At 42.4% G+C, this 121,188-nt stretch overlaps 1 protein-coding gene and 2 long non-coding RNA genes across 15 annotated transcripts; 2 read left to right on the top strand and 1 right to left on the bottom strand.

Moving 5' to 3' along the window:
• Nucleotides 1–876: 876 nt before the first annotated feature.
• On the bottom strand, nt 877–6,786 carry LOC106017469 (uncharacterized). The gene is made up of 4 exons (XR_003497826.3): nt 6,648–6,786; nt 5,043–5,243; nt 2,636–2,760; nt 877–1,550 (listed from the first exon to the last, which is right to left on the bottom strand). It is a non-coding gene; the product is annotated as an uncharacterized lncRNA (long non-coding RNA).
• Nucleotides 6,787–32,445: 25,659 nt separating this feature from the next.
• On the top strand, nt 32,446–41,014 carry LOC110352928 (uncharacterized). The gene is made up of 4 exons (XR_003497837.3): nt 32,446–32,628; nt 32,806–32,914; nt 35,671–35,885; nt 39,986–41,014. It is a non-coding gene; the product is annotated as an uncharacterized lncRNA (long non-coding RNA).
• A 7,587-nt stretch (nt 41,015–48,601) lies between these two features.
• On the top strand, nt 48,602–120,340 carry TRAF3 (TNF receptor associated factor 3). Of its 13 annotated transcripts, XM_027457638.3 has the most exons (15): nt 49,568–49,772; nt 49,924–50,015; nt 50,657–50,712; nt 65,509–65,651; nt 70,501–70,638; nt 85,831–86,087; nt 88,893–88,944; nt 91,238–91,342; nt 92,255–92,422; nt 96,529–96,609; nt 99,319–99,393; nt 101,210–101,302; nt 105,960–106,100; nt 111,083–111,257; nt 112,479–120,340. In XM_027457638.3, the coding sequence occupies exons 6-15, from the start codon at nt 85,846–85,848 to the stop codon at nt 113,048–113,050; spliced, it is 1,704 nt and encodes a 567-aa protein (XP_027313439.1). In that variant the 5' UTR covers nt 49,568–49,772; nt 49,924–50,015; nt 50,657–50,712; nt 65,509–65,651; nt 70,501–70,638; nt 85,831–85,845; the 3' UTR covers nt 113,051–120,340. The 13 variants fall into 13 exon arrangements, with proteins under 13 accessions (XP_038035534.1, XP_038035543.1, XP_038035540.1 ...); XM_038179606.2 differs by lacking the exons at nt 49,568–49,772; nt 70,501–70,638 and adding an exon at nt 48,602–48,626; XM_038179608.2 differs by lacking the exon at nt 70,501–70,638 and having other exon boundaries at nt 49,570–49,772; nt 65,512–65,651.
• Nucleotides 120,341–121,188: the final 848 nt, after the last annotated feature.

Here is a 121,188-nt window from a genome sequence, read left to right as displayed (position 1 = left end):
TTGCCATTGGGATGCAGCAGCTCTGGGGCCTCGGGCTGCTGCAGGGAGGGCTTGGGAAGGGCGTTCGCAGGAACATCAGCAAGCCTCGTGACTGCTTCTACAGATCACTGCTACTCTGGGGTATGTGCTGTTTGTGCCAGTGGTTGTTTTATTTAGTTATTTATTTATTTTTATTCTCTTTCTTTGCATAAGATGAAACATTTGTTATAGGAAGGGTTGGTTGGAGGAATCTGTTTCTTTTAATTTCAATAGTTGCTGGATGTCGAGCTTACCCAAACTGCAGCCTGGCACGTCCCATAGTCATGTCCATCTCCAGCGCTTCTGGATTTCTTGTCCTGCTTTCCTGTAGAAGGGTCCCTACTCCTGTCCTGTGCTCTTTCCTCCTGAAGGAGGATTAAATCTGCGTCCTGCCACAAGATAGAGTGGGAAGTCTGGGCTAGAGCTGGAAACTTCCACAGCTTCTAAACAAACGTCCTCAGGGGGGTCCCAAATTTTAGTTGCTTGCTGAAATATGCCTCTGATAACAGACCTGGCTTTCCTGTGACTTGGTACCTCATAAGAACTCTAGAAATATACCTGTACTGGGAGAAAACAATCATCGGACCCAACTGCTGTTCTTTTGGGCCCTGTGTCCCATTTCTCTTGAAGAAACTGTTCAGGTCAGCACTGCTAAAATTCACTTATGATGAAAAGGTTATTCTTACCTATTTAATATCATTTTTGGCCTTTCCAATGCAACTTTAGGGACAGCTTTTCTGATGTCAAAGTAACTTACACCTCTGATCAGTATGCTGTGCTGTTAATGCTCTGCCTTTTAAAAATAAAAAATAAAACCAAGTATCTTCCTCATGCTGTTATTAATGTAACCAAGGGGGGGGGGGGGGGGGGGGGAAGCTGTTGATTGTTGATTGAAATGTTCTTCTTTAAGCTAATTTCCTTTTGTAGCATGGCTAGTTCTCTCTCCTTGCGTGATCAAGTCTCTCTGGTACAAATATTCCTAGAAGATACCTTTTAAGTTTAATCACATTCTCCTTTAAAAGTGTTTGTACAAAGATCCCGCTTCCCACAATTAATCATGCAAGGCCCTAGGTGCAGTGGTGCCGTACTCTGGAGGCAAGCAGTGCCCATGCCTGTGCTCCACCACAAGCAGGCTCCGGGTTTGACTTTCAATGAGTGACCCAGAACCACAGGGGGATTTAGCAGCAGAAAAATAATTTGAGAGAGTTGTGATATGGACATAAGGAAGATAAACTAGTCAGGCAATTTGTTACGAACACTGCCTTTAGCCCTGGGCACGGATGGATGGCTTCTCTTCCTACAGGAGGAACTCCTGTTTTATTTCTGTCCAGTGTTAGCAATGAGTGCTGGGATCTGCCCACGGCTCCAGATTTGCAGTTCCGAATCCGGTGTAAAGAAAAAAAGAAGCGTAATAAATAACTGTGAACTGTCTTGTGTCTTCAGTGCCCTCGCACGTGCACTGCCTAGTGACTCCATAATGCGAAATTCACTCCATCCTCTTCTGCCAGACTCTCCGGATGCAGATAAAATCTCTTAAAATAAGAAAACAATTTTATATAAATTAATTAATGCCCCCCTAACTTCTGCAGGATTTCCCAAAGTATTTTCTGCTTAATGCTTTAAATTTGGAAGTCTCCCCACGCTAGGATGCTGCTGCTTATAGGCGTTAAATAGCACAGAGCGTGATTCAAGCCTTTTCAGGTGCTTTTCCACAGTCTGCAGTAAGAGTGGGACCAGGTGGACAGTAAATAACTTCATAACTTCAGAGTAAACATAGTTTAAGTGATTACCCACCAGTCTCTCATTAGCGTTTGGGGCCAAGCAGAAACTTGACAAGGAAGGATGTGCCTTGCTAACAGAGCAATGTGCCAGCACGCTGAGAGAAGCAGCAAGATTTCAGCAATGCTTGATCAACCAGGGAGAGCATCTGGCACCTCTGAACTGCTCGTGTTTGTTGGCTGGGGAACCTTTCTGAGGCCTTTGAGGAGGCGAATATGTTGCGTTCAGAAACCCTGCTTTTTACTTTGTGGTCAAAGTAAAAATCAAAGCTGGATCAAACTGCTTATTCTCAAGGGTTTGAGACTATGTTAGCAAGAAGGCAGTGCCTTCAAACCTGCACACAGTCCAGTTTTCTTTCTGTAATGCTTTTGTTTTGCTTTGGTATGAAAGGAAAAAGTAATCTGCAAAATCAAGTAAAGAGTGTTGATGCTATTTTTGTTGCTGCTTTCATATTTGAAGGTTGCCTAGAAGGTAGTGGAGTCATTTCTGTTTTCCTTGCAAAGGTGAATTTGTTGTTTTCATTTAGTAACTCCTTCTTGTTTTTCCTTCCTCCTGGGACAGAGAGGTCACAGTGCTGTGTAGATGAGAGCTGAGTAATTGAGATGGTTTTAAATGTCTTTACACTTTACTAAAAAGTTTAATGTTTACTTAATGCCCCATAAACACTCAGGAGAATAAACCTTTGTTTAAAAATTCAGAACCTGGTAAAGGCTTCAAGCAACTGCTGTTCGCTTGGGGGGACTGACAGCACTGCTGAGAGCCATTAACAGGCTCCTGGAGGAGGAGCAAACTATAATTTCTGCTAATTTCTGCCAGAGCTAAGCTGATGATAACTCACCTGTGAACAAGGGTAGAGAGTGGTAATGCCAGCGTGAAAGTGGACTGGAAGTACTGGGATGCGTCCTTTCTGTGGATGTTAAAGAAGTCCTAGTATAATGCCCAGGTAGGGCTTGGTTTTCCAGTCTGTTGGAGAAAAAAATGTAATGTGGCACACTGTAGAGGAGCAGTTATGTCTATAAGGAAGAAAGTGTTTCCCAATAGCCATGATGCAGGGCTACCAAAAGTGCCAAGAGTGCCATTTTGGGCAGCTCAGGCAAATAAAGTGTCATACAAGAGATCTGGAGCATTTGCTTAGTAGCAAAGGATGGCTTTCGGCTTGTGTAGAATAAACCCTATGAAACCTCAGTGCTGGTGGGAAGGAGGCTGACCTGAGGAGCTGCGTGTGGCTGTGTGCCTGGCCCTGCTGGAGGAACACTGCAGAGGCTGAGGTCGAGTGTCTGAACGTCAGGCTGCAGGGGTGAGTCCCTGGCTGGGTGCAAGAAACTTCTGGAGAGGGACGTCCATGCGGGCCTGCTCCTGAAGGCCTAGGTTTCCTGCCCTTGGCACTGGCTTGCTCTGTGGCACTGATGGTGTTTGTAGCAGATTTTCTGGAAAGTCCTACCCAGGGATAACCAAAGTGCAGACGAAAATGCTCAGATAACTGAGGATTGCTGTTAACAGATAACTGTTCACTCTGCCTCGGTCCCACCGTTCCTGAGTGAGCAATTTGGCCTGTTTTCCAGGCTGGCTCTGGCTGCACGTCACAAGATCCATTTTTCATGATAAACTTTATGGCAGGTTGTTTTCTTAATATAGCTGGGGCTTTGGAGAATGCTGTCCAAATTTCTTTAGCCTGTGACTATTTTGTTTCTAAATGAGTTGTTTTCGTCGACGGACCCCAAGGGCTGCTTGCCTGGGTGGCTCTAGCTCGGTCTGTTTTATTTTTCATATACTAATTATTCCTATGAGATTCAGTTTGTGATTTCTGTTCAGCTGTTTAGGTGTCTCAGTTGTGAAGACAAAGTAACATGTCATTTAAGTAAATTAGTATGTGAAAATTGTGTGTCCTCAAGTGCTTGATTAATGCTTGCAGAAGTCTTTGGAAGCCACGTGTGTGTAGCTGGAAGCCGGGCAGTGTGTGCTGCTGTCTTAAATATTACCTGCAGCAGAAGCTTGGGAATAAATCACAGACCCTACAGGAGGAAGGGGCACGGATGTGTGCTCTCATTTCCTCTCTTCTGCCCCCAACAAGAAAAAGGGATTTCATGTGCTAAGCTTGATGCAAGCCCAGATTCCTCTGGCCATTCGAAGATACTGAAATCAGCATCTTAATTAAATTAAAGCATCTATCTATTGTCGGGTTGTGAAGCTGAGGTTTCAGGAGGGTGATGGCAGGAATGGAGAGGTGTTGGAGGAAAGTGGTGCGAGTTCTTTGCATGCAGAAAGGAGGCACCTGGTGTGTGTCACACTGCAGGAGCAGAGAGGAGCCCGCAGCTGGAAGGGCTTCTGGGGGAGACAGCTTCTGGCCACAGAAGGTGGGCAGGTGCTGCTGCAGCCCAGGCTGCCACGGGGCCAGAAATCAGCTCTTGACAAAGGAAGTCCTGGAAATGAGGCGGCGAAGGGAATTAATCATTAGCAGAGCTGAGTGACAGGTGTGCCACATCCTTTATTGCTGCGAAACTTTGAGTTCGGAAGTCTTTCCACGCAAACTGTTCCTTGACAGTTTGTGTTCAGCACAGGAGTGCCAGGTGGCACTTCCAGCCGGTGTTTTGCCAGCACTGGTAAAGCTCTGAGGGGAAGAGGCTGGGAAAGGTGTTCCCAATGGCTCCTGAAAGCTATTAATCTTGTCAGATGACAGCCCAAGTAATATGTAGCCCAATGGCTTGGGAAATGCTTGAATAAATTATGAATCACAGGTGATTTATTCGGGGGGTTTCTCTGAAGAGAAATCTAGATGGCTGTAATTTGAGGGGGAGGCATAACCTGTGCTGGAAAGCATGAAGGACCCGCACCTGTAGTGATAAATGACCAAGCGGGATGAATTCATGCGGGTTTTGAAGGCCAGCAAGGCCCATACTGATGATTTGTGTGGATTATCCCGCCTATTTCCACTCAGGCTTTAATAGCCCTAATCCATCTCAGACTCTGCCCCACAGCTTCTGCACAGGGACCCCTTCCTGACCCTCATCTGGCCGTACTCATGGCTCTCCTGGGCCTCCTCAGGGACTGCAGGTCTTTCTGGTGCCTCTGTCCCGTGTTCCTCCAGTGCCTCCGGGGCAGGGTTGTAAAACTGCAGCTGCTTTCTGATTTACCGTGGTGATTTCCATGCGTCTGACTTCAGGTGGGCCTCCACAGCTGTCAGGGGCAGCAGCAGCCCCAGACGCCCTCCCACAACACACGCATGTGTGCGTTCACGTGTCCCTCACCTTCTGCAGGGCGAGATGCCTCCCCCGGGTCTGGCAGTGCTGGTATTTAGCTCGAGGGCCTCGTCGGGCCTTCTGAACCAACGGTGCTGTTTTCTTCAGGAGGTGATGTCTCAGAGGACAAACCATCTATATAGGCAATGGCAGGAGCTTGCCTTAATTGCCCCTTTCCCCCCTTTCCTCTCCCACACACTTCAGCAGTTCCTGTAGGGTAAGAATACCAATTTATTCGTAACGACTTCTGCTTGATGTGACTGTTTCCCTGGCCTTCATCATATCTCTGTGCTTCCAGAACATCAGCTCTGTCACACCTGTAATTTATTTTTTGAGCTGTAGCTCTTGGAAAGGTGCCCAGGCTTGACTTCAAGCAACAATGAATTCACAAGGTCCCTAAGCAAGTTGCTTCAATAGTAAGTTACCTTTGCTGCCTTAATTTGCCCAGCATTTTTTTTTTCTTTCCACTTGGTATATCTCACTGCATCTCCTTCTGCTAGACTAAAGGCTTTTATCAGGCACTTCTTCCCAGCCAGGTACTTACAGCTGTGTCAGAGTCTCACTTGGGATGGACCGAGTAGCACAGTTTGTCTGCTCTTCTCATGAAAAAGCAAACTTTATAACATCGAAATCACTCCTGTCACCCTCCCCTCAGAACCATGGTGTTTGGGATTGGCTAGCATGTGGTGTTGAGTCTCCTTTCACCCTTGTTTCCTGGGATAAATTGTCCGATATTTATGTTATCAGATAGGTTTCTGCTTTATAGCTACGTTGAAGATGCTTTGGAAGCCAGAGAGCCCTTTTAGCATGATCTTATTTACAAGGCGTTTCTCTTAGAAAACTGATTTCCTTTCTTTGTGTGTGTCCTTGTGTGCTGGCCGCAGCTTGCAAGGGAAATAAATGTATGTGTGTGGCTGCTCTGCCTGTTGGAGCAACCTGGCAAGAGCCCATCTCCCAGCATGGTGGAGGATACTGAGTGCAGACAGTGATTAAATGTTTGTCTAGCAAGCAGAGCAGTGTGTTAAGCTGCCTGGAGGAAAAGCAGGCTTGTGGGACTGGAGCTAAGCTCATTCATTTTCTGATCCCTGAGCTAATCTAACTGAAAAAATGAAATACAAAATGAGAGCAATTCTGCAGTCGCTGCAACTATGCCTCTAATTGGCAAAGGCCAGAGGAGAGGCTTCAGGTGTTAAAAGCACGTCCCTAAGGCAGGTTGTGGCTGTCAGGGCCTGAGGGGGGGCACTGGAATCTGGAGGCAAAACCTGTCCCTGGGGCAGGAAAGGGGGCTTCAGCTAACGGGGCAGGGGGGGCTCCCGTCCCCGTGTCCCTTCACAAGGATGCTGGAGGTGATGGGGAGCACGATAGACCAAGTGTGCCGGTCTCTTCCTGCAGCATTTTGCCAATGTTGCCTCTCATTCAGAGGCACTGCTGTCGGGCTGCTGTTCCCCGCAGCGCTCCTCTGCGCTGTGCTTTCGCCGCCGTAAGGAGCGATGGGGAAATCATCCTCCAGCAGCACACCGAGGTGGCTCATCAGTATGCCAGGCAGGTCGGCTTCAGCCTTTAACTTCTCCTCCTCCTCTTCTTCCCCCCCCCCCCTTTATCTCCCGTGCCCACCTGTTGCAGTTTGATCCAAAAAACTGGGGGGGATCCGGTGCTGCCTGTGAGCACGGTGCCCAGGAAAACCAAGCGCCGATCCCTGCTGCAGCTCCTGCGAGCAAATACTGAGCACAGTGAGGGATTATTGATAAGAGCCCTGCGTAGACTTGTTGGGCAGGAAATGCCGGGCACAGACGGGAGAGCCTGGTACAAAGCTGAGGACACTCGTCAGTACGCAGTAACTGTAGAAACCGACGGAGCAAAAATAAACACGTTCTAGCAGCATTGCTAAATTGCTCATAAACCTTTACCCCGACAGCACGGCCTGTGTTGTTCCAACTCAACCCAAGTGCAATCGGTTGAAATGGGAAAAGGGCACGGGGTGCTCGGTGCCAGTCGGAGGCGGCTGACGGCTGAACCCTCGTGAAGGTGAGCTTCCAGCCGGGGATGGCAGCGCTCGCACCTCATCTCCTGGAGGATCGCTTTGCCCCTCAGTTGATGAAAGCATCTCCGGAGTCTGAAATAATTGGAAGGCTCTGGGATCTGTAAAGGAGGCTAAAGGAACAATAAATGAAACTATTGAAATCGCCCCCCGTTAGCACTGACATGAAAGCGCGGGCAGCGCTTCAGTCGGTTGGTTAGGAGGAATCATTATGTAGATGCTCGATTCTGACCGAGTGGGATTTATTGGAGTCAGCCTGCTGCCATCCATGAGCAACAGACAGAAATTATGTTCTGCACTGGGAGAGAAATTTGCAAACCCCGGTACAAAATGAGTAATAAGGGTAAATCAATTTGAGATGCACTGTGCTTATTCTGGGAACAGCAGAATGTGCAGCACAGCATTTAGCTCAATTGGTAGTGTTAGATAAAATGCTACATTTCATACGCAGACATTTACTGGTATTTCCTTTATTTTTAGAAATACACTTGGCTTTTATAATCACACTTCATTTTGGTGCTGCAACAGGATTATTGGGAAGAGGACCCAGCGGCATAGATGCTGGGTTTCTTCTTGAGCACCGTCCCTGTGTTTCTTCAGGTCTTGGCAGTAATTAGGGCCTGAAGTCCCTGTGATTTACAGCAATCCCAGGGTGAGGCACACTGCCCATGTCCCCCACCATGTCCCCATGCTGTGCCGTGGGCTCTGTCCCCAGCCTTTGAACAGCACCTTCAGGAACGTGTCCCCTCACAGGGCACGTCCCCAGGCCACTGCGCTCCGCAAAGGATGAATAAAAATGATCGTGGCTTTTTTTTCTCCCCCCTCTAACAGAGAACTGTAATTAAATGTCCCTTTCCTTAATGGCTCCTATGGTAATTTGAGACAACTTATTAAAGGCTCAATTACTGCTGGTACTGTACAGCGCTGCCTAAGCATGCCCAGCACCCCGAGCAAGGTCAGGGGCTGCGGTGGGAGATGCGGTGCTGATGTACATCAGGATGCGGCTCCTGCCTTAATGACCTTGCTCTCAGCACAGGGTTGGTGTCTGCGAGCCCCTGAAGGAGGCCTTTTTTTAGAAATCTTCCCTGAAAAATAGGAACTAGAAGAATACCATACCATGATTGCTTTTAAAGAGAAATGGTAAGTCGCTGGAAATGTTACACAGACCTTTGTCAGTCCACGCTTGGGCATCTTGATGTGATGGACCAAAGGGGAAGCAGCTGCATTCAGTAAAACAGGAAATTTCCTACATGAAAATCTACCTGAGTAAGGGCAATGCAGAGATGAAGTGTCAACATGAAGCTTCAGCTGAGGAAAGGAAAATATATTACAGCTGTGAGGAGAAAATGAAAAGAAATTCAGCTTGCTTTACATGTACGTTTTGCTAGGACTTCTACCGTTCAGTCAGGCTTCCTCGCATTAAAAAAAAAAAATAAAAAAATTACAGTTGGTTAAAAATTAAACTGTCCCATGTGTACGAGTTCAAGGGACCGGGCCGTTTTTTGAAATGTTTACTTCATGCACTTACACTAATTGAAATGCTAGTTATATTGAATGAGTCTTTAAAAAAGCCCTGGCCTCACTATATCCTAGCAAATGTCACGGGAAAAGGACATTTAATTATAGCCTGCTTCAGGAAAGAAAAAAAAAATCAAGATTAAATTAATACTAATGTCTGTTTGAAAAATATAATAAATGTTAGACTAGGTGAGGAAGCATGAACAATCACCCAAAGCTTTGCAGGATACTGCTGCTTGCAAATTCATGGAAAATTAAAACCCATTAGCATCTCAAGCGCTTTGTCCACGGACTGGTTTTAGCAGAAGCCGTGGCAATTCCCGGGGGCCACCGAGGAGGCAGAAGGTAGGATCCTATCCCACCGTGGGAGCTGGGGCCTTGTGCAGCTGCCAGCAGCATCCCCGTGGGTCTCCAGGAGTCATGGGAAGGGGAATCGGGGGTCTCACAGCTTGATGAGGGGTGAGGCTGCAGGGTGCACGTGGCTCTTGGCTGCCCGTGATGGATGGGGCACAAATCCCATCACTACCTGGCTGGATGTAATGCTTGGATGTAGCAAATTGTTAAATATTCTTGCCAGCTGAGGAAAGGCATCTTCTGCTTGTCTCTGGCTGCAGGCACTGGTTATTCCCAGAAGTGCTCTGTCTGGAGTGCTCTGGGACTCCGCGTTTCGGCCCTGGGGTCTCACAGGGTGAGTAGGAAGGAAGGACTTGTGCAGCACTGCAAAAGCAAAGCAGCAGGACCTGCTTGTGCTCAGAGCTGGCCTTGCTCCTGTGTGTCCCAAGCACCTCTGCACCCACCCCTAGTCCCCCTCACCGCTGTCACTCTGCAGTGAGCTCAGACCCAGCAGGTTTGGGTCTGCACTGAGGATGAGCAGAGCTGCCACCTCCCCTTGCTCTGAGGGAACTTGAAAGGATTTCTGTTTCTTCTACAGGAGAGCTTTCCTCTGGCAATTCTTTGTAGGCATGAGGAACATGGAACTGCCTCCCTGCACGGAGAAAAACACCTTGTTACAGGCTTGTATGCTGCCCTGGGACTGCGAGCATCACTTCCCATGAGGTGGATGAGCGTGATCCCAGGCAGAGCCAAACTGCCTCAGACTCTAAGGAGTTCCTTCACTATCACCCCCCAAAACAAACAAACAAAAAGAAAGAAAGAAAAACAACAACTAAAACCCAAAATCACTTAAACTTGTAACAATCAAGCTGTGTTTGGTTAGCGGCTGTTTCCTTAGTTGTTATGCCATGACTGACAGACTTTTAAACAGGAGACCACATGGTTACTGGTTTGTAATCTTTAATAATGTTATTTTTGGATTCTAAGGCCGATGATCTGAAATCAATATCTGTTTTCCCAGCATAAAAAGGCCTGCGCCAGCCTTGGACTGCGAATCTGGCTTCCTCCAGTATGTTCAAAAATGTTAGTTCAGTCTTTTTTTTAAAAAAAAAAAAAAAAATTCTGCCTTTCTTATTTTACTTTAGAGGTATTGCTTTCTCTATTGTCTCCACCTACTATCGGAAATCATGCTTTTATTTTGTTTTTCTTCCCTTCCTGCATGCTGGAGGTGTGGGCTCCTCTCCCTTACCCTCCGAGAGCCCCCGGCCGGGTGCTGCAGATGAAGGTTCCACGCTGGAGATGTGAAAGTTTGGGGAGATGAACCCAAGCTGAGCTGAGCTCAGTGTGTTTTCAGCCCTGAAATAGGAAGCTGTTCCTTGAAACAAACTCTTCGACATTCTGTTTTCCTCTGACATCTAGCTTAGTGATATCTACAGCAGAAATCATTTTCCTACCGCGATATCTGAGTCACTTGTTCAGCAATGGCCACAATTACATTTTCTTTTCAACCCCTTCATTGAAACTTCAGATAATCCACCCTCACATGACCGCTCCGTTTATAAGATGTCTTCACATTTATGCTGATGTTTCCTTCACTGGTTGCTGTGGCTTTCCAAGAAATCCCCACCAGCCGTTCTCCTCCTTAGCTGCTGTGGCTTGTCTTTGCACCAGGCCACTGAAGGCAGGTTTCTAAAGGTGGTGGTTTCTAAAGGTTTCTGGTGGTTTCTGTGGCTCCTCATGATGTTCTTGGTCATCAGCTGGTCCGCAGACAAAGTGCTTGAGCTGCTAGTGGGTTTTAATTTTCCGTTAACCTTTTCTTGGGCCTTGCATTTCTGGCTTTGGCTCTCTGTTGCGGTGGGATTTGCCGCCTCGTCCCCGCCGTGCCACAGCGTGGTTGTGTGCAGGGCTTGCTGCTGTCTGCAGCAGCAGTGACTCCTTGCTGCTCGTCTCAGGCTGCCATCAAATCAGGCCCTCTTAGCAGGCTCTTTTCCAGCTTTGTGTCTCTGACAGCCCTTGCAATCTAGCCTTAAACTAGGCATTTTGCTAGGCTGTGGGTTTGATATAAATCTGCTATTTCAGACCTTGGCAGCTTCTGTCTTTGTATGAAACTGATATCCCTCTATTTTTTATTTATTTTTTTTTGTAAGACTGCAGTGTTCTTCAGTTTCTAGTATAGTCTAATAACCAGCTTGTTCTTCCCACTTAGCTGTAGACTATTGAGCAAAACTAATCTTTTTGACTGTGAAAAATTTTATTTATTTTAAAGCCACGCTTTGCTTGTCTTCATTTGGAGTACATCTTCATAAAAATAAAATCTTGCATGAGCCTTTTTTGATGGCTTTTCTGGTGCTAGGCACCTCACTGTCTCACATTTCCAAATTCTCACAGGCAAGAGACAAGTGTTATAATCCTTTATTTAATTTCATATCTTGTTTCTCCTTCACCTTTTCTGTTTTATCCACTTGCTTCTTTGGGTTCTTAAAGCTTTGCGTGTTGGTGCCTAACTTTCCTGCGATAAAGGGAAAAGATTTTTTTTTTTTTTTTTTTTTTTTTGAGGAAAAGCAGCAATTTCAGTAAGTTCTGTTGCCTTGATCTTGTCTGCATCCAGCATGCACTGGAGATGTAAATCCTGCCTGCAAAACTGGTGTGGCTTTCCTCCAGTCCCGAAATGCATCGTGCTGGGAAGGGAGATGGGGCTGTGGCATCCAGAGACATTTGGGTGCTTTTGAGGACCAGGAGGTTTCTTTTGACACAAGGACTTGAGACCTGATCCTGCCTTTCCAGACCTACAGGTACGCTGTTTTTTGTTTGTTTGTCTGTTTGCTTGTTTTTTCCAGTGCCCCCTTTTTTTGACAAACATGTTCTTAGCTGGCCTACCGAAAACAACACACCTTGCAATGCCATTACATGGTTTGCTTCCTAGATGATTTCTGTGAGCTGCCCTGATGGGAATACAATGATTCAAGCCTGCAGCTGTATCCTCTGGTATACAAAATCCTGAAATGACAAATTAAGCTTTCAAAAATGGGCACAGCGTAATTCCAAACACACTGCAGAGTGTTTTGTGTACATGCTGTTCCTCTGTCTGATCACCCATCATGGCTTATGAGTCTTTCTTCCCCTCCCCTATTATGTGCAGTGAAAAAATGGATTATTCCGAGCATTTGAACAGATATTTCCATCCCTCCTAATCCACAGGCAAGAGATGCTGTAATATTTATTGGCCTGGATAATGAGGATGCCTGGAGAGAAAAAAGGAGGTCCGAAATACAGACATGGGAAAAAACGTATGTATAAATATATATATATAATTTTTTTATTTTTTGTATATGTTATATATATACACATATCAGAGAAGGGAAATGTAGTGCCACATGACAATATTCTGCAAAAACTATCAAAGAGGAAACAAAGTGGTGTGTCCACTGCCTAGAAGCCAGCTGCTCCATCAACAGCAAGAAGAGCACCCTCTTCTAAAACCTCCCCAAAACTGCAAATCAACATCCTCTGAGCTGAGACAATACAAAAGGAGCACCTCTGCATTCTGTTTCTAAATTAATTTGTATTAAAAACCAAACCAAACCAACCAAACAAAAAAAAAAAACATGAAGCACACATGCAAAAACCTTGACAACTCTCCAGCCACCTCTGGTTTGTTTCAGTGGCAAACACTATCCAATTTTTCTGTACAATTCCCTGGTGTCAGACTGTTTTCCTGATGCATTTTCCTTGGGCTGGAAACGTTTTGCATCTCCTTTCTCCCCTGCTCCTCGAACTTGGAGGAAGCCCTTCTTGGAGGCTGTCTTCCCCCGTCTGTGACTAATTGTTTCACATCCTGGAAAACGTAAGGGGAGGCGGCAGGTAAGGCAAAAGCAATAATTCGTTGCTATATGACCAAGATGAGGCTGCAGATGTGTAAAGCTGTGAAGCATTCCCTCACATTTACCAGCAACAGATCTGGATTTGTTGGTGGCTGTGTGTTGGAGTGGTGCCTGCTCTTGTGCTGTATTATCAGCCTGGGTAAGGTGAGGAGTTTCCAGGGGCTGTGGTGAACCAGTAAAGTGGATTATTTGGAGAAGGCTGTTCTCCGCTGCTGCAGGCTTCTGCTTGTGGTGGCCAGCACTCACCTCACGCACACAGCTCGAACCCTTTTGGACTAGTGGGGAAAAAATCTTTGAAAGGAAATAGAGATGTGGAGATTTGGGACCGACCTTGGAGGGGGCGCTGATGCTCTTTCCCTGAGCAAGGCACAGCTCCCAGGTCAGTGCTGGGCATGGCACAGGGAGCAAAGGCAGGAGGAAGGGCATGTCTCCTGCTCCTGCCACCCTCCCTTGGCCATGCTTTCAAGCTGGGTTTGTGCACCAGGTGCCAAGGCGAATATGATTGCTGAGCTTCCTTCACTTGATGGTGGTGAGCAATTGAGCAAACAGAGTGTTTCAGAGTGGGGAAACAGCAAATGAGGGCGTATCATGCAAGGGTTGTTAGGTGTCATGCTGTGTCCCCAGCTTCGATTGCATGGTGTTGTAAGAGCATCTCAGGCTGCAGCGAGCACAAAACTCCGGGTCTAGGCTTGTAAATTGAACTATTCCTTGGAATTTGAACATCCTAAGTTTAAATTTCCCCCAGGGCAGATGATCTTCCAGTGATATCATGAGAATTAGTCAGAGGAGGAGGGGAGCAGCCATTAGAGCAGTGGCATCACCCCTGTTCCTGGCTAGTTGCCCGTCACAAAGGAGACCATGGGGGTGGTGTAGAGCACAACCCCAGCCAGAATGCTGTCAGCTGTGACTTGAGGTGCAGTCAGATGTGCCAGTTCCTATCAGCAATGAGAAACTTCACGTCCTGGACCTGGTGCTTGCTTCACAGGTCCCGGGCACACCCGTCTTAGCAGCAGGCAGCAAGGTTTCTGCTTTACCAGCTCCTGGACAACTTGGCAATCTGCAGGTCAGTCTCCTGCCAAACTATGATCTACAGCTTATCACAATGTATGCGGTACTGAGTGCTGCTGGCTGGATCTGGCCTTTAAAGGCAATGTGAAATGGGTATTTCAAAGGAACTCCCATTGTTCAGCCAACACAGCCTAGCTCCTTCAGGTACAGGGAGTAGGTGTGCAAAGTGAGGGAGCGCTGGGACTGGGTGCCTGGGCTGTCATCACGGGGACCGCTCTGTGCAAATGAGCGACAGCTCTGCATCTGCTCAGGTTGAGGGCGACATCGTCAAGCACTCTTTGCTCATTTGGGCTCTCCAGACACTGCCTGCAGTGTAAGAGAAAGCAGACAGGAGGTAGAAAAGGAAAATCCGATTCTTATTATCTGTGAGCTTGAAATGCATAATAGAGATAGTGATCCACCCCGCCTTCCGTAACTGTACACAATGTTAGCTAAACCATTGTTTATTTCTGTGTCTGTGGAGTATCAGTAACTCCTGGAGCGCTCTTTCCCTCTGTGTACATAATGTAAGTTGCAAGTGATTTTATGAGAGGCTGCCTGTTAGTGAAATGCTAAACCAGCGCTGCAGCTGACTACGTTTCATTTGGGTGTCTTTTGCTTCTCCGTTCTGGACCAGCAGCCAACTGTGACTCAGGTTCCAGATAAGACGCTAAACAGAAGCAGCTATTGTAAGCAGCCTCCTCTCTGCCTGCTCTGCACTCTTATGGTAGTTTTAGGAGCAGATGACCCAAAGAAATGCATTTAATAACCACGGATATTAGGGTGCGGTGGTCCGAGGAGCTCTGCTCTTTGGCCAGGCTGCAGTCACTGCCTGCTATTGCTGTCCCAACCCCTGGAAGTTATTGTGTGTGCCTTTAACCTGAGCGGCCGTGCTGCTGGGTTGGGTGCCACCCTGTATAACTCACAGGGAGAGATCAGCCCAAGCAGCCAAATTCATAGCCATGACTATAGGAGATCATTACAGGTCCTTGGTTTTGAAGCAGCTATACTGTGAACTTCTGAAGGGAAACTTCAGTTCTGCCCCATCTAACCAGGCAGCTCAGGCAACACTCAGTTTTGTTCATCCTGATGATGGTATATGATTGTTTTCTTTCAGAGATGCTTTACCTCCTCCTTTATACAGAGGTAGTAACCAGAAATCAAAAAATACGCGTAGCAAAATGTGGCAGAGCTGTTTTCTGCTGGGATTTGGGTGGTGATGTGAATTGGTGAGGCAAGGAGAGGCTGAGAAAAGCAAGGATAAAGAGCTCTTGCAATGGCAGAGGTGAAGTTCAGGAGGCCACAGAGAGCCTGGTGGTTGTAGAGAGCTGGGAAGTGGCCTGGGCAGGAGGAGGTGGCTCAGGAGGGCTGTGACACTACTCAGGGGGCACCGCCTGGTATTGAAAAAGTGAAGGGCCAAAGAGGAGGCAGGTAAAGTTACCTGAGGACAGAAAAATAGCCACCCTGCTCCCCTATTTTTGATGAAAGGGAACAATGTGTGTGCTGAAGCCCTGCCGTTTGGAAGGCAGCATGCTATGTTTAAGACCAGAGGTAACTTCATTAGAGTTGTTATATTTAGTCGGTCCTGTAAAGACTCGTATTTCTATGGAATAGCACATAGAAACTGTTACTATGTACAGCACAGTAGAAAATGTGCTTTCTATCCCACAGAGCTCACAATTTGCCTCTGCAAATTAACTTTGCTGACAAAGGTTAAATGGCAAAAGGTAGAATATTTGAATCCGTGAATTATCAAATACATGGGTGGTGAACTCTGGGGAGAAGGTCTGGCTGGGAGACCACATCTCCTATGCTTACGTGACCATACTTCTGAGGTGGTGGAGGTTTGCATGGGCACCAAGGAGCAGAGCTCGTCTGGGGACCTGCAGAGGACATCGGTTTTATGTAGAAGAGGGGAGAGTAGACAAATGGCTGCTCAAGGTCCTCAGCCTCAGCCATCCTGGTGTCTCAAAGCCCCCAGTGCCCTCCAGAGCCTTGTTCAGCTGGGTGGGGGTGTTTGCTGCCCTGCTGCTCCTCCTGCTCCCTCCTTCTGCTTGGGGACACATTTGGTGCATCAAGGCCCTCTTGTAGAGCTCCAGGAGCTTTCCCTGAATGCCTGAAATGCCAAGGAGGCAGCAATAGGTTGGCCCAGGGCATACAGGAGGGCTGGAGGGTTAATTGTGAGAAAGTGGCACCGAAACTCACCTCTGCTCCCTGGGGAGGGCCTGCAGCTGCTGCTTCCCCTCAGAGCCACGTGCGCCCAACAGGGGCCTCCACCCAGCCCCCAGCCCTCGGTCCCCAAAGGGGGACCCTGGAGGGACCCAAGGGATGATCTTGGGGCTGGGGCAGAGCCAGCCTGCACTAACTTGTGCTTGCCATTGACCTGTGTGTTAGCCAGGAGTGATTAATTTGAAAAGAGCGTGCCCCAAAGCAGCCTTGACGAGGTGGGGGTGGTGTAGCAGCACATCCCACATGGCTGCGAGACCTGTGCTCTGTGGCAGAGGGCAGAGCCTGGAGGGCAGCTCCCCACCTCAGGCTCATCCCACCCCAGGGAAAGGAGCTTGCTGAGAGAAACCATGAGTCCTTTGGAGACTTTGGGCAGGGGCTGCTCTAGGCAGTGTCCAGGGCTGGGGCCTGGGTGGACATTGGCTTGCCACGGCTGCTTTGGGACTATGAGGTGCCGCAGGCTTCACGCAGAAAGCGAGGGCTGAGGAACTGCCTTGGGCCATGAGCCTTCCTCGCGTCTCCTCTCACAGGGGAGCGTGCTGTGGGCTGCTTGCTCTTCTTACACAGCAACCAGCCTGGCCTGGAGAAGTGCCAGACAGCTACGAGCTGCAGCAGTGCCGGCGTCTTCTCACCAGAGGAAGGCCGGCCCTCTGCCTTTCCTCATTTTGGGAAGAGCAGCCACCAGGCAGGCTGTGCGTCTCCGCACTGTATCGCCGTCAGCACTGATGGGCTTGTGGGGGTAGATTTGCGACCCGGGGAGTGATTTCTGGGGAAAGGAGATAATGCTCTAGCAGGGCAAAGACTGCCTCTGTCAGAGGCAGGAGCACGCCAAAGGAGGCCTTGCTGCAGTTTCAGCAGCACAGTGCTGCTTGGTCCAGGCAGTCTCAGGGGGTGGATGGGGAGGAGCTGTTCAGGGTGTCAAGTGATGGCAATGAGATAAGAAATACTGCAGGGAAATGATTAACCTCAGCTGTAAATACTCTGTTAAATCACCATAAACTGGATGCAGTCATAGCTTAAGATGCTGGAAACAAATGGTCATTTGTTCAAATGCTGAGCAGGACTCCCAAACCACAATTAACATAGAAATGCTCTACCTCAAAGAGCCGGGGCTGCATCCTATTGCTCTTCTGTTCAGAGCGATATCATAGCACTGGAATGTGCTTCACCAACTTGTTAGCCTCTGACCGTAATAAAGCACAGTCATTTTCCATGTGTTTTTGAAAGAAGTGGCTGTGTTGTCAGCAGCAGGGTCTGAACCCTGTGGAGGGAAATTCCTGTGGGGATAGCCTGACTGTGAGCAAGAGAGGTTCAGGACTTGCTGCTGGAAGGAAGGGATTTGGAGAACGGGCTGCATCTTGTGTTTAATCTGGGCCCTCCTCTTGTATGGGAATGTGAATCCTAATGACAGGTGAGGCAGAGGAGGAAAACGGGGTTAGGGGAGGCTCGAGGGCTTCAGCTTGTGTGGATGGAGCTGTGTGCCCCGTGCCAGAGCAGCAGCACATTAAGCTGTCACTGGTGATATGCGTATCCAGCAGTGGGAGATGCCAGAGATTTCTTAGCCAGTAACCTCAAGTCTGGATGACTGATTTCTTTCCCTCTCTCAAAAATCTCTCTTTTTTCAAGGCTCTGTTAAAATCGATCAGGTTTTGGTCAGTGGTGCCTGGAACATGCTACGGACCAGCAATATTCCACCTGCTTTACCTTAATGCTTGGACTTTTCCATTCCCCTGCTGTGGCTGCGTGGTCACCTACCTGGTAATTAGGACGTGCATCTTCAAACAAAAAGCCTTGCTTTCCTCCTGTATATTTATCTGCTCCACAAATAGATTTGCATAGCATTAGAGTGGGATTGACCACTTGGCGTATTTTCTGTTGAGAAACACCATTTCTGAGAGGAAACTGTTTCAATTTATTTCCAGCAAGGATCTGAATGCACCCAGATTTGAGTAGGTCTTGATTTATGTGTGCCTGCACTTGGTTAGCTGGCAGCCCAGGGCTTTACGTGGAGAAAAGCCTCATCCTGAAAATGATTGTTTTAATTTCATTCTCACACTAAAGGTAGAGGATATTAGAAACCGAAGTCTTAATGGATCACGATAAAATATGGAATAACAACTACCCATTACATTTGTTATTGTCTCTTTCTTCTGTAAATCAATATAATTGAATTTCTCCTAACTTCCCCAGTATTGCATGTAGCCGTGTGCAATCACAGGGGACATTGCACAAAGATGAATAAGCACAACACCGTTTTAAATGAGAAAAGCACGCAGTAGCCTTTATGTGAGATTTGTTTTGCAGCACGCTCACGTCCTCTTGAGCCGTTCTGGCTCTGTCCTAGGGGTAGGACTCCTTTCCCTGCAGCAGCTGGGACTTTCTGCATTATTTAGAGGTAAAACACGAACTTCTATCTGCCCAGATTGTCTGAGTCTTGGTAGTTGACGAGACCCTCTACTGAGGGCGTCAGTGAATTGGCTCCCAACTTGTTTGTGCTTGTTTCTGCTTCGCTTTCTCCAGCTGTGTCAGGCTTCTCACCTGACTATTCATTTACTTTCCTTTACCCAAGAGTATTGCTTTCCTTTCCCCTCGGGACCTTTCAAAGGTTGGTCAGAACAGATCAGACCTGTCAGCCCATTTTACAGGGAGAGAAACTGAGGCACAGAGAGAGAAGGGGGTCTTGTACAGGATTACTTGGAGGCAAAGGTGGTGCTTGAAGTAGAGACGTCATTTCTCAAGGTCTGTGCTCTCAGCTCTGGGTTGCTGATAGCCTTTTACAAACGTTTATGCTGGTCTGGAGGGCAAGGAGCTGCAACATGTCTCCTCCAGGATGCTGAAAGCCCCTGGTACAGGATGGGGCTGCCCCTTCTATCCAGGGGGCAAGCCAGGTTTCGTGCTCTGCTATACACAGTTACAGCTGCACAAAAGCTCCTGAGGGACCCCATGAAAAAGCAAATGAATGAATCGTGCATGCTGGAAATTCCCCAAACAGGGTCTAAAGCTATAAGCTGAAGTGCTGTCGTTTAGCTCTCCTGAGCATCTTCACAGAAAAGCTGCTGGTCTTCTGCTGCTCCTGCCTGCAAAGGCTGCTAACACAGAGCTCGCTTCTCCTCCGGTGAACCCTTTGCAATGATTTCTTCCTACCAGGACAGCACACCTCCCCCTCAAACAACGGCAGCCAGGGGCTGAGCTAGCTTCTGAGCCTAAGCTAGTCTTAACTGACACGCAGGACAAATCTCCTCAGATTTGGAGTGCCTCCCTCCAGCATGATAAACTGCTCAGATCAGCTCTGACGTTGTAGCCTGTAGCCGAGGCTCGTCTTTAATCACAGCAGTGATGAAGAGAGGACCTCTGAACTGGGTGAGCACTGCTCAGGTGGGCAGGACGGTGCCCTGGCTGCTCCTGTGGCCTGTGGCTCCTCTGCCGTGGGGGAAGCAGCTGCCCCTTTGGGGACGCATCAGTAAAAGCCAGCTCTGCAGAGCACCAGCTGAGGATCCAGAGGTTGGTCAGGCTGGAATCACTCTGTTTTTTGGGGAGTTAACCACACTCCCAGGACACAAACCTCCGGCATGAGTGACTGGTGATGCTGGTGCCTCCAGATGCCGCTGTGCGTCGAAATGGGCACATCTGCCAGCTGGAAGCGACTGCATGCAGCGCCCTGCAGAGAGGGGCTTCGGAAGGGCTTTGCTTACTGGGTGCAAGGGCACGGGCTGCAGTTTGCTCTCCTGACTCACCAAGAGGCCAGCCAGTGAATTTATCAATTGTTAACCTCCTCCCCCACCACCAAGAAACCCCCTAAAAATCCCAAACCACCATAAAAAATGTGTTGGCAGAATGCAAGTGAGACATGCAGGGAGATGTGGAAAACAAGATCTTGTTTTCAAAATAGATTAATGATGGGTTTGGTGCCGGGGAGTCTGCTCCTCCCCCCACCCCCCACCCCCCTTAGAAAAGCATTACGGGCAGGTCTGCAGTCCGGCACTATAACTTCCTAAAAAATAAATAAAAGACTAGCTAATAATAACAGCGCCGCTACTATTACTACTAATAGCCCACTTCTGGCTGGCAGCGTCTGTGCTTTTATGAGTCTGCTCTGAATGAGAGGAGACAGAGAATGTGGAGGTCACAAGCACAATTAAGTGGGCTCCACCCTGGCAGGGGCAGCAGCATTTGCTGATGGGAACTAATGGAGAGGTTAAACCGATGCCCCGCCAGGTCCTAATGCGGTCCGTGCCGCTCGGAGCGTGAGCTAATTTGACAAACCAGAGGCTTTTCCCTTGCATCTTGCTCGAGGCCAGGCTCTGGCCTCGCCTTGGTGCTGGCAGAGCTGTGCTAGCTGGAGGTGTGAGGAGAAGCAGTAGGTGCCTGACAGATTTGTGTTGGAAAAAAAAACAAACACAACAAACCTTGGATGTACCCCAAGCAGTTTTTTTCCCTCCTAGGGCTTGTTCGGGGCAAGGGGAGCAGAGGAGAGATTAGGAACACTTAGCTGGCAGCAGTTCAGTCTGGCAGATAAATGGTGTCTGCACCCAGGCTGCTTTCCCGGGGTCTACGTCTAGTTGTTGTGGTAAAACCCCACCAGCGCAGCGCCTGCAGAGCGTTCCAGGCTGCCCCGGCCATGTTTTGCTCTGCAGCACTGCCTGGGAGCAGCACAAGCTCTGCTTGCGTGGATTGACGCTGCATCGTGGAGCAAAGGGCTGCATTTCCCGGGCAGGCAGGGCAGAGCAGGGCTCTGGGACTGCAAACAGTCACATGCTGCTGCTGCTGCTGCAGGGCTGGAGCAGAATCGGTAACGCTTGCTGCAGGATTCCCACACCCTTGCAGCACAGACCGGCTCCGCACCCTAGGGGCCTCTGATTCAGCTCTTTCTCCCCTTGGTCTAGCTTGCCAGCAGTCCGTTTCTATCAGGTATTATGGGCTATAAAGTGATTTTCCTAAAAGCTGCTATTGGGAACAATTTGCCCCTACCCTGTGCTATTATTTAATGAAATCAATACACAGCGTTGTTACGTGTTATGTTGTTTGTAAGCTATAAGCTTTCAAGCTAGGAATTGTGTCAACACAATTCAAAGCCTTTTGAATTCAACATCCCTGCCAACTTATATGTTGATTGTGGTGTTCTGCCCAAATAGTATCAGCTTGCTAAATCACGGGAAGAAGCCTGGGTCTGTTAACAAGAAGGATGAGAATCCGCCTTCAGCATTTACCTGTGTGTCAACAGCGATGTGGCTGCGTGCACTTTGTTTTTCGCTGCCTCAGTTTGCTTGCGTGCACGTGTAGCTGTAGCACAGCCTCCTCTCCGGCACTGTCAGACTGCACCACGCACTGCTTGCGACAAAAAGCAAGGCACAAGCCTGCAGAGGCACTGAAAATTGCACTCAGGTTGTGCCGAGCGTCCCTGCATGCCTGAGCACGGCACCCACTGCTGGGGCAGTGTCAGGGTGCCCTCACCCCTCGCCCCCACCCGTGCCACTCACTGCAGCGAGGCGTGCGAGAGGGCTCGGGCACGGCCGCTGCCAAGCCAGGCGTGCAGCTTCCCCTTTCTGAGATATTTGTTAAACTGTAATTTTGCAGTCGCGTTAGCACACGGCTTGCTATTGAGCCGCTCTTCTTCTTCGTGGGGAGGAGGCAGGGGGGAAGCGAGCTTTGCTTAATAACGCTATCGATTAAACGGTCCCAACTCATCCATGAAGTTCACTGCTCATTACGGTGCGCAGGCTGCAGCAATGTTTTTTGGCTGTTTGCTGCCTCCAGCAGCGCTCCGCAGATGAAACAGCAGCACTGCAGCTATCACAGACAAAACGCTGTCTCGCTGTTTTTTTTTTTTTTTTTTTAATTATTATTTATTTTCCATGAAGCCCATTCAAGCTGTTTCCCTTTGAAACAAAAGCTTTGCAGTTTGCAATGAGAACCGTGGCGATGCTGCCGGGTTACATGCTCAGTGAGGTCAGGAGTGAATGAGCGAGTTACTGGGCTGACTCGCAGCATACGGCCCTCGTCTCCCGCAGGTCCTTTGTGTTTGTTTACTCCGGGTTTTGGCTGGATCCTCAGGAGGAACTAGCAGCACAGCCCTCCCCTTCCCGGGCAGACCTGGAGCTGTGTGTGTAAGCAGTGCTGGGGGAAAGTGGGGACGGAGAAGGGGGCACAGGAGGCAGACCCCGTTAGAGGTGCACTGCCCGGTGCTTCTGTTTGCCAGCTTAGTTCCACCGGTCGGAGCAGGGGCTTTTTACCCTTCTCTTGCCAAAAAAAATAGCTGTGCTGGCACAGGTCCCAGTGCTGATGCAGTTGTATCACTTGCAAAGGACTTTGCTGGCATGGTTTGCTCTCTCAGGAGCCAGCCTGAGATCTCCAGTCGAAGGACGTTGCGATGAGCTGCGTTTCCGCATGGGTGTTTGCTGGGAGATGTTGCCTGTAACTGGGAAAGGTGGGGATGATTGGAAGGGAAGAATATCCTTTTTACAACATTAACCAACCCCTAGCAAGCCTACATGCATTTCTGTTGCCAGAAAAATGAAGAAACAAACCGCAGGATTTAGGGGTGCTGCACCGCGTGCTTTTTGAACCCCTGCAGCTACTGTGGGAGCCAGGCAGGCACAAGTGGAGAAAGGAAGTTGTTTTATCTTTGTGAGGATGGCTAAGCCACAAAGACTAAGGACTGGGTCAGAGGAGGCCCTCGGGGTCCCGTGGCAACAGTTTGAAGCCTGATTGCCCCTATCTGATCACCCCAGTCCTCGCTGGACGTTACTGACCGCATAGCTGCAGAGGGGAGTTCCCCTCTCAGCTACCCCGGCTCCGAGCACAGCTGACAGCTGAAATGTCAGGCCCCAAATGTGGCCCAGAGAGAGTAGCTCGTTACTGGGAGAGGCTTTTTTGGTCTTGGTTTCTTCTTGAGCAATGAATGTACCAGTCCTTGTGATCCTGGTCTTGCAACCCTACCCCTGTTATGAAAGCTCACCTCTGTATTTCACTGCGAGAACAGTTCCTGGCGTTAGTGGGTCAGTGGGGAGAAAATAGCACTGGGCACCTGCCCATTAGAGGTGTCCTGTTCGAGGTGTGTGACACACACACATTTTGCCATGGCAAACACAGGTCCATGGCACAGGTCCTGCTGCTACCTGTCTCCTACCCCCCATTTCTACCACTCCGTGGACAGGGAAGAGGCAGCAGCTCATCTTTGCCAGGGTGTCCGGCAAGACTGCAGGCTCACTCGCAGGTGATGCCTGCAGAAGGTTTGTTTATTTTGCTGTAGTACTACCCATTTTCTTTTATTGCACTTGTCTGTTTTACTGGATGGAGCTCCATGGTAGGGCCTCATGATGCTGAGGCTCAGGGTTTTCTCTGAAACTCAGGTTTGTTTAAAGCACGAGTGCAGGACAGCCTCCCCAGTGTCTGATGATGAAAATGGTGGCAGCATGGTAGAGACAAGGGATTACAGGCTGTAATTTCCTGCTTGCATTTCAGGAGGAGGATGTGTGTGAGAGCTTGCGACACGCTTTGTGCCAAGGTACAAGATACCTTAGAGTTGTGCTCAAAGACCATTAATGAGAGCATGTGCTGCCACTGCAAACCAGCGTTGGCACTGACGCAGTTTGGCTGGAGGTGCTCCGGAGGTATTCCAGGGCAGAGACACGGGCAGCGCACACCGAGGCTCCTGCAGACACTCGCAGTGCTGGCACACGTGGGGCATGCCTCTGGGGAGAGCTGGGTTGGCACAGGTGTGGCAGGATCAGCTGGGTACTGAGTCATGGAGCTGAGGGCTGGGCAGGGATTTCTGAAAATTTGCCTGCCTGCCCTCAGTGATACCAGCAGTGCTATCCCTGGCACTGGTGGGGTAGGACAGACTTCTCCTCATGGCCAGATGACCATGGGATGTTCCAAGCTCCTCTCTTACTGGTGTCATGAAACAGTGTGTGAAACTCTCTGGACTCTGAGCTTTCCATGGCCTTTAGATACAATTTCTGACCTGGTTCAGCCATCAGCGTATGGCATACAAAGGAGACAGGGGCCAAGCGTGTGTCCTTTGGAGCCTGGAGGAATTGCTTGGCAGACAAGCAATGGATGAAGTATTGTGGAAGCACCATCTCTAGGCTCCTGGCAACAAAGAGAAGGTGAGGGAGAAGTGGGCAGCTCTTCCCCCATGGTCTCAGGGAGCCAAAGGAAAGGGCTAAATTGTGAGGATGCTGGTAGGGGCAGTCCTCTTGGCATGGGCCCTTACCCCACCACAAGGATTGACCCAAGCAAGAGGGATAAATTCCTTTTTAGATGCTGAAATCTAAAACAAAACCAAAAAAGATGGGTCTTCTGTACACAAGAACCTTGAAGTAGGACAAATAATCTCAGTTCAGAAAACAAAACCAATCCAGACACAAGTCTCCAGGTGGAAGTTACAAGAGCAAATGTTCTCCTTTACTAACATTCATAGCAGAATTCACTTTACAGCAGGGTAATGTCATAGCACCTACTACATTGACACAAACAACATATTTTAGACAAAAATAAAACTTACAGTCTGAATTTTATTGTAAGTTAATCCTTTGTTTTGATGCTATTTATATATGTTATGTCATCCACTCATTTCCTTAAAAGAATTAGGAAATAAAGTCTTGATAGCAGAGGGAGGTGCCTGTATGCTCCTAATATGAGAAAACCTCATTGCTTAACGATGAAGAAAGTGCTGACCCTCAATGCAAACTGTAGGCTTTTGCTAATGCTAAAAGGATGCTACCTGCTTCAGTAACACACCACTTTTACCCAAAGTAATTAAAATATCTCTATTTTTTTTCTAGTGTATTCACACGGTAATTTTGAGGATATGTTCTGTATAATCAGTTTTACTGCTATTTTCTTGTAAAATAGGCTATTTTGTTTCCTTTGCAGTTCTTGGCTCTATTCTAGAGTGAAAGGGAAGCTCCGAATGCAACTGAAATTATGCTTCCACAAAAGCATTCAGTGTGGAGAGAAGAGTCAGGTGTAATATGTGAAATTGCTCATACTTTCTAACACTTTCTTAATATCAGGCTGAAAACGTCCCATGAAATTCACAGTCATCTTAAAATAAAAAGGAAAAAACCCCACAGTGTGAGGATTTTCTTGCCTTTGTTCAGATTTTTGGTTAGGTCAGAGAACGCATATTTGCAGTATTCATGCTAATTATTCTCCCTGAAACAAAGCCCTCACAAAGTGATGTTGGAATTTTTTTTTTATTTGGGCCAGCTTTTGTGGTGAGCATTGTGTTTGCCTCTGCAGCACATTTTTTCCATTTGTTTTCATGTGCATTCATAACTTCCTGAAAAAAAATAGCTTTTGAAGGATAACATAGGATGAAGTCTTAGTATTTTCCATGGTACAAGTAGTACGCACAGCTCAGCTGGTGATGTACTCCTGTGGCTCTAAAGGCATTTTTTTTGGTGTTGTGGTATCCCACTTAGATAATTACGTAGGTACTAGCGAACACCACTTTTAAGTAGTCAATAAAGTAAGGTGAAAACTTTGAATTATCTTTGTTTTCACACATTTTGGGATGCTGACAGAAAACTCAAGCAGCAATGTGAAGAGAAGTGTGCATTTAAGGCTCAAGAGTGTAATGTCAGTTGGGTGCAATGGATCCCACGGAAGAGGATATGAGACCAGACCTTGTTCTCATTCATTATATGGCGCTGACCCATATACTTCTGTTCCAACAGAAAATGTTAGGACTGATTTAGATAAGAGAGCACTTTGTGGTCTGAGGTCTGAAATTACACCTGACGTCGCTGTATGTGCATGCAGACAAGCAGACCCTCGGGATAAGGAAGGCACAACGCTGTGAGGCACAACTGCACACATCCACCAAGAGCCTTGAAATGGGGTGAATTCAGTTCCACTGAAGCTGGTGGGAGTTTTATCATCAGCTTCAGTGTATTTTGTTCTGACTGTCTGGTTCTTTGGCTCCAAAACACACATTTTTATCTCTTGAGCAAAAAGAGAGTTCCTGCAGCTGTCAGTAGTAATAAGTCTCTTCAAGTCAGTCACCGGGGAACAACTTCACTCATTTGTACACACAAAGCCGGTGTAATGCAGGATGTCAAAAAGCGACAGTGGCCAGCACCTGCAGGCACACTGAAAAAGTCAATTCTCATCGACTCTGGAGAGGTAGTTCCATATCGACTTCCAAAGAATTTTCCCTGCATGAGAGCGGTGGGGTTTGGAAAATGCTGGAGCGAGGTAAAAGAAAGTGCAATTATAGCTGCTGATCATAGATGAGGAATGTCTGTCGGGATCCCCCTTCCTTCCCTTTCCAACCCAGAGGAGTTGCTTGGACTGGAGTGCAACCAGCACGTGGAACATGAAATGGGTTTAAACCTCAAGTATGTCTTAAAGGCGGCCAGCTGTAACACTTCCTAGCGAGATGATGCTACTTCTGTTCTGAAAGAAGGAAGGTGAACCTCTATTTTTTTTTAATCTATTTTATTTTATTATTGTATTATTTTGAAACAATTGACTGTGGAGGATTTATTAGAAAATGAAGCCCAGACTTTTTTTCTGCATTTTTGAATGGTAACTGAACTAATGTTGCTGGCAGTGACAAAGCTGCTACTGAGACAAAAGACAGCCGAGGTTCCCGAGCTTGCCAGCATAGATCCCCCTGAGCTAAGTCTGGCTTGGTAAAAAGTTTTCCATATGGTCCCATATATCTGTATCTATATCATCTATATCTATATCGAGAGAGAGCTGCTCACATGCATGCATATACATACATGTAAGCAAGAGGGGTTTTTAAATGAAAAACTAAAGTTGAGAAAATAAACCATTCTGTCACCGCCCAAAGGGCTCTGCTCATTTAAAAATGTTTTGTTTCAAAATATTTGTATTATTTAAGGCAGTATTGTCTGTGAGGTCAAGATTCACAAGTACTGTCCCAATAGACTGCATTTGTTAGCCATGTGGAATGGGATGGACAGTGAGGTTAAGTTATCAGAAATATCAACAGCAAGCTGCATTAGCATCGTGTCAGTTATCTGAAAAGTACATTGCGTTTTGTGCTGGGTTCACAGTCTGGTGAAGAGCTGCATCATTATAATTTCCCTGCTGGTATGATGAAGTGAAAACCTGCTCCTCTGACCGTATTTTGCATGTGGGACAGAAAGAGCTCTGGGACTGTTACTTGTCAATAGGGATGAATTTGGGTTTCAGAACAGGGATTTTTTTTTTTTTTTTTCTAGCAGCTGATGTAGGAGGAAAGAGGAAACTAGTTTGCTGGCTTTGTGCACTTGGGCCCATTTACACATACTAATTAAAGTGATGATAGTTTGAAGGTAGTAGTAGGATCATCTGTTAGTCAGACTTTGAGTTAATTAACCAGCCAGCCTGCTCACAGTGTGAGGGGCTCATGTATGATCATGAGTCACCCACTCGGGTAACTGATATTTGTTTATTTTTAGGCAGACGACGAGGCACCCAGACGCCACGGCAATGGGTTCCAGATCAGTACTTTAAATGTATGAAATATATGGGTGATTTGGACCTTGCAGTTGAGAGGAGCGTCTGCTTGCTCACAACCGCTCCTATTGTAGATGATGAGGTCAGGCTCATCACATGAAGACAAATTCCTTATCCTAAGTATAGTTAAGGCTCATTCCTGAAATATATATAAAGCATTATTTTGGGATGGATCTGTGTGTGCTCTTGCAGCACTTGATTGGCCCTGTATTCATGAGTCAAAAAGTTGGTCCTTATCATTGTAAGAGTATAAATATGTATGGCATTACATTAATGGTTCTAAATTTGTGTTATGTCTTTGTCCTTTACTCTTGAAGTGTGGTGCTGCTGAGTCCATGAAAGCAAGAGAGGTTGGCAAAAGGGGGGCTCAGAAGGCTCGGTGGGATTTGGGAATGGGTTTTGGGGTCTTTGGGATTGTTGAAACAAGTTCCCTGACTTTGTGGGTGATCGCCCCATACAATCCCTTTAATGAGTGCATCACGCTCCATTTCACACCGAATTCAGCTTCTGCCCCTTGCTGCTCCAGAACCACACCTCTCATTTCCCCCTTAAATGTATTCACGGCCACTTCAGACCCATTTGTTCTTGTACCAGTGCTGACTCTGCTTCAGCAGCTTTTGTTAGAGGGCATGTTCCAATTTGTTTCATCGGGAGCAGGAGAAAAATTGTTCTTGTCCACATTTTTGTATGGGGAATTTGGAAACTGAAGGGAGGCTTTGTCTAAATGGGAGTCAGCGCCTCCCCCTCAAACTGACTAGAGTAATTTTCTTTGTTTTTCCTTCCTTTCATCATTTTTTGCATCCTCAGTCCTTTCCTCTGTGTCACCTTTCTCCCACTGGTCTCTGGCCTTGTTTCCCTTGGCATCAAGCACATGTATTCTCTGTCACTTCTGCCCCCATTTGTCTCCACCATCGCTTTGATGCCCAGGCCTCCTGGAGACCATCTCCTTCACCCCTCTCAGCTCAGGTCAGGCTCCCTTTCCTCCTGGCCAAGCTCTGCTCCATCCAGGGCCAGGCCCAGCTTTACAGAGGTGCCTGAGGCCTTCTACTGCGGGTAGTCTTCAACCCTCAACAGGGGCAAGATGTCACCCAGAGCATCTCTTCTCCATTTCAATGGAAATATTGAGCTCTCAGCCCTTGAGCCCTTACTTGTTCCTCCTTTCAGGGTCTACCCGGCGCTGTTGTGGTGCCTCTCTCAAGGGAGGCCTCACGCTGCTGCGGGTGGGCAACAAGGAGCATGTGGGAGAGAGGGCTGAGGGACATACCCTGGGATAAGGCAGGGGCTTCCATTGCTTGTTATTTGCTTGTTGTGCCAGGGGAGGCTTAGGTTGGATATTAGGAAGAACTTTTTTACTGAGAGGGTTGTTAGGCATTGGAATGGGCTGCCCAGGGAAGTGGTGGAGTCACCATCCCTGGAGGTCTTTAAAAGACGTTTAGATGTTGAACTTAGTGATATGGTTTAGTGGAGGGCTGGTTAGTGTTAGGTCAGAGGTTGGACTGGGGGATCTTGGAGGGCTCTTCCAACCTAGATGATTCTGTGATTCTGTGATTTTATTTTTTTTGGGGGGAAGAGAGGGGTCGGGGGCAAGTATAAGGTAGGGAGACATAAATGTCACCAATTCCCTTGCAGAAGTGGCTTTGGGCTGTGGAGAATGATGGGAGGAGAGACAGCCGTTGTTAAATACAGTCCTGGTAGCTTGGTCGTATTTCTGGATGTCTTGCGTCCCATATATTTAATTTAGCTGTGACTGTGAAATACACAACACTATTTAAACCATGTAAATAAATCATTTATTTATTCTTACTCTGTGGCCTAGTACATAGAAAGAAAATGTACTGGGAGTAAAGTATCTTTTTGGAAAAGTGACATTTTTGTAAGAATGCATTAAGCAGAAACTTGATTTAATTCAGAATTCCCCTTTTGTGGATTTAGGTCTTAATATTTTAATTTTAATGTTGTGGTGTTTGGGTTTCTTTTCAGTGTATTTTGTGTAAGCCATCATTTAATGGGCATTGACTTTATCTCATCACTACAAAGCTGATTTCTGCGTTTTCTCATATTTGTTTTAGCATTGCAATTACAGAATCAGTCTTTCTGTCAGTTTCCAGACCAAAACCCCCATGTTTTCATTTTCCAGAGATGTAATCTTTTAAGATTTTCTTTGAAATTCTTTTGCTGAATGCATTTCATATTTGGTCACTTCTGCAATGAAATATTTATGAGCTTTCATTATAATAGTTTCCAGTGCAATAGTGCTGCAGCACGAGTCCCATGATTCTGGCAAATGCAGTGAGGTTTTTGCATGGACTCTTTCTATATATTGTGGTTTGGGAGGATCTGGCAAACAATTTTTGACAAATAAGGTGAAATTAAGGATGGACCCCTTGTGCATTGGCTCCAGATTTTAATGAGTTTGGCCTCTGAGACAACTTCTCACAGCAGTTTCATCCCAAGTGGTGCTGGCGGGGAGGGGACAGCATTTAGGAGGTTTAGTACTGGGTGATCAGAAAGGGATTTTCTGCAAGCCATGGAGGCCTGGCAACAGCAGCGTGATGGGGGAAGTTTTTCTGCATGCCTTCTGGCACTTGGCTCAAGCCAATAGCACAGATCTCTCGCTATTGCAAACATTCAATTAAATCACCACTGTATTTAATAAACAATTTAAAAATATCAGTTGCAGCAAAACAAACATGGAGATGACAGAATCAGTTTTGTTTTTAGAGGTGGCGGGGAACAGAATGTCCTTTTCTTGGAAATGCTACGCTTCCAAGAGGAAAGCTGCTCTTTCGCAGCATGCGCGTCTCGGCGTCTCGAGATGTTGTTTCCAAAATCTCAGAGAGCCCTGTACCATTGAAAACTGTGTGCCAATGTTTGTAGGAGCATGTGCTGCCCAGCTCTCCCTGGGATTTTGGTTCCGTCTCTCGTCCAAATAAAAATCAGTCTTGCAAGTCTTGCATACGAGGGCTAACAAGATTTGGTAAGAACCTAGGAAATAAGTAATTATAAAGAAAAAAAAAAAGTGTTTTTCCAACTTCAAAGTTGCTGTCCATTTTGGGAAAAAAAAAAAAAAAAAAAAAAAAAAAAGGCCTGGAAGTTGTCTTTAAATCTGTTATTTTAAACTGACCATTAAGAAGGACGTCGCCATGCCTTCCACCCAGACAGCTGCAGCCAAGGGCTGGATTTGGCTGGCTGATGTGTGAGAAAGGGAGACCGGCCTCCCATTGCTGGTCTCAGGTTGTGCTGAGGTTTGGCTTGTTTGAAAACATACCAACAGCCTCTTATTTAATAAGTGACTGAACCTCAGTTCAATATCCAGAACACCCTGAATACACCGTGTTAGCAAATCATTTCTCCAAAGTAACCTCCCAAAATTAAGCTGGAGACAAATCTTACTTTGTGTTGGTGTCCCAACATACATGAAGTTCTCAAAGAATTGCCTGATTTTTGTTCTATTCAGGTAAATATGCATTTCTTGAAGGCTTCCTCGTGGATTGTCCTGTTGCCCCTGTTTCATGATCACCCATCAGGTGTTGAGGAGCCGCAGCGGTGCTGTCTGTCCTCACTTGTTGGTGTGCTGGTAGAGGTGCTGGTGCAAGGAGAGACGCTTACAGCGGTGATCCTGAGGGGCTCATCACTATGTATCATGGGTGCAGCCGTTCTGGAAAGCTGCCTTAACTTGTGCGGGTGCTGTATTCCCAACGGGTGTTACGGCAGCAGAGATTACTGGATGCCTCGCTGGATTGGTTTTTGCTCCTTTGTCCCTTCTACACCTGGGCCTAGCAGCTCTCTTTGAGGTACAGATTTCCTCTGCTGGAGTCATCCTCCAGGAAAGTTTTACAGTCCTTTTGCCTTGGCTTAGCTACTACATGCCTTGTGGTCTGGGAGAGTCCCGAGGCCTTTAACCCTGTAAGGCAGAGCTGGTCATCCTGAAGGGTCTGGATAACTGGGTGAATGAGATGGTCTCTCACAGGACCCTTCTTCTGTCATCATACTCCTCAAAGAGATCCTCCAAGTGATGGGAATGGGACTAAGGGCTGCCTGAGGGGATGGAGGCAAAGAGACTTAAAGTAGGTATTTCCATGGAAGGGCAAGAAATGGCACTAAAGACTAAAAAAGACTGGGGTCCTCCTGTGAGTGTTTGCAGTTAACTCCCAGTGTCACACATCCTCTGTGGGGCTTGGGGGAAACCTAGAGAAACCAGAACACTGCAGCTGCTGGAGAACTCATGTAACTCTTGGCTCCATACCTTTAAAAATGCATTCAAAAGTATATTAAAATATTAACTTCTATTCCAGTAATGTTTAATTCCAGTGAAGGATTACTGGGTTTGTTCTTCAGCCAGCATGCTCTTTGGCTACCTATGTTCCCCAGCATTAACTCTCCTTCAGCTCCTGAGGCTTCTCTTGAAGCAACGCCCGGGGCTTTCAAAAAGACGACAGCCCCAAAGCAAAATCAAAGACCAAACCAATGCAGAGCATCAAAGTTTATGGGGGGGTGGAGGTAAAAATCTGTTTAGCTTTTTCAGTTTTGCTGGCATAAAATTGAGATGCAGATTCCTGCCAGCAGCATCCTCAGTTTTCAGCAGCCTGGTTAGGGTCTGAACAGGGCTCTCCTGCCAAACCAGAGACGTTTATATCCTCCTCCCTTCCCGGCAAGTAGAGGGAGCAGAGGCAAGAGAAAATGAAAAATCAAATCTCTTCGCTGGGACCTGGGCAAATAGCTGGCTCTCTGGTGTCTCCAAGTTCTTCCTGTTTAATAAAACACAGCAGAGCAGGCTTTCTCAGGAGGCTCTCTTTGCTTCATTCAGTACTTCAAGGCCAACATTTTAACAACTCATTTTTTCTCACATTTGTACTTTTACAATATGTTTCTGCTGGCATGACTCAGGTGGGACTGGCCACGGTAAGAAACAGGAAGAGGAGAATTAACAACAGGGATCCTCAGCCTGTCACATAACAACTGAATAAGAAAATGACACAGAAATGGGTCCCTGTAGGCAGCAGGTGCTTCCTCGGGTGCTGCTACCCTCTTTGCAGAGGAAGCACACAAACAGCGAGCAGCAGATCTGCACTGGGTAAGTGGGAAACAATCCTGAAAATCCCTCCTGAGCTAAAACCTAGCCAAAAGACCACCTTGGCTTTCAAACTGCAAATTTGCTGGACACCCGATGTTTCCATGTGTGTGGAGGTGCTCCAGCCTTACTTATAGCTGTAAATGTGATGCTAAGATCATGCCTGTGCTCTTCCCTCAGGGACACCTGTGTGGTGTGTGCTCTGGAAGTGACAACAGGATCCAAATCACCTGCATGAGGATCCAACCCACCTGCCACGTCCTGGCAGCTGTGCTCTCCTTCATTCCAGGTGAGGGGATGTGAATTTGGCAGAGCCTGTGAGCATTCCCAGGGGACAACCTCGCTCTGCAGTGCCTCTCCTGTGCTCCCTTGTTTGGGGCCAAGGCTCTGATCTGGTTTATGAGGGGCTCTGAGGCTCCTCAGACCATTTCCAGGGACTGTGCTTCCTGCTCTGGGTGGCCTTGCTTGAGCAGGGGATGGATCTGGTGGCCTCCAAAGGGCCTTGCCAGCCTCCAGCACTCAGTGATGGGGCAGGTTTCTCTCTTGTGTCACAGGGTTCACAGCTGAGGGGTTCGCTAAGTCTGAGTGTGGCAAAGTGAAAGGTCATTAATACAGGATAAAATGGTGGGAGAGTGGGCTTTCTGCCCATCTGGGGTCTGCAGCAGGCACAAGGTGAGGAGGACAGACTGGTGAGGAGGTTGTTGCTTTTGGGGCTGCCCGGCCCAGGCTCCTCTCAAATCCCAGCAACCACTGAGTTATTGATGGGTTTCTTCCACCTGCTTCTGGAAAAATGATTTAGGCAGGGAAATTGAGGTAAAGGAATCAGCTGAAATCTTAATTTCCACCAGGGTGGACTTGTACGTGTTATTTTCTTTTTCCTTCTGCTTATTTCTTCCTCTCTCCTCTGTCTCCTTGTGCCCCCGTTTCAAAGTCTGGATCAGCCAGAGCCATGACTGTATTTTTGTTACAGTGCTGTGAGGGTGCTCAGACAGGCTGAGCTGTGCCCTGAACGGCTGAAAACTGGAACAAATCATCTCAAAGGAAATGATAAGACTGCGTGCTGTGCCCTTTCTTTCACAATGAGATGGAGAGGAAGAGTCGGCACCAAAACAGATGCTGTGTTTTCTGTCTCCGCAGCTCTTCCACCTCTCTCTCTCTCTCTCCATTTGTGTGCTCTTGTCTTTTTTCCTCTGGAGGAACAAAAGAAAACAATGTCTGCTCTGGCCCATTTAAAATAACCTTTTCCCTTTTCGCCAAAGCGGACAGTTGTTGTCACCTCCAGTACCTTGTAACAGCCAGCCAAAGAGTGGCTTTCCCCGATATTAGGTCATTCTGTAAGCAGGAAAAATAATGAAGCCTGTTTCTCTGCAGATCTATGTTCCTATCACGTAAAGGGCAGTATTGACTTTTAAGTGAATTATACTCAGGTCTTCTGTTATCTCTGCATAAAGCATAAATGATACTGTGCTCTTCCATGTTCTTCGGCCGTCCTGCCTCCCCGGCCTCTCCAGTGCTTTTCTGCTGCCTTCAGCTGGCTGGCTTTCTTCCTCCTCTCCATCGTCCCTGCACTTCACAGCTTCCCTGCTTTTCTGCTGCTCCAGGCTTCTCTTGAGATTGTCTTGTCGTTTCCTCCTCCTCTTTAACCCATCCCTTCCCCTACCACGAGCGTTCTTCTCTTTGGGGGCCTCGCGAGCTGTGCTTGTGGCCGTAGGGACCGGGAGGGTTGTGCTCAAGCAGCAGCAGCAGCAGCCCCCTGTGCAAGGGGAGCCCCAGGGGAAGGGGGAGACTCCTCGCCCCACGGCCCCATAGCAGGTGCTCTCTCAAGGTCTCGCGCCTCCCCGTTAGCCACAGCAGACTCCAGAACGGGCTGTGCTCCAGAGATGGGACCCAGCAACTCCTCCACCGCTGGCCATTTACCAGCCGACCATACTCCACTGGGGAACCTCTTTTTTTCTGCTGGCTGCCATTGCACTACAGGGACTACAGCTCGTTCATGCGGCTCCTGACAGCTCAGGACTCACCTCGGCTCTTTGCACAGGGGTGGGACAGCAGACGTGACACCGGTACCAGGGACCACACAGCACAGCTGCTGAAGGCAGATGAATTGGGCTACAGCTGCTCCCCGCTGGCTTTCACTCAGTCCTTTCTGCACTCCCTCGTTGCCTGCTAGCTCCTATCATGCATTTTTAATTGATTAATTCTTCATCCTTATACTAAGGTCGCACGTTCGTGGCAGTCATTGTCAGCACCCCGTGTTCATCTAATGTAAGCTATATTTAGACATTTCCAGGATGACATGTCCCCTAACGCCCAACCTCCTTTTCTGGCTCATGGAAGTCAGACTTCAGACCTTTAGAGCAGGGTTTGGGCAGTCCTTGCCTGGACCACTCAGAAGTTTATCATTCACAGTGGCAAGGCTGCAGCCACACAGCTACACGAGAAGTTTCCTTTGCTTTTCCCTGTGTTCTTGGCATTGCATTAACCTGCACTCATCCCTTTACCACCCTCCTTGGGTGTGCTGTCTGCACACAGCCAGGAGGGCTCCAGTGCTCGGCCTTTACCATGGTGGCACTGGGCGGCTGTTGTGTGTAGCACCCTGTGCATGCCCACCAAAGCACTCTGCTGCCCCAAGCACTCCACTTCCCCTTTCTTCTCCCTGACAACATTCTGCACACACATTATTTTAAAGATAAGTGATATTCTAAAAACTGGGTGATGGGAGAAAAAGCACCGGAGGTCAACTTGGGAAGGTTCAAACCACACTCTCTGCTTCCTGGCCACTGGCTTTTATAAATCCTGTAAGAATTTAATTATCTCGGAAGAGCTCTACTTTCTCTATTCAATTCTCTTGAGATTGGCTGATGGGGGAAAGAAGATGGGGGAGAGGCATGCATTGCCCGGTCGATCTCATAAGCCTCATTTCTATAGGAAATTGGGATAAAAGGTAATTGGAAATGGAATAAGAAATGTTAAAAATAACAGCCTAACTTGATCCTTTGCGTCTCAGATGCTTTTAATATTTTCTCTCTCTTTCGATACATTAAGGCAAACACGCAAGCCTGAGATGTTGTCTGAAGCCTTGGACTTCATTTAACAAGTTGGAGTTGAGTTAGCACCTTCGAGCCTCTGGGGCTGTGTCTTGCATCAGAAAGAACACAGCTCGTTATCATTCCTGAACTCTGCTCCTCTCAGCCGCTGCGCTAGGTGATGCGAGGTGACACGTGGAGGAAAACAGGATCTCTTCCAGAATATGTGAAAAGGTGGGTTTGACACAGGATTAAATCAATAAGGGGAAGATGGATGAGCAGTTATTACCTGTATTTATAGGGGAGTCTGTAGTAAGAGAAGGGAAAGTTTACCTTAGGACATTTGTTCGCCTCCCTTTTGTTGTACTGCTGCTTGTCAGTCAGCTCTTTGGCTGCCACAGTTGGAAGTGTGTGCTTCAAGGTGAACCACTGCTTATTTTGGTTTGCCTTAAAATGTTGCCTGGCAAACTGAGGTAGTTCAGGAGATGATTGATGAGCAATGAGACAAGCACGCAGCAGGGACAGGCTGGACAGCTGAGATGACTTCAGCCCCGGTCCAGAGCTGATCCTTTCATTTAAAGGGCAGGGTTGGGTTGAAGGGAAAAAGGATGCTAAGGAAGAAAAGATGAATGAGGGAGAGAGAGAGACGGTTTCAACGGCTGCGAGACAGGCTGTGATATGGTAGTCACCATAGTGATAACGAGGGAGGGAGGCAGGAGACAGGACAAAAACAAAGTCAGTCGATAGTAAAAACATTCCAGGTTCAAAAGGCAGTCTGCTGGCTTGGTGCATGTCTGCAGATCGTGAGGACTGGGCAGGCACCAGCTGGCTTCCCCACACCTTCCTGCTGCTATTGGATTTTGGTTGCTGAAGGCAAATTTAAAATTATTCTTTGGGCCATCATGTAACACAGACAACAATATTTTAGCTAAAGGATATTCCCTTTAGGAACAACTGGCTCTTGCCTACGCCTGACTAACTTTGCGGTAAGATTGATATGAGAAAAAATCCCTATCCTAACAGTTATTGGAAAAGCATATTTTTTACATTTTTGTAAACGACTCCTGTCTTTTACCAATGCCTTCAAATTGTTAGTGCATTTATTCCCTGTGAAGGGAGGATTGTCCTACAGCTGGGCTCATAAGGACACAGAGATACACACCAGCCACAGAGCCTGCGGGTTGGTGTTAGCTCCCTTGGTCCCCCAGCACATGCAGACGGTAAGGGAGTGTCAGGAATGTCATCAGGAGGGTCAAACACCAGTATGCTGAAGTGCTGCTTACCTAAGACAGTCCTAAGGAGGCCCTGGAAAGAGGAGACATCCTTAGATACACACTATCACTTCAGAAGAGGCCGCAGCCATTTAGGACATGATCGTCTTTTCAACTGTTTGCCGTGTCTCTCCCCAAGATTACCACTGTCACCTCAGTGTGGTTCATCCACTCCAGAGCAAAGCCAGACCAGGTGGGTTTTGCACTAAAGAAGATGAGCTATATCATGAGCATCTCTGCCAGCTCTGCTAGGGGAAAGCAGTGGTCTTCAGACCAGAAGAAGTAGTGGAAGGGCAAAGTGCTAGTTCCTTAGCTGCCACAGAGACCATCTGACCAAAGCTTTAGATCTGCCCCTTCCCATAGACATCTCAGTGCATGCCACCAGGCAGTGCCTTTCTCTGTCTGAAATTCAAACTGGAGCCAGATGGCTGAAACTTGGCTCTGTTGCATTAGTCTTTCTGTTGTTGTTTCTGCTGTTTCTGTGTCAGCTGCTGGAGATGAGACAAGAGACAGGGGTTAGAGCACTTGACAAAGAGATCCATTCACCTACTGCCCATCAGCGGAGCATCCAGGCGTAGCTGCAGCTATGCTGGAAGAGAGGACCCCGCAAACCTTTTGAAGCTTTTCTCTGCTGCATGAAATAATTAGAGATTCTGGAGGGAAATGAAAAGGATGGAGGAGAAAGTGTGAGGAAAAATTCTGTTCCAGAGATTTAGGCACCTACCTCTGAGTCCCAGCATCCCAGTCTACACTAATAATTTATGTAGTCAGTCTTGTTTTGTCTTTGTCCCCTCCAAACTTTAATCCAGACTGCAGCATTTCTGTGAACTGTGGGTAAAGAGACACATAAGCTTAGAAAAAAAAACAGTCTTACACAAGTTATTACTGGAATACACCAAGGACATAAACATTTGACACTGATGTATTAAGTGTGTTATTGCTATCACTGAAGGCTTCATGATATGCCATATTTTCTCTGACCCTTTTACTTGCAAGTTGTGTCTTTTCCTAAAGCTTCATGGTAAAATCATTTTTTCTTTTTTTTTTCTTTCTTTTTTTTTTTTTTTCTTTTTTTTTTTTTCTCTTGGTTGAGAAATTAGATGAGTTTTAGATTTCCAAACCTGTTATCCTTGATCTTCTTCAGTGGGGAAAGGCCTCCAACCATGCCACAAGAAAAGTAGTGATTTTTGCCTGATTCTTTAAGGGTGCAAAATGGACCAAGCCCCTGGATTTACCAAATCATTCCACTGTATATCTTCACTTCCAATAAATATCCTGACCAGACTACTCCTCCCATTTCATTTGGGTTGTAAAAATAAGTCTAGGAGCCTCCAGGAGTGATGGTGTCAAGCCTAACAAACCCTCTTCCTTTGATTTCTTAAGCAGATGGGAGCACAGGTTAACATTCTTAATTCTTGGATCCAGCCTTTCAGGTTTTCTCCTATAACTCTTTAAAGTTGTGTACGTTCTGTGAACTGTATTGTGCAATGGGCTACAGAAATTGTGAACTTGAATTTCAGACAACCATATTAACCCTTACTTCTGAAAGTATTTTTGTGGCATTTCAGTACTTGTGTTAGGTGGTACCAAGCCATAGCTCAGATTATACCATGGCACTCTTCAACAACCTCCTTATTTATTTATTTATTTATTTATTTATTTATTTAGCGAAGATTTCACAATGTTACCCTGGTATGGGGCATAGGCCTAGAGGTGAGAGGGAGAAAAAGGAAAGGGAAATTAGCAACAGGGAGGAGAAACAGGAGTTAACCTCGTTGAAAGGCAGATGTCCTTGGTGAAAAGTCATTGAGAACCGTACTTGGATGGAAAATCCAGAGATGGAGGTTACAAGCAGGTCATCAGAGAAACTGGGATGAGGATGAGATCCCTGAGCAATGGAGAGTGAAGTGAAAACAGTGGGAAAAGTGAATACTGCAAGAAGCCAGGGTTGTAAAGAAAAGAATCGGGCAGAGATGCAGAAAGGTCTGTATTAGGTGAATGCCCATTAAGCTGTGTGACACCTCCCCATCAGAGCACAGACAGGCAGGCTGGCTGCTGAGCCTCCCTGTTCCGTTGTCAATGAATAGCTGTGAAGCTGTGAGGGCAGGATGGGTGCTCTCAGACTACAGGGCATTGTAGTACTGTGAGCAGATATTCCATTAGGTCAAGCAGCAGAAGTGCGTGGAGAGGATCTGAAGAGTCACCTCTTCCTGAGCATGCGGATATGAATGATTCCAGATGCCACATCAAAAAAAAAAAAAAAGTATTAAAACTCCTTCCCCACTCCCCAAAATAGAAATCTATACGTGCAAGCGACAACGAGGTTGAAGTTCAGGTGATTCAGAAATTCAGATGACTCAGAAAAATGACAGAATAAAGACTGCATTATGAGGCAGCTCTTAACGGGATACTATTTTTTTCCAAAGGACTCAAATTTCTTTGGTACAAGAGAGAGGCAGAGGATCCCTTAGTCATTTTGTTTTATCTGCAGCATTTAATGAGTTGTCCCCTACACATTTTATTGCATGTTATACAGACTTGTTTTAAAGACCATCTATTTCCTCCTAGGTAAGGATGCCATATATTTTTTTTTTTCCCCTGGCACATCCTTCTTTTCTGCCCTTTGAATCACATCCAGGTGATTTTTAGTAAGTAACCAGGATTTTAAAGGGCAGTTTGAGGGATGAGTGCTCTTGGAGTTGGAGGGTGTGAGAGTTAACATCTAAGACTTTTACTCCCCTCACTTTATATTGGCGATACAGTAGCTCAAGCCCTAAAATTTTCTCCAGTGCTCATCACTGCTGGTTTTGAGGGCTTCACAAACATTAAGTTCATCCTCATATCAGCCTGGCAAGGGTTTCATTTTGCTCTGTTATTTTGGGGAAATTATGAGGGGCTTTAGAAATAAATTTCATTATCCGTCTTTTAACTTTGATTATAGAGTACATCTGTCCCTGCAAAGACCTTGCCAAGAGCAATGGGTAACACCCTCTGATTATAGATCAGAAAACTACAAGGTTGACTCCTGGATTGTTTTTTTTTTTTTTTTTTTTTTCTTTTCAGGCCATGTGCTTTTCTTTCGCATTCAAGGTATTTCAAGCAGAACATGGTAAACTCTCTTTGCAATCTTGGACTCCTTACCAGCTGGGTATGCAAATACCCCATTCTCACCTACTTTCTGCTGGACATGGTTTGCGTAGCTCCAAGTACTCCTTAAGATTAAGATGAAACAGAGATCTGGAAGTCAAGAATCTCTCCTGCTGCAGATTTCATACCTACCCCCATCAGAGCGATCTGTTACTCAGAGAGGTAGATGGTCCTGTGGGAAGTATACGATCACATCATTAAAGGCTTCAGAATTAATAATCAGAAGCAGGACAGAAGGGATATCAGTCAAACAGAAGTTGCACACTCAGGCTTAATGTTAGTTCTTCCTCAATTCCCCAGTCACACTATTCTTACTAGATTTTGATATAAATGCTGCAACTAGAAATGGAATGACAAATACACCCAGCAGAACTGATATCAATTCACTGCAAAATATATTAGTTGTGGCCAATAAAGTCAGATTATTTTACTGGATTTACTCTGGATTTACCCTAGTGTAACCCAGAACAGAATGTGGTCCTGTGGGTGTAGGAGAAGTTACACTGTAAAGAAATAAATCTCAACTATTTCAAGTTTTATTAGCTTCTTTTTCTGTCGGGCCTTTCAATTTTTATATTTTTCATATACTGGGGGTTGGCTGGGATGAAAGCTATACTTTTCCATTAGTCTTCATTGTGTTATAGTGTTTTTGTAAAGAGTAGATGATGTTTTAAAAAAGCCAAGAATAGACAATATATGTAATTGTTTATAGTGAATTTACTCTTGGCTCAGTTTCGCCTTTAGCGTGACAAAGAATTTTATCCAAGAGCATAGTCAATCTATATAGTATTGCCAAATCAAATAATTTAAAAATCATGAGTCACATCTTAAAATAATAATAACAAAAAATGACATGGGCTTCTAATTATAAAGTTTAGAAGAGAATATATGTTCAACTCATTTTGCTTTGCCTTCTGTTTTCTGAGCCTTTGCAGTGTGCTCAGGTTATATTTTTAAGCCTCCCCTCTGCAGCCATGAGAGCAAGAAAATTACTGCCTTTTTGTTTAAGTGAAAGAAAAATGAGAGCTTCTTGTGTAATCACATCACTCCAGAAGCTGGTACTTTGAGGAAAAAGCCTCAAATATCACAAAACTTATGATAAAAATTGGGAGAATTGGCAATTTGTAGCTCCTCAAAGGTGTCTGAGTTTTAGATATGCCCTTCTTACAAATAAAGCATTTCCTGAAGTATATAAAAGACGCAAGGCTATACTTCTGCAGCAATACCATTACCTGGAGGAAATAACTTTTCCAGGAAAAGACACAGATTGCCACCTTCTCTCCACAACCACTGAAATGGAAGGCCCAGCTAGAGAAAAAAAAAAATTTGATCTCAGCTGAGTCGGCAATATGTTACCACAGTATGGGTTGGGAGCAGCTCCAGGAAAGTCAGTGAAAATGCCACAGCTTTCCACTTTGCATTTCAGATCAGAAAGTTTCCCAATACCTTGTGGAAATTGGAGGTGGCAGGGATACTATTTTTTGGTTTTATGACTGTGTATTATCTCTAAAAGAACAGGAGAGGCTAGGGCCTCCCATCTGCTCTGGCTTACTGTGGTTTAATTCTGCAGAGGCTGCACGAAGACCAACAGCATAGGTAAGACCAAGGCCAAAGAAGAATTTAGCTTTCTGCAACTTTCAGTTCCGCACAAAAATGACATTAGATTTCGTACATTTTTATCTCACATCTGTCTGCATGAGGGGAACGCTTCATTGCTAAGCAGCGAACTAAAGTTAGGCAGCTAGTTCGGGATGTGGAAGCACCCTTCTCAATGCCCCAGGGGAAGTACCCTAGAGGAGACCCTCCAGAAATTGAACCCAGGAGAACAGTGCAGGCTCAGATGTGGGCTCTTATCTCTTCAGGATATAATCTAGGAAGAATGAAAAGAGTGAAGAACCTGCGGACCGTTGTGGGGTGACCTAGTGAATGGTGAAATCCCTCTGTCCCATTCCCCTGTGGATCCTAAGTAAGCTGACCAGACGACTTCTCCATACATCTCCCGCTGCTCCAAGGGTTCTTTACAGAGTTGTAGCCTCAGCATCTCTCCTGAGTTTCAAAGGAGCTCTTTTTTATTGTCACAATGGAAGATACTCTAAGTATTACCTCTCTTTGTCCACTTTTCTGCAGGGTGGATGCCTGTGATTGATATGCCATCCCATAGCTATGGGAGATGACCAACAGCAGTAGGTCACTCATTTCTTGTAGAAAAAGATGGGTTTCTTTACAATTTCATGACAATTTTGTCAGGCACATTTCTTTCCAGTCATCTGAAGGTTCCAAAGGAATTTTTCTAATACTCCTAGTTCATACCTTTGCAGGATCTGAGCTAATATTTCACCATTTCCACAACAGGCCTTTCAATATCGGGCACAACAGGAGGGGCTTCTCCAGTGGATGTGGCTCTTGTGTGCATTGGTGCCAACAGAACTCGTTTGTTATCCCTCCAGTTTCCAAACAGGAGCCTTACAGCTGAGCAGTTGAGGCTGCTTGGTAACCTCATGTCCAACAGCTCTGTCTGGCTTCTTCCTGCTGTTCAGGCCTTGGTGTGGGTCTGCACCAGAGGCCTGAATAATCCTGCATGACAAAGCAACTCGGGCTAGAGGAGGGGTTCCCTGTACCCCCAACACCACAACTCACTGCAGCTACCTGGCACTGGCCTTCCTCAGGCCATGAGGCCTCCTCCTTCCCTGTCCCCGTGCTGGTACGAGCTGTCCCACAGCTCTCCAGCTCTCAGGCTCACCAGAAGCCTTATCCTGATAGCCAGCTCACATTTTTCCTCCTCAGCTTTTCTCCCCAGTCTATCTGCTCTTGAGTCATTGCTTCTTTATGCTAATCACTGGAGCTGGATTCTTTCTAGCTCTGTTTAATTACTGTCTAGCTTATATATAACCCCCTCATACTGTAATCATAGAGATAGTAAAGATTATGCAAATGTTGATTAGGGTGTAATGTGGCTTGCAGAGCATTCATCATAGCTGGTGAGAGGTAAGAAGAAGAGAAGCTTGATTCTTAGGGGCTAGGCTGAATTTGTCTTGAGAGCATTTAGATTTATTTTATTTTTTTTTTACTTGAAAACTGAACATATTTGATACAGAGAATCAGAGAATACTGAAGCTCAACATGGAAAGTATTTGAATATCATCTTGCATCCCTGAAGATACATTTTAAGTAGATGGTCTTGGATCTCACCTGTGCAGTGTGTTGTGGTTGCTAAGACAGTCAGTTGTTTGCATCACAAGACAGCCGCTCTCATCTTGATACCACTCGGAGGCTTGTTGTCATTTTCTTCAAATTCAGAGAGCAGGGACCTCCCAAAACCCTGTGATAAAAAATACAGGTGAAAGTGAAATCATCCTAAATATCAGTCAGCAAGTAGGCTGATCTTTTTTCCTCTCCTAATTCTGAAGACTCGGGGGGATAAGCAGAATCCCAGCTAAGAGGTATCTTCTGACAAACAGCTGGGTAGTTTTTTTCCCCTAGAGTTACCACATTTCCCACATATTATCACGAGGCAGAATGAATGGTAGCTGCGAAACTGTAAATCTGAATTGCTATTTATTACACAAGGTGAGAAAACTGCCAGGAATAGTGGGGGAAAAAAATGTTGAGTAACAAGAGGCAGACCATCAGGAAACTACAAGCTGTATGCTAAAAGCCAGAGAGGCAGAAGGACGTGATATTGGTGCGAATATAGGCCTTGGATCCAACACTTGTGGATCCACTAGATTGCTGGATATATATTAGACAAAAGCTGGCAGGGAATTGTTAATGGCATGAAGCAAGTCCCAAAACTGTATCTGTAAGACCTGGATCCGGGACAGAGCATCCTTCAATAGGACGATAGTATCTGTCATACACATAGGGTAAGATTCATGCAATTTAACGTAGAGAATCAGGGCTCCACAATGAAAAGCTATAGCTCCCAAGGGAACAATGTTGACAAGAGAAGTTTTATTTTCCTCTAGGCTTCTTGAACAACTATTCTTTACATGATTATTGCTACTGACTGGATTCTGTCCAGGAATCTGCTGGCAATACTGCGCAGAAATACTGAGGTTCCATCTTGCAGTAACCTCTTTGGTACCAAGGCCAGCTGGTCTGCCTGCATCAGGCTGTTGATGAAGTTGGGTTTTCAGGGTTTGGAAACACACCTTTTGCAGGCAGTTTGCTTATGACAGAAGAGCACCCAGAAGCTTAAATGATCTTCAAGAACACTCTGAAACTCCCTTTAAAACTTGCTAGAGCTGTGTCAAAAATAGGGGAAAAAACATGCCTCTTAGCTGGCATGACTGGAACCGAATCTGTTGTGATGCCCTCATGGTGCTGGAGATGATGCACACAGCTAAGCTGGAAGCCAAGGAAGCAATGAGACTCAATGACCACCTCCCCGTCACCTCAAATGCTCAAATTGTTCCTAAGTCTGATTCTCACAGGTTGGTTTGTGTTCCCATGACTACATGTAGAAAAGGTGAAAGTAAAAATAGTTGTGTCACCCTGAAGAAACAGCTATTATTGATTACTGTGAAGAGCCAGTAACAATTTCTACAATAATGAGCAATTCTCAGCATTGAAAGAATACTTATCTGGTCTTTCTGCCAATATTGGGAGAGGCTTTTTTTTATTTTCTGTGATTACATTCTGAGATTCTTGATGGAGAAAAGATCCCAAAGATATTTTCAGAGATGGGTGTATCACCCAGAAAATGAGGGCATCTGGATAAGTCAATACAGCTGTTATATTAATCTCAGCCTTTTACTTTGCCAGGTATTTCATAGAACCCTTGCACTTGTTAGCAACAACCTAGTATCATAACAGACATCTTATGTCTGGGGAAAACTTTTGGACCAAATCCTTGATCCCGATAAAGCTGCTTCATGCTGCTGAAAAGGCACAAAGCAGCCTTTAAGATGCTTTTACTGGTTATATTCGGATTCAGCTGTCACAGGGAAATCTCCATATGGTGGAGAGCAGGTCTTGCTGAGTCTGCAGTCTTCCCATCACAGCTCTGGATCTGGAGATGTACTGAGGCACAGACATGTAGCTGAAGAATCGCTCTGCTCTAGTAATTCCCTGCTGTAGTAACTTGCCTTGTCTCTTCCAGGTACAACTTAGAGTTTATGTGACCCACTCTACAGGCATCTTTGGACATCTGCTCAAAATTTTCATTTGACTCCAAAGCCAATTTGGCACTGGCACAATGGCAGTCTTGGTGGTGGGGGAGCCTGGGGATCTCACTGTGTTTTTTGTTTGTTTGTTTGTTTGTTTGTTTTAATGGTCTCAGCAAGAGAATAAGAAAGCCCTAAGATTTCTGAGACACACTTCTGATATGTCATACTAATATTTCTTGTCAATCGTGAAGGATGTCTGTAAGCTGATGTGAGAATTACAATTAGCTTGAGAGAAGCATTGAAAAATGTCACATAGCATATTCTTAAACTTCTGGAAGACTTAGGGAATGTTTCACCTCAAATGCTTGTCATTTAAAAAGCCATCACTTTCTAGGAATGCAAAGTACAAATCACTGCTTGGGTAGGGGAAATCTTTTTTTCCTTAAGCAAGAGGGCTATCATGTTAGACTTTCCTGCTTAGCAGCAGTTGAAATAAACTCAGGGGAATCTTTATCTCATGTATAGGATGCAATAAATGAACGTGTATTCCCATGATACAAATTCTCTTCAGTGATACAAAGGAATATAAATTTAATGATTTTATTGTTCTGTTAATTAGCACCTTCAATCCATAGCGTAAGATGAGGAAGCTGCAAGTCAAGAAGCTTCCCCAATGCCAGATGCAGAAGCTGTTTTGTGCTACGTCCTCCTCAAATGCACAATAGGCATCGATTAGGAATGTGACACAACTGCCTTCTGAAAACACATCTGCAGAAACTGTGGAGAGAGCAGGCACAATGCACACGACTCACAACATTAGAGGTAGCATTATGTATAGGAGCAGTGCCAAAATGCACCTGAAACAGCAGGGCTAATAAGGATGTACTGTATCATCACCGGCTACAATAGTTCAGCTGAATGACTGTTAATTGCAGGAAACCGCTTCACAGAGAAACAATGGTTTGCTGTCCTCTCTCTATCCTTCTCCCAGGTTCACCTCCAGCATTACAAATAATCTGTTGATGCTGCTTTCAGAGAGATAGGACTGGAAATGATCTCCCCCTACAATGGTGAGCAACAACGCAGTGGAGGTTTTGTTCAGGATGTCTCATATAACACCTTTTCTGCAAACCCCATTCATCCAGGGTCACAAAACACTTCTGAGTATCGGATAATAAACTTAAGAGCTGCAGCAAAAGACCAGACCTCACACGCACAGCATCACAGAGGACTGTGACAGGAGATGACACCAGTATCCCTGCAGCACGGCATTTGCCAAGTAAATTTCCCAGAAGATTCTGAGAAATCGGCAGGGGCGGGGGGCAAAGGGGAAGCAGTCCCCTGCCAGCCTCACCTGAGGGAAAAGGTTTCTTCATGACCCAGATCCGTCAATCAGCTCAACCGTACGCCTATGAGCAAGATGCACCACAAACCACCTGACGATTTCATGTCACCAGTGTCCTTTCTACATCCTGTCTCTGACTAATTTCCAGTGCTTCAGAGGCAGTTGAGAAAACCCTGAGAAGCCAAGTGCAGCTGGGGTAGAGGACCAGAAGCAGCCCTGAAGTTTGGGAATGGTAGAAGTGCAATGGAAAAGGGCAGCAGCTCGGTCCCCGTTAAATTCCCCTCGGACATATCACGGTACCATGCCCTGATTTAAAACCCTTTGGGTGCTTGTGCCTAGGGCACTGTTTGCTCACTCCTGGCATGGTGAGAAAGCTTTCCAGTCCGAGTCCAAGCTCATGACCGATTCGTAACCATACATCCTTGTGCTTGTGTAATTCTTTCATTAATTTAAATAATTCTCCTTCCTTGATATTTGCTCTTTGAATGTATTTACAGTGAATCATCACGCCTTTTTGCAGCCTTCATTTGGCTAGCTAAGGAAGCCAAGCTTGCGTGCCTGTAGCTCCGGGCCGAGAACACAGAAGCCCCGTTCCCCCGTCACCCCGCTGCTCCTCCTCTGCACCTGCTGCAACCTGAGTCAGCCTTTTCTGATCGTAAGTCACCAGAAACGTACATAATTTTCCAAATGAGGGGAGGGTCCCCAGCAGTGCTGTGTAAAGCCATGCGAATACTTCCCCATCTCTTCTAAAAATACCCCAGCTGGTGCATCATAGGCTCACATAAGCCTTTTCCACAGCTCTGCACGCTGGCAACTCACAGTCATTTTCTCACAGACATACACCCCCGTACGAAGGCCAGGCGGGCAGGCCTAATGCCACCAGCATCGCTGCCCTCCTCCATTCACTACTTCTAACCTTGAACAAATTGGTTTTGAAATTGTATTTTCATTTGCCAGTTTCTTTTGGTATCTGTGGGTAAAAATCAGCTCTGGGCTCCTCAGTCCCATCATAAGCATCCTTTGTTTCTCCATGTTCTGTGACCCCCGAGCAATTTGTCCCTCTTGCAGTTTAACAGGAGCTGAATTAGTCTGTGATTGCTCAGTTTCAATACTACAGCCTTCTACAAGGCCTTTGCCCCTTATTAATACGAGGCCTGAAATAGCATCCTCGTCCATGGACCCCCTGCTTGCCTAGCTCCCATCACCCTCCAGAACATTTAAGCCCTGCCTCTTCCCAGTGATATTTTCCAGCCTGTACCTGAGGAATTATGGTTTCCCTTAATCACATGATATCGACTCGTCCACATTTCCCCCCTAGTTTTCACAGATAACTGTCCCTATTCAAGTTTCTAATGGATGACCACCATTCTTTCTATGGATTTTTTTTAATTCTTCTCACATGCAATTTTCCGAATCGATGCCCTCTCATTTCACTTCTTTGAACCATTTCACTAAAATCCAGGGTCCCTTTTCCATCATTGCTGTGGCTCCAAGCGGCTGCCCCTCCAGGACCGTGTTGCAGGCACTGCTGCCAGCAGCGCTGCGTGGCGGGGACGTGCAGCGTGCCGCAGCAGCGTTGGCAGGAGCTGCTTTGACTGAAAATGTTGTGTGTGTCATGAAATCCCTTATAGGCCAGGCACAGGGGACACACATCACTGCAATAATCGTGTTTGAATTCTTTGGAATATTGTAATTGTGATAAGGAAAAAGTCAAAAGGAACCAAGCACTTGGAATGGGAGGTATTTCATCAGATTAATGCTTTATCCCTTCAGCTACCGACATTTTTAAATACGGAAAGGCTCTGTCTGACATCTCGTAGGTAGCGTAAGACTTTGTTTTCAGTCTCTTTTTTGGGAAGAACACGTTAGTACAGCTGCTGGAGCTACCGGCACCGGAATCCTATTATGTTTTTTTTTTTCTTTTTTTTTTTTTTTTTTTTTTTTCTAGAGCAAAACAAGAGGACGCGCACACACAACAGCAAAAAGAGTGGCAAGGAAGGAAATTGCAGGTTTGCCTCTGACAGAAACTTATTGGCAGCCCCACCACCGGAGAAATCCGGGCTGGCTCCTCGCAGCCTTCCCAGCGCTGGGCAGCCTGGAGGAGGTGAGGGGAAGGTTTCAGACCTCGCTCTCTGCCCGTCCTCCTGCCCGCAGGTTGACGGCAGCGCTTCAGCAGCCGCGGCTGCCTTGACAGCAGCGCCAGCCCCTCGCTGGGGACACGGCAGCGAGAGGAGGGAGCGGGGAAGGAGGTGGGGAGGGGGTGGGGGGGAGAGAAAAAGCGGACAAGTGGGGACGAGGAGGGGATTAGCCGAGCCGGTTGTTTAGGGTCTGGTGAGGACACCGCCGGGGCTGGGGACGCCTGCTGCTGCTTCGCCGGGCGTGGGCGTTGCAGGGATGCGGCTGGCAGCGGCTCCGGGGGGCGGCGGGCAGGGGGCTGGGGGCTGGGCTCGCCCCCCCCAAACCAGCCCCTTCCCCAGCACCCGCACTGCTCCTCACGGCGGCTGCCCCCCCCCCTCCTCCTCCTCCTCCTCCTCGCGACATGTCGCGACAGCAGCGCGCTGCGGCCGCCCGCAGGGGCCAGCAGCATCCCCCCCTCCCCTCAGCCCCTCCGAGGGGAGCCCCCCTGAGGGGGGGTGGTGGTGGTGGTGGTCGAGCCGCCCTGCCCCCGGCTCCCTCCTCAGCTTTTCCAGACTCTTCTCCCCCTCCCCTCCCCCCTCTCTCTCTCTGTGTGTGGTGGTGGTGCTGTTTTTTTTTTATTTTTTTGGTATTTTTTCCCCTCCCCTTCCCCCCTCACCCTCCCCCCCCCACCTCAGTGGCGTTTTTTAAATAAAGCCGACCGCCTTCCCCACAGCGACCGGCTCCTCTCCCCCACATCCCCTCACACTCCCTGTGTACCCCCCCCCTCCCCCCAACCCCAAAGCCCCCTCAGGGGGACCCCCAACCCCTCATCCCGGGGCACTGTGGTGCTGTGGTGATCCGGGGGGGGGGCCCAGAGGCATCAGGTGCAGGCGGGCAGGGCAAAGCCCGGCCCCCGGCTGCCGCCTGCGCGCTGGAGCCGGGCCCGCCCCTGTGTGTGCGGGGAGGAGCCGGGCTCGCAGCGGGCTTCGCCGGGGATTTCCAGCCTGAGCGGGCGGGAGAGGAAGTGCGGGGCGGGGGGGAGACGGCGCAGGGCGGCCGGGACTTTCCGCCGGGCTTGGCGGGCGCCTTTCGCCGGGCTCCTGCAGCCGCCGCCGTGCCCGCTCGCTCGCAGGTAGGGGCGGCCGCGGGGTGCTCGCAGCTCCCCCGGTGCTGTTGCTGCTGCTACGGGCTCCGATCGGGGGCTGCTCCCCGGAGCCGTGGTGGAGTTGTTGGGGGGTGTGTGTGGGGGGGGCACGGCGCTGACACGGGGCATCTGCTGGCAGGCGGCGCCCGGTGCCGGGACCTCGGCGGCGGCAGCGGCCGGGGACGGAGCAGCGCGGACTGTGCCTGCCCGGAGGCGCTGGGTGTTGTGCAGGTGCCCCCCGTTTTCTTACTTTATTCCTCCCCCCCCTCCCCACTCTCCCCGCTTCCCACCCCCGCTGCCTTGCGGCGTTTGAATGCGGGAGCCTCGCTGCGCCCCTGGCTCGCTCCGTGTGCGGCGCTGGGGGCGGGCCGGCGGCCTTTAAAGAGGCGCTGCCTGCCCGCAGCCCCCGGCACGGCTGCTCCGGGGGGGCCCCGGACACCTCAGCGCCTTCCCCGGGCTGCCCGGCTCGGCACGGCTCCCTTCGCCCCCCTTTGGCTTAACCCCGGCCCGCTTCGGCCCCCCTTGGGCTCGCTCCGGCTGTCCCCGGGCTGGGGGGGGGGGAGGTGTGAGATAAACCCGTGGCCGTGGCTTTATTTTATTCTATTTTATTATTATTATTATTTTTTTTATCCCCGTCTGCAGCCCGGGCGGCTGGCAGGAGCGGAGCTTTGTGCGTGTTTTGCTTTTTTTTTTTTTTTTTTTCTCTATTTATTTATTTATTTTTAACGCCATTCATTTTTCCTGCGCTGTTTTTCGCAGCATCGCGGCGTCGCCCGCTCGAATTAGTGACCGCCGTGCGGGTTAGGGAGAGAGGGGGGGAAAAAAAAAAATAACGAGTGTTTAAAAGTTTATACTGAGTCATTCCTCTGCAGATGAACCTATGACTGACTCATAATCTGAGAACTGCAGCGGCTTGTAAAATAGGAAGGTAAGGCATCCACGTCTTGATTTATTTGTATCCGAAGTGCCTGCGATCCGAATTACATGCGGAGGGACGAGTGAAACCGTGTGAATGCTGAGCGGCGTCAGCTCGCCTGCTGCCAGTCTGAGCTTGTGTGTGACATGAAAGGCTGTACGTGCACCTCTAGGTGGATCTCCGCCGCGCGCTAGAACGTCTTTCTGTCGTTTTCTGTTTCTGTAGTAGTAAAATGTGGGAAGTTCCAGTGATACAATGTGAAATTTGCAGTCTGCTTGGGTCCCTGCCCTCTCTGCCTCGCTGAGATCTAACAGGGTCTGGTGTACCGTAATCCCTGTGTTTCATCTCTTTGGTGGATCTGTGTATTCCTCGCTGTGCGTCTGTCCCGTAGGATTCATGCAGGGTTGTTGTGTACTACTCCGAACTCGCATTCATAGACCGAAAGGGAGCTTAGCCTGTGATGTCAAGGCGTGTTAACCGTATGCAGCTCAGACAGATGAAATAGTTTAATGTGAAATAGTAAAAGTCAGTGTTTAAAATAGCTGTTGACTCGCGTGGAAGCCTGGGTTTAAAGGATGCATTGAGCACTAGAGTTACGACTAAAGAGATGATAACATCATGTATGTTGTCCTTTAGAATGAGCTATTTGGCTAAAAGTGCCTATAAAAGGCAATCTCTACATGCTGAAGTGTATGAGTAACGTGGATGTAAACGTTGTTTATTTAGCTTAGGGAGAGGATTTTTATTTTCAGACAAGGAAACATTTGAATATTTGGACTGAATCTTTTTTTTTTTATGGCTGGACTGGGAAACCCCTTGTAATAGGGCTTGATAACGGAAACATTGATGTATCATGAGTTGGGGCATCACAAGCAGACAGCGCTATGAGGTTATAAAAGTTGCTTTGGTACAACGTGAAAATGGTAGGTGTTTTACTGAAAACTGACTTGATTCAACGCTTCCACTAGCAGCTGGATCTAGGATGCAGAAAGGTAAAGCGCATTCAGTATCAAAGCAAATTAATTGTAATGGAAAGAGGACACTAAATAACTGAGTCCTTAGGCTTGCCTGAAGTCCTCCTGCGGTTAGCTGTGATGATCCTGGTTTTGAGAAGCAGTTCTAGTATGGCTTCAGAGAATTTGAGCATCATGAAAGCATATTTACTGTTGGTGTCTGCGAAAACTGTGTAAGATGGCAGTAGTTAACATCAGTAACAGAAAATTCTTAATGAGGTCTTACCAGTCCATGCTAATACGGTTTGTTTCTAAATGATTTCAACAGCCTGCTGCATTTCAGATCTTTGCATTGCTCTTGTTCATAATGAAAAGTTTAAGCGATGGCAGGGGAACGTGTTTTCCAGTGCTGTATTAGTAGCTACGGCAATACTGAAAACAAGGAAAGTCAGCAGTCCTAATTTTTAACTTTTGTTGTTAAACCACTAGTATGTAAATACATTGGTAAGTAGACAATCACAGTTCTGCAGATGAAAAGTGAGGCAGTTTAAAAATAGGCATGACTTAAATCTAATCCAATATCCTAAATTGGCTCTGTATGAATAGATATTGCAAGAATAACAGGTTTTGATCTCAGATAGCCAAGATGATGCAATAACTGGATTTCATGTTTTTTAGCATAATAGTGTTTCTTAATTGGAGGTGCTGAATCTTATGATGTCTTAAAGACTGCTCATTACACGTTGGTTTCAGATGTCTGTGTTCTTGTGCACCGTTCCTTTAAAGAATTGCCAAGGCTTTTTATTTTTTTATTTTTTTGATTCTTGTGGGTGGGTACTTTCTGCATATGATGCTTGTATTTAAAACCTCCTGGCATTTTTGGCCTGTGGCTCAGGAACACCAAAAGTGGTGGCGGAGAGTGAAATTGGAGATTTCAAGATGTGGTACGGGGTAGAGAAGCCAAGGGAGGGAGGGTCATGTGGGTTTTTGCAACAATATAAAGGTGTGATTGTAGCACAAGAAAGAGAGCTGTAGCTTTGCAGGGTTTTATCTTACTCTTTTAAACCTGCAGTGATGAAGTAGTGACATAGAAACCACAGCAGCAAAGGGCTGGCAAAGAAAATAGAGCTGGTCTGCCTGCTGGAAGCCCCTGCCGTCATAAGCAGATAGATTGAAGTCAGTGTATGTTTGTTTTGACAAATAACAAAACATTTAACTGTTATGTCTTCAAGCTTTTTTCTTTTGTTTGTTTGTTTCAGATAGAAAGAAAAAGAAAGGACTAGAGAACTCGGAGGAAAGGGGTGGCAGCTTGCAAGGAAAGATGATTAGGTGTCTGCAGATTAGGAAGAGGTGCTCTCTTGGTCTGTGCTAATGGGAGAGAAGAGAAAATAAAGACAACTCCCTCCACCCCTAGCAAATGAGCAAGGAAAGCGTCAGTAGAAAGATCTAAGAGCACAAGAAGAAAATGAGGCAAAAGATGATTTGATATTGGAAATTGTGATATATCCATCTTATGTAGTGGGGTCTGAGAATTGTTTTCTTCTCTTCCTGGATTTTTTTCTACTTCAACACAGACAGCAAAACATTATTGCCCCTGTGACTTCAATTCCTCCTGACTGTTGGCTTTTTAACTAGGTTAACAGGGCGAGTGTCTCTAAAATTATATGCAACAACTGTAGGTCACTAATCTTCTCCACACCCCCAAAATGTTAAGCCTTTGATTGCCATGCTGTTGTTCTTCCATGCCGATTTTCTCTGCACATGTAAGTGTGATTTTTTTGGTAGAATCCTGCAGTCCATCTGGTAAAGGGCAGCACGGGAAGGGAAGGCTCATGGTGTGCAGAAGTTCCATGTTGGACGTGTGGGATGGCCTCCATCCCTGGCTCCCTCCTTGTACTTTAAACTGGGTCGTTGTGTACTCTGACATCATGATTGGCTATTGCAAACTGCAAGCATTGGAACTGTGTTGGCCATAGCAGGAATTCTTTAGGTTGGAACATTTTATAGTTCCGGTATTACTTTATATGCTGTCATAAAATGCTCACTTACGAAACAGATTTAGCTGATGCGTAGAGGAAACGTTCTCTAGGTTATTTACCATGATAAAATCACTGATAATTCTCTAATACAGTGTAAATGCTCTGAGGTGAATATAATGCTTTCACATACAGTATGTGTAGCAAGTGCTCGAGACCAAACCTTAGTGAAAGAAGGGGTGAAACTTCTTTTACATGCTCCAGTGATGGCTGCAGGGAGGCTTGTGATTGCAGAAGCTTAACATTTGGAGTAATATTAAACTTGTCTGACTTCGTTTCTTCATTAAAACAAAAAACATCTTTTGGTAAATCAAGTAAGATGCGCCCATTCAAGACAAGCTTGGAATGCCTTGAGTCTTCACAGCATTCTTGGGTATCTAGCAAAATGAATTCTTTTGATTTGGTTGGTCTTGAAAAGCACGTTGCAGATGCTGCTCTAGAAGAAGCAGTCCCTTCCTGGCTGCCACTCTGTTCCCACAAGCTCTGACATCTCTTGAGAGCAAGAAGCTGGCCTGTTGAAGATAGCATAAGATCTGGGAGACCTGGAGGCTGTTGTTTTGTTCCTGTAGATGTTTGCAGTGTAAGTCATTGGAAGGCCAAAGCACTGAGGGCCTTTGATGTTGTGGTGCTGAGCGGTGTGACATCATGCTCACGTCCCCGGGGCAGAAGGGGGATTCCAATCCAACTTTTCTACTTCCCTGGGGAGCATTCTCACAATCAGCTCACAGGCCAGTTAAGCACAGTGTCACTTCCTTCTCTTGAAACTCTTCTGCTATGCCAGGAATAATCAAAACTCGCTGTGCCTGTGAAACGGAGCAAGAGGAAGCGCGATGGCTCAGAAGGGTGGTTAGGATGATTACCGAGATGAGGAAAGGCATGCATGCAGTCTGCTGATGCTTCTCTCCACCGATGTCTTGTTTCTTGTCTTCTGGTGCCTTTGAACCTGATACTGAGGTGCTTGCTGAGGTGACCAGCCTTGTCCTCCAGACAGACTGTTCTTGAAGCACGGAAGATATCTTCAAGGTGCTGTTGGGGTGAGCGTACTGGTACTTAGGTGCCTCTAGGGTTAGGTGAGAGCTGACTGGGACTTCTGAGAATACTTGTCATACAGCTTGTGGCTTATGTCTCTCTGCTGGCCTCATGGTCTCGGCTTTTCCTGCTCTGTAAAATGGAAATAGTGGTGCTTTCCTGCCCTCTGAGGACATCAAAGGTGATGAGGTGCTGAGGCGCAGCAGGGCAGTACGAGCTTTATCCATTGATAAATGACATGAATTGCAACAGTTGTGTAGAGGCATCCTGTTTTGTCTTCTCCACAGCGCTGTGCCTTTCTGCACCGTCAGCGTTATGGGACAGGAAGCAGAATTTGCTTCACAGCTCTTGCACTGCTGCATACAGCAAGCATGCAGGGCTCCATGAACCTGAGTGTCCAGGCCAGAATCTGTCAAAGTGGTGCCTGTTCTGGTGCTCTTAAGTGTTCCCAGCTTTCTGCCTTGGATGCTCTAGAACAGCAATGGGCTTTCCTTAGTCTGTGGAACCAGGTTACTTGCACAATAAAGGTGCCTAAAATAACTTTAATGGCAAAGCCCAAAACTTGGCTCATGAGCTGGCAATGTGAATAAAATTCACTTTGTGAGCTGGTCCATGTACTTGTGAGAGATAATTAGAATAATTGTTAGAGTTTTCTGTTACAGATGTGTTGCGTACTGTATCAGTTTGTACCTATCTCCTATCTTTTCTCTTTCCACAGAGAAGAACCTTCCAAGAGTAAGTTTCCTTGAGTAGTGTGTCCTCTGACCATTTATTTAATGTCTTGCAGCTTTAAAGAATTGTGTCTTATCTTGATTTTATTTTTTTGCTTAGGAAGTACTGCCTTAAAATTTCCATTCATCTTCTGCTTGTTTAAAACTCCTTTAAAGCATCCGAAGTCACTCGTCTTTCTGCGTTTCATGCTCTTCAGCTACCAATGAAATACTCTTATCACAGTGTTTCTATTCCATCTTAAGTTGTTTGGCCAAACAGTGTAAACGCTCTTAATTTTGTAAGTTGGTTCTTCTGATTCTTAGAAGTGGCTTATTTTGAACTGCTTTCAGTTGTTTCATATCTCCTGTAATTTTAAGTTGTGCAGGGATGACTTTTATTCCAAGGTGGTCTCATCCTTTTACTTGACCCATATGACTGACTTCACTTTCCCATTCACTTTCCTTTCCATTTGCATCACTTTTCTCTTGAAATACTTGCTTCCAGGCTTGTACTTATTTTCATACTTCCGGCTAATAGTCCTTATCTGTAAGTCAATTTTTCTTTGACCTCTCTGTAACTGCCTGTTTCTTTCATTTTCCCCCAACCCAAGGCGAATTAGCAAGCTCTTCCATGCCACTAAAGATGGATCTACATTATACCCTCCTATTGTCTGAAGTATACGTGTCCTTAGATCTACAAATGCTCTCTTTCCATCCTTTCCACTGTCCTCTTTTCTGTTTTCCTTGAGAGAGGAGTATTGTGCTTTTACCTGGGAATGTTTTAGTTCTGACTGTTGTAGCTTCACGTGATGAGGGTACCAGTTCTACGTTCAACAGGTGCCAAAGGTAAAGTGCACGTGGTTGTAAAGCTGCATATTCTCAAAATCTTGTCATTAGTTTAAGTGGAAGGAGGTTGCCTTCTTAAAAAAGTGAACGCTGTTGATACACGTGTGTGTATCTAGTGGTTTTCAGACAGTCTCATGCAGTAGTATTTCTGTTGCCTTTTAGAACTCAACTTTTTTTGTGGGGAAAAAAAGGATTTGAGCCAGCTTAATTTGAAATTCTTAACACCTAGTGCTGATTTGGAGTGTGAATGTCTTCTCTGTTTTCTGTTAGGAGTTGAGCTGTTCTTCTACATGCAGAACCTGAGCGTGCTACACTTAATATTAGTAAATGTGCCTTACTGCTCACTGGTGGTGTTGGTGAGTAATGGAAATGGCAATGGATCCCGTGTTGTAGTTAGAGTAGCAGACATGGCTGTTGTGTTGCTCTTACTGTTTGGCAGGGTTTTTTTTTTTTGTTTTAATCTGTGTTAAAGTGAGATATTTTCACACTTTGTTGGAGCATGTGCAGAAGAATGCTCTTGGCAGTATCCAGGAACATAAAGCAAGTTTATTGCAGTTTGTGTGCTGTACTTTGTCAGCGATTTTTTTTCAATACCTTGGCCTGTAAATTCCCCTTCTTCCTCTTTCCTTCTTGCAAATTCCTGAAAGCTTCACTTTCATTTTGGAAAGGATTATTTAGATACGTAACTTTCAGTACTCCAGCCAGTAACTTTTTGAGGGAGTTTTGGGGGATTTACTCTCTTGGCAGTTTGTTTGTTTTGTGTGTTCTTTCTTTTTTTTTTTTTTTTTAAATTGTTAGGACAAGCAAACAAATATCCGCCTACTACATTCTGTGTATCTTCTGCTGAGGAGATTTTCCTAAAATAAGCAAAGAAGTGATTTGGAGTTTTCCTCTTTGTGCATGTAAATCCTGTAGTATATGTAGCTGAAGTCTGACATGTAGTGTAGCTTTGCAGACTTGTTTACCGGGAGTTGTTTGTCTTCTAATACAAACTCTCAGTGTATCAGTTGACTGTTCTGAGGTGAGTTGGGGCAGCCAGCCTTTGAAAGTCCTTTGAGCTGTACATAAAAAGGCAGCTATTCCAGAACAAGAGTGTCAGTGTGCTGAGTTAACTGGCAAAGTTCAAAGTAGTTGAACCCTTCCTTGAAATGCTGTGATTTAACAAACCATCCAAAGAACAAGGAAGGTGAAATGACGTGAGGAAAAAAGTTCGTATAGGTCAATTACATCTGTAACTGTATACTTTCCTGTCATGTTTTCACGAGAAAATGTTAATGAGATGACTATTGGCAGTTCCCGCTATCTATTGTGCTACATGCTTTAGTGATGCTTTTTTTTTTTTTGATCTGCTGCCCATCTCCTGTAGCAAAAGAGCAACCTTCAGGATGTCTTGGAGTGCTCAGCTTCATTTTGAGCAGGTGCAGGTAGTGACTTGGGTTGCTATGGTTAAGATCCAGGGTTGCCCGTATTCCTTAGACTTCAGAGGCACTGGCATCTCTTTTTCTCTTTTGGAGAGAAAGCTTAAACATTCTTAAGGTGTTTTTAAACTGGCATTGCTTTTTTTCCACAATTCCATATTCAAATACTTTAACTAAAATCTTATCTCCTGATTAAAAAAACTCCCTGTTGTACTGATGCCATATCTGTGAAAATGGGCTGTCTGACTGTTTATGGAGAAATGGTTCGGCTTCTCTTGTAGCTAATCAGTTTCTGCAGAGTATTAGATAGGCTATGTGTTAAAATATCAGTTGTTATCATCTCCAAAATGTTTGTCATGTTAAAGAAGGAGGAAAAATTGGTGAGCTCTCCATTAGATGGTGCTGCTGGTATTGAAATATTTAGGTACCTAATAGAAGCAGGTTTCTGCCTAGAACTGTTTTTACATTTTTTTTAAAGGACTGCTTTTTAATAAAATACTTTCCAAAGGCAGTGATACTTGCAAAGATGTTTTTTTTTTTCAGTTTGAAATGAATAGGTAAGATGCTGAAAAGACAGGCTGTCTCCATGGGAAGGAGATATGGCAGAAGTAAAGCATATGCTTTTCGCATGGATGATTTCAATTCTAGCAGCTGCCTCTTTTGTTGTATCCCTCATCTGTTTAAATGACGACTCTGTGTTACCTTCATACACTGCTATCATGTGGATGGGGATGCTACAGTATTAAAGAAATTCAGTGTCAAGAAATACTTGATTTTAAAATCCCCAAGTGAATTAGACTGACCACTGCAGCATTAATGCCCTGGTGAATTTGAGTTCCTGTCTTCTTGCTGTTCCTTGTCCACCTGCGTTTCTTTTTTAAGTTGAAACAAAACACTGCTAATTAAATGTGTAGTGATAGCATTCATTTACCTGAACCATGGCTGACTAGCTAGTTTAGAAAAAATATACAGGAACAGAAATGGTGCCTACATGTAGGCACATGGTACCATCTTAAATGCTGTAGGTTATCCCAGACAGTCTCAAGTTACTGCTCCAAGACTGTGCTCCATATGTCCAAGCATGTATCTGCCAGTCCTATACATCTTGGGTGCTTTAGAGCATCTAAAATTGCACCAAACTCCCATGATTGGACACCTAACTCTTCGTACATATTAATTGAAAATGTGCACTATCAAGTGTATCCATGCTGTTAGGACTCCTTCAAAGATGGTGAGGCTGGGTTGCTGAGGTCATTGAATTCTTCTGTGCCATGAAGGCTGCAAGTAGAAAAATAACCAGTTTTTAGAACTGGTGTTGGATAAGAGAAATAGAAATTGATTTTGGGCTAGAACTAGCTGATCCTTAAGGTCTCTTCCAACCCAAACCACTCTGTGATTCTAGGTTGGGTTCATGAAGTCACAGCTCTTTTCCCATTACAGGTAGAAGTATTTTTAGTATGATTTAACAAGTGCAGGTGATTGTGACTAGTCAGCAAAAGAGTTTCATAGCATGAAATAACACTTAGCAAGAAATATAGATGAAATCTTTTTTAAGAAACAGATTTTTTTTCTTTTGGGAAGGTTTTTATTGAAAAGCATTCATGAAGGCTGGCTAGCAGAAATGGCTTAAAAACTCTACCTCTAGGGGCTGGAAATTTTAAATAATTTTGTACTCAGCAACAGGAAGCCTAATGTAACAGACTTGGCTGGAGTTTAACAGCCTTTTAAAGCTGGTAAGGAGCAGCCAGTGGATTTCATATGTAATTTTCTAGCTTCAAGAGAAGTAAGTGAGCAGCTTGCAGATTCTTGGTTCACTTTCTGACCTTAACTGGGTTTAGAAGGTGTGACTACAAGGTGCTGTTAATTCCCCAAAATCTAGCAAGTTGGAGTAATAAGGCAGAGGGATGGTTCTCTCTTCTGATCTTAACGATCCATTTGGGGGAAAACTCAAACAGGAAAAGTTCCCAGTTATGAGGTAACTGGGAAAATGGACAAGCTGTTGAGAACGAGAACTTTGCCATAATTATCTTACCAGTTTGCTAAAAGTAACGTGCAGCTTGCTCATAATAACAACCCTTTAAGGACAGTTAAAAGACTATGATGTATGACAGATTAGCTAGAATTCAGAAAACTTGTAGGTAAGATGCCTTGGGAAGCATGACTAAGACTAAGGAATTCAGTGAAGTTGTTCCTTAAAGAGCAGGTAAGTGTGAATTACTAATTTGTACTTCTTTTGCACTGACACATAGCAACAGACTGCTTTGGCTAAATCAGTACACTGCTAATGATCTGAAATCCAAGAAGAAACTGTATGAAATTAGGGGACAGCGTTAAAGATGAGCAAGACAGAATGGCACAGGCATGTAGGGAAAAAAATTGGAGTGTTTGAGGCAAAGAACAATATCAAACTAATGAGGGAGATAAAAATATGTTCTTGTTATTCTTTCATGCGGTCTTGAGCAGTTAAGAGGATATTGTTCTAATAGTCAATATGAAGGAAAAAGTAACAACAGTTGATGCCAAGAGAAATGAAGTAATTAATGCTGCTTTCTTCTATGTAAGAATGAAATATTATAATGCATAACCCAATTAGCTATTAACTCTTCAGCATATTTATGGTAATTCCTGGAGGGTAAATGCAATTCCAGATGTTTTCCATATTTGATTTTGTGACTTCTGTAACAAGTAACAAGAGTGGTGTGAAACTGTGTAATATAATTTTATTTACCAGAAAAAAATAGAAAAAATGTTTTGTTTGTAAACATCTGCAAGATAGCAGAATGATCCTAAGGGTTATATGAAACTTCTCCGTAGTATTTCTATTGCAGTTCTTTCTGTGTCATGATTAAGGATGTAGGGGGACTGGGGAGAACCATCCCATTTTAAAAAGGACAGCTGCAGGACTAGTATGGAATGGATTGGAGAAGAGAGAGGAAATATGCTGGTAGCTGTGATCATCCTGGGATGTATTGCCTAAGCGTCTATATTTGGGATGGTTATAATTTTCAACATTGACTTAAAGGATTGAATAATAGAGAATAAACCTATTACATTCCAAGATGGATACCAAACCAGGAATACCTGCAAGTATTTTGGAGAACAGAATTCCAATTCAAAACGAACAGGTCTTGATTGGGCTTGGTTGTTGGCTTTGGGTAGCTGACTGCTCTTAAGTTTTCATATAGCCTACAATTTTCTTGCAGCAAGGGTGCAGCCTCAATTTCTCTTGATCTCCCGAATTTCAATACTGAATCCAAATCAAGATGTCATTGAGCTTCGAAGTACTTGTCCTACAGCCTCATCTTAAATGAGATGCCTGAATCTGAAGTTAGACTAACTGCAACGTGTCAGTCCTGATGCCATTACTAGCACTGAAATGAAATTGCATCTTTTCCCCATTTGTAGAGTAGACCCAGAGCTGCAGCGTGCTAGAACTCACTTTATACCATGGGCAATGTTTAAATGATCAGTGAACATGAGTTTTGTTACATAAAGCTGTGAAGCAAACTGTAAAATGAAGGAGCTGTTTTTTAAGTCTTTTTTTTTTTTTTTAACTACCACAAGTATAGCAAATGCAAAGGGAAAGATGGGAAGGCCAAATAAAGATGTAGCAGTATCCTAATGGCTGTAATTAGTCACTAGGGCTCAGGCGTCAGAGCCTATTGCTAAATATTACATACAATAAGAACAATAGGAGCAAAAGTATTTAGAGAGTGTTTAATAATTCACATGTGTCTGTATGGCCTGATTGTCCTTGAAGAGCTCCCTGAGCCCTTGTGATGACTCTCCTTAAACTGGTGTTGTCTCTTTGTTCCTCTGATCTCTACTATTCCTTCTGTAAATAAAAATGTTTTTAAGTAGCCTTCAGTGTTTGCATGTCTGAGAGACTCTTCTACGGCCTCCAATTAAACCTCCCTGCTTATTGAGATGTTCGGTGCTCGAATAAAGAGGTTAACATATAATGTCTGTAAATTAGTGTGGCTCCTGTTGTTCTAGGCTAATGTAGAATATTCATCCATTCTCAATAGCCAGGATGATACTAAGTGATGACTGGGTCATTCTTCCTGCGGATACTCAGAACGGTCAGTCCTCATCGTGACAATGTCACAGCTTTGCCATGATTGCGGCAGAACGAGTTAAGAAGACAGCCCAAATTAACCAACTTTGGACAAACAGGCAGGATGAGAATTGAAGCCAGGCTGACTTCTCAGGATTATGTCAGTCGATTAAAACTAACTTCCTGTCAATACTGAGCTTGGCAAAAATGTATCAGGGGAAAAGAGATCGTGGAATGTTACACGTCTTAAATCAGTAATACCATTGCCTGGAATTTGCCAAGACGTAACTGCTTCTGGTGGTTGCACAGACGCAGGAGGCTTCAGAGTTGTCTCCAATTCTAACTTGGGAATAGCTGGATTGGAGGTATAAGGTCTGGGCAGTCAGTTTGTAAGTAGAGAACTCTTCGCTGTTTTTTAAATAGTGATATAGGGGGCTTTTCTGTTATCCTCCTATTCTGTCCACAAGTGGAATGCTTTGGAAGGACAGAAGTCTCTAATACAGGAAAAAAAAAAGAGTCTTTCAGTTGTGTGGTGGTGTTCTGTTTGCTTCCATCCTCTCTGTTCTTCCTTTCAGTAGAGGATTACATCATGGGCTGGAATGCATGCTTGCTGCTGCAAGGATTGAATTTTTTAATTCATCCTTTGCCCCTTGTTTAGTCTGCTAGTACTGTGTGCTCTCACTGTGCAGTTCTGGACTGCTGTACTTGAGGCCTCTCCCTAAAGCACATGGAAATGTGTTGTTTGACCAGACTTGTTGAACCCTCTGTAGCACTGTATCCCTATCAGAATAAAGGAAAGGTGCTTTCATGGCACGGCTCTCGTTTATGGCAGTAGCTCAGAGACCTCTGACCTTTGTAGGGCTGTCTAGCAAAAGAGCAGGTTAAGCTTGCTCCAGCATGACTTCCAGATATGTAACGCCCTAGGAGCAGCAATGCTCACCCTTACGGTATGAAGTGCAGCGATCGCCTTAGGTGGAAAACCTTAGGCAGACCACAAAACCAATATTGTTCTGGTTGTGGTTTTTTGATAAGGCACACAGGGAGTGCAGTCTGCCAGTTTGTGGAGAGGGAGGACTGGTAGTTGGTATGTGGATACAGATGATGAAGCCAGCAGAAGCACGGTGCTGTTAAGCCTGACAGGAAAGCTGGCAGGCTAGGTGCAGGTGAGGAGCTTTCTACATGAACTGGCGGGCACCTTTGGGTCCTCAGAGCCATTCGAACAGCTTGCTTTGGCCACTGCATGGCAGAGATGTTATATTTCACCTGGTCAGTGCAGCTGTGTCGCTGGTCTTGGCCTGTGTGTTCCGGAGGTAGAATTTGGGCCTTCAAATGAATGAGTGCGTTTATCACCAGATAGCAGACAGGAATATGCTTTTTATTTTCTGCTTTGCTTATGTCACTGTGTGTGTATATTTATGTGTATATTTATATATGCAACAATTTTGCCTGATTACAGGTCAGTTCCATCCTGCAGTAGAGGCAGACCTCTTTTTCACATTGAAACTAGGAAAGGAGCATGTAGTTACTGGACTCAGATGGCCTTTTTCAGTCACTTTTTTTGTTGATCCATTCAACCTGGCCTTGAACACCTCCAGGGATGGGGCATCCACAGCTTCTCTGGGCAGCCTGTGCCAGTGCCTCACCACCCTCGAAGAATTTCTTCCTTATATCTATTCTAAATCTATCCTTCTCAAGTATAAAACCATTCCCCTTGTCTTAGCACTTTACTCCTTGACAAAGAGTCCTTCCCCAGCTTTCCCGTAGGCCTCATTTAGGTACTGGAAGGCTGTTACAAGGTCTCCCAGAGCCTTCTCTTCTCCAGGCTGAGCAGCCCAAGCTCCCTCAGCCTGTCCTCATAGCCCCTTGATCATCCTCATGGCCCTCCTCTGGACTCATTCTAATAGCCCCATGTCCTTCTTGTGCTGGGGTCGCAGAGCTGGGTGCAGGGCTCTAGGTGGGGTCTCACAAAAGCAGAGCAGAGGGGACAATCACATCCCTCACCCTGGTGGCCTTTTGAAGCAGCCCAGGGTATGGCTGGACTTTTGGGCGTCAGGTGCACATTGCCAGCTCATGCTGAGCTTCTTGTTAACCAACACCCCCAGGTCCTTCTCCTCAGGACTTTTCTCAAGTGTGGCTTTTACTGGCAGATAGGTAAGTAAAGTAAATCATCTGTGAGAAGAAAGAGTTGTGAGGTCTTAACATGTAGTGGGATGCTTTGGAAGGACAGAACTCTTCATAAAGAATTTCATTGCAAGAGTAAAATTGATTACAAAAAGACCGTAGGAACAATTTTTAATACATTGCACTGTGGAGTTCTAATGCAGGAGCTGGCAAAAGATGCTGAACTCTGAATTTGGGCTGCTGAATGTGTGGTGGTTTTATTCCTTCTTTCCTGAATGCTTTGTGGCCTGTTAGTAAAGTTGTATTATACTGCCACAGTAAGAGAGTCGTGCCTCTTCACTACTGAAACAACTGTGGTCTTTGTGCTTTTGAGACTTTACACAGATTTAACTTCTGATTAGTTTTGCAAATTGAAATATTTTAGAGTTCATAGAATCATAGGATATCCTGAGTTGGAAGGGACCCATAAGGATCATCAAGTCCAACTCCTTTAATTCAAATCCTAATACTTTAGCATTATACTAATTCAAAATATTTACTTAATTTGCAACTTCGCAAAAGTTGTATTTAAAAAATGTAGTCTTTAGTATTAACAAAATAAAAGCAGTAACTAAACTATAAGTGATAATCTAGACAGTCTGAATTTTCAAATTTATTGTATTTCTAGCAGAATAAGGGAATAAATTTAAGCATTGAATGTATTGAATTTACTCAGATTTTATTTTTGACTTTCCTGACATCAAATACAGTTTTCAAGCTGTTCTCAGCCCTTGGAAGACCGAGGAAAGCTTCCTTCATTCCGGTTACTCTGTTTTGAGTGAACTGGATTTTATGTTGTAGTTGTGTTGCAGTATGTTTTCATTGGTAAAAGAAGAAAAGACCTTTCAGTTTGTTACTGACTGTCTGTAGGGATTCTTGGCTCTCTTGTTAGCTTTTATGTCACCATAAAGTGAAAATGGAAGAATTAAGATGGTATCGTGCTTTCTTGTAAATCCATTCCGATTGTTTCACTAGCCGTAATTTTTTTACATGAATAAACTGGTAACTCAAGTTACATTCAGTTCTCAGTATCACGGTTTAGAAATGGCCATGATGTGCTAGCCAATATGTCTTAATACTGTTTGGTGGCAATATTAAAACTACCTGTGTTTTCAGTCTTCGTATTTCCTCCCATTTTTATCTGAGTGTAAATTTTTCCTACGCTGAATAGGTTCAAGTACAGTAGCTAGTAAAATTAGACCCGTGTTGAGAAATGGAGCATGCATCTCAGATAGTTTCTTTTCTTGGTTTTGGTTCAGGTTAACAGAAGTATCTTTACATCTGCAGTTTCTGGAAATTCAAGAACACTGTGAACCTCTGGCCAATAAAAATTTTCCCATTATGTAAAACATTCTTGCAGATTAGCTTGACTCACTCAGTGGTGGCAGTGGTGACTTCCTCCATGAAGTAAATACACTTTTGCAATGAATTTCCTAGTCGACTAATAAATCTCAGTGTAGCTTTCTGATTTGCTGTAGTTTGTGTGGTTTCATGGAGCTCTAACCTACTATTTCTTATTTGTGCCTTCAAGCTTGAGAGAATTGTTTCTGTATATTAATAGGAGACACTTGAAACCGACTTTACTTGTTTGTTTCCCAGCAGGAAAGCCTGAGTGCTTAGGCTTTAACTGAATCAAGACCAGCTCTCAGCAGTGGGAGACAATATATTAATCCATTGGAAGTACAGACTGCAGTCTTGTGTATCACTGCGGTTTGTGTTGCGAGTTTTTCTCATGTAAACAGGTAGGTTGCGAAATTTTTTCTCTGCTGCATATGTTGTTTTTGTAATGCGTATATCTAGAAACCTCGTGACAGTTGTGTGAGGTGGTTTTCTTTTTTTCCTTTTTTTTTTTGGCGGGAGGCGTAGTTGTAGTATTTCTGTCATTGCATGAAACTGTAAAGTACCTTATTCTCCTTTGTGTTTTCACATCTTTAAGTTGATGGTATTAATTTTACAAATCGGCTTCAGTGCTTCGAGTTGCTTTAGGTATGAATCAGGGTGATAGCTCAAAACTCAAGCAAGTTTCTTTCTTGTTTCTGTAAGCCAGCCCTCTTGTAGTGTCTTTTGTGTTTTCCACACAATCAGTGGACTATTTGGCAAGTTCTTCTGCACTCCCTGCCTGATGGAGTTATGTTGCTTGATAGTATGTGGAGGTTTGTTAAATTCTGGGTTGTTTTATCAGTTTTGTTTCATTTGCAAGCAAGGTAAGCAAGTTATTCTCTCTATTTCATTAAACACCAGAAGGAAAGTTTTTTTTTTTTTAAGCAAATAGTTTAGAAATGTGATAAGAACTCAGATGGTAGCCAACTTCCTTAGTCAGCTCTGCCTAATTTGGGAAACTACGTTATACCTTAGCTGCGAGAGGAGAAAATCCAGCAGGAAATGCCCTGCTGGAATGGTTGGATACTGTCATAACCTTTTTTCTTTTTCTCTTACCTTTCCCCCCAAATACAGGGGATTTTGAACAATTTGTGAAGCGGGCTTGTTATCTTTCTGTAAGATTTTTTTTCCCTTGGCCCTAGCATCTAACTTAATGCTGGATGTCATTTCTTAGGAAATGCTGTGTGCATCCTTGATAGTGTGTGAATCCCAGCCAGAAAGCAGCTAGGCTGCATGTCTCTGTCTTGAAGTCATTCTCAGTGTCCCAAAGCAAAACAGGTTAAAAAGTGTTAAAGTGATAGTTTTAGGCTAAATGCAGAAACTGAAAATTTACAAATCTTACTTTACCATTTATGTTCCCTTTTTAGGGGAAAGGGGATATTGCTGGCCCGCCCCCCCAGCTTTACCAGGATATAATTATGTGTTTGTGTTCCTTATTTCTAGTTATTTTTTGACTTTTGGCAGTTCCCAGCTTAAGACTGAAGTCCTATTATACAAGGTAATACATATACAAGTATGTGAAGAGGTGGGATCTTGGTAGGTGTCCAGGTAAGATGAGAGAAAGGAGGCATTATATCTGTTCCTTGATGAACGGGAATAGAAATGTGCAGAAGTGCTCCAAGTCATGCAAAAAGTTTCTAATAATTCTGATTATTTTTTTCCTGTTCCAATGCCAACAGTTCTTTCCCCTTTCAAAATCTGTTATCATAATTTTTTTTATGTGGCACTTAATGTTTGGCCTACAAGCCAGGGAAGAGATTCTAAACTGAAGATGACCTTTGGCACTGAATAAATAAAATCTATTTAGTAGATGCAAGCTTAAAATAACTAAAACTTTGTATGGGAGCCTAAACTTGAGTACGCATTGTCCATTACTAACTAAGCCATATTGGAAAAGGAGGAAAGCAAACACACAACCCCACAAGAAAAAAAAAATCCAACAAAAAAAATAAGGCTGCTGTGTCAGTGCACGGGATCTCAGGAGCCCCTGTGAAGAGTAAGTGAAGCACTTGTGCCCAGCTGTGAGAAAGTAAATCTTTCTCCCATCTGTGGGTGGGGGAGTGGGAGGTAGATATTTTGGTTATATCCGTGAGTCTGTACCTGCGTTGCCCATTACCACCTTCTTTAAAAGGTCAGCGTAAACCCTGTTGAAGCTTGCCACTAAAAACAAGCAACCTTTTCACTGCTGTGAGCCAGAAGCCAAGAGGATGCACGCACCTCCTAATTCTTTCCTGTTTCCTTTCTGCTTATCCCCAAATAGCATACTCTGAATGCTGGCTCCTGCCCTTTCTCCTGGGGCTGCAGCAGAAGGTAGGGAGGTGAGGCAGGGAGTGCTGAAGAGTTACTGGAGGCTGCTGAGCTTTCAGTGCCACTGTCAGCGTGTGTTCAGCCCCACCTGATGTTCTGGTGATGCCAAAACAGATAAGTCTGGGCAGGATCCTCACCCAAGGAGGAGGTGGATGGATCTCGAGGAATAATAGCTTGCTGATGGTAGGCAGCTGGGCTGCTGTGGACTAAAAGATCTGGCCTTGAGCCTTGCTCTGCAGGATGCAGAGGGAAGGAGGGGTGAAAAGCAGTGATGAGCCTATTGTTGCAAATGAGCTCACTGGCTGATTGGTACTGGGGCTCTCATGCTGCTCCCTCTGCTCTTAATGCAGCTGTGAAGAGTGAAGAAGAGAGGGGGGGAAGGGAAAAACAAGATAGACTAAACTTCTCTTTTAAAACAAGCATGAATTAGACCTCTAGCCTCTAAAGAGGCAGTGGGCATAAATAAATAAACACTAAAAAGAAATCATCTAAACAGAAGGAAACCTTCTTGAGGGTTTGCCCAAGGTGGGGTTGGAGAGTCTCTTGTAGGGGAAACTCAAAACCCAGTGGGACACTGTTCTGGGCAGCCTGCAGTAGTGACCCTGCTTGGGTGGGTGGATTGGACAAGATCAGCTCCAGAGGTGCCTTCCAACCTCAGGCAGTCTGTGAAAGTTTCTTCAGTATTTTTTTTCTAACGTATACTTTAGCTGCTGTTGTGGAATACTTGGGAAATAATTACAAATGCTGCTGCTGGGCATTTGTCTTGCAAATGCTGCTGCTGTGTAATCGTGGCAATTTTAATTGTATGGGGAAAGCATCCAAGTGTTAAAATAGTTAATTAACTAGACTGCCCTATTTAAACAGCATAAGCAAAAAAAAAAAAAACAACACCAAAAAGCCACAAACTAAACAACTCTCTTCCTTCCTCCCCCTCTCCCAAGAAAACCCTATCACCTTCAAAACATTAAAAGACTGCTTTATTTTTAACACCTTAAAATATGAGTGGTGATGGACATAAAAGATAGTTTCAATATGACTATAAATAGTGAAGTCACTAAAATGTTTATTTAAAATGTTTTTTCTTATTTACCTTTTTTCCCCTAATTCCCTCTAAGTTTGCTACAAAGTAAAACTCAAATTATTGAATTAAAAGGAGAGGAAAAAAAAGAGATGCAGGAACGTGAGAGGGACAGTAGAGAAAATCCTGGAGATCCCACCAAACTCTGCAGTTAATTCCCTTAAGCCCACGTCTGACGTGGCAGGAGATGATTTGAGCAAACTTTACTGTGACTGTTTCTTTCCTGGGCTCTTTCAGTCCTCCCCTGCCTGCATTTTGCGTAGCCATCAGAAAGACTGCAGTGCAGTCACTGGCAAGGAGGGAATTGCTAGGAGGGAAAATCAAGCTGTGGTGGCTCCTTGCAGTGTTGTGTTACTGAGATCCGCGTTTGGGAGCGGGAGGTAATGCATGGATGCCTTCGGGTTCCAGGTTCAGAGATTGCTTGCAAAGAAGGATGTGGATAAGTCTTCATTGTGTCCCTCGTGTGTGCATGCCATGGCAGCCAGCCATTACGTTTGGTGATGCAGTGGTTTGTTTGTTCTGTGATACAAACTGCTTGCAGTTTCTGCCTAATGCTTTGTTTCTAATCCTCTGTGCTCAGACAGTGGAGAGCAAGGTAAGGTACTTTTTGTTGCCTAACATTTGAAGGTTAATGGTAGTAACTTCTGCATGTTGTAGCATGCAACAATGGCTACATTCTGCTGGAGAGTAAAAGTTTTGATTACCTTATTGCTTGCAACTCATTGAAATGCGCTGTAATAAATTCCCTGGATTATCTAGTATACTCAAGCTGATGAACAGTTCTTTTAATTAAGATGAATTTAAAGATTTTTTGGGGCGTGTTTTAACTCTGATGTTCCAATGTAGCAACGAAAAATTTATCTTCAAGAACAGCATTTTGAGAATGCTTGTCCTCTTTATGTTAATCTTAACAACTAAAAATCAGTCCTTTCTGTCTTGTTCTTGTCTTTGGATGATTTATTTTTTTAATGTAAGAAATTTAAGGTTATAGCATTGTCATAATGCTGCTATTTAGCTGTGGAGTGCACTCATTTAGTAAGAAGGAAAATGTGGAGGCTCCTAAATTCTCTGAATTGGAAGGAATTATGTGCAGGGAGAGAAAGGAGGGGCTGGAAGCTCAGAAATCGCTGCGCTAAATTAAGCTTTATAGCTGAGAATGTAAATGGATAGTGACCAGGGCAATTGTAATTGGTGTCTAAATTCTGGGTGGGAGCTTGAAAGAGCTTTAAAACTTGCATTTTTTGCTGAGTTAATATATAAAAAAAAAAAATCAGTACTGAAATGTGTGACATCTGTAAGCATTATAGACTGATTTGGGGTGTGTGTACTAGTTTGGTGGGGGAAGTGTAAGACTGTAAATCTTTTCATGTGAGTAAGAGTTCGTTGGTATGGATTTTAGAACTGGGCTGTTTTTCCAGCTCTGTTGCTAGAATGGGGCAGACTGGGCTTTCGTTGGTCAATAAATTTCTTTTTCCAGAGTCTGAAACCACTCATTAGCCTTAATTAATAGGATTCTGGTCCAAGGGTGCATCATGGCTGTTGTTCTGTTAGAAGTGGTAGCCTTGCCTTTCCGCCTCCTGAGGACCAAAGGTGAATTGAAGTATGTGACAAAGATCAGAAAAGGGCTCATTTAATAGCTCTGAAAGCCTGTGGCACTTCCAACTAAATAAATGTGCCCTTGGTCTTGTGGTGCAAAGTTCCTTACGTTAGTTGTGGTTACGAGAATGAGAGCCCAGCACGTGGAGTGGCAGATGGGTGATTTTTGTGACTGTCTACGTTTCTGTAACCCCTTCTGTGTAACTGCTGAGGTTGATCCATCTTTGCAGGATGAGAGCTGGGAACACGCTGCCGAGCTGGGCCCTCGGTGCCACCCTGCGTAGCATCATCTGGGAACGTCGTTGTGCTGGCACCACGGAATAGCTGGTCGGGCTTCTCAGACTTTGCTGACACTGTTAGGCTTTGTGGTAGGTGGCTGCAGGCTTCACTGCCAAGAACTGAGAAATTGAAAGTGTTGCACAAGTGTGGTTTGATTGTGTGTAGTGTAAATGGTTAAGTGAGGTTTCTACAACACGGTCACAAAGCATTGTCCTTGTAGCATGAGAGCTCTGGGGGCTTCACATTACTGTATTGGTTGTGTAAGCACTGGGGCATTTGTTGTCTGACCTCGACTGCCAGCTTTTAGGAATGGACATAGAGTTTGATGGACACTTCCATTAATGATGCTTTCAGACTCTTCCTCTTTGTCTGCGCCTGTAAAAATGTTAAGATCAAACAAGTTTGCCCCCAAACAGGTTGCTTTCGTCTAATACAGGTTTGAATACTGTTATAGGGTGAATCATTTTTGAAGAAATGCTCTGTAAAACACTTAGCTGCTTTTCCAGAATAACGTTTCCAAATGGAAGTCACTGTTAACAAGAAAACTGCATGACTTTGAAGTGTTTGTGTGTTTTTTACGTCTGTGATGAAAACCAACACATCAGGGTGGATAAGCTTGTACATGTGTGAGGTCAGGAAAAAAAACTTTGTGCATGTCCTTTTAGCATGTTTTGTTGTCATTTGAGCATGTTTTGTTGAAAAACCTGCTGTGAGTGATAGTGGAGAGGAAAAGAACAGTTTAAAAATTGTGCATTTGTATGTTACCTATACTGGTCTTTATCTATGTTCTTTATAAAACTTGTTATGTTAGTTTGTTACTCAACTTCATTAGACTGACTTTATAGATGCTGAAAAACCTATACAGCATTTTTGAATGAAGGTGATGTAACTAACTTTTTTTCTTTACCCTAAAGAAAGAAATGTGGCAGACTAGCAAAGCTGTTCTTATTGGCAAGAGTAAAGAGAACCCTTTCTGAGCATTGAGAAAAATTTATTTATTTTTTTCCTGCTCTCACCTGAAGCTGCAGATCAAATAAGATTCAAATAAAACAAAGGAGATGTAAGCAATCAAAGAGCCTGCTCCAAATCTGAGAGAAGGGAGGGGATGTTAATGTATGAAGAAAGGGATTGAAATTTCATCAAGAAAGCTGTTCCAGGAGCTTTTAAAATTAACAAGTTGCCTTTTAATGTTGCAGTATCTTCAGTTGTCTTTCATGTGGAACTTACATGAGGAGTATGTGATTTCCAGAGTGATGTGCAGTTTAGCCGTGTATTTAGGATAGCTAATGAAGAGGTTAGCAGAGGCAGCGAGTTAGGAGCAAAGGCTGGGCTGGGAAGAGGGCAAGAACTATCAAGGATTTCAACCATTCTGCCATTCTGATAGCAGCAGTGATACTGCTGTGGCATTTAAATGAAAAAGGGTTTTGTAACCTTCTCTTACAGAGGACCTCTGCTAAAGAGCAGATTGCAAGAAAATAAATTTTTCATCTGTTTGGAGGCTCACCTTTAATCTTCTGATGCCTGTGACTTGACCGAGGGTAGCTTGACACTGTATTCACATTCGTGTCAAATTCTTTCTTGATGTTTTTAATAAAACTTTTTTTTTGGCTGCTAAGACAAACCTTGTTTGCCAAGCATAAAAATTGGATAGCATTAGATAAAACTTCAAAGGAGAAGGATATTCTTGGGAGAGCATTCTACATGTATCTGAGCAGGCTTTTCACTGGATCGATGTAGATTGTTAGGACTCTTGAATAGTTTTCTGCTTATGTGCCATTTCAAACTTTACTGGAAATCTCCTTTTTTGCCTTGTTTTTGTTTCAGCATCTAGTTGTACGCATTTCCTCCTTGTGGACATCAAAAATGCAATACAACCTGTTGTGAGGGCAAGTAGTGTTCATTTTGATGTCTTTGGTCTGAATTTCCATGTCCAGCATTTAGTTTCCATTACACTGGTGCTGTTATGGACCATAGGCATCAGGAAAATACGTTTCTAAAAATCTGTTGTAGATTTTAATGTTGTACTTCAAGGTAAAACTCTGGTAGTTGAATGAAGCTACTGGTCAAAACTCAGCAGATAAGAGAAAAGGGGGCTGTGTAAAGGATTCTATTTCAGTACAAAATGTTTGTATTAATAAAGGTGAGCTCTCATTTGCTTTTTATATTCAGTTTTGGTCACATTTTTGATTCGTCTGCAGATGTAAAAATTATGTGATGACATGTTAAATATTTAAAAATTTTTATATGGGTAGAGAGAAAGTTGGGATTAGCTTCATTTCAGCTGAACTTGGATGCTGCGTATTTGCCCTAATTAAAGCTGTTATTAGCCCTATGTCCTCTGTAAATGTGCCTACAAAATCCATTAATTCAGCGAGGCACAGTAGCTGTTTGGACTGGTAACAAAGTGTGTCCGTGTTCCAAAGTAGGATAACCTTCACTTATGTTATTTGCTGACAGCTGTGCTGGTGATAGCTGTGATTAGTAAAACCCTGGTGTAGTCAATGCCCAGGAGAAAAAAATGCTAGAACTTTATAAATTATGTATATATGGTGTGTACTTGTGAATACCTAGGTTTGTCACTTTTTTTCCTGAATAACTGTCTTGAAAATTAGATATAAAAAGAAGTTTATGGTTTATCTACAAAATTTACTGATGCTAGGAATGCTAGGAATTTTCTGTGCTTGGCCTCAAAATAATTGCTTCTAAGGTTAGCAGAGGGATAGGGGAAAGGCAAAGCATGCTTAACAGATGCTTCAGAGCTACTTCGTTTTTTTAATCCAAGTGTTGTATTTTGCCAGAAAATTTCCTGAAAGCAAATGCTCCTCTTCTGTAGGCTTGAACTAAATTACAGTGGGATGCCCATCTGTAATGGAGGCTGTGAGCTTGTACCTAGTATGTTGTAGAGGTTATTTAATGATGGGAAAAGATCCTTGGAGCAGGATTGAACCTGGCTCTACAGACGCTTGTTTTGGAATTTTCAGCTATTTTGGGACTTTATTCTGTAGTGCAGGAGGTGCATTTTTGTTTTTAATTGGATTAAATTTGATGCCTTTTTTGAGATCTTCTAAAGGTAACAATGTAAGAGCTGCTGGAAGAATGTAAAGCCATTAGAAGAAAGGGTTCTTCATGGAAGGCTTTATAGTGGTACGGTGGTAGTTCTACTTATGTATAGAGATGCTCGTGTCCTGAATTCTGGCTATTTGTCTATGATATATCTGGTGTTAGTGTTTCCAGATTCTGAAATTGCTTCATATAAAACACTGGGCTGAAGTTTTATTGGACAGTATCGGAGAGGAGACTTTTAAAAGTCTTTGAGGAGGATTTAGACTAGTGACTCTTAAATCTTAGTTGAAGAAGATTCTGAAAATAATACTTTCTGCTGATGTAGAACACTTCAGGCCAGGCAGGCTATAAAAGGTAAGCATTATTGTGCTTATTTTGTGGTAGAGGAGGAAAAAACAAAGTGTGAAGTCTTAAAATCAGGTAGCCATTCAATAGAATTGGTGGGAAAAAAATCCAAACTACTGCTATAATAAAGCATCCATTCTTGGGTTCAAGTTATTTGCAAAAAAAAAAGTGGGAAATTACAGCTGTCTATCCTCTGAATACTCACTGCTGATGCAGCATCCTTTAAACTCTAATCTTAGGGTTTAAACTGCTTGGTCTAACAGTGAATATCCTTTGCATACTTTTAAACTTAGCATTTGCTCCAGTTGGAAGCTATTCTTTGCATTTTGAATATCTCGACTGTGCCTGCATGGATCCTTTTAATGCAAGCAGATAGTCTTTATCAGCATAAATTCTACAAGGAATCTGAGTACTATTCTAGTTTCTGGTGCAGCACCTGGAGGATTTCAGATTTGCTTTTTCACAAATAAATTATAGTTAAATATTAAACTGCCATTAATATATTAAACAATTACCCTTTTCAGTATTAATTTGGAGGAGTTGAACATGATTTTATTAATACTAATCGGAGGAGCCTTCTGGAAAAAGAATTTCCGGCTAAAACTGGCAGCCTCATGTTAGCAAAAGTCTTCCTAAGGTCCTGTGGATAAAGTGGAAGTTGCAAGTTTATAATGCATCTCTTACACAAAGAAGCAATACTGTACACTTCTACCAGAAGTATGCTTGCAAGTTTGCTTATTTCTTGTGTTATAAACTTGTTTTGGCTGGCTAACAGTGGATAACACTTTGGACTAGTGATGTGAAATTTACTGGGGAAAAAAATTAGGAAAGTAGTCTTACAATCTTCACTTTAAGTGTATCATAGAGGACAAAATCCTCTTCAACTTTTATTAATTCTCAAAATCCAGTGCCAGAGACAAATGTTCAAAAGGACCTGTTTGTTTTTTTTGGCCTTGGTATGTTATCCTGTCTAAACCGATACTCTAAAGATGGCTTATTCTCAAGATGTCAACAACGTCTACTGATCTGAAACCTCCAGGATAACTTGCTATACACCTGCAGGCAGCAAATACAAGAGTTAAGGTAGGCAGCACAAAATAATCAAATGGTTTGCGAAAGTAATCGCAATCTGAATGTTGAAAGTAGGAAATTGCATCAGGTTCCAGGCAGAAGAATCTTTTAATAGGACTTTGCAGCTGGTAGAACAAACACTGTCATAACACCAGAAGGAACTCGTATCTTTCTCCTGTATAGACTTGGCCTTCAAATAGCACATTCCCAAAGCCTGAGTTTACTGCAAGAGAAAGCAACAAGTTAGTTCTTTCTTGCATTGATGGGAAAACATGTTTTGTGAGTCTGAGTCTTCATTTACAAAAAAACTCATATTTTAAAATGTACTCATGTAAGAAGCTGAGTTCTTTAAACAGAATCTCATTGCTTTCTAGAAAGTTATGATTTCAGATTCTGACAGGCCTGACTTAGGACTTTTTCCAAGTGTTTTTTTGCTCTTGAAAACTGAACTTCAGTAATGCATTTTTACTAGAGATATAGAAGGTGGAGTGTGCTTCAATATAACTAGAAATAGTAGCATAAATGTTCTTTTCAGAATCCATTTTGAAATGTATTTTGATGGCATTTTTCTTTACTACAATAATCTTCACAACAAAAAAACCTCTCTCTTTTCCTAAAATTCAAGATGGTGGTCATGAAGAATACAATGCCAACACTGAAGTAGGCAATGTCAACACTGATGATAAACCTGTGGTTTTATCATTGAACAAGTGGACAATGTTTTTGTTTTTCCCCAGTTTTTGACCTTACGGCCCCCCCCCCCCTTTCTTCCTGAGTAAGAATCAATGATGTCAGACAAAGCTGAGGTTGTTACCTAGAATGGGGAAAAGTGCACCTTAGATTAGTAAGAGAGCAATCTGTGCTTAAATGAATGTCTTCCAGGCAATTCAGTATTAAAAATTCTGATGTCATTTATTGTTAGGTTCTGGAATTTGATTAATACTTAGGGCTTTTCCAATGAGAGATTAATTCTTACCTGTATTTTATAGCATAGGCATGAAGTAGTCAGTTAGATTGGAAGAGTGGGAAATGTTTTATGTGGCTCCATAGATGAATGTATTTTTGAGCTTCGGATGTAGGCTTAGAAAACTTACCGCAGTTAGACTGGAAAGAATTTATTGTGTACATGAAATGCTATCATCTTGGTGTTCTTGGATGCCCATTTCTAGTTCCACAGTATTTAATTTCAGCATTGAATTCAAGAAGTGCAGAGCCATATTTGAAGTTGCATTTATTTCATTTACTAGCATCCTCTGTACTCTGCTGTGTTCAGAATTACCTGGTAATGTTATTTTGTTAAACATCAGCTGCATTTTAAAATTGGATTGACTAATATCTTTAGGATTCTTGACAAAAAGCAGTTTTCTTATAGTTATTTACTATAAGACTCTTGCAGCACTTCTATTTATTTACTTGCTGGTCTCTGACACCTTTGCCTCTGGAAAGAACAGCAGAAGATGAGGTAAGGGATTTTAAGATAGGTAGTACTGCTGCGTAGATTTCAAAGATGGTTTCATTTAGACTCAGCACAGATGTATTCTGCCAGAAACTGGCAATGCAGAGAGTATTCTTCATGTACTTGCCAGTCAGCAGAGTAGATATACTCTGATTTGAAGAGTATTAATGAGGCTTGAAACTGGAGATCTATATGATTAACAGTGGAAGAGAACAGGATCCAATGACGGTGTTTTTTTGTTGTTTGCTTATTTAAAAAAAGACTAAAAAACAGCAAGACTTCTTGATTCTTATTTGGTGATGTCAGATTAAAAGATGTTGGTGTCTTGAGCTGATGTAGTTGAAAATCATTTCTGATTAAATCATGCAGCTGTTTGTTTGTTTGTTTGTCTTTCTTGAAGTCATACCTCAGGAGGAAAAATGACTTTTTAGGTCACTTGGAAATGAGACGTCTTTTTCTAGGACTATGTGCTTTGGCCAAAGTGATTTGCACAGGGCATCCACTTTAATCCTTATTGATCCTTGTTAGGATTTGTCATGAGTAGTTCAAATCTACTGTTTCGTCCTCATAATCGGCATAACTGGGAAGTGGCATACATCTTTTCACCTGGATACATTTGATTTTTCATTACTACTTGTAAGATTTGGAGGAATGACTTCTATGCTGTACAATAAAGGTAGAAGAAATGTTAGACTTGCTCTGAAATGGAGGAACTCTGGACTGATGAAAATAGATTTCCATAAAACAGATTTCCATAAAGACAGAGTATTCATGATGCAAATATAAACAGGTTTTGCTGGCGCTCTCTTCAGAGCATAGATAAAACAGTTCTGTGAAATGAAACTACCTTTAACTTGAAACAGATTTTTTATGGCATTCCCAGAGAATTCAATCTCTTGCGATAGGTGAGTGTCTTTCCTTTAGAAACAGAGCCAGAAGTTATGAAAATACAGGGTGTTGATCCACTTCCTTGACGTGTGGTTGGCATATCTCAATTGCGGACTTCCCCAAAACAGAAGAGGAAGATCTGCACTTTGTCCTGTGGTTATCTGGTCGTCTTTTGATCTTTCCCGTTCTTTACATGCTTCTACTAAAAACCTGTTAAAGGGCTGTGGGTCCCAGCTGGGAGTTAATTTGATGAATGACATGCAATAGCCTGGTAAGTTTTCTTTTTCTGACCTACGAATGGCGAGGTTGGACAGAATGTCTCTTATCTGTTGTCCTGTGAACCAGGCTTTCAAAGCTTAAGAGATCTTTGATTTCTAAAAGAGGCTTTTGATTTCTTGTTCTTCAGATGATTTTATACTGTGTTTTGGTAGCCCACTGGGATTATGAAGTAATTATTAAGAGCTGTAGATAGCAAGTGCAAGTTGGAATACAAGCACTTCTTACTACTGCCTCAAACTGAATCTTGGTTGTTTTGCAATCGCATATGTCATGATTGGAAAGAAATGTTAGCTGTCAAAAAATTAAGTTATACATAGAAAAGCTGACTTTTTAAGCAGTACTAAATTACACTGAATTACTTTTTCTGCTGCCTTTTTTTTTTAAATAACCTAAAATCAAATCTCTTTTTGAGTTGTTACTCCCACCCCTTGCTGCAGTTTATATTAGACTGGATGTTAATTATCCTACTCAACGTTGAGTAGTTATTAAAATTGTCAGTCTCTGGGCTCTTGGATTCCAAAAAGAATGAATACTACATTATTACTTATAAATACTCCTATTCTCAACTCTTAATAGTGGTATAATTACTGCTCAGTGTAACAAGTATATTAGAACTGTTTCCATGAAAGTACGGTCTAGTAGGCTTGCTAAATTGAGCTTGTTGTATTGGGGTGCTGTCTTGTTTAATGCTGGAAGTCACTTCACGTGAATGTGTAGTTGAAAGAAATGGAGACAAAGAAAGTGTTAAAAAGTTAAAAGAATAAAACATGAAACTAACTTACCACTCACTTTCTGCTACTCAGTAATGCAAACTGGAACACAGGAAAGACCCAGTGTTGTAATATCTGTGGTTCAAGTGACATGCATGGTTGTTCTTTTGCAAGTACTTCAAGATACCAGATCTTTTTGTTTTTTTATACTTACGGTTTCCCAGTTCACCTAGGAAAAGAAGGAATAGTCTGTACCATTCAACCCCAAACCAGTTTTGTTACTGGTTCAATAATTTTTAGTGCATCGAGCCCTTAAACATGGTGAAACCTGCTTTAGTTCCTTGAGAGCATAGCAGTTCATGTATAAGGATAGGCCTTTTCTCTATACAAGATCATATTGTAATAGCTATAAAATAACTTCTTCACAGCAGGACTTCTGAGCACTGGAACAGGTCACTCGGGGAGGCTGCGGTATCATCAGTCTTCAAGGTTTTGAAAACTCAGCTGGGCAAGGCCTTGAGCAGCCCAGTCTTTGAAGTCAGCCTTGTTCTGAGCAGGAGGTTGGGCTAGATAACCTCCAGAGGTCTCTTCCACGCTGAATGATTCCAGGGTACTGCACCTAATAACTGACTGTGAAGAGCTTGTGGCTGGCCAAAGCTTCTCATGCAGAGAGTACTCAGTCTTTCCTGTGCCTTCAGATGCTAGTATCCTACCTGCTTATATCCAAGTAGGGATTCTTTCCCCCCACCCCCTGTTGATTTTTTTTCTGTTTTGCATGTGATCTCAAGGTCATGTTCAAAGTCAGTTTTCGTTAGTTTATGCAAGGAAGGCGGGTACTTATGCAAGTGTAAGATGAAGGTTAAAGCAGTTAAAAAATACACGGTTCTTTTTACTACATGAAAAAATTTTACATGCCAGTGCTGCTTTTATTTTTGTATAGGAATTAGTATTTGAATCTGTCGCATGAAAAAAAACCACATGAGGAATGGTCTCGTTTTTCACTGTGTAAAGTTATACCTGAAGTTGGTGACCGCAACCCTCCCCTGTCAGAACTTCCCCATAAAACATACACCAGAAACACCAAAGCACTGTACGTGTTGTACAGAGACAGTTAACAGTGCATCAAACAGAACAAGCGCATGGAGGGGAAAAATCATTAATTTCCCTGTACAAACAAGAAGAGGGAAGTGACTTTTGAACTTGGTACAAGGCAAAATCAATGGATGAGCCTCTGCTTTCAAACCTGCCGCTCCAGTGCTGCTTTGGTCACTGCCTGGATACTTCTGTGGCATGAGTCAGACCATTTACATTTTATTTTCTCAGTTCTTCTTCTGTGCCCATCCATACTCAACAACTGTGGGGCTTTGGTCTGAACAGCAGGCCGTGGTGGTGCCTGGATGCTGTGAGACCAGGCCTCTGCAGGGAAGTAGCTCATGCTCAGGAGCTCTGGAGTCAAAATACCCATGGCACTCTTCCTGCTCAGCTTTAATTTTTTTTGACATTTGTTGCATTGGGTAAATTGATAATATGTTGTCACCAATATACTGCTTTCAGCTTGCATTATTGTTTTAACCAGTCATCGTGTTATGGCAGTATGCTGTATATTATAATTGCATTCAGAAGTGGAAGCAAAACTGAGTCTGAAGACTGTCTAAAAGATAGTAAAAGAGGGGTATGTTCTTTTCAATAAGTATGTACTAGGAATTTATTAGAAGCTATAAAATGCTGAAAGACGAAGTTAATTTTTTCATCGTTTAATGTAATTCTGTGCGATAACTTGAAGCAATAACTTTGTGATAGAAAAGCGTGGGCTAGGAAGACTGTAGAACTAGAAATACCACTCCAAGTAAACTATTATTTGGTTCTCTGAGGGTATCCTGTAAATTACAAAAGAAAATTCTGCGAAGACTGAAACTGAAGAAGTCTGCTGTCTGGTTTCCTACAAATCTGTGCACTAGATCCCCTTCTTGACCCAATTCTCCCCCTTCCTCAGTACTTACAGAGGGGAAAAGAAGCCTTCAAACACCCTACCTTCCCATTAATGTACTAAAGGGGATAAAGACCACCCAGTTTGCCTAGACAATGGGGAGCAGGTGGCTTAGACACAGCTTATGCAGACTGACCAGCTGATAGACCACACAGGCGGTGGGTGTTTGAGGTTGCACTTTCCTAACCTTTTACTCACTGGGATGCTACATTAAGTTTCTCTTTCTGTTCCCCACAGAGCTGCCCATTTTCATGAGACCCGTCTGTACAATTGGTTCCCAATTGGTTGTGTTGTATTTTTTTTGGAGAGGCTGATACATGAATGGAAGGATGGATAGAACAACAAGGAGCCCTATTTCAGTAAAAACTAGGTTTAAAAGAGAAAACACTCCATATTACCAAAAAATGACCTAGTTAGGATGGGACACTAAAGTTTGTGTGTTCTTCCTAGATAAAAATATAATACTGCTCTTTGAAGAAGAAAGGTTGAATCATCTTAATTGGTCACTGCTCTGTTGCGGTCTTTAGCTCCCATCCAACTTCAGGTTTCTTTTTTCAGAGCTTAACTTAGGTATTGTGCATGCAGCACTGTTCTCTTTGGGTAACTTCTGTCGTCGATGTAGCTTGCAATTTGATGGAAAAGCTTTTCTGTCCTAAGTAAAACAAAAGTAGATTGCATCTTTTGTTATCTTTGTAACAAAAAACATTTTCTTGAAATAACTGCTTGACCTTTTTTGATTTTTAAAGCTTTGGTAAAAGCTTATCTGCTTTATATTGTCGATGTATTGAAACTGTCTTCATGCAGAGCTTTTGAACTAGTAAATCCTGTGGTCCATTTCTAAATCACTTTTTGTGGGGCTCAGTAAGAGTTACAGATTTTGTGTTGTTTTTTCAGCTGTAAATTTATTTTAAAACTTATTAGAAGCTTTATTTCTAAGTTGCAAATGAGTTTTATTCCTAAAGAGCAAATAAACCCAACAACAAAAGGCAACTATGTGGCATAATTCCAAAACCTCAGTTCAGATTTCTAGGATGTCTGCCCTCTCTGCAACAAGAACAGCCATTCTTGCTTAAACAAGGAAAGAGTAAACTGCTGTTTTGGTAACTTCCATACGGTCTAATTCTTGGAACATCTTTGTCGGTAAACTTACTTTTGCTTCCAGTTTCTAATATTAGTATGAGTTAAGAAAGAAGAAATTGTACTAACCTTTGTTGCAGTATGTGCAGCCTGAAATACTACTTGACACTCTAGTATCTGAGGCTGGACCTCACTCGTATTAAGAGGAGTGACAGAATAGAGCTCAGTGAGATGTGACCGATGTTGGGGGGGCAAGCCGTGTCACAGACATGATGACCAGAGAATCTCCACTTTTGTTCCTCTGAAGAAGTGCAACTGTAAGCATACGCTGACTGCATGAGAAACGGCTGAAAGAATTGTAATCAACAGTGGACAGAACCAACCTTGGAGATTGTGCCTCTTTTTGTGTGCTGATCTGTCCTGAAAGATGATTGCTCAAGATTTAACAGTTTGTCCAACAGACTGAGTTTTAAGACATCTAAAATTCATTCTTGTTACGGTGATGACTTTTCCCAGGGATAAGAAAGCTGGAGCTTAAGGAAGTAGCCAGTGGTGAATTAGGATAGTTAAGATTTAGCTTGCTGAACAAGGACTGAAGTCTTCGACTTGGTGGCAGCTTGCCATGCCCTTAGGTGTTGCAGCTCCCACCAGAACTATCTTGAATGTTCTAGCCAGGCTCACCTCCCTGCTTTCTAGAAGTGCTTATCTTTACTACTGTAAGCACGTAGTGTCTTACTGAGGTGTGACTTCAGAAGTGCCTCTTGTTGGCAGTTTAAAACCTGATTATGGGGGTATAACCTGAGTCCCACTGTTAAAAGTCCTGAAAAGGAAAAGGCGATGTTGCAGATGTCACCCTGTCGTGGTATGTAACCCATAATAGAAAGCTGTTTGCAAAGGGATGGCAGCTGAATTGTAGTATTTGCACTTGCATTTACTATTGATCTCATCTATGTGTGTAATAGCACGTAACTCATGCCTGAGGATGTAGCTCTGTGCATGCAGTAGTTTGATTTGTGTGTGTGGTTTGCAATGAACATCAAGTCTCCCCACCTCATTGTTAAATGCAGCTTTTGGGTTGTAATAAAGATGTTTTGGTGTTCTTTTAAGCTCAGTTCTCTGTTGTATTTTTATTGCAGCACTTCATGAATGGCTTCCTGGTTTTGCTGCCTAAGAAAATGCTGGCTGTTCAGAGCACTGTGGAAGAGAATTCCTCAGCAAGCTGGCTGCTGTAGTGCGGCACTTGTTTAGCTTTTCTTGTCTGACATACTTCTTCATGAAACAAAAATAGAAAAGCTGAAGCACACAAATCTCACCGTTAAGCATATTGCATAGTAAATGTTATTTATTGGTGTGCTTTCTGGTTGTTTTCTGTGACATGATATTCAATATGCCAATTCCAAAAGGGGAGTCATGTGGAGCACTGTGCAGCTTATTTTGGTATGAAATCTCTTTATCCAGCTGACAGTTCAGCCACTGAGCAGTTTCATATCTCTGTGAAACTCTCACCTGCTGTTCATTTGGCATTCAGTACTCTTTCTCAGCTGAATCTTGAGCATTCTCCTTTTCACCCCTGCCTCCTTGTGACCAATTACTTCAGTTTCCATGAAAAAAATAATGCTTTTGAAAGACTTTAAATATCCGATATTTAGCGTCTTTCTGTTTTGAAGAAACAGGATGAGGAAACAAACGTTCAGTATAGTTGTTTTATATGGTATGAGTTCAGGAACTTTGTGCTGTCTTGACTTGCTAATTCTCCCTGCAGCATCTCTTTTAGTGCCTCTTTTTGTTCTGTGGGTCAGAATCAGGCCATGTCTTGTTTTATTCTGGCACTCTAAGGAATATTGCGTTCCTTGTATTTGTTGTTCTCATCCATCAATGTGCTTGAAGCTGGTTGTTGATTACAAGAGTTGACCAAATAGTAGAAGTCTCAAGTGCGACAAAAGAATATGGAGTTGCAGGGGGAAAGAGAAATTATCTGCACATTTTAAAGAACAGAAAACTGAATTGTAGCTTTTCCTGCAGTCATACACAAGATGTTCAGCAATGCCAGTGGAGTTGGGCAATCTCTAATGCTAAGCTACTTTAATTAGCCACTTTCTTTTCTCACCCATGGCAGTTCTCTTAACCTTCTTGGCTCCAAGACTCTTGTTCTCAGCATCACGTCTCATCTCGTGTACTGGTTGCAACCTCTTGAATTGCCTCTTCAGTGCGGTCGTAGTCTGCTTTTATGCTTGCTGCTGAAACTTTAGTTCAGGCTTTGCTTGCTTCCCTCGTCTAAATTAATCTGAATTTCTTCATTAAAGAGAAGTGCAAATTACTTTCAGTTCAGCACTGATCTTCCTCTGCTTCAGACTGCAGAATCTGTCTTGGCAGAACAGTCTTTGAAGGCTAGATAAGGAGCAGGCAGACATTAACTCAAATTATGGACCAGACTTTATATTTTTCGATTACTGTAGAAAATGTGTTTTTCATTGTTGCTTTGAGTACAACGCAATCATTGGCTCTATGTACTCATTATGAGGATGGCTTTCCTCAGGCTTTCTCCATACTTGATGGAGATACGGAGAGGCTTTCCCCTGGGACGGGAGGGCACTGAAGTGTGGATTCTTCTTCACTGAACACCTTTACCCGTGTTCAGATGGTGTTGGTAAAGATACGAAGTGATATCAGTGATTTTGTCTTCTAAGAAAAACAGTTGGTAACAGAAATGAATGAAATTTCCTTGTCTGTTTAGTCTCTGTGGAGAATTCTATACCTGAAGTATAGATACAGGAATGATCTACAAGAAGATGCATTTAATTACAAGTACTTGTTTTGAGCTTGGCAAGGGAAACTAAGAGATTACAGAGAGTGTGTACGTGAAGGAAGCGTAGTTTTATGTATTTGGGAGGTCAGGTACTTGACTCCCTTTGTAGTGTTTGTGGATGTTCTTTCATAACTGAGAAACAAACTGGGCCTCGTTTCTTTGTTCTGCTTCTTAAAGTCGAATTATAGCTTTAGTGGTAAGGGAGCAACTGGAGCAGTGGAATAGGCTTATGCCTTAAATGTCAGTTAAGGTGGAGAGAGAGCTGAAGAAGGCCTTTCTCTTGTAAATAGTGAAGTATTTTTCTTATGTAAATAGGTGTTTTATCCTCCAAATGTGCTTGATCCTTCATGTGCTGAGGTGGTGTTTTTTTGTTTTGTTTTGTGTTTGAGAACCCTTAGGTTTTTTGACTGCAGGATAAGGTGACAAATGACAGGATGCGAGGAAATGGCCTCAGGTTGTGCTGGGGAGCTTTAAATTGGGTATCCTGAAGAATTCCTTCACAGAAGGGATGGTTAGGGCACAGAAGGGGTGATTAGGCGTTGTGACAGGCTGCCCAGGGAACTGGTGGAGTCACCATGCCTGGGAGGTCTTGTAAGAGATGTGGATGTGGCTCCTTAAGGACATGGTTTAATGGTAGATTTATTAACATGTGATGGCTGAACTTGGTGGGTCTCTTCCAACTGAAATGGTTCCGTGTTTCTGTTCTAAGATTCTATAAGCAAGGAAGTTATTCAAAGCAGGTTTTCAAATTTAATCCGCAGTGTTCTTCCTCTGTTGCTCTGCTAATTCATTGCGTGCTGACCTAGAGGTATCACAGTCCAGGATAATAGCTACTGTAATTCAGTCTTCAACTGCATTAATTATTTTCTCAGCTGCCTGTCAGTTGCGCTTCATTCTAGTGAATTAATCAAGTGGCCATGTTATGTCGACGTATCTCATCTGCCAATTAGAGTTGTGTCACCTGCTCTCTTCATGTGGGAATGTGTGATGAAGAGGTTGGAAAGCAGTTTAATGAGTAAAAACCTGATGTTTTGTTCTAAAACAGGCTTACAACGGTGCGTCTTACACATTGCTATTGCATGAGCTGGACAGGAGAAGCTGGCAGTGGGGCTATGTAGGTTCCAGATGCCCTGTATAGGGCAGTAGTGGTTGTGTGCTTTTTGCAGTAGCATGTGAGCAAAGTTGAGCGTGGTGCTGTACCAGCACACCTTGTCCTCCACACACCCTGCTGCTTCCTCTAATGGCATGACTTCAATATTACTGATGTTTTTCAGTGACAGAGATAAAAGAATAAAAAGAACTCTTCCTTCTTGCTCCCAGAGCAATGCCCACAGATAACTAAGGCTATGTTTTCAGGAATGGGGCTTAATTCTTCACCTTCTAGAGCCTTTAAAAATGTAGAATACTTTAAAGAGTTGTTAAGCTTAATACATTTATGTAGATATGTTTACTTTATATGTGTAGCAACTGCATGACGTGTGGACACACCTTTCTTAGTGCTTTGTTTTTACATAGTCTATCAGATGCTAGATATGTTTTTTTATTTAAATGGAAAAAACCTTCATTTCTCAGAGGTTTTCTTACTTTATTTCTTCACAGAAATTATCTTAGAGCATGGATGCCAGTAAGAAGACAGAACCTCCTTTATCTGTAGAAATGGTACAACAAAGGGCCAACCCTGATCGCAGTCCTTCAGCATCAATTTATGTTCCAGAGCAAGGCGGCTACAAAGAGAAATTTGTAAATGCCGTGGAGGATAAGTATAAATGTGAAAAATGTCACCTCATCTTATGCAATCCTAAACAGACTGAATGTGGACATAGATTCTGTGAGACCTGCATGAATGCCTTGCTAAGGTAACTCTTCTTGTACTGAAACATACTTAAAACTTGTGAACTGCTGAAAACAGTATGAACACCACCATAGTTTTATGCATATATTAAGCTAATGCCTGGGGCTGGAAGTAGACTTCATCTTGTCGATTGCTTGCTTATTTCTTATCTATATGCTGGCACAGTCATTTGTGTTTTCCTCTGGGTGAAGATGAATTAAGCTTTCCATAAATATTGTTGAAAATATTGGTAATGTGTTTTAATTCCATGCAGCGTTGCATTAAGTAAAAATTGCATTGCCTGGAGTGTAGATTGGGTAGCTATTTTGGTCCAGAACCCATTTAATAATCTGGAGCTGTGGCTGTGAGAGGAAGTGAGCCTGCAGAGTGATAGTACCTGACCTACCTGTGGACCTGTCTTTGCAATTGAGTGGTGGGACCCTTGGGTAAATGTCACGTCTTACGGGGAAATGAAGCTCCACAAACATCCTGTATCTGTGGCCTGGGGCTTTTTGTTTTGTGGATTCTGGCTGCTCTGTTGCTGAGATCTTTGGTCCAGAGTGTAGAATGTGAGTGTATGTTGCAGACATAAAAATAAATGCTGAGAGATACAATCTTTCCCAGTGTAGGTAAGGATAAAAGTGTGGCTATTGAAAAAGGAGTATCTAGCTTTTAAGAAACATCTGTGCATCAACAGAAGTATATTTCTTTGCCTCTCAACTGGGGTGCATTGACAGGGATTGTATTCAGCAGTGTGATTTTGACACTTGGTCTGATATTTGGAGACCATTGCCCAAGCTTTAATCTCCTGTTGTAAATAAGCAGTCAATAGTTCCATTTACTCTTGGGAAAGCAGAAGTACAGAACAAAATGAGCTTGCTGGACGTTACACGTAGGACTACTAATCTAGAGAGGATTTGTCTTTGGAAGCTCTTGGTGATCTCCCATTTACTTTTTGTCACCATTTTAATTCTAGGCAGCAGGCTATATTTCACTTGGCAATATTGTAAGCTCGGGAAGGTGCAAATTAAGAATACGTGCAATATGGCAAAAGAGGTTGTAGGATACTACATTACCCTGTCATGTAATAAAGAATAAGATCTGTACAGGGGAAATACCAGTGTCTGCAGCTCACTGATCAGCTCCTGTAGGTCTTATGCTACAGCATGCCAAATTGAGGAGGGGAAAAAGGCTTTCCTTTCAAAACCCATTTTCAGTTAAGGTGTAGTTTGTTTTAAGAAATGCAGTTCTTTCTTTCTGAATGTATGTTTTGGAAGGCTCTTACATGGTTAGTATCAGTGACTGCAGAAAAGCAAACACCTGGCATGCTTGGATGTGTACAGATGGACAGAGCAGACCCTTAACAATCTAAGCGGTAAGGATTCTGGCTTTGCTGGAATCTGGGCAGTTTTCCTTCCCTGCTGCGAGACATGCACATGTGCTTATTACAGTGCAGCTAGAATATGTGTAATTTTACCTTCCTGTTTTTTTAACCAGTCTGTTATTGAAAAGAATACATGGGTAAGGCCATCTTCACGCTACTGTCATTGTAGTTACTTCACCATATTTAAGTGCCTGTTGCAAACAAATCCTTTAAAATTAAATTTATATATTTTTTTAAGAAATAAAAAAAAGTGCCATAAAAAAGGAAGCAAAATAAGTTGAAATTGTTTCTGTATCTGGCACCAAATTTTGTCATTCAGTGTTGATATGCTGCTGCGCACACACTGATTACATGCTAGCAGGTTCTTTTCCAGGGTTATTTGAGGACAAAGAACTGGGAGTCAGCGTAGATAACACAAAAAAAAAGTCGCTCAATATGCAGCTGTAGCTTAAAAGAGCAAGTAGGATGCTTGAGTGAATTCAGTCAAAGCAAGGAAAGGATGACATCGTATTAAACACTATATGCCCTCAAGTAGATTAGTTTCTCTCCCTTCCTTTCTTTTTTTTTTTCTATCTAAGAAAAATATCACAAATATTGAGGCTGTGAGACAGTGAAGATGCTCTGAAATACTTTAAGACATAAAGAATGGTCACTTCAGTGAGTAGAAGCCAGTGGGGTGATTTGAAATAACTATACTGAACTAACTATACTGATTATATAAAATACTCAAATCAATTCAGCCTTCTACATTGATCTGCAATGCTGCAAACAGCAGCAATTTGCAGTCTGTCAGTGAGATGCTTTACAAAAGAACTTACCTAGCTGCTAAATAGTGCTTTTCATCCACAGATCCCAGAGCTTTATGAAGGAGATCAGTATGGGTATCCCCATTTTACCTGGGGCAGAAGGAGCTGCAAAGAAATAAAGGAATTTGTACTAGATAAAGGGAGCAGGGGTCTGTAACAGCTACTAAAACCATAACAGATGTGAGAGAGATGGACATGTATCCTTTTATGGTAAAACTACCTAAAATTCTCTGTCAGAGAGAGTAAAGTTTAATTATGTGGTGTTTGAAAAACATCTGGGTAATTGAAAGAGGCAATATTTTGCCTGTTTGCAGTAATAAGAGAAGGAAAAAGAATTGGGGATCAGGTGCAGGCTTGTAAAATAGAGGATAAATTTTGATGACTTGAAGAAAACCACTCTGCAGGTGTCTAGAGGCATCATGGTGGTCTTACTGCCTTGGGAACGCCAGACTCTGTTCCAAATTCTTGAAATAACATCGTTATCTCATTATAATAAGCTGTATTTACTTCTAACAGTTAAAAAAATAAAAAAATAAAAAAATTGAACAGCCTTAACCACGTAAAATGCCTGTTAATGTGAAGTTCTTATACTGTAAAAATTCAGTTGAGTTAAAATACAGCTTTTTTCTTTTCTCTGCAGTTCTTCGAGTCCAAAATGTACAGCATGTCAAGAAAGCATAGTGAAAGACAAGGTATTGTTACAATTGTTTCTTACTCAAAGTATTGAATTGTGTAGCATATCTAAGATGTGTTAAGTGCTTTCTGGCAATTATTTCATAAGCCTAATAAGCAATCTACAGAACGTAGTTTTGTTCTAGAATCTGAACTGTGTATTTTATCTAGGAAAACAGCTTATTTTTGATGTTAACTACATGGCAGAAAACTGTGCTGGCTTCATCCCTAATGGTCTATCCAGATGTTGTATCTTGTTTTCATAGCTGGAAGCTGCAGCAACATACTGCACTTCTCTCATCAGCTGGGATGATGGTAACAAATATTGCATCTACTGTAGGTTTGCAGAGGCTGTGACAGGTCTAAGCAAACCTAACTCCTGATTTGGCTCTAGACCATGTCTACTGTTGACTAGTTCTGTTTTACATGGTGGTGTTTTGTGAACCACACTGGAAACAAAACTGTGGAGTTACAGTAACTGTAACAGACTTGGAGACTTCTTTATTTGGATTAGTTATTTCACTGATTATCTCTGTTGTATTTCGCAAGAAAACTGCGTTGCTTCTGAAAGGTTGAGGGTAGAGAAAATTATTTTTGACTATGCATTTCTTACATTAGACTCTTCTGAAGTGTTTAGTAAATTCTTTGTGTCAGTAGCCTTTACTGCCTGAATAAATGCTTCTAATAGTAACCATTTTCAAGAATATGCTAGTGGATACATCAATCTCTTCTTGTCTTAACACAGAGCACTTCTCTGAAAAGTGCTTAATTCAGTTTTGACATGGATGGGCTTTTGAGGAGCTCAAACCAATAATCACGATGTCTACTTTATTCATCATTTCAGCTCTGGCTTTCTAGCTCCCAGTATACATAAATATGTACATTTATGGTGAAAGTTCAAATATCTTTAAAATAGGAGGATGACACAAAGGGCAGCATATATTAAATATGTTAGACTAAGTGTGCAAGTCAGATGGTGATTTTCATGAAACTGGAAACCTGTCTCTTCCCACAGAATGTTGGTGTCCAAAATCATTAAAGAGCTTTTAGACAGTCTTGGCAAAACTTCAAGAATCATCTTCTTATCTTAACTTCAGTTGGCAAAGCTGTGCCTAGTAGCACTGTGTATTACTGAAGGGGGGAGGAATGACCTGCAGTGCTGAAAATTGGTTATTTAAATGAGATTTGTTGATTCATTAAACTTCACATGTACATCTGAAAAGTAAATAAAAATCAGTGACCTGTGTCAGATTGGTTGCAGTATTTTCTTTTTTTCTTTACTGATACTGGGGATTTATTCATATACACTGGACAGTGCTGTTGTTGTTATTAAATGCTGGCATGCAGAACAGTTCCGTGGTTACTGCGTAAGCTGTAGGGATACGTTTCACAAAACCCCATTTATCAGTGAAGTAGTCATAGTTGGACTTGGTCTTTGGTATTTCCAAATGGCCATGGATGCAGTTTCAACTAACTAGGGTTTCTATCCATTCAGTTTGCACTCAAGAACAGCAAAGAACAGCCGTAACGGCATCCAGTCCTTTCCCAGTTTCTGCCCCTAGCAATAGGGCTTCTTGGTAGTGTCATTCCATTCTCTCTGAAACAGAATTTTTTTTAAATGGGATATTATGTGTAAAAGGTACAAAGTCTAACCCCCTTAGCTCTCTACTTCTAACTTCTTGCAGTTCTATTATAGATAAAAATGCCGGAAAGGCTTACAAACATCAAAATGGAGAGATGGTTAAAGCCTTCTTATCAGTGAAATAGTAAACCTCCTCTGAACTAAGACCTTAGAATTTCTATAACTACGTACTATCAGAGAAGTGTAAATAGGTGTTCAAACAAACCAGGCTGGTCATTGGGTGACTGCCTTCCTTGAAATCCTCTCTTTAAACCACTGTTTCAACTCTTTTTTTTTTTTTTTGTCTTGAGGTATTTTATCTAACATACTAGCTTCCCAAATAACATGAAGAGTTCTAGTTTACATCTACTGTAGGCTAACAAATAATAAAAATCATAACCTTTTCTTTTACCTTCTGCCTTTACTGTATTTGTAGTAAAGGTGGAATAATAGTAGAGCATCTATCCAAATGTCTTCTGTCACCGGGCTGCTTCACAGTGGAGAAATCTGTGATGGGCACATTAAGAAAAATTGAATGGTAGCATTTTATTTTTGGCACGTAAGGTTAAAATTAAATGACATCGCTGTAGCTGAATTGCATGACTTCTTTCTTTGAACTTGCATATTCTTGAAGGGGTTTAAGTTTCTAAGATGAAGTGGCCTTTGATCTTATTTTATTTTTTTTCCTTCAGGTGTTTAAGGATAATTGTTGTAGGAGAGAACTTCTTGCCCTTCAGATATACTGCAGAAATGAAAACAAGGGCTGCAAAGAACAACTGTCTCTGGGTCAATTACTGGTAAGTAATCAAACGTAGTCATAAGCCTTCTTTTGAGTTAAAGAATGAGAAGAAATCTTGCAAATGAAAACCCTGGCCAGTGTCTTGCTCACACTGGTGATTAAGCTGCTTATTTATAAAGTTGGAACAGAGTTAGATTGTTTTGGAATTCATCTTTTTGATATGCTGTGAGGGATTGTGGTAAAAAATAATATGGTTGTGTGACACTAAAGCTTTGAAATGTAAAAGTGCAAAGCAGGAACTAGAGAGAGAAGTAAAAAAAAAAAAAAAAATCAGGAAAAATCCTAATATATACCTTAAAAATGTGAATTTTTTTTTTGGTGTGTTTATTTCTTTTATTTTTTTATTACCAATGATAATCCTCTGACATAAGTGGTGGTTTATGCGTGGAGTTGTGTAACCTTTGGCTTCAACAGACTCATACAGAACTTGCAGCTTTGTTTCACAAAGGTATAACAGTAATCTAGTAATTTAACAGTCAGAAGGAATGGTTATACAGCAGTCTGCAGTGAGCTGTGTGGGTATTTAAACTTGCTGTGAGTGAAACAGATGAAGTATTTAAACCCTAAAACCTTGAAGCAGTATGTATGTCTGTCAGATAACATACATTGAAAAAGAATTCTTGCCTTTTGTTTAATTAGTTTGTGTGAAATTTCATATGCTTTCAGTATGAAAGTTGTGTATACATATCTTTACCTAGAGAGCAGATTTCACTGTATTAAACGCTGTCAATTCAGTGTTACCTATTCCTGAGTAGACTTGTTGCTATTTGCACGCTCTAGTATGCAAGGTAACTTCTCTTACTTTGGTCCTAAGGTTACTTTGGTTTTGAAGTTGTTTAACATGGGATGTCTTCAAAGGAGAGAAGAAATGCACAAAACTTAGTTGGCTTGACTTTTCTTCATCTTTCAGATGCATTTGAAAACTGATTGTCAATTTGAAGAACTTGCATGTCCTCGTGCTGATTGCAAAGAAAAAATATTAAGAAAAGATTTGCCAGACCATGTAGAGAAGACCTGTAAATACCGGGAGACAACTTGTAAATATTGTAAAAGCCAAGTCCCAATGATTATGTTGCAGGTGCGGTATTTTCTTGTTTCAAGTTTGCATATGTTAAAATGGAGAAATAACTCTTCATGTTATGTTTAATTGCCAATAGAGTATTGTCCTCTCAGACTTAGTAGCTCAAAACAGAAAATAGGCAGTCTTTCGGAACACTTCTTTTTTTTCTGTGCTACATTCCCCAGCTACTGCAGTGACTGGGGAATGTATTCTGGTTTAGTTCTGATGTTCAGATACTGCACTTTAAAAAATAAATTAGATTCACTGCCTGATAATGGCACTACAGTAACTTCTGCCTTGCTTTTCTTTTTTGCTTAAATTGATATAATCTAACTCCTATCACAACAGTTAAGTGTTATACTGGAAATACATAAGTATTAGCTATTGACTGGGGAAATAACTTTTTTTGTCTAACCCTTCTTGGGTACAGTATGAATTGTTAGAGGAAGGAAGGCAGCAATGTGGTAACAGAATGTCTTAGTGTGACCACTAATGGTGCAGGACAGGCCTAGGCTGAATTTCTGCTGTTCTGGCATATAAGTAGCTTGCCTGATAAGCAGCCTGTTGTGAATTACTAAGTACAGAGCAGAGAATGAGAGAGACGTACATTTTTTTAGACATAGAACTGTAAGCTGAGTGTGTGCATTATTTCCCGTATTTCATGCTGATTGTCTCTTGCTGTAATTACGATAGCTCTCTATTTACATAATTTCTATAATTTGATAGTTTCTATAATTTGACAGCCTCAGATTTCAGCCCTCTTAGTATGCTAAGAGTGGTCATTCTCAGCTATGTTCTTGTATATTGTTAAGTGAATCCTCACAATGATGAGAAGCATTCCTTGCTCAGATAAGCTTTTACAAAAAAGCATGGGCTGAATCTTGCCAAGTTTGGAAGTATGTCTTTAACATATTTCAGTATATACTTGCAAGGTTTAGTACAATTAGTAATTGTGCAATTACCTAGCATTAAGTGGTTGAGATATACAAAATAGGCAAAGAATATTTTATGTACCTATTTTATTTTTGCACATGCAAATGTGAAAGTGTGTTTAGTTAGATTATGGCTGGTATTCTCCCAGAATTTTCTTTAGGTTGGGAATGGATAATAGACAAAGAATGACACTAAAAAATGTGTTCAGTCTTAATGGACAAAATCAGTGAGTATTAGATATGTCTTGTTATGCAACTGGTTTTTCATACCTAACGAACATGCTTGTGGGATCCTTGTAGACAATTGGTTTTTATTGGGGCAATGCAGTTATCACCATTACATTTTTTGAGTCTGAAATCATCCTTACCTTTTGAGGAACATAAAACTCTGTTTTAGTTTCAGAAATCTCTTTTATCAGATACTGGTGGATTTAACACTTACGAAATCTTTGAACAAGTGGTAGCTTTCAAGATACTCAGAAGTTGAGACAAGGTTTTCTACCAGATTTTAATTCAGTGATTTACCTTTTATGTATTCATGTTGGAAATAAGAATGACGTATTACACTGAAGTACAGAAAAGAATAGTTGTAAATAAAGTAATTGTTCTTCTCCTCCAAGATCTTCTCCAGATCCTTTCCTAGATTTTCAAAAATTCAGTGATTATAGAAATGCTGCTGCTATTGTTTTTTATGGCCTGATTGTGTTACCTCATTATACTTTGGTAATGAGGAGAATTAGAAGCTTAATGAGACCGAACATTTGAACGAAAGGCTCCTTTTGACTTATTAGAGTTTTGTCACCCAGAGACTGAGTTCATCTCTAGCTTCTGTAGCCTAATTTTTTTTTAACGTAATAATGACTGAAGCAGGTCTCAGTGACTTGAACTGAAAATGGAGATAGAGGGAGCGTACTGAGAAAAAAGGTATGCAAATGGAAACAAAAATAATTTTACCGGAGTACATATGGTTTGTGTCTTCATAGAATCCCATGATCTTGGGGGGTAGGAAATCCCCGTTGTTGAAGGCAGACTCTCTAGTTAACCAAGTTAGTTCACTTTTTTAGATTGCATTTGTCTTGCCTGCACTGTTGATAGGTGCGTTAATGTTTTTTGATGGATAATCCACAAAGTTAGTTGAATGTTTATCCTATAAAATTTATAGTTGGGTAGTGTTAAGATACAGATCTGGAAGGACAGCATTACTTGGTGCCTAGGCTCTTTGCTACCTCCCTGCCCCTGCCAAGGCAATCTGAACTTCAGTCAGTAGTTGGCAATACAGCTGAGCTGGCTGGGACAGCTGCTGGGGTAGACAGGAGACCTTGCTCCCTTGTTGCTGCTTTTGGGGCTAGATGTGTCCCTAATGTGGCTGTAGCTTCTCTAGAGAGCTGTTAATATTCTGCCTTCCCTCATCTGTGCTCGCTGTTCCCCAGGTGGTGTGCTGCCTTTGGCTTTAGGTTTTATGTGCTTGGCAGCATGTGAATGTAGCTGATGGGGAAGATGTTCTGCCATGGGAATGAGATCAGTCTGATGTATCCTGAGGTCACTGGTTTCACTGGGTGGACCTTGGGAGAGGAGCTGGAGAGAGGGGCTGTCAGTGGGTTGCACGGGGCCTTTTGTTATGAACCGTGAGGGAACTTTTGAGCAGTTATTTCATAGCCTGGGTAGGTGAGAGAGAGCTAAAATTAGGGAAGGGATGTTAGAAGGGAGTAATTTTATTTTGTATTTCCCAAACAATTGGAGAAGTCTGTAGGACAGTAGGCTCCCAGGGCTGCATGGTAGTGTGTGATGTCTCTTCAACACAGCGACGTGTGCACTCAGGATGAGTGGGGTCCAGGTCCATTTCTTAAGTCTGTCAGAAGATATGATCCTATAGCTGTTCTTTATCAGAACACTGCAGTCACTGTGGCAGAAGTTGTTCTGGGGAGAGGTGTTTTCAGTCTGTGCTAGCACAGAGTCTGTTTGGGTAGCCATGTCCTGGTGGGGTAGGCCCAGACCTAGTTCCTTGCACCTTTCAGGAGGCTGTCCCAGCTGTCTGGCTGAGGAGCAACCTAGGCTTTCTTGCTTTCTGTCTCTGACTGTGTGTGCTACACCAAGTGAGGTAGTGCAAGTCAGAGGGATCCCAGGAAGGACTTGCTTCACGCAGAAGGACAGCATGCCCGATCTGCTTTTAAAACCAAGGACGTATATGTTCTCTGATGCTCACAGATTTATGACTGAGTTCTGAACCAAGACCTTTCACATCTCAGAGCTTGCGTCTCTCTTGTCTTGGTTTTGTTTCAAAGATAGACATCTATACTGGGCAAAAATGGCATGCTACATCATCTTACTTTTCTAGTGGGCTTATAAATCTAAACCTTTGTTTCCTTTGCTTTTCTTAAGTACCAGAAATGAAACAGTTTGTTTCAAGTTGAATGGGACCTTTCCCTGACAAAAAATGAAAACTTTTTTTCCAGATTTTTCATTTTGCTGAGAAAAACTGAGAAGAAATGCAAATTCAGTTAGACTGGGCCTGATTTTCTTCCCTTTCTATGGTGTTTTGGTTTGACAGCAATACTAAGGTATCTGTCATCAGCTAGGTTCAGATCAAAATGCCTGCCTAGCAGTGTGATAAATTTCATCTCTTTGAACATTGGATGTGTAGCAATGAGACTCAGTATCAGATGTTTGGGAATAAAAGTTAGAAAACCATCGGAAGGGAAATATCCTTATATAGGAAGGAAAGCTTATCAGAGATGCTGCAATGCATATTGCTGGAGAGCTTTTTCATGCACTGTATATTCTTTAAAAAAAAAAAGGGCATAAGGACATCTGCAGTGGTTCTATTCACTCTTAAAGGTGCTTGATTTTTTGTGAGTAATTCTTGAGGGAGAAAACTTGATTTTTATTATTTCATTGCTCCTGAGTAAAAACAAAATGCTAATCAAGTAGATTTACTCTAATGAAACAAGACAATCTTTATTAAAGTTTTATTTTTTGTTCTTAAAACAAGAAAATATTTATTTTTGGTTCAGAAACTATCAAAAGCATTAAAGGGTGTTTCAGCAATTGCAGTTGTGTAATTGCACAATTAGGATTAATATTGGAAAAAATAGTGTATTTTTAATTATTGTAGGATGCTTTTCTTTGCAGGTAAGTGCTCAGTAACTTCAGAGTACAAGCTGATCTGTGGTTTGTTTGCTTTTTCCTCTGTAGAAACATGAAGATACAGACTGTCCATGTGTCATGGTTTCATGTCCTCACAAATGTAGTGTTAAGACACTCATGAGGAGCGAGGTAAGAAGTCTTGCCCAGTGTTGTGCTGGAAAATCAAATATCTTTTTAGTAAGATCTCGCAAGAATTTTGCCAGAAGCCATTTCCTTCATTAAAATGTGAGATCTAAAGAAAAGCTTTTTCTACCACACAGTTAAGTGTGATTAACACTCAAGTATCTTTAATGATTTATTGAAAAACTACTTAAAAAATAATTTCTTAGTTTTGTGTCTATATTACACTTGGCTTACCCAAGACTAGTGCATGTCTCTCCTGCTTTCTTTTTAACAGCATTCCCCCCCTCCACCCTACCCTAGTGTAAAGCATTTGTTGAGCACAATAGAGCAGCGTCTCAGGGTAGTGATAGTTTGTTTGTATTAAAATAGAATGAGTGAATGAAACTTTAGCGCACATTGACAAGAGTTAAAAACTAGAAAAATATAAGGAATTGCTAGAAAGCAGAATCATTCTATGGAAAAATGTAAAGTAAGGTTATTAAACATGGGGAAAAAATAACAAATGCTTGGAGAACTAGCATGACGTACAGGGTAACATGAATATAACATGCCTACAGCCAGATGCAACAATGCATAAAAATTTATTTTAATGCATAGAGACTTACAACGATAGTATAGACCAGATTAAAGCAAGCAAACAAAATAAAAAACCCAAACACATGAAGTGTCGTCTTCGAACAGATGTTTGTTCTTATAAGCAGGTATAGGTAGCTTCTGTCAGTTGATGTGCATTATTTTTTTCCTCAAATAGAATTTTCTGAGCATGGGGAAGAACTTATTTAAGTCTTCAGCACTCTGTAAACCTCATTTAAAGAAAGCCAAGTTTCTGATCTGAGGATGTCAGCTCATCTCTTTCTACTTATACTTCCTCGGTTGGATTTTTTTCAGTTACACATGTAAATTATTAATCATACATCACAGTACCCAAGGCGCATAAAGCACCTCCCAAACATGGGCAGCATTTTCCTTTAGGATAATGAAATCTAACATGTATGTTAGATTAACAGAAATTAAACTGCTAAGAAAAGAGAAAGTATATATCCTGGGCCAATTCTGTCAGCAAGTTTCTGAATTAAACACTTCTGAGTTCTGGAGCACTCGTGCATAGTTAAGTCTTGAGCAGTTATTTTGTGAAGAGGTATATCTTACTGCTAAAGAGAATTGTCCCACTAATTTGCATGACATCAACCCAGGCTTTATCACTTCATTGCACATATAGCCAGAAAGGAGTTCTGAAACCATTGGTAGAATTAGAACTTGAATCTTGCCCTGCATCATCTGATGTTACATGTTGCTTAATTTTTTTTCTGATCCCATCAGTGTATATATATGTGTATATATAGCTTAGCTGCATGGTTAGGGACAACAATTCTAATGCCTAAAATGGGAAAATGCCTGCCTAACAGTTTGAGAAAATTCTATAGTGCACAAAAAGCGACTATCTAACTGTAGAATAAATGGCAATTTTTCATGTTTAATTCATAATTCTTTGGCAGACTTCTAGTTTGGAGAAGTTGAAAATGTGGCATTCTAGTAAGCCTGCTATACCACATGTCTCATTCTTATTTGGTCTCTTTTCTGAACCGTGTGTTTCTTTTGAAACTACAGTATGAATTTCTACAGATAGTGAAATGTAATAGGTGTATATCAGAGATGAGTGACTGCATCTCGGTATCAGATTGTAAAGCCTGTCCTGTCCGTTCCAGAGCTACAGGTTCAAAGCAGAAATTAGTTCGCCCCTTCTTCCTTGGAGGTGGATGAGCTGATGAGTCATATGGGCCTTATTGTGTGGGAATTTCACATGAGATCTTGAAAGCCAAAAGAGTGGTACCAGCTGAGGAGCTAGACTCTAGCTCCTGTCTGCTTTGTGGGAAAGACAAATTGCAGATCCTCTTTTTGAAGAGAGGGTGTTCGTTGATCTGTCCTTCGCAAAAATGGCTCTTTGCTCCAACTTTTAGGCAGTTTGCATCTAGCTGCTGCCCTCTGTGCTGCAATGGCTGTTGTCTGTATATATGCATACGCTTCTGTGAATTGGTTTATTTTGAAAGGAAAAGTGGTCTGTGTTCATAATAATCTAAAATACTGGAATAAATCTCAATCTGTGAAAAATGCAGGCATTTTACTAATCAGTTTTAGTCCGGTGTACTGCATTTTAAAAAGTTACTTAACTGTACCTACTATAAAACCGTCTGTTTCATGCAGTACTTGTTTAGTCTTTTTTGTGTAATATAACCATTAATTTTGGCACTGAGAATTGCATGTTATGTTTTGAAAAATTGGTTCCTTGTGCAGTTAGAGTTAGAAAAGATGTACTTTGCTACAGTGAAACTGATCCTAAGACTTAACCAGAACACCAGTAAAAATCACTTGGTGAGCAAAGATTAGTCATTCATTAAAGTCAAATGAAATAATACGAATAATTGTAAACTGTTCTTGTTTGCTTTTTTAATTGGGTTGCTTACTGAAATAGTCTTTAGTAGAAGTTTCACTGTATATTAAATGTATCACACTGTATACTGTATTGGCATGTGCGTGTGGTTTACATATGTGTATATAAAGTATTTGCACTTTAGTTCAGACTGGAGAAAATATACACACGTGTATTGTATGTTCTGCAAATGGCACACTACAAATCTGATAACCTGTGCCCTTTATGTTTTGAGCATTATCATGCAAACGTCTTTTGCCAAAACTCACATTTTTTTCCTATTGCAGTTGAATGCACATTTGTCAGAATGTATTAATGCCCCAAGTACCTGTAGTTTTAAGCGTTATGGCTGCACTTTTCAGGTCAGTATATAACAATTATACTTCCCAATTGATGAAAGTCTGCAAGTAGAACTTAACTCTTTGACGTGAAAGTTCTGGACTTCTCTAGTCTTGGTTAAGAAAAAGTCATCCAGTTGCACCAAATGATTAAGCAGCAGAGATGATTGTTGTTTTTTTTTTTCCATTTTAAAAGTAAATGATATTAAAAACCCATACATTCCTTTAATGCTTTGAGAGTTCAGTTGTTAGGTACATCTTTGTTGAAACAGGGAGGTTGACATATTTGAAGAACTTAGTAAGTTAGAATAAGAGTAATGTTGCTTCTGTTCTTCAGAAAATAAACCAGTAACTTCACTTGTTTCTATGAAAGTATTTATTTTCTTAACCTAGGTATGTTTATATTTTCTTTCATTTGTTTGTCTTAGCATTTTTATTAAGTTTAGACATAGATGAGCCCATTTAAAACATGTATTATGTGCATCCATATGTCTGTGTGCACATAGGTGTATAGTCAAAGTATAGCTGAAATCTGTTTAAAAAAATGTTCTAGACTTTAATCTTAGCACTCCCTGTGATGTTAATTAAAAAAAAAAATATATATATATATATATCTAACACTGGATTCAGTAGTAGTATTCCAATCACTTGTAATGTTCTGCTCCCGATGGCATATATCATAGCAATTTTGTATGCTTATATAATGAAAGGATTATTCAGGAAATTTCAGAAACTGCTGACAGGAAAAAATTGAGTTTATCAGATAGTGTCATTCGTTTGTTAGTCCATGATAGCTTAAAGAGACAAGAACTGTAAGTAGCAACACTTCTCAATAAACTACTTCCAGCAGGTATTTCCAGCTTTTTAAATAATGAGCATTCATCATTTTAAGCGTTAGCAGTAATGCTCTTAGTTGTAGAATTGATCAGTGCTATAATCCTGCCCACTGTTATGTCGTATGTATTGCCATTCATTTTATGTATGTATATGTGTGCATATATGTACATATATCCACATATATATTTTTAATACTTTATATAGAGTACATACTTTGAGGATCATTGAAACCTCTTCTGTTTCTTTGGAGCTTATCTGCCATCGATGCTAATAAACTCTGCATTGCAAAACACTTACTGAAGTAGGTGTAATGCAACACAATACAAACAAAGTAATATGGTCCCCATCTTATGTACTCTGTATATGATCTATGTGTGTTCTGTAAACTTCTTATATAGTGATTATTTGTAACAGCATTTATAGCTTGTGCAGAGGCAGCGTATTTGAATATCATAGAGATATCATGGTAACATCTTAGGATGACAAACTAGTCATTGGAATATCTCTCAAAGTAGTTGATAAAGCTGGCAGTTTCCAGTGATGAATTTGTCTTAAATATCTGTCTTTAATACTCAACTGAGGGTAAATTTAGTGCTTTTGAAGCTGCTTATGAAATACAACAGAAGTTTAAATTACGCTTTGGGGAATTGGACACTTTAGGTTTTGTATGCCTCAAGAGTTTTATTATGCTTTATTTAGTGTAAAGCTACGCAGAAGACTCTGAAATACAATTCATTTTGTAAATCTTGCTCGCCTTTATTGTCTCTGACGTATAGAGTTTATTGGATGGAGATATATGGCAGTTGTATAAAACACTTGCTATATTAACTGTTTTCCTGACTTTTGTAAATTCTCAAGTAGATTTCCCTTCTCTCTACAGTTCTGCAACATGCATCCGTGAACCAAAATACATAGTGTTGGTTCGATGTCTTGATATACTCTTTCTTTGTAGGTTTAAAAGAAGTGGAATTGGCTAAAATGTATAAATTCTTTGTTGTCACAGGGAACAAACCAACAAATTAAAGCACACGAAGCCAGCTCAGCAGTGCAGCATGTTAACTTATTGAAAGAGTGGAGCAATGCTCTAGAAAATAAGGTATATCTTCTACTCACTTCTAATTTTCATTGATTTCTTTAAATCATCTAAAAGTACTGGAAGAAGCACTTTTTTTGTTTAACAGCTGTTCAACAGTACAGCTAAAGCAGTAGTAGGCTCCAAAAGCACTCAAGCCACATATTGTAACCCTACCTTTATTATAACAGAATGCTATAAGAAACTTGGCTTCGCAACTCCATGTACAATTTTCCTCATTGGTAGCTTATTAGTTAAAACACTCTGTTCACTTAGATAAACCACCTTAATATTTAATATAATATCCAATATTAAATACCCTCTCTGAGCTGCCTTCTTACAAAAAAGAGTGTTCTGAAAGCTATGGCAGTACTATGAGCTGTGTTTTTTCCACCTCAGTATTTTTCAAGGGGTAACATTACTAGAAATAGCATGTAATAAACTAGTTTTTGTTTATTTTTGTTCTTGCTCTCCAAACTTGATGACATGCAAAGGTTAATTAAATTAAACTTCCTGTAACTCTTGGGGATGATGACTTCTGCTTTAGCATTGGATCAGAGTAAAGTTGTTGCAGTGCATCCTTCAGTTTCCTAGTATTTTAGATCGTTTGAGATTTAGGAGATTCTGGAAATCACACAAAGAACAGCCATGATCTTGGGAATAGTTTAAATGACTTAATTCTTATTTGGAGAGCAGATGGTTAAGCTTTTGATTTTTAAAGTGCAAAATTTCAGAAGTAGTTGTTGCTTTTTTGCATCTTTTGGAAAAGGTTACTGTTCTTATAGTTCTACATACATTAAATAATACTGTTGTTTTTTTTGGTGGTAGTGGGGACCCCAGAACTAATAGAACTGTTCTAGAAATGCAGGCAGAAGAATCAGGAGCCCCTTTAGGTTTTTCTAGAATGAGTTAAATGAGAGTAGTAATCCCAGCCTAACTTCAGTGGCACTTGGATATGTGTGGCTTGTGACTTCTGTCATATCCCAGCAGACTGCTAGCAATGGTTTAGCAAGCTGTTTTGAAAGTGCTTTCCTCTGCTGGTCTAGCACAGTGCTCTGTCATGCATGGGTTTCCAGCAAGGTCCTGCAGCTACAGGAAATGCAGTTTTAAAGCAGAAGTTAACAGGAACAGCAAAATACAGTTTTGTCCCTAGCACATTAGTCTTTGGATTGCATTTTTTTTTTTTTTTGAACTTGAAGTTCTATAAGGGAAACCATTGAGCCTGGGAGAGGTCTAGTGCAGTGTTAACTTTTTTCACGTACAATTTTTACTAAGTGTGTAAATTTTAGTTTGTTGGTCAATATCAATACTTAAGTTTGCTTTTGCACTTGAATCTTTCTGTTAATGTAGGAACTGTGCATTTTTGGTTTTAACAGATACCAATTCATATCCTTAGTTTTGTTTTTCATTAGTCTGAGTAAAACGATGCAATTTATTTTGCATAATTGGGGAAGAAGCAGCGTTCCATGTGACTTCCAGAATAGATCACTTCCTGCCTTTTGTCAGTGTCCTGAGAGGTGCTTCATCATTTACAAAATGCTCAGCAGTTCTGTGTCTGTCTCTTTCAGAACTAAGAGAATATACACTTTACTATGTTTTTTAGTGTGTTGGTAGTTCTTTTAACTTCCATTTAGGACATAACTGCTTATCATTGTTTGTCCTTTTTTTTTATTTGTCCTTTTTCTTTTTCACTTCCTGCTTTGTAGGCTTCTTCCTATTCATAATAAAGAGTTGAATCACTGGAAATCCCAAGACAGTGCCAAGTTACCAGAATAGCTAACCACATATCATATGTTAGTGACTTTATTCTAGAGAAGGGTAATAAAATTTGCAACTTCCTTGTTGTTCTCTTTGAGAAAAAAAACGCTCTGCACTGAAGACAGACAGTGCAAAGTTGACTTGGCTGACGAATATCACAAATCATGGCCCCACTGAAGTCGGTGGAAGTCTTGTCACTGGTTTCTGTAGAGTAAAGATCCCATTAGGGGTACTCACTGAGAAATGCAGGGGATAGGAGATACTGCCTTCTCCCAGTCACAGTGTTCTTTAACAGAGATGTGGAGTACACAAGCTGAAAGCCTTCATAGCTACAAAGGTTGTGCTGAGTTACGACTTAAGTATTTGAATGGTCTTATTAGCAAAAAGTAGTTAAGAGGAGGTCAGATTTAAAATCTTGAATCACAAGTTTGTGGGATGAATTAAAATTGAGTGTTCTGTTTGCTCTGTTATGGGACAGACTTGCAGACTGAACTCCTCTAGGTTTTATGGTGATGGAAGTAATGATTTGAACACAATTCTGTGGCTTTGTACCATTCTTAAAGAAATCTGGTAGAAACAGTTTATTTTTAATGTGACTTAAATATGGGACCTATCTGTTCTAATCAGATTCTTTGTGGCTTGAGGGTTTCTTTCATTCTTTTTACTAATCAATAATGGTAAGAATAGCTTTAGTTGAAAATCTGCTGAATAAGAACACACTTCACCCTAGCAGTTTTTCAAATATGACCAAAAAGTAAAGGAAGCTGATGGTTGATGCAGTTTGTAAGTGGATGCCCTGTTTCCTTTACGCTGTTTTTCATTTAATTAACCTAAGCTCCAAAGACTTATGCCAAATGTAATTATGAAACTGCATTTAGTGTTTAAAGATTTCTTATTCACAAATTGCCACCTAAGTACAGTTACTGAGTTAGCATCGACTGCTCTTTATGATTAAGGACCGCAGGACATAATTCTGTTTCTCTTATGATCTGTAAGACTGCGTGGAAAATCTTGGTACAAGATAAACCCACGTATTATAGCTTGTACAAAAATGGAAATATAATGCTAGTGGCACAGTGTTACTGCCTTACGACTGGGAGGCCTGAGCAGGAAAAAGTGAGAGGGAATGTAAAGATCACGATTAACTGAAGAACTCTGATTCATTAAGGAAAAGGAGGATGTAAAAATGGCTTCCCCAGCAGATCTGAAATAAGTGGGAGGCAGGGGAGCTAATTTAAATTTGCACTTGTTCTTGAAAATTTTCTGACACCTAGGCATGCATTCCCATAGCCTCAGGATTTTTGCTCCCTGCACGGGTGAAATCAGCTTTGTCTCATTACTGATGACCAACCCTTTTGTGCTAGTGTTTGATAGATAAAAGGTGGAGCTATTTTAAGTGTTTCTATACACACATGCTATGCTATATGGAAAGGTAGATACCAACCTATAATATGAAATATGATCTCTGTTTTTGGGCCCATGTTCAATGAACGAGCTGAATGCCTTTGGACTCTGGCGGTCCTTTTGTGCACAGTTTAGGCTAGTATAGAGATTAAAATTATTTGCCTTTTTAAACAGGCTAGCTGCTTGAGTCTGGGAGTGCAGTGATGCTTAAGTAATCCAATCCAATCTGTGTCTGATTAGAGGACAGTTACAGTAGTGGAATTCTACAGTGGTATCCACATCAGAAGTAAAATGGTGTGACCCCAAATGCCAGTGCATTTGCTGAGGCAGGAGATAGATGCTTCATGTTCCCCCCAAAACCTAAGTAACTGGTCTTAATGTGGAATGTTTATCGAAAGATTTTGGTGGGTTGAAAACAGTGCTGCTCCTTATCCACATTAAAGATCTAACTGTGGAATGAGTCTGGATATAGGATCATTAAGGTTGGAGAAGACCTCTAGGATCATCTGGTCCAGCCATCCACCTGAATGTCCATGTCTAAATGTTACTTTGGATTGGTTGTTTTCCACGTTTTTGTTGTTGAATAATCTTACCTAGGGAAAATTAGATCAGGGGAAAAAAAGGCACCTTATCACCACCCTTCTCCAAACCACATTAATGAACAGAACACAAAATAGTGTGTACCTGCAGTAACAGAATATTTACTGTATTACTTTCATCTCCAAGGAGATACAATATATGATATTCTTGTAACAAGGCTCATGTTTTAAAATCAGAATGAGTCACTAATGAATGAATTCATAAAATGTCAATACAGAGAGAACATAATCATCAGTCTGTCTCTGTAGCTCTTTATTCTTTTTTTTTTTTGCTAGTAGACACCATTGGATTTTCCTTCAGATACATGGATCCCTTCTGTATTTGTTCATCAAAGGAGTCTTCATCACCATCACATTCCGTGAAGCCAAGTCGATCCCATTCAGATGCCATTTTAACTTAAATTTGCTATATATCAGAATAGATTGGAATAAGTGGAATAAGACTAATGTTTCCCTTTCCTAACTAGCTTTCCATCTGTCCAACTTTTCTTTGGTATCCCTGTCTGTGAGGGCTCAGGTTGGTTCTTCCAGCTCCTAGCCACTATCAAGTCAATGGTTGTTGCACTAACACAAGGTAGTCATGGTTCCACTACCTGGTTAGTGGAAACTGGGAAACCAAACCATTCAGTTACAAACCAAAGGAAAGATTATGCTTAGACACAAGTTCTATTGCTGTTTGTGTATCCCATCTGTACTTTTATTAGCCAAAGTTGTACCAGTACCACTCTGGAAGTGGAAAAGTAGCTACTGGAAGGTTATGTTGGTTTTGTTTTGTTTTTTATATTTACTTTTTGGCAAGACATAGAGGAGATCCTAGTAAAATCTTTCTCCCTTTCATGTATGCAAGACAGTTTAAAAATAATGAAGTTACAGGTATTCTTAATAAACTCTGGCAGGAGTAATTGTAGAATTTTTTCCAGGTGGCCTTGCTCCAGAATGAAAGTTTGGAAAAGAACAAGAGTATACAAACTTTACATAATCAGATTTGTAGCTTTGAAATAGAAATTGAAAGACAGAAGGAAATGCTGCGGAATAATGAATCTAAAATACTTCATTTACAGGTAAGAAATTTAGAATATCCCCATTAAAGCAGAAATGGTAGTAGCTTCTGTACTGTATCTTTACACTTGGGAAGTGAGGTGTTCAAATTAAAAGGGGGGGGAGAGTTGACCTTATTTTAAAGGTACTCTAAATTTTTTTCTTCTGGTCAGCAGCTGGCTTGTTTTTGTTGGAGTAAGATACTTCACTAGAACACCACAGTTGACGAGCCAATGTTAAAACAAAGCCCCATTAAAAAGGAAAATTATTAAAAGCAAAGTTAAAAATATCTGAAGAACAATCATAATTATATTTCACTCTGTGAAAAATACTTAATACTTGTTTGAGGAACTACTGTCAAACTACAGGAAAAGCTTAGCACCTTAAAACTGACATACTTAATGTGTATTTCTTTTCTACTTGCTCATATATTAAGAAGTATTAATCATGATTGAGATCAGTCTGGGGTAGAATTAATCCAAAGATAGTACAATGTATTGGAATACTCTTAAAAAAATAAATTAAAAATCTTTCTCTTGTCCTTTGAGCCTTCTGAGAAAAATGTATCTATATGTTCCTTTGCTAGTAGGTCTGAGTTTCGTATTCTGTGGTCTGAATCCCCTGGCCACAAAACATAAAGTAGAAGCCCTCTGGGTACAGTAGCACAGTGCTTAGCCCAAGTTGAAATACTTTGCTCTGCCTTCAGACCTAACTTGGAATGTGGATGCTGGGAGTTTGTGTTAGCATGCGTGATGTTACCCACAAGTAGGGGAACTTCAGGAAGTAGGTTAGCAAGCTGCTGTGAACATACTGTTTACACATTATTTTAGCACATCTGCTGCCAGAATATCAAGTATCTGCTTTATCATCCATTTAAAAGGAATGTAAATAAAAGTAGCTCTTTCACTTACTGTTCACTTCCTATATTGAACTAGAGAAGTTCATACTCAGGACAGATCTAAGTCTCCAAATTATAGTGTAAGTTAAGCGACAGCAACTTTACTCTGTATAGCATGTACTCTTGCCCACATGGTAACCAGTCTAGCCTGCCTTAGCTGTTGTTACTTGGTCTGATGATAGTTTGGGATGTGGCTGCATGCTTACAGTATTGTGTTCTGACATTGAGAAGCTAATCCATGTATGTATTGATATTGCTGATTGAATCTGCCTGGAGGTAAGTTAATTTGTAAGCCTGGGTTTTTACACATGCTGTCTCAATAACCAGTGATGAGGAGGGAAATGTAGAAAACATAGCACAGTTTTTCTTGATTGTCTTGATGACTGATTGCAATGTCTTTGATTTCCCCAAGCCATAAGTGTGTTAACAAAAATCAATTTTCAAATGCTTTATGCTTAGAAAAACAAAACAAATAGAGTTGGCAGATTGCAACAGGTATTTTTGATGGGTAATAGGTACTGAAGAGGGTGTGGGTTTTTTGCTTTTTTTCTCTTCCTGCCTCCTCCTCTTTACTTGTTTTTGCCAGTTATTTTAGTTTAGTTATTTTAAGCCAAGCTGCATTTTACAGCATTTTCTGCCAGATTCCTTTCACTTATTGGAACTTCCTGGTTCGGTCAGGTTGTTAAAGCCATCCTGGAAATTCACCTCAATTTACTCCTCCCTGAACAACTTGATTGGCCTCCTTCTGTTGCCTGCTAGGAGCTGAAGGAATTGGTTACCTGGTGTGAACAATTTTCTGAGTTGCATTGAGCAGCCATGACTGTTGCAGAGCCACAGATAGCTCCAGAGCTAACGGATTTAGGTCTGGAGAACTACTACATGCGTAGTCCCCCACGTCTGATGCGTGCTAGTAACTGCCAGTAGAAATTCAGTATTGTCATTTAGTCTTCTGTGGCACGGCAAGAACTGTTTTGCTGAGCACAACTGGCATCATCTGCACTGTGAAGCATTTTAGCCCAACTCCTGAAAAAGCATCGAAGGTTTATGGGCACTGAAATGAACCAATAAATGGGTTCTTAGAATGGGTTCATAGTTGGCCTTAGGACGTTTTGATTCACATTAATTTTCTATATACTAGTGTCTAGGGAAATAATTGCTGCTTTTTCTAGCTCTGTTCCACTAGCTTTACCAAGAGGATATGTGATATTTTTTTCAACTAGTATCTTTTGGAAAGGAACATTCACATCCAGTCTCCAGTACCTTTGAGCATACAGAATCATACTAGTAAACCAAGTCTTAAACTCAGTGTGGACATGAAATATGTAAGACAAAAAACAACTGTCTTATGAATATAATTTTTTTTGATAGATAATACATCCCTTCAAAGAAGGAAGGATACATAATTTGTTTCCCAGTAAAGTAGCACCCTTGGTTCCTTTTCTGGTGTGTTCTTTTGCTGTTCAGTTTTGCTCTATCAGTTGCAATGGAAGGGTGCAGTAGGAACATCTTAAAGAGAGAAAATGGCAAATACAGTTTTGTCAGCTTATGAAATTTGCTGCATTCTTTTAATCATAGTAGTGCTAATATTCAGAAAGTGACTTACACAAACCCAAACCTTAAATGAAAATCAACATCCAGAAGAGTAGTTTTTCAGGTATATAGCTCTGTAGATTAATGATCTGGAGAGGTCAGTTGCTGGAATAAAAAGTTCATGCAGAAAATTGATGTCTACTTGAAAATTTATGAGTACAGTATGAGACATCTGTGTGCTTTCTAATGGCATAATTAGAGAGAGTAAGGTTCTCAACTGCTGCATTAAATTCAGATTTAGTACATCAGTATCTCCCAGCATGAGGGAGACTTGACTCCCTGTAGGGTAAAAAACATAGAGATCCCACTGCTTTTTTAAAAACGGGATGCAAGTTTATTTCAGATGATTTTGTATCTTGAATTCACATGAGGAGGTGCAAGAGATTAAATGCTACACACTTGTTAAAATGAAGCTAAAACCCCAAATCGGTGGTGTGCATACGAAAGCAGAACATTGCAAACAGGTTGATGGAGGGAAGTTGGTCCCTGGTAACAACTTTGAGAAAGCTTTCTTCTAAAAGGAAAATAGCTTATAACTCTTAGCATCTTTGGCACTCTCCCAATTAATCTAAAAATGTATTTTTGTGTGGTGCTGTGTTAGTGCTAAGAGGTCCCAACAGGAAATGAGAGCATCTCTGTGTGAGACACTGTACAAACCCCAAAGCATGTTATCGTCCTTGCCTTGGAGAGTTCATGTCTTGTGTGAGTACTGGAAAAGTGTTAGACTTAGGCACACCTTAGTTCTTAGTTCGCAGTAAACTTAATGGCCGAGTCCTGTAGCTATCACAGTGTTCATTCAGGCCATTTCTTGGTGTGTTTCTTTTTGTGTATATAGCAAACAGCTGTTCTGTTTTGTTTTCTGATTATTGTCAGTCTAAAAGAGAGGGTGCGACTGTGTCAGTAGCTGAATGAGTATGTCCAGAAAAGTTGCTTGATCTATTTAATGGAACCATAGCCCATTGTGAAGGAAATCTGTCTTAACCTTAAACCACAGTCCTAATCTTGCAATATATATAAGTTTATATAAGCTTGTTTTAAAAACACCAACATAGAAATAAGTAGTTAATCTTGAAATATGTTGGATTACTTTGTGGTTTTGGGACATAACAAAATAAAACACTCCCACAACATGATTTTGCTAACTGGCTTGTCAAATTGACAGCCTTCAATTAAGCATTACAGACTTCCAGTATAACTGAAACCACATGATAAAAAAAAAAAAAATGCCTAAAAGGGAAATGAAGGTTGCATGAGGCAGAAGGTTTTTCCCCATCAGTGGGGAACATTGAATCCACATGGCTAACCAGAAGGCAAATGCAAAATAACTTTTTCTTGTTTTGTTCTCAAATGCCACTACTGTTTTTTGTTGTTTTTAAAGAAGTGAAAAGTCATTTTTACATGCGTTGGCATTATATGATGATAAACTATAAAGTTAGCCTTGGACTTTTAACTGTAGGTGGTAGCAAAAGTAGTTTCTTGTCTCAAATGTTTCTATTTATCATTTATACTTCATATATGAATATGGGGTTCTGGCTAAAATTCCTGCTAGTTTTAATATAGCTGTGACAACATCAAATACTATGTATTTCTTGCACCAGAATTGAGGTAGACTGGGGAGTATGTTGTCCTCTATATTTACTGAGGTGCTTGCAGTATTCCTCTTGCTGGGAAAAACAGTCTTTCTGTATCTGTTTTTTCTTGACTGTGGCTTTTAATGGCTTTCCAAAATCAACTATGTTTTTTTTCCCTTTGTTTTCTTAAAAAGATTTGACTAGCAAGCACCTTCAGGACGTGTGGTTTATTTAATTTAGGAAGTGAGGGTGGGAATTTCAAAGGTGCTTAAGGGGTCAGAAGTGCTAGTTCTGCTTATGTGCTTCAGGGCTTTTGTTCCTAATGATATGGGCACAAAATAACTTAGGCATTGATAGCTGGTTTATGGAAACTTGTAGCTTGCTGATGTCACTGTATCTGCACACATTCACACTCCTGCTCCGTGTGGAGTGCAGGAGTGCTGTTGTTTTTCCCGAGGGGTAAGTTACGTTGGTTTTACCCAACGATAAAAGCATGCGTGCTAATAGCCACTCGATTCACACCATGAGAAGTTGTTGTGCCCATACTATGTTGCTTAAGTACTCTAAAACGAAACCCAACAAATTCCAGCCCATAATACTGATATGGAGGCATTCAGAATATTGTACTTGCATCAAAAGGCCTTTTAAAAAGAAATCTTCAGACAAGAGCACTCTAACAATTTTGTTTTTAAGTGATTGTGTTGACAAGTCTAATAGTGCTCTAATACTAATATCTATGCAGCACTAAAGACTTCTGAGGTGTTTTTGTAAATACTTGGGCTATTCTGCTGAATTTTCAGGTCTTTTTGTGTTATTTCAGTATTTGACCTAAGTGAAACTTTTTGTATCGGAAATGCATCTTATGGATATCTGACCTTGTTTATCTTGAATAAATTGTCTTTATGTTGAGTTTTTTCTTTTAACTCCAACTTACTGTTTCATGAAGCGAGTGATAGACAGTCAAGCAGAGAAACTGAAAGAACTGGACAAGGAAATCCGTCCCTTCCGACAGAACTGGGAGGAGGCTGACAGCATGAAGAGCAGTGTAGAATCCCTCCAGAACAGAGTGACTGAGCTGGAAAGTGTTGACAAAACTGCAGGGCAAGGAGCTCGAAATACAAGTAAGTGTAAGCAGAAGGGTCCGAAGTACTCAGCGCGTTGTCAAAGAAGAAATGGGACTGGCTGAATGCCACTCCCATTGCCATTTTCCTGTGGAGCATCAAAAATGCTGATCCTTCTGATTCATAAATAGGGAACTATGTAGTTGCTTTGTTAACGATGTGGCATTGCTCCATGATGTTTTTTAGGTTTGTTTCTTGTTTTTTTTTCTTGACCCTTGCCTTGATTATAGCTTTAGTTCATTATAAATGCTTCTTCCACTGATCTTTGAAAGCTAATAGCTTTCAGCAGCTTCCTTAAATGTTGTCTCTGTATTGACAAATCATCTTTTGTTACTGTTCTCACCCGTGAATAGATCAACATTACTGTTTCCCACTTGAAATCACGCGTTCTGCTGTCTATTACAGAGCTATATTTGTATCCCAAAGAATACTGCAGGGATGTGCTTGAGTAACAAGGTTATTGCCATACTTGTTGAATGAAGTGAAAACCTGGAGTTTATGAAGATAGCATAGAACATTCATAAGGTTTTAAATGATAAGGGCAAGCAACTTGACATTTGAACAGATGTGTGTGCAACAAACCTACCTTACAAATGCATCTGCTTCTCAGTATTTCATGTTGGTCAATTTTGCCAGTATGCAGAGAGAATGAGTAACGCTACTTCTCATGCAAGGGAAAGGAGACATTAAAAATAGCCCTTCTTCTGAAGTGACTGACTATACAATGCAGAGCTAAGCTTGAATTTTGTTCTGTTACGATGAACTTGAGACAAGGTAAAGGCACTTGACTTCTCAGTCAAATAGTGAGAAGAACATTTTGAGTAATCAGTGGTGCTTCTGAATTTCAGAGGGATTATGTAGAATCTGTGACTCCTTCCAAGGCCTTCGCTGCCAATAATAACCTGCAGATAATGCTACCAGGTCTTCTCTCCAAAAAATGGAAGCCTCTGTAGTTACATTGCTCACTGATCTGACAAAATTTGGTAGATGACTGGATTTTCACTGCATGCATCACTAATACCCATGGATGTAAAAATCCCAATTAACCTGGTTTCTGGCTGGCAAGCTATTGGCTGTGGAAATTGTTTCAAAAGTGACCAAATGTGGTTTGGTTCTTGGGGAAGGAGATGTTTGTGTATACGATAGCAGTATTGGTGATAGGTTTTTACAATCTTGAGAAAAAACTCTTCTCTTACCCCAGTCCTCTCCGTTTTCTAACAGGCCTGCTAGAGACACAGCTGAACAGGCACGATCAGATGCTGAGTGTTCATGATATTCGGCTGGCTGACATGGACCTCCGATTCCAAGTGCTAGAAACTGCCAGTTACAACGGAGTACTAATTTGGAAAATTCGAGATTATAAACGTCGGAAGCAAGAGGCAGTCATGGGGAAGACTCTGTCCTTGTACAGCCAACCCTTTTATACTGGATACTTTGGCTACAAGATGTGTGCCAGAGTTTACCTTAATGGAGATGGCATGGGAAAGGGGACGCACTTGTCGCTGTTTTTCGTCATAATGCGTGGAGAATATGATGCATTGCTTCCTTGGCCATTTAAGCAGAAAGTGACTCTAATGCTAATGGATCAGGGACCGTCTCGACGCCACTTAGGAGATGCTTTCAAGCCAGATCCCAACAGCAGCAGTTTCAAGAAGCCAACTGGAGAAATGAACATTGCGTCCGGCTGCCCAGTCTTTGTGGCTCAAACTGTTCTAGAGAATGGAACGTATATTAAAGATGATACTATTTTTATTAAAGTCATAGTGGATACATCGGATCTACCAGACCCCTGACATATGATGGGGGAGGCAGATTAAACAGAAGACAACTCCATTTGGGGGTTTTGTATCAGTTTGTCTTCAATCAGAGGTCCTAAAGCTCACAGAACCACCTTGTGGAACAGACGGAAGAGTTTGAAGGCATAACTGCATAGGGTCCAATTGCGAAAGTAGCAACACATTAAGAAATCATACCATGGTGTATTTTTTAATAGAACTAGCGACACTTAAACTCTGAAGAATCATTTATCCCTCATGAGGATAATGATTATGGTCAGAGAGGGTTTTTGTTTTTGTTTTTAACTTATTAATGATCTAGTCAATTGGAGGTGAAAAGACATATACAGTATGTGCTGAATAAATTACTGACTTTTATTTCTTTAAGCTAGAATACAAAAAAAAAAAAAACATTCACATGTGGGCTAGCTGGAAATTGTCAGCATGTTAAAGAAGAAATGAAGTAATGTTGCAATTATATTATTTGAAAACCTGAGGTGCAATCTTGTCTGAAATATAGTATATTGTCTTTTTAAGGCCTCATCTGGTCTCTGTTTTAATAATTACTTTGTCAGAAGATCTTGGAAAAGTATCCATGTCTTCTCAAAAGTATCTGAATCAAAATCATATTTTTATTTAAAGTTCTATTGTTACAGAAAACATTTTATTTTAAAACTGTTGATAGACTGATATTTCTTGGAAGAAAAATAGAAGAAATCAAACACTGGTTATCACTTGTGATAGGAAAAAAAACTATTCAATTCTGTTATTTCTCTTTAGAAATGTAAACCTACAATATATGTCGTAGTTAATGACACTATTTCAAAATTAAGGAAAAATCACTCATGGATGCTGTGCATCATTATCAGATTTATAATTGTTTTCACCCTAAAATAGGGCATTTGTTGAACTTTGGAGTTCTAAACGGAATCCTGTACATTTTTTAAAGTTCTGCCCCATGCTTTCCAATCAAGCTATATATGTTGCACATTATGCTGTCAGCAGTATATAGTATATTCAGTATTGGGGAGGAGGATTAGTGCTGAAAAAAGCCTATATGTTTGTTCCGTACTAGCAGCCATTGCTTCTTAAGGACAAATCAGCCATGTCTTAATACAGTGATGGTGGCTTGCATGCATACATGTGCCTTAGGTGTGCTGTGCTGCTTATAAACCATAGCTTTTTATTCAGATTAATTCTGATATCTGAAATGGTAGTTTAATTGGACTTCAGGCATAATGTTTAGCCTTGTCTTCAGAGCCCGTAGGCACCTTGTGATGTGCAAAATCGAAGCCAAACCCCATTTCTTCGGCTTCTGGAGCTTCTATGACTTGGCCATTGCAGAATCCACCTTACTCAGGTGCCAAAACGTTATGCCCAGTGCTCCTATGGAGCTCGGACTAGACAGTCTCCATGGCCAGCGTGAAGGAAGGCGACATTTTTCCTCTAATGCCTGTGGTCGTAAGGTGGCATCACTTGAAACAGACTCATCCGAGAACTCTGTGGGGCTGTGAATATATATGCTCATGGCAGCTTTTCATGGTAGACGAGCATCCTAACGGGGAATGCCCAGGCTTCTTTCCTCTAACAGCCTGAACTTTAGTGGAAAGCATTTGCTAGCACTGAAACATGCTGATTGCAACCTGCTGTGTTCATCTGCTTCTATTTAATAGCCTGTGACAAGCAAGTCTAGTGACATAGCCTGACTGTGGTGCTTCTTAAAATCCAAGAACCGCTTCAGCAGAGCGGGCTTGCACCACTGTGTTAAGCCTTCGTGGGCTTGAAAGAAGATGGTGCATCTTAGCCTTTAACGTCAGGTCGTATCAGCTTTCTGCTTTTTGAGGCATAGTCACAATTTTTGTCTAAGGTGCAGTTGAATTCATGCCTTTGTATTTCAGCTTGTCTTTGCTCTTGTCTTTTTTGGCTGTGCCTTCACACACAGTGCCTGCAAGAAGTATTTATGAATATACAATGCATGCTAAGTGGTCTTCATGGGTTTCCCAGGCACCTGCTAGAATACTGCCTGCTGCTGACAGTCCCGACCGTCAGTAGCAATTTGTCTTCCTTTTCTTGCCTTCCATTGTCCCGGTACTGTATTCCCGTTATGGTACACAGCTGTCAACAGGTGCGAGCTAAAATATGGAGGCACGTGCTAGCATTGAATTTCTAGCACAGAAGGAGGACGTTCTGCACAAGAGATAAATATCTATAGATATACCTGCATCTATATCTGTAGATATGATTACATGGCACTTGCAGTTTTATGCAGGCTGCACAAGCAAACCCATCACTTACGCTTTCGGGCGGAGGTTCGCTCAACTCGTGTCATTTTAATAATTGTGAATGTAGGCAGCTGAGCTTTTGTGTTTGTGCATCACAGAATTTTACTGAAAACAGGATTCCCAAGTGGAAATGTCCAAAGGACTCTCCTCCCATTGCTAATGCATGTCTTGCAAACTTAAATGAAAACGTTTGGCCATCTCAAAACAGTTTATATCCTGTTTCAATCTGGGACTTGGAGGAGATTTCTGGTGTAAGCAGGGCCCAGCATATTCTGCAGATTTGTGACTAAAGTTTCCAACTCCTGTGACAGAATTGCGCTTCTAAATCCAGGCTCTAAAAGAGGAGGAAAAAAAAAAAAGTTTCCAGCCTTTGTGATTGAAAGAGGACTTTGAAACATGTGAAAAGTGTGAACTAATAGGGAAGTCTTCCTGAGTCTGCACACAGCCTAAACTAGTAGCTTTAAGAGATCTGAATATCTCCTCTTAGCAGGATATTGACTCAGAAACTTCGTAGAGAAGTTCAAATATGAACACTGCTAACTCTATTAATGCCGATCACTGTAGCAGAAACATCAGTCACTGTTGTTATTTCACAGATCTCTATGCTGCTTTCCACATCTCCCAAGTGCCAAAAGCACCAGCTGCCAGAGTCTTCAGCTTCACTTGGGCAGCTTTTATAATGCAGTAATGTGCTATCAATATAAAAATATTTTTGCATATATGCTTTTTATCACAGTTAATAAAACGGAGGCCTACTGCACTTACTTTTTAAAACTACATGAAGCTGCCAGAGAATTTCCAGTTTGCCAACCCTGCGTACTGTGAAATCCGGGATCTTGCTACACAAATGTAACACCGCCTGCTGTGGAATACCCGAAGCCTTGACCTGACACCCCTCTGTCCGCAGAACTCACAGGCCATCTCTGCAGAGTTCTTACTGTGTACATAGGAATCAGTTTCCTCTGCTTTCCAGCAAGGAGTATGTAGCATTTTGTGAAAACAGGGCCGCTGTATATTCTCTAAATTGGAAGGAAAGATACCTGGTGCTTTACTCAACACTTTAAATTATTTATCTTTTTTTTTCCTATCATTGAAATGCCCTTTTATCCTTTTTACTCTGTTTCTGATCCAGATATCCAAAGGTTTTTAGGGAAGGTCTATTCAAAGTGGTTCATAAGGCAACAGTCTGCCCCCAGACGTACTCTTGAACCCCTAGCACCTTGTGTGGCGTGCCATTATTGCAAAAAGGGGTCCCAGAGTATTTCCATTACTATGAGCAGTGTTTCTGCAGTGGAACCTTTTTTCCCTCTGCTTAGTAGTTCTTAGCAGTGCACAACCAACGTCTCTTGCTAGTGTTCTTTCTTAGTGATGATGCTCCAGGTGATGTACGAGCCTCTTTCATTTCCAGCTTTCTCTAGGGAGATGCCAGTGAGAATCTGGATGCTGCCCTTCTTGTGCATTGTTCAGCACAGGGGCACGCATCTGTTATTTAGAAAGTCTCGAATTCTAAACAGGATGAAACTATTTCGGTTCAAAGACCAACCCGCGATGATTACGATTGACCATGTCTGCATTACTTCCCTCATCTAACTAAAGGGGTCTTGTTTCAGTTACTGTCTACATGGTACACCTTCAACTGCTGACTTACAATATGCAATGTGGATTTCAGCCTTGTACTGTAAATGTTCTTCACAAAGAGAATGTGCAATAGGAAAATGGGAAAGGTGGCATAATTTTGATGAAAAATATGGGTAACATGCTAGCTTTCTTATAAATATGAAAACCAGTTTGTCCTTTTCCAGTGGGTTCTCCTACTTGGAAAAGGAGAAGTTGAAGATATGTGCCTGTTTCTGTGCCTGGTGAATTTCTCAAATGCAAAGATAATAGAGATTTGTGTTAGTTGTATTTAAGTGTTGAACTCATGAGTGTTAGGTTGTGATTGTATCGCTCGTGTTTCTTGGCTTGCCACGATTTTGGCTTGTTGAGTTTAAAAGGTACCACCTATTTGTATTCCATCATACGTAATAGGCAGTTCACCAACAATGCAGGGTTTCTGTTGTGTGTGATATTTTTTTAATTCTATTTTTTTTCTTTGTGTTCTATTTTTAAAACACTGGTGCTGTTTGGTCCAAGACAGAAGCGTGTAGGGAGTGACAAGAAAAGTTGCCTGCACCGCAGAAGAATGAAAAACGTTACTGCAGTATTGATGCCTTGTTATGATTTAACTATGCAAATATACAAATAGGTGAGGGGGAAAAATTCTTGGGTTGCATACCTAATCTCTTAGTTCTTGCTCTTTAAAATGCTCACAGTGTAGGTACATACATATGCGTACAGACATGCATGCACATATATATGCAAAGTCTTTTCTTTATGTAGAAGTGGTGAAACAAAACCCTTTCCCCCCAGTTCATACTTGATCAAGTGGTGCAAATACAACTTGCTGCTGCTAAGGGAAGGTCTGGGCTAAGGGCAAACTTTGGATTCCCATCTTTCAGGTTTGAAGGCTTGTGCATAGCAAACAAACCGTTTGTTGACTGGGAAAATGAGCAATTTGCTTAGCCTTTCTGGAGACCTTGGAACGTCCTCTAGGACATGTCCTTCCTCATACTCAGCTAATTAGGAGATTCCTGTTTTTTAAACTAGCAGAGAGATGGGCAACTTGTTAATTGCAAACTCAAATTTTCTTTTTAATTTGGGAATAAAAGATAATAAAAAAAAGCTGGATCCCTTCTTCAAATTCCTGTCCTGTTCAGTCAGTACCTCTGTGGTTCTGGTTGACCTAGGAATTGTAGCTACTGCAATAAAATTGCTCAGTTCTGGAGTTCAGTCTGTCTGAGAGTAGCTTCTAGTGCTCTGTACAGAGATAGTGAGTATTCTGCATCTGCAAATGTTTTCTTCTTACAGCAAGTGCTATTCCTCTTCTGGAAGAAGGAAACTGAGGATGAGATGTGACAAAAGGGATCTCCTGGAGCCAGCGCTAAATGAGAGGGTCCAGTTCCTTGGTGTCATCTTCAAATCACTAGGTTTAATTATTAATGCATTTGCCCCTCAAAGGAACCGAAAAACAAGTTGATGTACCTTAAAGGCCCACATCAAGACAGTAAGGGCTAGAATTAAACATACAAGCTGTCGTGATTTGGGGTTGTGTGTGTATGGCAGCCCAGACATTGCTAATGACCTGACTGCTTTGCAGAGGGGAAGGCCAGCACGAGTGAGTAACAGCAGCAAACCTGTGTCCTGCTCTGGGTGTTGAGAATCGCCCAACAAAGCCCCAGCTGACACTCAGCTGAGGAGGGAGAACGATACCATTTTCAAATGGATTAATCTTTGTTCTGCCAGCCTGTAGTGTGACTGACCATTTCTTTCTTGTGGTTTGTTGTTTTTTTTTTTTCTTTAAACCAAATTACGGAGGGCTTAATTGATCTTTCCTGCCTCTTAATCTAGGCCTTTGCTGAGAAGCACCAGATAATGAAGGTTGTGGAAAACTTTGGAATGCCAATTCAGGGACATCCTCTTAAGATTTGGAAGAGTAGAGAAACACGAGACATAAGGGATCTGACTATTCCTATTTCTCTTCTAATTTATAGGCAAGACTGCAGCTTCTGTCTTCCATTTCATGATCTTAGTGTAGATATTAGGCTGTGTTTTGTTTTGTTTTATCTTTTTTCCCTCCAAGTTAGGATTAGTTCCTTAGGGTTCAAATAAGTTCTAAATTTCACAGAGGAGCACCTGAACCAAAATCCTGGATCCAAACATCCCATCCTTGATGTGAAATTCAGATCTGGATCCCAACTCTGTGGCTTACTTACCTGCCCGTTCAGGGAAGGGTTTGTCGTCTCTGTGTGGTGTTCGTGTTTTTGGTCCTTTGGAACTAAGCTTTTAATTTGGTTGCCAGTTCTGCAAGGACTTTTTAACTTCTTAGCGATGCCGGTGTTCACACGCTCCATTGCTGGCAGTGCGATGCGTAGTGATAAAATTTGACTCTGTCTAAGGGTTACTGAGATAAACCAGCATTATCCATCCGTAAGGGTCATTTTCTTGCGTAGTGTTCTGAGCTTCAGATTTGAAAATAGCTCACCTTTGAAAGGACACATCTTCCAACTATGACCTGCGTCACTGGCAGAGAGTTGTATAATCTGTACTTGTGGAATGGGAAGGTACAAGCTTCCATTGTTGCTGATGCGTCATGTGATCCACCTATTTTGTTTTTCTTATAGCTGTTGTTCAGTTAATATATTTTTTCAGTTTTATAGAAAAAAAAAAAAGGAAAGTTCAGGATTTTTTCTACAAGCTATAAAACTCCAATGATTTAGTTGTGACTAGAGAGCTGTGAAAAATACCCTATTAGGAGACAGTGGACTAGACGTAGGTCCATTTCTCTTAGACAAGTAGGATAACCTTTAAGATGCATGGAACAACATAATAATCGGGAAAACTAAAGCTGACATTTGTTTCCAAGAAATTCTGTAAGAAATATCTATGGAAAAGACATCAGTGATCAAGAACAATGTACAAATTAATGTGTTTAAAACTTGTGTAACCATTTCTTTAATCTCATACTCTTCAGTGAACGGTACACTTGTGTTCAGTTTTATGATCAAAAACAAAGACCAAAGAAGGCCAACCTCATTTGATTGTGTATATTCTGCCTGTCTTAATTATCAATAGCTGTAAGGATACAGTGCAAGTGATCTGGTAACCAGTGGTTCTCGTCCTTTTCTTTTAGGGGGAAAAACAACTTTAAAATGTATAATTTATTGCTCAGCAATAACCATGTTGTTAAGATAATAATAAAAAAAGAGAATTAGCAACATGTCTTAATTTCCCAATAGCATTATTCTATGTTGTATTTCAGTTTACTGTATATTGTGTTTTTGTATTTATTTGTGTTTGGAGGTCTTGCTATGTCTTTTTGTGTTTAAATGCTAATAAACAAGGACAGTGTGTAAGAGTATAGAATGCAAAACTCTGAAATGCTAAACTGTGTTATTAAAGGAAAAATAAATCTAAGTAGGAAATCATATTTTTTACAAAAACTGGTGTGTTGAATTTGAATGATTGGTGTTGTCTTGCAAACAGGGTATAAAGACACATCATTTCTCCTCTGTGTACCCACTGATACCGTGGCTGTTCAGTGCTTTGCACACCTGATCAGCCTTATGACATTTCCCTTCCTCTTTGCAGGAAATTTGCCATAAATGTTATCAGAGTCCTACTTTCCATGCGATAACTCGGTTAGAGTAAGTCAGGCGATGGTGCTCATTCTAACATCAATGTCAAGAGTCCTCAAGTAAATGGAGTAGAAATAATTGAAATGGCTTTTCATGCCCTTGTGCCTTTTGCTTTTCCAGATAGACGAGTGAAGGGAGAGAGAGTATGGCTTGAATGTCTTAAAATGTAGATTTTTTTCATTGTTCTCCCATGTTGCTAGTGGTTTTTTTTTGGTTTTTTTTTTTTTTTTTTTTTTTTTTTTTTTTTTTTTCTTCCTCAACTCAAATGTATTTGAGGATGGGGGTTGGGGGTGGGTTTGTGTGAAATCATGGGTGTCTGTAAAAGTAACGTGGTGTTTTGAGGTGGCTGAAGCAATAGTATTTCCACCATGTTTCAGATTTGGTGTGGTGGTGGAAGCAGATTCCCGTGGTGGTGTGTGAAGCACGTCATCCCTACTGTGCATTGCACTGGTCTCTCCTACCCAGTAGCTGCCCGCATTGCTGGCAGGTAGTTTAAATGTGAGGAAAGCCTGGAGCATGTGGGTGTGCTCTGAGATTTTTATTTTTAATAGGGGGACCAGACAAAAGGTGAACACAGGAAGGTGGACAGGGTGAGAGGGTAGGGTGGCTAAGACATGCACACAGTGGGACTGAAGTGGAT

Source organism: Anas platyrhynchos, chromosome 5, assembly GCF_047663525.1.
Source record: "Anas platyrhynchos isolate ZD024472 breed Pekin duck chromosome 5, IASCAAS_PekinDuck_T2T, whole genome shotgun sequence".
NCBI lineage: Eukaryota > Metazoa > Chordata > Aves > Anseriformes > Anatidae > Anas > Anas platyrhynchos.
The sequence above is the reverse complement of the archived record's forward strand: the minus strand, read 5'-3'. Positions and strand labels throughout refer to the sequence as shown.

Excerpts from the sequence above, each read along its gene's own strand:
- TRAF3 (XM_038179606.2), top strand. The coding sequence starts at position 85,846 with ATGGATGCCAGTAAGAAGACAGAACCTCCTTTATCTGTAGAAATGGTA. Across the intron at positions 88,945-91,237 it reads AAAGCATAGTGAAAGACAAG|GTGTTTAAGGATAATTGTTG; the intron begins GTATTGTTACAA and ends TTTTTCCTTCAG. Across the intron at positions 111,258-112,478 it reads GCAAGGAGCTCGAAATACAA|GCCTGCTAGAGACACAGCTG; the intron begins GTAAGTGTAAGC and ends GTTTTCTAACAG.